The sequence below is a fragment of the Neovison vison genome, chromosome 7 (genome assembly GCF_020171115.1).
Source record: "Neovison vison isolate M4711 chromosome 7, ASM_NN_V1, whole genome shotgun sequence".
In the NCBI taxonomy this organism is placed as follows: Eukaryota; Metazoa; Chordata; class Mammalia; order Carnivora; family Mustelidae; genus Neogale; species Neogale vison.
In genome coordinates this window covers 42,797,693-42,899,550 of record NC_058097.1, presented here as the reverse complement: position 1 = coordinate 42,899,550, position 101,858 = coordinate 42,797,693, and the positions used below count along the sequence as shown (strand labels likewise).

The 101,858-nt window shown below is 42.2% G+C and overlaps 4 protein-coding genes across 14 annotated transcripts; 2 read left to right on the top strand and 2 right to left on the bottom strand.

Annotated features, from left to right (window-relative positions):
- Positions 1–23,236: 23,236 nt before the first annotated feature.
- Positions 23,237–43,684, bottom strand: ZNF146 (zinc finger protein 146). Of its 11 annotated transcripts, XM_044256402.1 has the most exons (4): positions 43,421–43,506; positions 42,881–42,955; positions 34,981–35,213; positions 23,237–26,292 (listed from the first exon to the last, which is right to left on the bottom strand). In XM_044256402.1, exon 4 carries the CDS (start codon positions 25,514–25,516, stop codon positions 24,638–24,640), a length of 879 nt encoding a protein of 292 aa, XP_044112337.1. In that variant the 5' UTR covers positions 25,517–26,292; positions 34,981–35,213; positions 42,881–42,955; positions 43,421–43,506; the 3' UTR covers positions 23,237–24,637. The 11 variants fall into 11 exon arrangements, 10 of the variants coding, with proteins under 10 accessions (XP_044112337.1, XP_044112342.1, XP_044112336.1 ...); XM_044256407.1 differs by lacking the exons at positions 42,881–42,955; positions 43,421–43,506 and adding an exon at positions 43,596–43,684 and having other exon boundaries at positions 34,981–35,073; XM_044256401.1 differs by lacking the exons at positions 42,881–42,955; positions 43,421–43,506 and adding an exon at positions 43,596–43,681.
- A 235-nt stretch (positions 43,685–43,919) lies between these two features.
- ZNF565 (zinc finger protein 565) lies at positions 43,920–75,214 on the top strand. Its single transcript, XM_044256399.1, has 7 exons — positions 43,920–43,983; positions 57,869–58,034; positions 59,510–59,596; positions 64,116–64,189; positions 65,669–65,795; positions 66,458–66,553; positions 72,542–75,214. Exons 4-7 carry the CDS (start codon positions 64,181–64,183, stop codon positions 73,810–73,812), a joined length of 1,503 nt encoding a protein of 500 aa, XP_044112334.1. The 5' UTR covers positions 43,920–43,983; positions 57,869–58,034; positions 59,510–59,596; positions 64,116–64,180; the 3' UTR covers positions 73,813–75,214.
- Positions 75,215–89,997: 14,783 nt separating this feature from the next.
- Positions 89,998–91,686, top strand: LOC122911585 (cytochrome c oxidase subunit 7A1, mitochondrial). Its single transcript, XM_044256398.1, has 4 exons — positions 89,998–90,103; positions 90,832–90,918; positions 91,058–91,142; positions 91,568–91,686. The coding sequence occupies exons 1-4, from the start codon at positions 90,089–90,091 to the stop codon at positions 91,621–91,623; spliced, it is 243 nt and encodes an 80-aa protein (XP_044112333.1). The 5' UTR covers positions 89,998–90,088; the 3' UTR covers positions 91,624–91,686.
- Positions 91,687–92,421: 735 nt separating this feature from the next.
- Positions 92,422–101,545, bottom strand: CAPNS1 (calpain small subunit 1). Its single transcript, XM_044256397.1, has 11 exons — positions 101,416–101,545; positions 100,313–100,530; positions 99,331–99,364; positions 98,979–99,068; positions 98,774–98,831; positions 98,612–98,676; positions 95,695–95,763; positions 95,523–95,601; positions 95,265–95,381; positions 93,162–93,220; positions 92,422–92,979 (listed from the first exon to the last, which is right to left on the bottom strand). Exons 2-11 carry the CDS (start codon positions 100,510–100,512, stop codon positions 92,953–92,955), a joined length of 798 nt encoding a protein of 265 aa, XP_044112332.1. The 5' UTR covers positions 100,513–100,530; positions 101,416–101,545; the 3' UTR covers positions 92,422–92,952.
- Positions 101,546–101,858: the final 313 nt, after the last annotated feature.

Sequence of the window (101,858 nt, the reverse complement as noted above, 5' to 3'; positions counted from 1 at the left end):
ACATACATATATATATATGTAGATTATATATAATCTAGATGATTTTATCAGAATACAGAGTTTCAGAAAATAATATTAAAAATATCTAGGATATAATCCAAAAATTACTTGATACAAAAGAACCAGGAAAATATGGTCAATTATCAAGGGAAAAGAAAATCAATGGATGCCAAAGTCTGGGATGCCCTGATTCAAATGTTAGACAAATTTTCAGAGAAAGACTTTAAGACAGTTAACACTATGCCACGTTTGACTCCTAAACTAAATGGAAATACAGAAGTCCTCAAAAAAGACAAACAGTATAAAAAGATCCAAAGGGAAATAATAAAACTGAAAAATACAGGACACCTGGGTGGCTGTTGGTTAAGCTGCTGCCGTTGGCTCAGGTCCTGGGCTCGTGTCCTGCATCGGGCTCCTTGCTCGTCAGGGAGCCTGTTTCTCTCTCTACCTTTGCCTGCCGCTCTGCCTGCTTGTGTGCTCTCTCTCTCTCTCTGACAAATAAATAAATAAATAAATAAAAATCTTTTTAAAAAACTGAAAAATACAATACCTGGAATAAAAAAAAATTAGATGGACTCAATCGCAGAATGGAAATATCGGGAGAGTCAGCCAACTTGAAGATCAATAAAAAGTGTCTAATCTGGGATGTGGGTGTGGCTCAGTCAGTTAAGCATCTGCTCTTGGCTCAGGTCATTATCTCAGGTCCTGAGATGGAGTCCCTCATTGGGCTCCTCCTTGCCAAGCCGGGAGCCTGCTTCTCCCTTTGCCTGCCACTCTCCCAGCGTGTGCTCTCTCTCTCTGACAAAAAAATAAAATCTTTTTTAAAAAAAATATCCAATCTGAAGAACAGAGAAAAAAAGACTGAGAAAACAAAACAAAACCAGATCCTTAGCAAACTATGAGACAACAGCAAATGCTCTGAAATTTGTGTCGTTGGGAGTTCCAGAAATTGAGGAGGGAGATTGATGCAGAAAAAAATATGAAAAAAAAACAATGGCTGAAATTTGGCAGAAAACATAAATTTACAACGTCAAGGAGCTCAGTAAACTCCAAACAGAATAAAGACAAATAAAATCATGCCCAGACACAACATCAAATTGTTTAAAACAAACAAACAAAATATTTTGAAATAGCAAAGAAAAAGAACACATTACAAATGGGGGAATAATGATTCAAATGGTTGTGGATTTCCCATCAGAAACCTTAAAGACCAGAAGACAGGAAAGCAGTATGTTTAAAGAGCTGATAAGAAGAAGAAGAAGAAGAAGAAGAAGAAGAAGAGTCAAGCTATAACACCAGTGGAAATATCATTTGTGAAACTAGGTGAAATAAAGACATTCTTAGATGAAGGAACATTAAGAAAATTCATTACCAGCATCCTACTCTGAAAGAAATGCTAAAGAAATTTTTAAAGTGGGAGAGAAATGAAAGAAAGGGGGAACTTGGAACTTTAGAAAGTTAGAAAAAGCAGCATAAATGGTAAATACCTGGGAAAATATGATACTATTTTTCCCTTCTGAAACTATTTAAAATATGTGTAACTTCAAAAAGTATTACATTGTCTGTAAGGGTTTTCATTTTATGTAGATATAGTATGACAACAAAAGAATGAAGTGGGGAGGCTTTAAGGCTTATATATTGTACTTGAATTTGTCAGATATTGACTTTAAGTAAACTGTGACAACACAGGATTATATGTTGTAATACCCAGAGGAATCACTTTTTAAAAAGTATTTTTAAATATAAAAATATAATCATTTTTTAAAATACAAAGAAATAAATCTATTTAGCTTTATTAGACATTAGATGTCTAACACATAAATTAAAATGTAATACTAAAATACATTCTAATGGAAAACTCTACTCACGGCACAAGTAACATCAAATGTGTAGGTTTCCCCCTACCCAACATCAATCAATTTTCCAACTCTGGACATCAACTGGTATTTTGAGTCTAATTCTTTTTTCTTTTTAAGATTTTATTTATTTATTTGAGAGAGAGAGAGAGAGAGAGCATGAGAGGAGAGAGGTCAGCGGGAGAAGCAGACTCCCCATTGAGCAGGGAGCCTGATGTAGGACTCGATCCCAGGACTCCAGGATCATAACCTGAGCCCAAAGCAGTTGCTTAACCAACTGAGCCAATCAGATGACACTAACTACTCTGGGTAGTTAGTGTCAGACCCCACAGGTTTAAGGGCTGAATCCCGCAAGAGTGTCCTCAGTTCAGACACTACTTTCAAGTAACAGGTCCCCAGGGTACCCACATTCTGTCCAAGTTGGCTACAAAGTCCAAGGTTTCCATATACAACGCCCTCCCCCCTCCGCAATTTCAATAATTTGCTGGGTGGCTTACAAAACTCAGAAAAATGCTACTTATGTATCCAGCTCCATTTTAAAGGATATTATAAAGGATACAGATGAACAGCCAGTTGAAGACATACACAGGGCAAGATTTATGAGTCCCAAGTACAAGAGCTTCTGTTCCAGTGGAGTTGGGGTGTACTGCCCTCCCAGCACCTGGATATGTTCAGTGTGGGGATTCACAGTGCAGAGAGATAAAACCTGACGTGTATATACCTCCCTGAATGAGACTAATTGAAAAGCAAAGGAGTGCCCGGAACACTGGGCCTCCTCTGAAGTTTCTTGGCTGAGTGAGGTGGGATTCTTACTGCAGCTCAAGGGTCTCATCCAGGGAGTAAATCTTTACATGCAGGCTCCTGTAGTGGTCATGTACTTCACGAACTCCTCGCCTTGCACGCATAGTGTGTTAATTAAACTCACAATAACAGCAGAGAAAGAGCTTGGCTTGAGGCCTTTTGCCACTAAAGCTCTCTGGCCCCCCGGCCTCCCCTTTCTCCTACTAAGGTGTTGGGAGTAATGCTTTCATGTGCCCTTTCAGGGTTTGCTGGCCAAACACAAGCCAGAAGCTCTCCAAACCCCCTAGTTTAGGGATTTTTATGGAGGTTTCCCCATATAAGCATAATGGATTCTTTTTTTTTTTTAAGATTTTATTTATTTATTTGACAGAGAGAAATCACAAGTAGATGGAGAGGCAGGCAGAGAGAGAAGGAAGCAAGCTCCCTGCTGAGCAGAAAGCCGGATGCGGGACTCGATCCCAGGACCCTGAGATCATGACCTGAGCCGAAGGCAGCGGCTTAACCCACTGAGCCACCCAGGCACCCCAGCATGATGGATTCTTAATTCAGTCTCCAGCCCCTCTCCCCTCCCTGGAGGACGAGAGGGTGGGACTGAAAGTTCCAATATTCTAATTTTGGTTTGGTCTTCCTAGTAACCAGCCTCCATTCTGCAGCTATCTAGCAGCCCACCAAGAGTCACTTCATTAGAACAAAAGATGCTTCTAGCACCCCTGTCACTCAAAAAATGACAAGGGTTTTAGGAGCTGTCAGGCACTAGAGACAAAGACCAAACAGATTATTTCTTACTATCTCACAATTTACATAATCCAAACAAAACAGAATGGAGGGAATAGAAAAACAACACACAGAAAGGCCAACATAAAGCAAATAATAAAATAGGGGCACCTGGGTGGCTCAGTGGGTTGGGCCGCTGCCTTCAGCTCAGGTCATGATCTCAGGGTCCTGGAATGGAGTCCCGCATCGGGCTCTCTGCTCAGCAGGGAGCCTGCTTCCTCCTCCTCTCTCTCTCTGCCTGCCTCTCTGCCTATTGTGATCCCTCTCTGTCAAATAAATAATAAAATCTTTAAAAAAAAAAAAAAGCAAATAATAAAATGATAGACCTAAACCTAACCTTATCAATAATTACATTCAACATAAAGGGTCCTGGGAGGCCTGGATGGTTGGTTAAGCATCTGCCTTGGGCTAGGGTCATGATCTCGGGGTCCTGGAATTGAGGCCTGTGTCTAGCTCCCAGCTCAGTGGGGAATTTATTTTTCCCTCTCCCTCTACCCCTCCTCCTGCATGTGGTCTGTCTCAAATAAATAAATAAATAAATAATCTTAAAAAAAAAAAAAGTAAAGAGTTTTAACACACCAGATAAAAGGCAGATTTTCTCTATATTTTAAAAAAATTGTCTAAAGATATCCATCAAAGGGTTACCTGGCTGGCTCAGTGGGTTAAGTGTCTGCCTTCAGCTCGGGTCATGATCCCAGGATCCTGGGATCAAGCCCTGCAGGGGAGCCAGCTATTCCCCTTCCTTCTGCCTGCCTCTCCCCTTGCCTGTGCTCTAGCTATAAAAAATAAAATAAAATAAAAATCCATCAGAAATACAATGATACAGCTAGGTTAAGGGTAAAAGGACAGGAAAAGATATGTCATATAAACACTACTAAAAATTAATTTGTAATAGTCATATTAATATCAGGCTTCATAGATTTCAAAACAAGGAAAATTACTGTGTATAAGTGACAGTGAAAATAATTTACAGAAATCTTGGGGACTTATGGGATACTATAAAAAAGTCCAACATTGGGGCGCCTGGGTGGCTCAGTGGGTTAAGCCGCTGCCTTCGGCTCAGGTCATGATCTCAGGGTCCTGGGATCGAGTCCCACATCGGGCTCTCTGCTTAGCGGGGAGCCTGCTTCCTCCTCTCTCTCTCTGCCTGCCTCTCTGCCTACTTGTGATCTCTGTCAAATAAGTAAATAAAATCTTTAAAAAAAAAAAAAAAAAGTCCAACATTCATGTCACTGGGGTCCCAGGAGAAAAAGAGCATAAGACATGAACTAAAAAAATTTTTGAAGAAATAATAGCTAAACACTTCCCAAATTTGGTGAAAGACATAAATTACATGATCAAGGTAATTTTTTTAAAAGATTTTATTTATTTGACAGACAGAGATCACAGGTAGGCAGAGAGGCAGGCAGAGAGGGAGAGGGAAGCCGGCTCCCTGTGGAGCAGAGAGCCTGATGCGGGGTTCGATCCCAGGACCCTGAGATTATGACCTGAGCCGAAGGCAGAGGCTTAACCCACTGAGCCACTCAGGCGCCCCTCAAGGCAATTTTTTATAAAGCTTTTATTTATTTGAGAGAACATGAGTGGGGGGAAGGGCAGAAGGACAGGGGAAAGCAGTTTCCCCACCCAGCAGGGAGCCCACCAGAGCATTCCAGGACCCTGAGATCATAACCTGAGCCGAAAGGCATACGCTTAACTGACTGAGCCACCCAGGTACCCCTCAAGGTAATTTTCTTGACAAACAACTAAATTCAAAGAAAATCATATCCAGCCATATTGTAATCAGACTACTAAAAAAAATAAAGGCATTGGAAAAAACTGAAAGCAGTCAGACAAGAATAGCACAGTATATGTAGGGGAGCAATAAATCAAACCGTTGTGAACTTCTCATAAGAAAAAAAAATAGAGCCCAGAAGGCAAGGAAACAATTTTCTGAAAGTGATATTAAAAAAGAACTGCCAGGGGACTCCTGGGTGGCTCAAGCTGGCCAAGCATCTGCCTTCTACTAAGGTCATGATCTCAGGGTCCCAGGATGACACCCTAGGTCAGGCTCCCTGTCTACTTCTCCCTCTTCCTCTGCTGCTCCCCTGTTTGTGCTCTCTCTCAAATAAAAAATCTTAAATAAAATTAAAATTAAAAAAGAACTGCCCATTGGGGCACCTGGGTAGCTCAGTCGGTTAGGCATCTGATTGGTGATTTTGGCTCATCTCCTGGGTCATGATCTCAAGGGTTCTGAGATCAAGCCCTGCTTCAGGCTCTGCACACAGCAGGGAGTCTGCTTGATATTCACTCTCTCCCTCTCCCTCTGCCTCTCCCCACCCCTTTCAAATGAATAAATATATTTTTTAAAAATGCCAATCATTAATTCTCTATACAGTGAAAATATCCTTTAGGAATTAAGGTGGAGTAAAGATGTTCTTGGAGAATACCTTTGGTGAATTTTCTTCTTGGAAGGAAAAGGAAGAGAATTCATTCCCAATATCCCTATTTTGAAGGAAATGCTCATGTTCATCAGGAAGAAGAAAAATAAATGGGAAACTTGGAACTTAAGAAATAAAAGATGACCAGGGCGCCTAGGTGGCTCAGTGGGTTAAAGTCTCTGCCTTTGGCTCAGGTCATGATCCTGGGGTCCTGGGATCGAGCCCCGCATCTGGCTCTCTGCTTGGCAGGGGGTCTGCTTCTTCCTCTCTCTCTGCCTGTCTCTCTGCCAACTTGTGATCTCTGTCTGTGAAATAAATAAGATCTTTAAAAAAAAAAAAAAAGGAAAAAAAAAAAGAAATAAAAGATGACCATACCATTAGGGCAAATAATACATTATATGTTAATTAAAAAAAAAGATGACCAGCAAGAGTGGTACATGTTAGGATAAATATAAAAACATCATTCATCCTTTGGGCACTTGGGTGGCTCGGTTGGTTAAAAGACTCCCTTCCGCTCAGGTCATGATCCCGGAGTCCCAGGATCAAGTACTGCATCAGGCTCCCATCTCCACAGGAGTCTGCTTCTCCCTCTGACCTTTTCCCCTCTCACGCTCTCTCTCAGATAAATAAAGTCTTCTTAAAAAAAATTATTCATCCCTTTAAGAGTTGTCCGTGTAAAAAAAAAAAAAAAAAAAGAGTTGTCAGTGTATATAGGTATAACACTAAACATAGAGAAGATTTTATTTTATTTATTTATTTAAAGATTTTATTTATTTATTTGACAGAGGGAGATCACAAGTAGGCAGAGAGGCAGGCAGAGAAGAGCAGGCTTCCCGCTGAGCAGACAGCCCAATAATGCGGGGCTCTATCCCGAGATGACCTTCAGATCATGAGCTGAGCCGGAGGTAGAGGCTTTAACCCACTGAGCCACCCAGGTGCCCCTAGAGAAGATTTTAAAAGGACTTTATGGTTGTGAAGCTTACATTTTACTTAAAGTAGTAAAATCTCAACTCTACATGGACTGGGAGAACTTAGATCTTCCTTGACTTGTGATGGGTTTACATTCAGGTAATCTCATTGTAAATTGAAAACATCATTAGGCAAAAATGCATTTAATACACATAACCTTATCAAACATCACAGCTTGGCTTAGCCTACCTTAAAGATGCTAAGAACAATTACACTTAGGCAAAATCATCAAAACAGAAGGCTTTTTTTTTCTAAGATTTTATTTATTTGACAGAGAGAGAGAGAGATCACAAATAGGCAGAGAGGCAGGCCGAGAGAGGGGGAAGCAGGCTCCCCGCCAAGCAGAGAGCCAGATGTGGAACTCAATCCCAGGACCCTGAGATCATGACCCGAGCCAAAGGCAGAGGCTTTAACCCACTGAGCCACCCAGGCGCCCCAACACAAGCCTATTTTTATAACATGTTGAATATCTCATAATTTGTTGAATACTGTCCTGAAACTGAAAAACAGAATGGTTGTATAGGTATGGAATAGTTTCAAGTGAATTGGTCGATTACCCTCATGGCCAACCAGGATCTATGGCTCACTGCTGCTGCTAAAATCTAACCTAGATAAACTCTGGGTTGAAGAGTTTTTTCTTTCGTCGTTTGGAAAATGTTGTGCCATTTTCTCCCTGATCTCTGGTGAGATACCTGCTGTCATTCAAATTGTTTTCCTTCTATAAGTAAGATGTCATTTCTCTTGCTGTTTTCAAGATTTTTTTCTTTATATTTAGTTTCCAGAAATTTGATTATAATGTGTCTTGGCTTGGATTTCTTTCTTTCTTTCTTTTAACTGTTTGGGTTTTGCTCAGCTTCTTTTTTTTTTTTTTAAAGATTTTATTTATTTATTTGAGAGACTGACAGTGAGAGAGAGCATGAATGAGGAGAAGGTCAGAGAGAGAAGCAGGCTCCCCGTGGAGCTGGGAGCCCGATGTGGGACTCGATCCCGCGACTCCAGGATCATGACCTGAGCCGAAGGCAGTCGTCCAACCAACTGAGCCACCCAGGCGTCCCTTTGCTCAGCTTCTTGAATCTGTAGGTTATAGATGTTATGTCTTTTGCCATATTTGGGTATTTTTCAGCCATTATTTCTTCAGCTACTTACTTAGGCCTGCCTTCTTTTTCTCCTTCTGTGGGACTCTTGTGACAGGAATATTATATTTTTTCTTATAATCTCACAGGTCTCTAAGGCTCTATTTTGTTTATCTGAGGTCTTGTTTTCAATCTAGTTTCTCTCTGTTGTCAGACTGAATAATCTGTCTTCAAATTTAATGAATCTTAAAAAAATGTAATATCTTTCCTCTGTACCTTCCATACTGCTGTTGAGCCCATTCACTGTTTTCTTTTTTTTTTTTTAAGATTTTATTTATTTGACAGACAGAGATCACAAGTAGGCAGAGAGGCAGGCAGAGAGAGAGGAGGAAGCAGGCTCCCCACAGAGCAGAGAGCCCGATACGGGGCTCTATCCCAGGACGCTGGGATCATGACCTGAGCCGAAGGCAGAGGCTTTAACCCACTGAGCCACCCAGGCGCCCCACTGTTTTCTAATATTATTTATTTTATGTTTCAATTCTAAAATCTCCATTTAGTTCTCTTTATGTCTTCCATTTCTTGCTGAAATTTACTCTGTCTTTCATTTGTTTCAAGTGTTTTTGTAATTGCTAATTAGGGCCTATTAATAATGGCTGCTTTAAAAGCTTTGTCAGGGGACACCTGGGTGGCTCAGTGGGTTAAAGCCTCTGCCTTCAACTCAGGTCATGATCCCAGGGTCCTGAGATCAAGCCCCGCATCAGGCTCTCTGCTCAGCGGGGAGCCTGCTTCTTCCTCTCTCTCTGCCTACCTCTCTGTCTACTTGTGATCTGTCAAATTAAAAAAAAAATCTTAAAAAAAAGATAAACTTTCAGTTTTAGCTGGCTTCCTCTGACATGGTTATGGCTGAAAGAGTGGATATCACGTCTCTGCCAAATGTGGGTAGAAGTCTAGGTTCTCCACTCAGGTTTCTTTGACAGCTGAGAAGGGGAAGACCTCCTAGTTATGGCTGAACAGGGATCAAAGTTCTAGCTCCCCATTAGGCATGCACTGGTAACCTGGCTGGGACAAATTGGACTGCATCATTATTGGTTCCCAGGTGGTCTCTACTGACACTACAGTGATGTGTGTGGCCCCATTAACACTGAGCAGTGGTGAAACTCCTGACTTCCCTGTAGGCCTCTCTGACATGACCCAGTAGGAAGAGTGTGGGTACCTCATTACTGCTGTGTGTGGGGTAGAAGTCTCACCTGTCCAAATGGTTTACACTGACACCACAGAAAGGAGGGGTACAGTCTCACACACGGTGTGGGTTGTATCCTTTTCTAACACCATCTCCGTGAAGGGAAGGTAGGGTTGGAGTACCTTTTTATAGCCTGGCAAGCGTGGAAATCTACACTACCCATGCAGTGCTTGCTGCATGGTAGCAGTGTTTTCACTAGAGTAGAACAGTCACTATATAAAAGTTTCTTGTCTTACTAAGCGGCTGCTTTCCTTGTTCTTTGGTTAGAGAGCAGGCTTTTTCTGTTTTTTTTTTCCTATGTCTCTACCAATAGGCATTTCGGAGTTGCCAGCTTCTTCAGCTCTAAGTGTGGGACATAGGAGGCAAAAACAAAAAACCAAAACACCAAAAAAAAACCCAAGAATCTCACCACCATGTTATTCTTAAATCCCATGGTCCCAACCCTGTGTCCTCTTCTTTCCACTTTCAAAATCTTACATTTGTTTTCTGTAAACATCCGGGGTTTTTATTTGAACTTAGGAGAAATAGGTAAAGTACCTCTACTCAATCCTCCCTGAGGCAGGGAATCTTCCTTTTGAGCTTCAATTATTTCCACCTTGTGCATCTGTCCTTTTCTTTTCTTTTTTTTAAGATTTTATTTATTTATTTGACAGAGAGAGATCACAAGTAGGCAGAGAGGCAGGCAGAGACAGACAGAGGAGGGAGGAGGAAGCAGGCTCCCTGCTGAGCAGAGAGCCTGATGCGGGACTCGACCCCAGGACCCTGAGATCATGACCTGAGCCGAAGGCAGCAGCTTAACCCACTGAGCCACCCAGGCGCCCTGTCCTTTTCTTAACCTTTGAAATGTCTATTGTACATACAGAGGATATTCTAGGTCTGTTCTTATATTTTTCCCTTTCATAATTTCAATGTCACTTTTATTGGTCTTGTGATAACTTATCAAGCTGTTAAGCTGATTTGGTCTCTGCCTATCCATTATGCTAATTATAGTTCTTCAGTCAGATTGCTTCATTTTATTGGTCTCAGTTTGTTCAACTTTTTTTTTTAAGATTTTATTTATTTATTTGAGAGAGAGAGAGAGAGGTCACAAGTGGGCAGAGAGGCAGGCAGAGAGAGAGGGGGAAGCAGGCTCCCTGCTGAGAGAGCCTGATGTGGCCACGATCTCAGGACCCTGAGATCAAGACCTGAACCAAAAGCAGAGGCTTAACCCACTGAGCCACCCAGGTGCCCAGTTTGTGCACTTATAAAATAAAGGGGTTGGAAAAAAAATAAAACAAAGGGGTTGGAATAGTCTTGAGCTTCCCTTTCATGTATAAAAATGCTCTATTACAATAATGGTTTAAGAACTAATGGTTAGGTGTGCCTGGATGGCTCAGTTGTTAAGCATCTGCCTTCGGCTCAGGTTATGAATCCCTGCATCGGGCTCCCTGGTTGGCAGGAAGCCTGCTTCTCCCTCTCCAGTTTCCCCTGCTTGTGTTCCCTTTTTCGCTGTCTCTGTCAAATAAATAAATATTTTAAACTTTTTAAAAAAGAACTAATGGTTGGGGCGCCTGGGTGGCTCAGTTGATTAAACCACTGCCTTCGGCTCAGGTCATGATCCTGAAGTCCTGGGATCAAGTTCCACGTTGGGCTCCCTGCTTGGCAGGGAGTCTACTTCTCCCTCTGACCTCTCCCCTTTCATTCTCTCTCTCAAATAAATAAATAAATCTTTAAAAAAAATAAAAAAGAACTAATAGTTAATTACTAGCTATGTAAATTCCTATTTCCTCATCTGTAAAATGGAAACAAGTGACCATACTTCATAGACTTGATACATTGTAAATTTTTAACTTTTTTTTTTTTAATTTATTAGACAGAAATCACAAGCAGATGGAGAGGCAGGCAGAGAGAGAGAGAGAGGGAAGCAGGCTCCCCGCCGAGCAGAGAGCCCGATGCGGGACTCGATCCCAGGACCCTGAGATCATGACCTGAGCCGAAGGCAGCGGCTTAACCCACTGAGCCACCCAGGCGCCCCATTGTAAATTTTTAGAACAGTGTTTGGCAAATATTAAAGACTCAATTGCTGATTTTAAAAAAAAGACTCAATTACTGGTAGTTACTATTCAGGAACCTATGATGTCTAAGTGTACAAAGGCAGGAATAATAAAGGCTCAACTCTACCTTTGATGATGAATACATTTTCAGAGCTGGTAATTAAGAATTATAGTGGATGAACATTCCAAGCAGAGGAAAGGGTATAAGAAAAGTCGGTAATCTGGAAAAGTGCAAAGCAAGATCTGGGACCATCAACAACCTACTTTTAGTTAATATATAAAGCACATGCTTTAAATCGTGCTAAGTAAAACTAGAAAAGTGGAGAGTGAACAAAACATGAAAGAACCTAAATGTTGATATAAGGAATTCAGACTGCTCTTGATAAGAATTGAAGAATTAGGGATAGCTGGGTGGTTCAGTTGGTTAAATATCTGCCTTTGGCTCAGGTCATGATTCCAGGGTCCTGGCATCGGCTCCTTGCTCAGAGGGGAGCCTGCTTCTCTGCTTGCCTGCCACTTCCCCTGCTTGTGCTCTCTGACAAATAAATAAAATCTTTTTAAAAATTGAATAATTATAAACTTTTATTCTAAAAATTTTTTTAAAAATTTATTCTTTGTATGGCAATGAGATAAACAAAGCCATTTGGTTTTTACATATCTCTGGGAGATACATGGATATCGCATTTACTAATGACCACATTCTATATGGCTCTACCATCTTAAAAACTTTGAGGGAAACCTGGGTGGCTCAGTCAGTTAAGTATCTGACTCTTGGTTTTGCCGCAGGTCATGATCTCAGGATCCTGGGATAGGGCCCCTGAGGGGCTCTGTGCTCCATGCTCAGTGGGGAGTCTGCTTCCCCCCTCCCTCCCTCTGCTCTTCCCCCCAGCTTGAGTAGTCTAAAATAAAGAAATCTTTCTTTAAAAAAGATTTTATTTATTTATCTGACACACAGAGAGAGACAGTGAAAGAGAGAACACAAGCAGGAGGAGTAGGAGAGGGAGGAAGCTTCTGGCTGAGCAGGGAGCCTGACCTGGGGGTCAATCCCAGGACACCGGGATCATGACCCAAGCTGAAGGCATGACTGAGCCTCCCAGGAGCCCCTAAAATAAAAAAATCTTAAAAAACAACAACAACAACGGGTCCTGAGATGGAGCCCTCCATCGGGCTCTGTGCTGGGCAGGAGGCCTGCATCTCCCTCTCCCACTCTCCCTGCTTGTGTTCCCTTTCTCACTGTCTCTTTCTGCCAAATAAATAAAATCTTTAAAAACAACAACTTAGGGGGAGCCTGGGTGGCTCAGTGGGTTAAAGCCTCTGCCTTCGGCTCAGGTCATAATCCCAGGGTCCTGGGATCGAGCCCCACATCGGGCTCTCTGCTCTGCAGGGAGCCTGCTTTCTCCTCTCTCTCTCTGCCTGCCTCTCTGCCTACTTGTGATCTCTGTCAAATAAATAAATAAAATTAAAAAACAGCAACAACAACAACAACTTGGCTCTTCTGCCCTTTCCTTCCTAGATTATGTATCTGGCACAGACTCCATCAATTACCTCAGTAACCCAGACAACCAGACATTTAACCATTTACACTTAAATGAAGTTAGGAAAAATCAAAACTGGTTCTGGTTCCAGGTAAAAAAGATGGATGTGATGGTCTGCAGTGGTTCAGAGACCTTACATAAGAAAGCCAACCAAACAGAACTGTGAAGACCCCACAGCCCCACTTTTCAGACCTGTCAGCATAGCCACTGTGTTCAACCATCCTAACTCACACTTCCCTTCTACTTCTATCTGGGTCTGTCGTTTCATTTTGCCCTTAAAATTGCCAACCATAGGGACGCCTGGGTGGCTCAGTGGGTTAATCCACTGCCTTCAGCTCAGGTCATGATCCCAGAGTCCTGGGATCGAGTCCCACATCGGGCTCTCTGCTCAGCAGGGAGCCTGTTTCCTCCTCTTTCTCTCTGCCTGCCTCTCTGCCTACATGTAATCTCTCTCTGTCAAATAAATAAATAAAATCTTTAAAAAAAAATGGCCAACCATAATGCAAACACTGCATATGTGCTAAACCTCAACACTAAAAGGTCTAGCTCCACTTTTTGCCTTAACTTAGCCACACTTTTCCTAAGGATTTCTCTGCCCCTGTCGTCCACTAGAGTTGATGTTGCTCATTCCCCAGGCCTCACACCCTATGGATCCCAGATATCACTGTCTTGTTGCTCACATTTGTGTCCCTCATCCTCACAATGAAAGTCCTTCAGTGAGAGCTATGTCCTATGGTAATACCCCTTCCTATATTTTGAAATACTGTAATGTTCAAAACTCATTCTGGGAATATAGATTTGAGGAAAAACTCAAGGATCAAAAAAAAAATTTTTTTTTTTTTTTTTAAAGAAACTGGTGCCTTCCAACTAGATTTGCTCAAACTTATGCTGGCAATTTTAAGAACTTCTGTATCTAAGCTTATTTTCACAGGAACTGCTGTTTCAGCTAGTTTTACTGATTTCCAGGTTGTGGGTTGGATTACATCTCCAAAAAGCTGTATTTAAGTCCTAACTCTAGTATCCATGAAAGTGACTTTATTTGGAAACAGGGTCTTTGCAAATGCAATAAAGTTGAGATCATACTGCATCAGGATAAGCCCTAAATTCAATAATTCATGTCCTTAGAGAGAGGTATGCAGGCAGACACAGAGGAGACAAGGGGAAGGGGACCATGCTACTTCAAAACCAGGAATGCCTGGGGCCACAAGAAGCAAGGAAGCATTCTTCCCTACAGCCTCTAGAGCGAGCATGGCCCAGATCATACCTATTAGTTTTGAACGTCTAGCCTCCAGAATGGGGAGGGAATAGCAAAATAGCACAAATTTGATGGCTTTTAAATTTTGTGGTATTTTGCTCTGGCAGCCCTAGAATACAAACACTCCTCATTCACTGAAAACCTTTACATATGTTTTTTAAATTTCCTCTATTTTTAGTTCATCATCATCTGCATGGAAAACTTGCCCAATCGGCCAATCCTCTTCTCACATGGTGAAGAGTCGTAAAGAACAGTGACAAATGAGAACATATCACGTGGATTACAAACACAAGTTAAAAAGGGAAATTATATATCAGTTCCATTTACGTAATCAGATTTGAAAGCTTAAAAAATACCAAACTTATTCCAGTAGAACGCCAAGTTGGCCAAACAAGAATTCTCAATGGAACTCAATGGACTTTTATAACACATGTACATTTTTAAAAAATTATTTACTTGACAGACACAGATCACAAGTAGGCAGTGAGGCAGGAAGAGAGAGATAGGGAGGGGAAGTGGGCTCTGGGGCTAGATCCCAGGATCCTGGGATCATGACATGAGTGGAAGGCAGAGGCTTTAACCCACTGAGCCACCCAGGCACCCACACATGTACATTTTTTTTTAATGGGGGTGGGGGAGGGACACCTGAGTGGCTTAGTAGGTTAAGCATTTACCTTCAGCTCAGGTAATGATCCAAGGGTCCTGGGATCGAATCCTGCACTGGGCTCCCTGTTCAGCAGGGAGCCTGCATCTCCCATTGTCTGTCACTCCCCCTGCTTGTGCTTTCTGAGAAATAAAATCTTTAAAAAAATTAAAATGAGGGTGGGCGAAGTTAAAAAAAAAAAACAAAACTAATCTAGCTATTCAGGATTATCTCTCTTAATATGTGCTAATCACCCTTCCTTATTTTAATCTGCGTATGCTCAGAAAGTATACCTTGCATAGAAATGATTATTTCAGATCTTGTATTATTTGTTTCCCTACCATACCATAGGCAATTGCCCATTTTTACTGCACTGTAAAAACATGTAAGAGCAGTGGAGTAAGTGACCTGAGGGCAATAAAAGGTATGTGCATATGGCTTTCCCATCCCACTCTATTTTTGCGTCTTGGCACTCCTGAGTTAGGAAAGAGAAAGAAACAAGAGATAGTCCTGCCTGAAGGTACAATTACGTGAAAGGTTCTCAAAACCAGTCTAAGTCTTTCAACTTACACACAGCCCAATTAGAAGGTCAGGTCTGAATAGTTATACACAAAAGTGAGGAAACTGAGTAAAAATGCCAGGTCAATGCCTTGACACAATTTGGTAACCAACTCTGATCTCTTCCAAAGACCTCTATCTCTTCTTTTTAGACACTCAAGAATAAGGAATTTTAAAGACTTTTTTTTTTTTTTTTTTGGACAGAGATCACAAGTAGGCAGAGAGGCAGGTAGGGAGAGAGAGAGGAGGAAGAAGGCTCCCCACCAAGCAGAGAACTCGACGCGGGGCTCAATCCCAGGACCCTGGTACATGACCCTAGCCGAAGGCAGAGGCTTTAACCCACTGAGCCACTCAGGCACCCCAACAATAAGGAATTTTTAAATGATACGAATGATCATGAGTTTACACTGAATTGACTTTGCTCCTGTTTTAAAATATCTGGTAAAATGGTGTCTGGGTGGCTCAGTTGGTTAAACATATGCCTTCAGTTCAGGTCATGATCCCAGGGTCCTGGATTCAAGCCCCATGTTGAGCTCCCTGCTTGGTGGAGAGTCTGCTTCTCCCCTTCCCTGCTCATGTATGTGCTCTCTCTCTCACCCTCTCAAATAAATAAAATCTAAAAAATACATCTGATGTATTTGTCAAATTTGTGTAGTTCAGGGGCACCTCGGTGGCTCAGTGGGTTAAAGCCTCTGCCTTCAGCTCGGGTCATGATCCCGGGGTCCTGGGATCGAGCCCTGCGTCGGGCTCTCTGTTCAGCAGGAAGCTGCTTCCCTTCCTCTCTCTGCCTGCCTTTCTGCCTACTTGTGATCTCTGTCTTTCAAATAAATAAATAAAATCTTAAAAAAAAATTTGTGTAGTTCATTTTACTTGAAGAGCATACATTAGAGGTGCTTGGGTGGCTCAGTTGGTTAAGCTGATTCTTGGTTAAGCTACTGATTCTTGATTTCAGCTCACGTCATGAAGCCAGGGTCATGAAACCAAGCCCCACATTGGGCTTTGCCTGCTTGGGATTCTCTCTCCCTCTGTTCCCCCCTCCCGCCCTCTCCCCATCACCCCTACACCCCTGTGGCTTGCACTGCCTCCAAAGGAAAACAAAAAACAATAAACAAAAAACAAGACTAGAATCATTTATTTTACCCTCCTTGTGAATTCAAATATTTTCCATTCTCTATAACATTATCTATTTTGATGTGTTTGAGAGACTGTTTTGTTCTTTTAAGCTATGTGCCTAGTATACCTTCTTCTGTATTTTTCACCTGTGTCCTTCTCTTTTTAGATGGGACTCTGGTAAGTAGCTGCCTTAAACAAAAAAACAAAACAAGCAAAAACCCCACCCTTTCACAATCTTTGACCCTAACTGAAAAGTTCAGCCCATTTACACTTATTGGGATTAATGATGCATTTAGATTTATTTCAAGTATTCATTGTGGTTTCTACTCACCTTCCCCTCCCCACCCCCCACATTTCTGCCTTTCTTTGGGTTGGTTCCGTTCCCACTCCATTTTCTTCTAGTTTAGAAGTTCTTCCCCTGCTTCCTCTCTCTCTCTTAGTGGCTACCTGGTTACTTTAACATGCACACTTAAAACAGAATGTATGCCATTCTCTTGAAATAGAAGGATGTTAGAATGCTTTAACCTAATGATCTGCGCACAAAATTTGCTTCTCAAAACTTTATTTTTAAATTAAATTTTAAAAATGTTTAAGTAGGCATGCCCAGCATGGAGCCAAACACAGCTTGAATTCATGACTTTGAGATTAAAACCTGAGCTGAAATCAAGTGTCAGATGCTTACATGACTAAGACACCCAGGTGCCTTTTTAAGATTTTATTTATTTAGAGAGAGATGGCACAAGAAGTTCGGGGGCAGGAGAAAATCTCAAGTAGGATCCACACTGAGCACAGAGCTTGACGCAGGTCTGGATCTAACAATGCTGAGACCATGACCTGAGCCAAAACTAGTCAAACACCTAACTGACTAGCCACCCAGGTTCTTTGAATTTTTTTTTCTTAAGATTTTATTTATTAGAGAAAGAAAGGTAGAGAGAACAGGAGCAGGGCGAGGGAAGCGTTGGGCAGAGAGAAAAGGAGAAGCACAGGGAGCCCAACGTAGGACTTGAGCCCAGGACTCCGGGATCATGACCCAAGCTGAAGTCAGGCTCTCAACCAACTTAGCCACCCAGGCACCCCTAATTTTATTCTTAAATAAACTCTACACCCAACATCCACCCACTCACAACCCTGAGATCAAGAGTCACATGATCAGGACACCTGGGTGACAAAGTAGGTTTAGGGATCGACTCTGATTTCAGCTCAGGTCATAATCTCGGGGTCCTGAAGCTGAGCTTAGCTTCAGGCTCTGCACTCAGAGGGGAATCTGCCTAAGAATTCTCTCTCCCCCTCCCTCTGGCCCTCCCCCTGCTCTGTCTCAAATTAATCTTTTTTTTTTTTTTTAAGATTTTTTATTTATTTATTTGACAGAGAGAAATCACAAGTAGACTGAGAGGCAGGCAGAGAGAGAGAGAGGGAAGCAGGCTCCCTGCTGAGCAGAGAGCCCGATGCGGGACTCGATCCCAGGACCCTGAGATCATGACCTGAGCTGAAGGCAGCGGCTTAACCCACTGAGCCACCCAGGTGCCCTTCAAATTAATCTTTGAAGAAAACAAAAAGTCACATGGTCTGCTGAATGAGTCAGCCAGGTGTCCCTGCTTCTCAAAATTTTATTTCTTTTGTTAAGTCCACAAAGTGGACATCACCATTGTTGCATAGTGACTATTCCTTAAAACATTTATGTTGAAAATTTTTTGTACAAATATTTAACCCTTGGCTTATTTTGTCTAGTCTCCAGTGTTTTCTTGTTTTCACATATCAACCTATTTTCTACAAGATTCCTAATGTAGAAATCTATTTCTACAAGGCACCTGGGTGGCTCAGTGGGTTAAAGCCTCTGCCTTTGGCTCAGGTCATGATTCCAGGGTCCTGGGATCTAGTCCCTCACCAGGCTCTCAGCTCAGCAGGGAGCCTACTTCCTCCTCTCTCTCTGCCTACTTATGATCTCTGTCAAATAAATAAATAAAATCTTAAAAAAAAGATTCCTGATGTAGCAGTGCCAAAAACTACCTTGGCTCCATGTTAAATAATTCTAAACAGCTAATGAAGATTTGCCCTAAATTTTGCTCCTCCAACCATCTGCATTTTATCTCTTAGTTCTGCAGAATACTCTCATTATAGAACTTTCATTCAATGACAAACTCTCATAATTCCCTTCCACTTAGCGGGTTATCTGGGTAAGTTTCTCAAATGTGTTAACATCCAAAATCATTGGAGAAAAAGTCCATTAGTCCATTACTATGTTCTTGGTAGGTTTTATGCAGTTCAAACTGGATACATCTTAGGGAATGTATGAAATGAGGATAGTTTGATGAGGAAAAGGGGATTTTTAAAAAAGATTTTATTTATTTGACAGAGATCACAAGCAGGCAGAGAGGCAGTCAGAGAGAGAGAGAGGAGGAAGCAGGCTCCCCACTGAGCAGACAGCCCGATGCGGGGCTCCATCCCAGGACCCTGAGATCATGACCTGAGCCGAAGGCAGCGGCTTAACCCACTGAGCCACCCAGGTGCCCCGGAAAAGGGGATTTTTAATGCAAAATTTTAGAGCCTTCATTTTATTGGGGACCCATGAGCATGCTTCAACTCTTAAGTATAACATACCTCCTTTTATTTTACAAATCCCAGCTTCATTCTATCTCTGACAGTTCATTGAGAAAATAGAATTAATCAGATAAGAACTCCTTTTATTCTCCCATTTCAGACGTGCTTGCACTGATGCTTATATTCTCTCTTCCTTCCTGTTCAGATAAAATAATACGCCAGTTCCTATCAACCACCAATTGGGTCATCTACACAACAGCTCATCTTCTCTTAGCCTCCAAAGTATTTTGTCCTGAAGTTACCTTACTGGGCCATTGCCATCAGTTTGCAATATACTCTACATATTCTATCTTTAAAAAACAAACCAAAAATAAAAAACCAAAACCTTCCTTTATCTCACATCCGCCTCAAGTTGACTCACTCTGGGCTTCTAGTAAGGTATTTCAAGAAGTCTATACTTGCTGTCACCTCTTTCTATCTTTGTTTACTATTTAACTCAGTCTAATACTGATAAACATTTATTGAGCACTTATTAGGTACCAAGTACTATCTTCTTTAATGTGACTTATTTAATCACAACTGAGTAAGATGATGTGCACTAGAGATAAAGCAACTAAGACACAAATGTTACAAAACTTGCAGAAAGCCTCAAAAATAGTGGCAGGCCCAGATTTCACCAAAACTAGGCAGGATCTGACAGCAGATCCATACTCATCAATTCATCTTATGCTACTCCAGTCTGGTTTAGGACCCCTGTAGTCCATCAAACAGGCTTTTCAAAAGGTCTACAATGGCCTACATATTGCCAAACCCTAAGAACATCATGCACTCATCTTACTCAATTTGGTAGAAGCAATCAACAGAATGATTATCTTCACACACTTAGCTCTCCTAGCTTCCGAGACACCAAACCCTAGATATCCTTTCTCCTTAACACAGATTGCCACTTTTCCTTCTTCTACATGGCTTCCAAGGCTTCAAACTAAGCTTTCTTGTTTTCTCAAACACATACTTTCTCTGAGGGATTTTAGCCTATCACCTAACACTATTTAAAAGCTTCTCTGCTCTGCGGGGAGCCTGCTTCCTCCTCTCTCTCTCTGCCTGCCTCTCTGCCTACTTGTGATCTCTCTCTGTCAAATAAATAAGTAAAATCTTTAAAAAAAAAAAAAAAAGCTTCTGATTCCAAACTTAGTGAGTGGTCACATAGTATCAAATAAGCTTCCAAATCTAAAGTACCCATAATTCTTTTTTTAAAAAAAGATTTTATTTATTTGACAGGTCACAAGTAGGCAGAGAGACAGGCAGAGAGAGAGAGGAGGAAGCAGGCTCCCTGCTGAGCAAAGAGACCGATACGGGTATAGATCCCAGGACCCTGGGATCATGACCTGAGCCGAAGGGAGAGGCTTTAACCCACTAAGCAACCCAGGTGCCCCTAGTACCCATAATTCTTTTCTCTTCCAAAATGTTTCTTCATAGCCCCAACGTTCCTTAATTAGCCAGTTATAAGTTTAGAAAGTTGGCATTATACCTGATATCTTCCTGTTATCATGCACCTCAGTAAATCCTGTCAGCTCACCTCCAAAAAAAAATCCCAGAATTACTCATTTCTATCTTCAATGCAACATCAAGGTCCTAATCTCTAATCACTTTGTGTCAGTGATTATTCGAGTCTAAAATGGTCACCCTGGGCGCCTCGGTGGCTCAGTGGGTTAAGTTTCTGCCTTCTGCTCAGGTCATGATCTCATGGTCCAGGGATCCAGTCCCGCCCGCATTGGGCTCTCTGCTGAGCAGGGAGCCTGCTTCCTCCTCTCTCTGCCTGCCTCTGCCTACTTCTGAGCTCTGTCAAACAAATAAAATCTTTAAAAATAAAATAAAATGGTCACCCTGCCTCTACACGTTCCCATTTCAACCCACTCTTCAAAAGCATCAAATGATCAAGTGTCAAAATTTAGTCATATCACTGCCATACTCATTTTGATTCTCACTGCATTTAATAAAATCCAAGCCTTCGTTCAACACAATGCCTATGATCCTAACATCTTATACTCCATGTCTGTAGTTTTGAAAACATCCCGCTTTCCTTTCCTACTAGTGCATTTTCATTATCACAAAATGAAAAATGTAACAACTCCACACCCAACAAAAGCACTGGAGTTAAATCTCAAAAGAGCAACTGCATGTTCTTGATATTATGTATCTGATGTCTAGCACGTTAACAGGTGGTAAGCAAGTATTTGTCAAAGTTTCTAAGAACCTTCTCTCTGATCTATTACACTGAAATAATAAAAAAACCTTAACTTGCTTTATAGTCTCAGCTCTCCCACCAAGTAGATGTAACACACTAAGCTTGTCACTTACGGAGGAATATGCATACTACTCAACAGAGTTGTTCTGAAGAGAAAAGGGTTTAGATCATCAGTTCTCAAAAGTGTGGTCCCTGACACAGCAGCACTGGCATCACCTGGGACCTTGTCAGAAATACAAATTCTCAGCTCCCACTTCAGATTTACTGGATCAGTGGTTCTGGAAGTAAAGCTCAAGCAACAAACACTTCTGGTGACTCTAATGTACACTGAAGTTTAAGAATCATTGACTTTCATGAAAACACTAAGGGGGAAAAAGTTAAGGCTAAATAAATGCGAGTTTATGTTATTACTTGTATGATAAAATCACATTTAATGTTATTCATTGGTGGTAAATACCAACATTATAAAGCCAAATTTTTTCACAAAGTAGCTCATGTTGGTACGTAGTATTTTAGACACAATACACCTTAATGTTAAATACATATGCAATCTAGGAAAGCAAAGAATGTGTTGTTTACATAACAGATACAGCTGAGAAATACCTTAAATGGCAGATTAAAGGTTGACTGAAAATTAGGCTATTTTAAAAGTTTTGTTGTGCTTGGGGCAAATAAAGGAGGTTTTGTGGCTCTAACATGGTCTGGGTATTATAGATAGAAGGTAGCACTATGTATCCAGGCAATCTGGGATTAACCAAGATTTATCTTACAAATCTTGACTTGTGATTCAGGTATCCACCAGTCAACTCACTTATCAACTAGAATGAAGTAAGATAGACGCCATTTATAGGGGGTTCAGATCACCCTCCTGACATGCTGAGTAATATGACAGCTCTGAACTTCAGATTCAATTTTCCTCTATGGGTTAATACAACCAGTCTTGTTGTGGGGGAAGAGTCCTGTGCCATGGCCAGTGAACACATAAGGCATTCCCCTGTTTCATCTTAGGGTCAGGCTTGAATTACTCCGTTGACTCCAAAGCTGCACAAACATAGGAGCAGAGTTAAGATTAGAGCTAAGGGAAGCAAGATAGATCAAGGTGGGAAAAAATACTTTAGGAAAATGTTCTATGAATAAAATCTTTATATAAATTTTCTTAACTGCAGGTGATAAAATGGAGGCAATTTTAAAATGGTGTACAAATGTGGTGCAATTCCTGAGTAGATTAATATATAACATCCTTTTTAAAAAGAAGATAGGGGACTTCATAGTAGAAAGGACTAAGATTTGGGGTACCTGGGTGGCTCAGTCAGTTAAGCATCTGGATCATTTCAGCTCAGGTCATCTCAGAGTTCTGGGATCAAGCCCGGAATGGGCTCTACACTCAGCAGAGAGTCTGCTTGAAGATTCTTTCCCTTTGCCCCACCCCCACCTCCTTAAAATAAGTAAGTAAATTTTAAGGCGGGGAAGACCTGAGCTGAGATCACAGTTGGAAGCTTAACGAACTACCCAGGTGCCCCAAAACGTAAGCTGTTGTCATGAAAATGTATAGGACAGGAAGCCTGATATTCCAAAATAAGTTTATATGAAAAAGACAAATTATATGAAGTATGTGCATGCACTCTTATTTAACTAAAAATTCTTAAAAAAATTTCTAAGCTCAAATGGTATGTTGCAAAGTAATGTTAAAAGTGTAAAGACAGGGACGCCTGGGTGGCGCAGTTGGTTAGGCGACTGCCTCCGGCTCAGGGCGTGATCCTGGAGTCCCGGGATCGAGTCCCACATCAGGCTCCCAGCTCCATGGGGAGTCTGCTTCGCTCTCTGACCTTCTCCTCGCTCATTCTCTCTCTCACTGTCTCTCTCTCTCAAATAAATAAAATAAAATCTTTAAAAAAAAAAAAAAAAAGTGTAAAGACAGGGGCGCCTGGGTGGCTCAAATGGTTAAGCATCTGCCTTCAGCCCAGGTCATGATCCCAGGGTCCTGGAATCAAGCCCCACATCAGGCTCCCTGCCCTGGCAGGGGGTAGGGAGGGGTCTGCTTTCCCTCTCCCACTCTACTTGCTTGTGTTCCTGCTCTCCCGGTCTCTTCCTGTCAAATAAATTAAAAAAATCTTAAAACAAAAAAAAAGTGTACAGACAGACCATACAGTGGACACCATAACATGTAAAAATAAAACAAATGTGGATTATGCTGTCATTTTTAATTTTAATAAAATAGATAATTTCATATTACATAGAGAGCAAGTCCATCCACTCATCAGTGATAAAATTTTAGAAATATTTTCTATAAAAAGTTTAGTACTTGATCGGGAATGAATCCATTAGAACATGATTTCTATAGATAACAGTGTTCCCATCCTCACCCCCATTCTTATTTTGAGAAAATTTAAAAATACAGAAAAGTACAAAAAATAAGACAAGATATCCATATACCACAATCCAGAATTATCCAGTATTTTGATATATTTACTTGCAGTCTGTTTAGTTTTAAAGAGAAATGGATGTTTATATATAAAATTGAAGTCCCCTTTAAACAGTCCCCATCCCATCCCACCCACACTCATCCCCTTTTCCTTCTCCACTCTTCACAAGCAACCACTATCAAGAGTTTGGTCTGTATCTTCCAATCCATTTCAAAAACATTTTAAAAACATACATACATATAAGTATCCATTACCAATACATAGTACTGAATTTTGTGAGAAAAGTTTTAATTAAAATTTACAAAAATGTCATTGTAATATATGTGTTATTCTGCAACTTCATTTCCCCCTTCAACGTAATTTTTGAGATCTCTGTAATACATGTCGATCTCACTTGTTAAATTTTACAGATATACAGTATTTCATCATAAGCATTTCCCATTTTGTTCCCGATGGGTATTTAAGTTGTTTCCAACTTATGGCTACAATAAATCATGCCACAGTAAATAGACTGGTATATATTTTGAAGCATACAAACTCAGAATTCCTAGGTATTCTTGAACTTGTTATACGGAATGTTTCCCTACTCCCAAGGTCATAACCATTTCAGTATATAGCTTTTTCATATTCCTGTTTTTAACCTCTTAGATCTTACCTCCGTGTACAGTTCATGGTTTTTTCCTTGAAGAACAGATGACCTCCAAATCATTGTTTACATAGTCTCAGTATCTTCTCACCTCCTACTGCCATTTCTATCATATTCTAAATTCTAATAAATGCATAGGTGTTTCCAGAATATCTTCCATTCTGCTAAATCAATATAGAAGTCTCTTCCTTTCCAATACTTACAACTTATTTATTACATTGGTGAAAATCTCCAGATCTACGCAGACAGCAATAAGAAGCATGTTTACCATTCCCAATTTTAGCGGAAATGCATCTAAAGTTTCAGCATTACCTGCACCATCAGCTTTTTGGTGGGTGCAGGATTTTTATCATACAAATGTCTTTCTCTTCAGTATAAATTCCCTGGTGTCCAGCAACTTTTTCACTTTTGTTTTCCTCCTTTGTGATGCTTTCCTTCAACATGATTACTTCTGATGTGCTATAGAGGCTTAAATTCCTGATGAACGTTTTCCAATTTTTAAGATATTTACAGGGTTTTTAATGAGTATGAATTTTCTGATGTCTAATGTGGTGTGACTTCTGGCTAAAAGCTTTCCCACATTCACTACATTGATAAGGCTTCTTACCTGTGTGTATTCTCAAATGCAGAGCAAGGGTTGAGAACTGAGAGAAAGCTTTCCCACATTCATTACAACCATAGGGTTTCTCACCTGTATGGCTTCTCACATGCACAGTAAGAGATGAACTTTGAGAGAAGGCTTTTCCACATACATTGCATTCATAAGGTTTATCACCTGAATGAATCCTCACATGCACAATAAGTGACGTTCGCTGAGAGAAGGCTTTTCCACATTCATTACATTCATAGGGTTTCTCTCCAGTGTGAATGTTTTGATGTTTTATGAGGTACTTCTTCTGGCCAAAAGCTGTTCCACATTCACTACATTTAAAGGGTTTCTCTCCAATATGAATTTTCTCATGCTCAGTAAGGTTAGACTTCCCACTGAAGGTTTTTCCACACTCCTTACATACAAAAGGCTTCTCTCCCGTGTGAGTTCTCTGGTGTCTGATGAGGTTTGACTTCTGAATGAAAGCTTTCCCACAATCCTTACACTCAAAAGGTTTCTCTCCAGTGTGAATTTTCTGATGGGTAAGGAGGTTTTCCTTCTGGCTGAAGGATTTTCCACATTCATTACATTCAAAAAGCTTTTCTCCAGTATGGGTATTCTGATGTTTAATGACATACTGCTTTTGGCTAAAGGCTTTTCCACATTCATTACATTCAAAAGGTTTCTCTCTATTATGAAAATGTTCATGTTCGGTGAGATTTGATTTGTGGCTGAAGACTTTCCCACATACTTTACAGGCAAAGGGGTTTCCCCCACTACAAATTCTCTGCTGACTGAGGTGTGACATCTGAATGGAAGCTTTCCCACATTCACAAGGTTTCTCTCCAGTATGAATTTTTTGATGAATGAGGATTTACTTTTGCTTGAAGGTATTTCCACATTTCTTACATCTGAAGGGCCTGTGTGTATGACCTTTCAAATGTAAAGGAATAAAATTCAAGAGAAATCTCTATCATACACAATATATTACAAGCTTTCTCTCCAAGTATAAATTTTCTAATGCTCAACGAGGTTTTGTTATATTCACTGGTTTTTCTCCAGTAAAAATTTTCTTCTGCTCAATGAATCTGTCATCTAGCTAAAGGCTCCTCAGAAACAGGGTTTCTCTCCAGCCTGACTTCTACATTTAATGAGGTGTGGCATGTGAGTGAAAGTTTTCCCACATTCAGTAAATTCATAGGGTTTCTCTCCAGTATAAATGTTGTTTTCAGATGGGGTTCAAACTGTTTTAACTGAAGGCATTTCCACACTGATTTACACTTAAAGGGGGTTATTACCTAAAGAATAAGTTGTGGCAGGATTTCCGAACTAAATTAGACTGATGATTCTTTCCTACACAAGTCCCCTCGTGATTGTAAGCTAAACAGTATTTCAAACTCTTTCTAGTTAAATTGAAAAAGACGTTGCCGTTAAAAGATATAATGTCTGAGTTCAGAGGAAGTATTTTTCCAATTTTCTTATATTCACTGCTTTTTTTTCCTCAGTCTTTCCTGGAGATGGACACAACTTGCTTCCCACGTCCTGTTGCCTCTCTTATCTGCTCATCATCTTCTCAGGCTTCTTCTAAAATGGAGTACAAAGAATCATCATTTAAAGGAGGTAATGTATAAAAGTGCTTAGTACTGCGGCTGACAAATGGTAAGCCTTGATAATGTTAGCTTTATGTTACCATTATTTACGAATTTTCCCATTACTGGTAATAAAATTTTGGATTGTGCTATTGGGATGAACTATGGAAGCCCACCTCACAGCATGAAACAATCCTCATGACCAATGTCAACAAATAACTTTTGAGAAGGAAACTTTTGTGGAGGGTACCTGCATAGATAATTAACATTCATAGGCACACAGAACTTAAGGATTCCCATTTCTTAGTTCAGCAAATTGAATGTAACAGACAATGAGGAATTGACAAGTAGGATAAAAAGATGACACAGAATTGAGAAAGTCTAAGAAAAGGATATCTAAAAAAAGGAAAGGAATTAACCAACAACTGCTTCCTTCCAAAACCCCAATTAAAAAGACAAGAAAAGGGAAAATGGTACAAGTCACAAGCTCACAAGAAAAAATGGATATGACTGGAGATATCAATACACACAGACATTAACAAATTTCTTGATAACATAAGAGCACACAAAAGATTTTCAACACAGCATAGCTGAGAAAGTTTAAATATATAAAGATCCTGCAGAAGAAGAAGCCAATGTCAAACCAATTTATGCCACAAAATATCATAAAGACTAAGGAAACGGAGGGAATCAAGTACCTTGAAAGAAATAATAAAGGATGGTAGCTGAAAAAAAAGATATAGGTGCGGCTGTAAGTACTACCCTCCCAGTAGGAGGACCACGCCTTTGATGAAACAGAAATCATTTTTGGCAGAAATTTAATCAGAGAATCTCCAGGCTCAGGGATATCCAGTAAGAGATGACAAGGGAGAGTGCTACACTGAAATCAATGGGATTAAATCTGTATATAACATGGTGAGACCTCCAGGACAGTCTGTAGCTCATGCCAAAAAAGGGCTGGCCATCAAGTATATACCTGTGAGCAGGGTATAAAAGGCTCCTTCTCTGAAGAACCTGAAAAGCCCATGAAAAACCTCAGTAGGATACCCCTCCAAGATGGTTATCTGTCACCTGTACTCATTTTTTTCGGCCAAAACAAAGGACCTGGACACACCAGGGTTTGTGTGAGTAAAGTGGTATAATCCTTCTGTGGAGACCCTGGACCATAAGGCATTTTTGCTTTCTTTTTTTTTTTAAGATTTTATTTTATTTATTTATTTGACAGAGAGAGAGAGAGAGATCACAGGTAGGCAGAGAGGCAGGCAGAGAGAGGGGGAAGCAGGCTCCCTGCTGAGCAGAGAGCCCGATGCGGGGCTCGATCCCAGGACCCTGAGATCATGACCTGAGCCGAAGGCAGAGGCTTTAACCACTGAGCCACCCAGGTGCCCCTGCCTTTTTTTTTTTTTTTTTTTTAAGATTTTATTTTAATTTCTACACCCAATGTGGGGCTTGAACTCACAACCCCAAGATCAAAAGTCACACGCCCACCAACTGAGATAGTCAGGCACCCTATAGCATTTTTTTTTAAAGATTTATTTGAGAGAGAGACAGAGAATGAGTACGAGGGGCCCAGGAAGAGGGAGAATAATCTCAAGCAGACACCCTGCTGAGCACAGAGTGTGACGGGGGGCTTGATGTCACGACCCTGAGATTATGACCTGAGCCAAAACCAAGAATGAGACATGTAATCAACTGTGCCACCCAGGAACCCTATATCCCATGGCATTTTACTTCTGACTCACAGAAACCTACTAAATGACTAGAAGCAACCAGGCATGAAGAGCTTATGATCACCTTTCAGTTTATCAGTTTTAAACATGATTGCAGACAATATTTCACACACATTTGAGGAACCCCTACTAATTAGAAAGATAAATCAACATCAAAAGAAAAACAAGTCACCTAGGTGACTCAGTGGGTTAGCTGATCCTCTGCCTTCAGCTCAGGTCATGATTTCAGGGTCCTGGGATCAAGCCCCGCATCAGGCTCTCTGCTCAGCGGGGAGCCTGCTTCCCACCCCCCCCCGCCTGCCTCTCTGCCTATTTGTGATCTCTGTCAAATACATAAGTAAAATCTTTAAAAAAAAAAAAAAAGAGAAAATAAGAAACTCTTTAGAATATAGGTAAGGAACAGTAAACAGCAACAAAACCTAAAACCAATCAGATGATATTTTATGAGTGAAACAAAAATATGGTTCTGTAAGGAAGAAACAAAAAGTTCCTTTGAAATTAATTTAAGATGGGGAGTAGGAAATTAGACTGTATTCTCATTCATTAATAAAAGGGTCATCTTACTGTAGAAGGACTATAGTATTTCACCCTAGCAAACTCAGGCATGGCCAGCTACTGTTTGGCCAATGAAATATAAGTGCAAGTGACAAGTTATTCCCCAGAAGGAGCTTTAAGAAGCCAAATTCAGGGGCACCTAGCTGGTACAGCTGGTGAAGTATGAGACTCCTGATCTTGGGGATGCAAGTCTGAGCCCTATGTTGGGTGTAGAGATTACCTAAAGCGGCACCTACGTGGCTCAGTCAGTTAAGTGTCTGCCTTTGGCTCAGGGTCATGTTTCCAGGGTCCTAGGAAGGAGCCCCACATCAGGCTCCCTGCTCGGCAAGGAGATATATGTGCCCCCATGTTCACTGCAGTACTATCTACACCAGCTGAGATATGGAAACTATCTAAATGTCCATCAACAGATGAATAGAGAAAATATGGTGAATACACACAACGTATCACTCAGCCATAAAAAAGAACAAAATACCACCATTTGCGACAACATGGATGGAACTTGAGGGTTATTACAGAAAGTGAAAGAAGTCAGAGAAAGACAAATAATGCATAATCTCACTTATATGTGGAATCTTAAACAACAAACCAACCTCATAGAGAACACACTGATGGTTGAGAGAGGTGGGTTTGGGCTGTGGGCAAAATGAGTGCAAGGGATCAAAGGTAAAACTTCCAGGTTTAAAATAAATCATGGGGATGTAATGTACAGCATGGGAACTACAGTTAGTAATAAGTATTGCTTACGTGGAAGTTGCTAAGAGAGTAATTCCTTAAATGGTCTCATTGGAAGAAAAAAAAGTTCTTTAACCATCTGAGTTGACAGATGCTAACTATAGAGTTATTGTGATCATTTCATAATATACACAAACACAAATTATGCTACAGTGTGTGGGAGGGATGGGGTAACTGGGCAATGGGCATTAAGGAGGGCACACGATGTAATCAGCACTGGGTGATACTTGCAACTGATGAATCATTAAATTCTACCCCTGAAATTAGTAACATAACATATGTTAACTAGCTCGAATTTAAATAAAATCCTTTTTAAATAAAATCTTGGGAAAAATTATATTATACATCTGAAACTTATATAATATTGTAGGTGAATTAGACCTCAATTTTTTTAAAAGACAAATTCAGAGCATAAAGCAAGGTAACATATTAGCTGAGTGAAGTAAGTTCCAGAAAACAAAAGGAAAACACTGATTAGAGGAGATACTCAAAGAAAAACAAACAAAAAAAAAGCTTGCTCTCTTGTAAGTCATGAATCTCTGGACTTAAAGGGCACACGCACTACCTTGCATGAAGAATAAAAGATGCATACCTACATGTGTCACCTGACATTTCAAAAGAAAAAAATGAAGAGGCCATTAAAAAAAAAACCCTACTATATATGTATATACACACATATATACATCACCCAACTACACACAGGTATGTATCACCCAAAGAACAGGAATCAGAATGGCACCAAATTTCTCAACAGAAACACAGGAAGCTAAAAGACAAAATTCTGAGGGAAAATTCTAAGCTTAGCCTACCAATCTAATGAGACAAAGGCATTCTTCAGATATGTAAATGTTAAAAAATTTTTCTCAATGCACTTTTCCTCTCAGGATGCAACATGAACTCCACCAAATGAGTAGATAGAGAAGGTGATACAGAATGCAAGAAAGATAGAATATAACATAGGGAAAACAAATGAAAAAGTCTTTGATAATGTTGATGAAAAACTACAAGATCAGAGCTAACTATCCATCCGAGTACAGCCAGTTCTGACTAGAACAGAAGAACTAAAATTCTACAGGTAAATCTTCATGGGAAAAAAATGGAAAAAATTTCCCAATGCATTTGACCATGTGTAAACTAGTATTTAGAGGGCTTTTAGCTATTCTAAGGTATCCAAGGGAGTTTATGCTAAATACAGAAAACCAAAACAAAAGTATGACAAATATAAATTCCATGAAAGAAAAAAATTGCATAGTAATAAATAAAATTCTATACATCTACACCATACGTCTATTGTAAATGAAAAGGTAATAGTTGGGGTGCTTGGGTGGGTCAGTGGGTTAAAGCCTCTGCCTTCGGCTCAGGTCATGATCCCAGGGTCCTGGGATCCAGCCCCGCATTGGGCTCTCTGCTCAGCAGGGAGCCTGCTTCCTCCTCCTCTCTCTCTGCCTGCCTCTCTACCACTTGTGATCTCTGCCTGCCAAATAAATAAATAAAATCTTAAAAAAAAAGGGGGGGTAATAGTTATCTCAAAAAGGTGTCTTAAAGTTAATTTTTTTTATTTTTTAAAAAAGATTTATTTGCCAGAAAGAAAAAGAGAAACCAAGAGCAAAAGCAGGGGAAAGCACTGGGCAAAGGGAGAGGTAGAAGCAGACTCCCCAACAAGCAGGGAGCCCGATAGGGTACGATCATAACGTGAGGTGAAGGCAGACCCCAACCAACGGAGCCACAGGCATCCCTTCAATTTGAGTTATTATATTAATGACTTCAGTGATTTAAAAAAAAAAAACAAACAAACAAGTCAGACGGTTGTTTATCCTATAAATAGGTAAAATTAAGGTGGGCAAGGCAGACTGGAAAAATAAAAATTGATACTTGGTTGGACGACTGCCTTCGGCTCAGGGCGTGATCCTGGAGTCCCAGGATTGAGTCCCGCATCGGGCTCCCAGCTCCATGGGGAGTCTGCTTCGCTCTCTGACCTTCTCCTCGCTCGTGCTCTCTCTCACCGTCTCTCTCTCTCAAATAAATAAATAAAATCTTTAAAAAAAAAAAAAAAAAAAAGAGTTACTTCTAACTTCAGAATAAATGAGCGTCTGGGCACCTGGTGACTCAGTCAGTTTTAAGTATCCAGCTCTTGGTTTCTTTCGGCTCTGGTCATGATCTCACCGGTTATAAGATCCAGCCCCACAACAGACTCCGCACTGAGCAGATTCATTCTTTCTCTCCCTCTGCTCCTCTCCACTTGCACACCTGTGCACTGGCATACTCTCTCAAATAAATAAAATCTTTTTAAAAAATGAGTCCTCTCTGGGATTTAATTTCTAAGAAAAGGAGGAAAGGCACAATGCGGTGTTCCAGAAGCCACCTTCAGTAAGAGGGAAAAGGGGGAAAAAAATAAAAGCAAAAGATAAGAAAACACTTCGCAAGATAAAGCAAAATCTCAGGTCATCAAGGCACCAATCAAGCAGGAGAGAGAATTCCTACAGTGGTGACTCACAAGACATAAATAGATCCTTTCTTCTAAAATGTTATAATAAGAACATCTCTGCCCACTTTTCACATCTGTGAAGGATAAAGAAAAACAGGGGAGAAAAGGGGGGGGACTGCATTGTTGAGAAGAGTAGGAAGTAGCTATAATTCTCATGTCTAAGAGGATTGTTAGCAGGCATCAGCCATTGTCACTGTTTTTAGGAAGCAACACTCTCCAAAAACTTAAGGCATAGCCTCAAGGGACAAATCATCACCTCGTTTTTAACAACAGAATCACTGGAATGTAGGTTGGATACCAAAGACTTGGTGGACCCACCAGCATCCCTAAGTAGTAGGAAGGAAATACAGAGACACCCTCAGTGAATAAAGCTGCTTAGAAGTACAGAAGAACAGAAGATCACAACCTTCTCCCTAAATTCCTGACTTGTGTATCTAACTACCTATATGAATATGCACTAAAGTGATTAGCAAACATCACAATCAATAACTCCAAAATATACCTCTTGATCTATCTCTGAAATTTCTTGAAGTCTTCCTATCTCCGGGAAATGTTAAACTCATTCTCTTCTCGTTAAATCCCCAGAATTGAGTCTGATTCCTCTTTCTCTTATAAAAAAATACAACCTAGGGGCACCTGGGTGGCTCAGTTGGTTAAAGCCTCTGCTTTGGCTCATGATCCCAGGGTCCCACATCAGGCTCTCTGCTCAGCGGGGAGCCTGCTTCCTCCACTCTCTGCCTGCCTCTCTGCCTACTTGTGATCTCTGTCTGCCAAATAAATAAATAAAATCTTTAAAATGAAAAAAAAAAAAAAAGAAAAAAAGAAAAAGTCATCCTTTTAGTGAGACCTTTCCCTGATCAACTGATTTAAGATTATAACTGCCAATTGGCCTTCTCTATGTTGCTTTTCCTTCCTTTTTCTCCAGAGCACTACCACCATCTGATAGAATATATATTTTTACTTATTTATTCACAGTGTGTCTTCCTCAGGAGGGAGGAATTTTTGAAAATTTTGATCAATGACATCTCCTTAGTAACTGAAATGGTACCTAGTATCATTCAAAAAATACTTATCAACTATATAAATATACTAAATTGATAGAAATGATAGTTGGTTTACTTATACTTATTTCTGTCAAATCTATAAATAAATGTACTTTGACTCAGCATTTCCACTGAGGATGAATTACTATATAGCTGTTATCTATTTTATCTCTGCAAAGCAATATAAACAAGTATATATGCACTTGTGTATTCAAAAGCATATATCTGCAAACAACCTAAATGTCCATAAATAGGAAGACAGGTTAAATAAAATGTGTTGGTAAGAGTCTCTTCCAAAAAACAAATAAAAACTACGGACACAACATAATACATACTATCATTCATATGAAAAGGAAAAGTGAGGGCTTACATACATATACAGTCATATTTACAGCACAGATATGCTGCTTTATTTATAGGCTACCTCAAGAAGGCTACATGTGAAAATCTTAAAAATGACTGCATCTTTGAAAAAAATCTATAGCACTAAAGGTAAGTGGTAAGAGACTTTCTCAGTGTACACCTTGATATTCAAAAATGTTACAAGCTTGGGCGCCTGGGTGGCTCAGTGGGTTAGGCCTCTGATCGTTAGGTCGTGATCTCGGGGTCCTGGGATCGAGTTCCACATTGGGCTCTCTGCTCTGCGCAGAGCCTGCTTCCTCTCTCTCTCTCTCTCTTCCCTCTCTGCCTACTTGTGATCTCTGTCAAATAAATAAAATCTAAAAAAATATATATATATGTTACAAGCTCATGTTAGTATACTAAAAAACAAATACAGGGACACCTGGGTGGCTCAGTCGGTTAAGTGCTGCCTTCAGCTCAGATCATGGTCTCAGGGTCCTGGGATGGAGTCCCGTATCCAGCTCCTTGCTCAGTGGGGAGTCTGCTTCTCCCTCTGCCTCTGCCTGCCACTCTACCTGCGTGTGCGCTCTCTCTCTGGCAAATAAATAAAAAGCTTTTAAGAAAATAAAAAAGTAAAAAATAAAAACCAAAAACAGACTCTTAACATTTATATGCACATACAGCAGAAAAGGGCAGAACTGATTTCTAAGGCAACAACTTCTGAAAGAGATATATGCGTGGGTGGAAAAGAAAGGAAGGCAGGAGTTTGTTGATGTGTAATGGGGGAGAAGGTGGGATAAGCAGAAAAGAGGAAGCATGATTACAGACGTAAAACATAATTCAGAGGCATTTAACCACTGAAAGAATGAAAGAAGGTGGCAAGTAATAAAAAGGAATCTAAATGTCAGACTATATATAAAAAGACTTTTTTTTTTTTTAAAAGATTTTGTTTATTTAATTTGACAGAAAGAGATCACAAGTAGGCAGGCAGAGAGAGATGGGGAAGCAGCCTTCCAACTGAGTAGAGAGCCTGCTATGGGGCTTGATCCCAGCACCTTGGGATAATGTCCTGAGCTGAAGGCAGAGGCTTTAACCCACTGAGTCACCCAGGCACCCCAAAAAAGATGTTTTTTAAATCTTTAAAAATTATTTCTTTATAAAGATTTTATTTATTTGTCAGAGAGAGATCACAAGTAGGCAGAAAGGCAGGCAGAGAGAGGGGGAAGCAGGCTCCCTGCTGAGCAGAGAGCCCGATGTAGGGCTCTATCCCAAGACCTGAGCCACCCAGGTGCCCAAGACTTAAAAAAAAAAAATAAGTGAGAGAGGAAACACAAGCAGGGGGAGAGGGAGAAGCAGGCTTCCCGCAGAGCAAGGAGCCGGATGCTGGGCTTGATCCCAGGACCCTGGGATCTTGACCTGAGACAAAGGCAGACGCCTAAGGACTGAGCCACCGAGGCGCGCCTCAACACTTAAAACTTACAAAAGGCAACACATGAGGAAAAAAATATACAAATTGGGAGGTATGAATGAGAGAAAAATCACACAGCAGTAATACAAATAAAGTGTGAAGTCCTGACATCCAGAACGGAGTTAAGAGGGGCATCTAAAAAATCTGATTAAATAATGCAGTACTGAAGCAGCAAAAATGATGACTGTAAATGTAAGCCAGCTAGCTAAAGAATTCATAACAAGTAAATACTCCCAAGTCTAGGGCCTGTAAGAAAATATCCCTGAGTATTTCAAAGGTGTCAATGATGCCTGACCAATGGTGACCTGCCTTGCCATTCACTCACCTGAACAAATTTCCTTTCCACTTGGTTCTCCACCATCCAGTGTCTTCTTATTCCAACACAGGATCAGATACAGTTTGGTCAGTTTATAACCTGCTTTTGGGGAAATGACACAGCACTAGAATGTTAATGCTGGGGGCCAAAGTACCATCCTAGAACTAAGGCTGAGCCCAGGGGCCTCCAGGCCTTCTCAATGATGAGGAAGGTACAGTTTCCAGGAGCACAAGGAAGTGGCCCTGTGAAAAAGAAGAAGTAATGACCTTTTGCCTTAGAGATTAATGCACACACAATTATAATAAGCAAAGGAACGAGGAATACCTGAAACTTGAATTTCAAAGCCATACTCATTAAACCATTTACATTTCCAGAAATGGGGTAAAAAAAAGAGAGAATTATTTCTCAGAATTTTATTTACACAGGAAAGCTGTTCATACCTTATATGACTGGTTGCTACTGTTCTGTACCGCCACATTTATACTTAGTTCCTGACTGGATTTTAACCATGGCTATTATTCCTGGATGATTTTAATACTCACATCATGACAATATCAGAACTAAGTCACCAGAATACAATGCATAGGAAATTGTTCTTACGGTATTCAGGAATAAAGCTGCAAAAAGTTTCCCCAGAGTCCTAACATTTACTTTGTACTAATAATCTGGTTAAAACTATGTATCAGATGGGTGTGGTGCAAAAACAACGAATACTGTCACGCTGAAAAGAAATAAAAATAAATAATCAATTAAAAAAAAAAACACCTATATATCAGAAATATTTTCATTCATTCATTCAAAAAACATTTCTAAGGACATTATTGGGACAACTGACAAAATATGAACATGGATTTTATGTTAAATAATAGCAGTATCTTGATGTTAAAATTTTTTTTAAAGATTTTATTAATTTGACAGAGAGAGATCACAAGTAGGCAGAGAGGCAGGCAGTGAAAGAGGGGGGAAACAGAGTCCTTGCTGAGCAGAGAACCCAACACACTGCTCCATCCCAGGACCCTGACACCATGACCTGAGCCAAAAGCAGAGAAGCTTAACCTACTAAGCCACAAAGGCAACCCGATGTTAAAAATTTTCTGATTTTGTTTACCATACCACGGTTATGAAAAACAAGTCCTTGTTCTTAGAAAATCGGCGCTCAAGTACTTATAAAGGAAGCACATATGCAACTTAGTCTAGGAAGCACCAATGCAACTTAGTCTCAATTGGCTAAAAAAAAAAATTATACACAAAAATATCTGGACAAAGAAAAGTAGGAAAAAGCAAAAAAACAAAACATAAATGGTAAATTTGGGTAAAGGATATATGGGACTTTCTAAACTAATTCAACTTTTCTATAAAGTCGAAATCATATAAAAAAAGCAAAATCCTAAAAACCTGAGTTGCTACTATGCACATACACATTATCATACATATCATACACTATCATACTAACATACTATGTATGTTGAAGAAGCTTGGTTACCAGTTTTTGTGCTGGGGTGTGGCAGAGATGGAGGGCTTCGAACATAATTTTAACAGTAATGTAGGGGCACCTGCATGGCTCAGTCATTAAGTGTCTGCCTTCGGCTCAGGTCACGATCCCAGGAGCCCCGCATCAGGCTCCCTGCCCTGTGGGAAGCCTGCTTCTCCCTCTCCCACTCCCCCTTCTTCTGTTCCTCTCTCGCTGTGTTTCTACCAAATAAATAAATAAAATCTTTTAATAAACAAACAAACAAACAGTAATGTACCTATAGAGAAATAGGAGAGGGTTAGTTTCCTGAAGACAATCTGCAGGGGAAAGATCAAGTTTGATATTCTATTCAAGTTTGATATCCAGAGTGTCAGGTTTTTGAGCAACATGCAGGCAGGTATATTCACTAGGCAACTGCACACAGACATAATGTGCTCAGAACAGGCCCAGAAAGCCCAGGAAGGAAACAGGAATTTACCAGCTATGAGAATATCAGTGCTGCTGAAGACATAGGTGGAATGTGACTATAACTGCTTAGAGATATGAAGGAGATAGTCAAGGACAGAATCCTAGGAACACCCAACAGTTAAAGAGGCAAGGAAAGGTTTCAAAGGAGCATGGTGGCTGCTTAGTTTTGAACCTTTCAAGTACTTCTTCTGAAAACTATACAAAATATCAAGAATAATGGGGGTGGTGGGCGGCCAATATACACTATTATTTTTCATAAACTAGCAGAAAGAATATGTTCACTCTAAATTATATTAAGTGTAGCCCCAAATACCCAAAATAGCAGATCCAGTGCAGGTACCACAACAGTATGGTATGCACAGCAAGAAAGATTACATAACTGTGAGCAGTCTTTGAAATAACAGATCTCAGAAATAATTAGCAAATATTCATTCTCAGAATGACAGTTGAGTATGAACTGCTGCAACTGAGTCTAACAATGAACAAAAGTAGGGACCAAAAAAGCCCTCCCAAACTCCATGTACCAAAGGCAGATCCAAATAAGAGGCCTAAACAGGAAGTTGCAAAGAAGCCTAGAAGAACTAGGAATGCTTTGAGGGATTCCAAGAACTTAAAAAGCTCAGATTTCTGCAGCTAATATTTCTTTACTGAATGAGTAGGCCTCACCCTAAAAGGAACTAATAAAAGCAAGACTTAGATTAAACAGAAAAGGACTGCCGAGAAACCAGAAGTATGCTTAAAAAGTACTTGGAAGTACGGTATCCCCAGATTTAGCAACGTCCCCAGATTTAGCAACTTCTAAAAGTGAATGTATCATTCTGGAAGGCAAGTACTGTGAAGAAATATGGGAAACAGGGAGATGCAGATAGAAGTCAACCAGGTTAGGGCCAATGAGCCAAAGGAGGTGAAGAACTCCTTTGCTTTAAACACCAAAAAGAGGTGTAGGAGCTCTGAAGCACAGAATACTACTGTTTCCTTTTTCCTGCTAATGGTCTCAAAAAACTCTCTCATACAAACATGAGTAAACAAAATAATTTGTCTGTGTCCATACAAATATAGTACAAGAAAAACAGTAAAAGCAAACAGCACAATTTTCAAACAGCTGAGTAAACTCACATGAAAAGTACTGCCACAAAGGAAGAAAGAAAATGAAAACAAAATGAAATTTTTAGAACTTTAAGAAGCAAGCTATATAAAGAACACAATGATAAAAAGAGACCCTTTACTATAGAGAACAAACTGAGGGTTGCTGGAGGGGAGGTGGGTGAGGGAATGGGTTAAATGGGTGATGGGTATGAAGGAGGTCATTTGTTGTAACGAGCACTGGGTGTTACAGGTAAGTGATGAATCACTAAATTCTACTTCTGAAACTAGTATTACATTTTATGTTAACTAACTGGAATTTAAACAAAAACCTGAAATTACAAAAAAAGTTAATAAAAAAAGTGAAAAGAAACTGAGTAAAGTAAAGGTCACTCAAAGAGGGAATGAAAAGAAAACAAAGTAAGGATGGACATTTTGGGGTGCCTGGCTAGCTCAGTCGGAAGGGCATATGATTTCGAGGTTGGGAGTTCAGGCCCCATGCTGGCTGTAAAGATCACTTAGAAATAAAATCTTAAAAAAAAAAAAAAAAAAGGATAGATATCTAGTAAGACACCTTATATAGGTAATCATGTATCTGACCACAGAAGCCAACATCTTATCCAATGCAAAAACATTGGGGGAGCTTCTATCACATTCTAATAAAAATAAGGATACCCACTGTCTAAAGTATTATATAAATATAAAAAATAATCCAGTAAATTAAGCTGGAAATAAAACTAATTTATAGAAATCAATAACTTTCTCATACACCACAACAATGACTCCATTTACAACAGCAATAGAAAAGATAAAGTACCTAGAAATAAACTTAGTAAGAAGGTCCAAAACCTGAATGAAAAAAAAAATTTAAACACTCCAGAAGACCCAAAAGGAAACGGGAATATATAAAATATATATTATGCATGGACAATATTTAACATCATAAAGATCTAAGGTCCCTTTCTAAGTTATTATATAAATTTAGTGCAATACCAATAAAAATAAGCTTTCCCCCTCCTAGAACTAGACAAGTTAACTCTAAGGTTTACACAGAAAAATAAATAAGCAAGGGGGTGCCTGGGTGGCTCAGTCAGTTGTGTGTCTGACTCTTGATTTTGGCTCAGGTCAAGATCTCAGGATCCTGAGACTGGGCTCCACACTCAGCAGGGAGTCTGCTTGAGAGTCTGCTTGAGATTCCACACACCCCGCCCTGCCGCTAAGCACGCAGGTGTGCATGCACTCTCTTGCAAATGAATAAAATCTTAAAAACAAAACAAAACAAAACAAAAAAAAAACAGCTAGGAAACTCTGTAAAGAACAACCAATAACATACTAGCAACACCAAAATTGTAAAGCATCAACAATAAAAAAATATTGGTATATGAATACAGACTGGAAGATGGATGAGACTATAAACTCCAGAAACAGACCAAATACATGTGAGAATTTATTATTTGATCAAAGTGGAATTTCAAAATAGTAAACTTAAAAAACAAATAATGATGCTTACAAGTCAGAAAAATTTGAGGTTTGTAATCAAATAAACGTAAAGGGATTTTTTTTTAAGATTATATATATTTGAGAGAGAGAGACACACTGAGAAGGAACACAAGCAAGGGGAGTGGAACAGGGAGAAGCAGAAGCAGAAGCAGGCTTTCTGCTAAGCAGGGAGCCTGACACAGGACTCCATCCCAGAACCCTGAGATGATGACCTGAGCCAAAGCAGACACTTAAAGACTGAGCCACCCAGGCGCCCTGAGGAATTTTAAAAACCAGGAAATCATTACTTTCCAACCCTTAAAGAAACGGATATAGCCAAGGATTATTTATAAGTGTTGAAACCATCCATTAAATCAATGGGGAATGAACATTCATATGGTACCAAAGTAAATCATACAGATTTCATTTAATAAGTGGAGCTGGAAGAATTGTGTAGCCAACTGGTCGAGAAGGGAAAAATATAATCACTAATGATGGACCAGTCAAATCACAAGTTTCTCCTGAGTTATGCCATTTGAATATCATCTCTGATGTACTCTGGCCAAAAGTTCTAACTGGGATTTTTAAAAAACATCATCAGAGGTTCCAAATTACAACCCTGAGAAAGTAACCATCACATAAATCAAAGAACATTCTCATGAAAAAGATAATAATGTGTTTCTAAAGATGAATCTAACAAACACAGAAATCTAACTTCCTGGGACGCCTGGGTGGCTCAGTGGGTTAAGCCACTGCCTTCGGTTCAGGTCATGATCTCCGGGTCCTGGGATCGAGTCCCGCATTGGGCTCTTTGCTCAGCAGGGAGCCTGCTTCCCCTCTGTCTCTGCCTGCCTCTCTCTCTACTTGTGATCTCTATCAAATAAATAAATAAAATCTTTTAAAAAAAAGGTTTAAAATGGAAATAAAAAAGAACATCTATATCTATATATCTGAATCTTTCAGAAATTTCTACCAGAAATAGTACAAATGGCTGTACTATTATTTCTTAGGTAATACTACTGCTATTTATCGAGTACTTACTACATACCAGGCACTATTCTTTAGAACTTAAAAATCATTAATCTACACAACCAACCACCCTGTGAATTAGATACTATTATTTTCTCTATATCAGTAAATGAGAAACAGGCATACGCTTAAGTACATCAAGGTATAAAGTGCAAAGGAAGGAATTAATAGCAGTCTGGCTCCATGGCCCATGTCCCCTTAAAAAACAAAAACAAAGGGGCGCCTGGGTGGCTCAGCCGGTTAAAGCCTCTGCCTTCAGCTCAGGTCATGATCCCAGGGTCCTGGGATAAAGCCCCGCATCAGACTCTCTGCTCAGCAGGGAGCCTGCTTCCCCTCCTTCTCTCTCTGCCTGCCTCTCTGCCTGCCTGATCTGTCAAATAAATAAATAAAAATAATAAATAAATAAATAATAAATAAAAATCTTAAAAAAAAAACCCACAAAAAAAAGAAAAAAAACTTAACTTTTAAATACCAAATTCATATACTTAAAAAACCAGCATAAAAAGTTATTTACCAGGGCACTGGGGATCCCAGGGTCCTTGGTCCAGCTCCCTGTTGCTTCTGCCTCTCTCTGCCCCCAACCCCTACTTGTGTGCGCGATCGCTCGCGCGCTCTCTCTCTCTCATAAATAATCTTTAAGAAAAAAAAAAAGAAAGAAAAAAAAGGAAGCTATCTGTTTTTGCCCTATCTCAGTACAACAACCCCAAACAGAGATAGCCACTTCCATTAGTTTCTTGCCTATCTTTTGAGTTTTCTAATGGAAACAAATACAAACATTTATTATTTCTGCCCCTTCTTACTTCAAATGAAGCATACCATACATGCCATCTTGTTTTTTTTTCACTGAACAATACATTTTAGAGTTATTTCAGTGTCAATATATAGAAAGCTTCCTCCTCGTTCTTTTGTATACTTGTGTATTACTCTGTTGTATAAATGGACCTAATTTTATCCAACTAATCTCCTAGTGATGGCTAATCTTTACCTATGCTAAACACTGCTGCAATGAGCAACCTCACACCTGTATCATTTCATACATATGTGGGTACATTTGTAGGATTATTTCCAGATGTGAAATAGCCATGTCAAAAAGAAAATACATTTTTTAATGAATACTGTTTTTCTGAAAATAAATAAGTTGATTAAAAAAGAAAGAAAGAAAGAAAATACATCTTAATTAGAGATGCTGCCAAATTTCCCTTCATTGGCCTGCTTCATGCTAACACCAATACAATTTTAATTTCTAGAGATTTATATTTTAAAATGTTACCACTAGATGGATCGATCTAGAGAGTATAATGCTAAGCGAAATAAGTCAGTCAGGGAAAGACAAATAGCATATGATTTCACTCGTGTGGAATCTAAGAAACGAACAAAGGAAAAAAAAAAAAAAAAGACAAACCAAAAAAAAAGACTCTTAACTATAGGGAACAAACAGATGGTTACCAGAGGGGAAGTGGGTGGGTAGGGGGAAGGGTGAAACAACTGAAAGGAATTAAGAGTACACTTGTCTTGATGAGCACTGAATAATATATAGAACTGTTAAGTCACTATACTGTATACTTGAAACACATAACAGTGTATGTTAACTATACTGGAATTGAAATTCAAAAAAACGAAAGACAAAAAAACATTAGCGCCAGCCTCCCACTTCCCCACATCCAACTGCTTTTCTTTTTCAGAGTTTTATGGGCTATTCTAGCTTATTTTTCCGCATGAAATCCATAATCAGTTTATCTAATTCCCCCCCACCAAAAAAACTGTAGATGCTTTTATTAGGATCACACTGAATTAACAAATTTACTTAAATCTGCACACGCTTCTTTTTGACGTCTCCCTATTGAAAAACATGGTGTATCTATTTGATAATATCTCCTACTATGTCTCTCAACACTTTTTAGAGTCCTTTTCTAATAGTTTTGCATACTGCATATTTCTCATTTTTATTGCTATTGTAAAGTTTCCTACTATGTCTCCTAACTGGCTGTTTATTTGAAGACTGTTGATTTGTAAATATTAAATTGGTACCCAATTAATTTAACTCTTTTTTTTTTTTTTAAATTGTTAGGGATAGCTGTAGGGATTTCTTAGAAAAACCATTTTTGCAGACAGGAGTTAACAGTCTTTGTTACTTCACAAAATCCATCCAACTTGGGACACCTCGATTCATTTAGGAGGCAGACACCTAGAATCTAGGTCAGACTAGTAAATAAACATTGCAGCAACTAAATTTTCTTCAAATAATGAAGATTACCATGCCTAATCTAGATCTCCAAACCCTTGACTCTAATCCCGGGCTTTCTGTGCCATATGCCGCTGTTGCTCAAAGTGCAACGTCGATATTTTATCTAGAATTTAACAGCAGCCCTATTAAAATACCCTTTAGATCAGAAGATTTGAGATCGTCTGAAGCTCTTCCACCAACAAAAAGTGCCTTCGAAATAGTCTTGCTTGCTTAAAAAAGAAGAAACAACGGTGATCTGTATTCTACTTCAATTAAAAGTAAATGCATTTTATATAAAAATTCACTTTTAAATCATTTATCATTAAGCTTCCCCCCCCTTCAAATAATCAAATAAAAAACACTCCACGAAGATGGCACCGTTATTATCAGCACTTTCGACAAGGGAAGTGCGGCTCCCAATTACCTCAATACTAGTCTCCTACATCTCCCTCTCAGATGCAGCCATACACAATCCTGCACTCACAGTTTCTCACTCAATAATCCCAACATCCAAACTTGCAGGCAAACTCAGGGTCACACACGCTCGAACCCTCCTCAGAAACCCCCACCCCCACCCCGCACGTAGGCCAGAAGCTCTTAAACCCACTCCTCATCCCCGCGCCGCGCCCCAACAGATCCAGAATCCTCCCTTTCAACCTCCCCGACCCGACCGGCCCAAGACGCCCACATCCCACCTCCTACTTTCGCGCCACGTGGACCCAGGGGCCGGACTGACCCGCGGACAAAGACCAAAATGTCCACTCGGCGCGCTGCGCCTGCGCACTCCGAGGGCGAGCGAACACTCCCAGAAGTCTCCGCGACGCGGCCCTCACGGTCACCGTGGCCAGGCCTAGCCTGGTATTTGATTACCTTCGGTCTACAGCAACGCCGCTTTTCCGGCCTTGAACTACATTTCCCTTTAGGCTTTGCTGGTCAGCACTCTGTCCCACACGAACGTGGCTGCTTCTTCCAGTAATTATGGGGCTCTAAGGGTGAGTCGTCCTGCTTTAGAAGAAAATCAGCTGAAGCCTGGTGGGAGGTCTGGAGCAGGGACTCCGTCTTTGAAGCTCCCCCGGGCGCAATGTCAAACGGCCAAACTCAGACTCCGCCGTATGAGGACGCCATCTTATCTGCGTCTGGTCTGGCTCTGGACTACGTTTCCCAGAGGCCACAGTGGCCCGACGTTACGTCTTTCTTGACGTCGTGGCGAGATCGTTAGCTCCACAGGGACCCGGACGCGACCAAGGGGAGGCAGAAGGTGAGGGGTCTGGGAGTCCGGGGCGGGGACGGGGCGTGTCCAGAGCCTCTGGTCTGTGAGCGCAGGCGGCAGCGGACTGAGAATGCCTATTGTGAATGAGTCTTTGTGCCTGCATGACCAGGTGTGGGTGACTGAGTGCGCGGTTGTGGCCACCTGTCTCCAGAGTGTAAGTCTGGTTGTGTTTGTGTAACCATGTGCGATACTGTGTGTTGGGGTGTGGGGTCCTTGCTACTGTGGAGTGATTACTGCTTGTGTCTCTGTTGTGTATGTGTGACTGTACGCCTTGTTTTGGGGGGTGTGAGTGTGGTTGAGACTGAGACTGGTGCGGGTGTCTCTGCGGTTATGATTCCATGTCTCCAGGGTGAGCGTATGGTTTTGGTTGCACAATATTGTAGCCACGTATTGTGTGTAGCTGTGTGGCTGTGACTGTATGGTGACAATGCGTGTGTATCCCTCTTATGCCCCTTGGAGTGTGTCTGAGAAACGGTGACTGCATGTGGTGCTGTGTTTGTAAGTGTAACGTGTCTTTCTTTGCCTGTGTATTACCATGTCTCAGAGTGAGTGTTCAGTCATGACTGGTTGGTGTTGGGTGGGCTGGAGTGCTAGTGATTATATGTGTCCCCCAAGTCGGTATGTGATTGTGATTGTGAGAGACATTTGTGGATATTGGTTTGGGAAGGCTATGACTATATGGGAGTGACTTCGTGTGTCATGGTGGTGAGTAGAATTGAGTGACTGTCTTTTTAGTGGGTTTGAGATTGTGACGTGTATAAGAGCCTGGAGGCTCTGTGATTGTATGGTTGTATCCTTGTATATGTCTGAGTGAATGCGTGGTTGTGGTTATGTTTGTATGACACTGACCATTTGTGTCCCACCAAGTGTGCCAGTGTGAGGTGCATGTGACTCCAGTATACTGACCCTTGCAGAACCTGTGAAGACTGTGGCCCTGGGCAGTGATAGGCTCAACCTTTATGACACTGGGATTGGACATGATGTCCAGTCTTCTCTGACTTCTGTCTCCGGTGTGGAGATCAAAATGTTCTGGTTACTTATGATTACTTTTTTAAAAAGTTTTCTCCAAGAAGATGTTGAGAAGAAAAGGAAAGAATTGCTATGGAACATCCAAAAGCTAATTTCAAGATGCATGAGTTTTTCTTCTTTCCCTGAGACATCTTCTTTTTCATGATGTGCTTTTCTTTTTCTCTCTTTCTTTTTTTTTTTCCCCTGAAACTTCTAGCCTAGCATCTCTTCCCCCAAAGTGACCTGGTCACCAGTATTTTGCCATTGGAGTAAATTATTGAGAGTCCTCGAGGTGAACTGAAGGTCCATATACCCCCTACTTCCCGCACACCTAATGTTCATTACAATTTTTTTAACTTTTCATTTTTAATTAGTTTTAGACTTAAAACTCTTGCAAAAATAGAATTCCCTTACATACTTTTTTAAGATTTTATTTTATTTTTTTAAATTTTATTTATTTATTTGGCAGAGAGGGAGGCAGAGAGAGAGAGGGAAGCAGGCTCCCCGCTGAGCAGAGAGCCCAGATGTGGGGCTCAATCCCAGGACACCTAGATCATGACCTGAGCTAAAGGCAGAGGCCCAACCCACTGAACCACCCAGGTGCCCCAAGATTTTATTTTTAAGTATTCTCTACGCCCAGCACGGGGCTCAAGCTCACAAACCCAGAATCAGGAGTTGCACATTCCACTGACTGAACCACCCAAACCCCCCAGAATTCCCAAATATTCTCAACCTGCTTCCCCATTTTTCCATTTTATGGTTATGTTACCATTCTACATAATCACAGTACATAATCAAAAGCAAGAGATTAATATTGACACACTGCAACTAACTAATCTACAAACTTTATTCATATTTCATCAGTGTTCCTCACTATTGTTTTTCTGCACAAAGATCCAGTCCAGGATCATATGTTGCAGTTAGTAAGTCTGCACAGTCTTCTTTGACCTGGCACAATTCCTTGGTCTTTATTTGTCTTACTTGACCTTGGCACTTCTGAAGAGTACTGACCATTTATCTTGTAAATTCTGCAATGTAGAATGTTCCCCAATTAGAGGCTGTTTGATGCTTCCTTATGATTAAATTCAGAGTATGCTTTTGGGGACAAGAATACCCCAAAAGTGATGTGTTCTTTTTTTTTTTTTTTTTTTAAGATTTTATTTATTTGACAGACATAGATCACAAGTAGACAGAGGCAGGCAGAGAGGGGGGAAGCAGGCTCCCTGCTCAGCAGACAGCCTGATGGGGGTTTAGATCCCAGGACCCTGAGATCATAACCTGAGCAGAAGGCAGAGGCTTAAACCACTGAGCCACCCAGGCACCGCAAGTGGTATGTTCTTATCAGTGCATCATATCAGGAGATCCAAGAGGTCAATTTGCCTCATTACTAGTGGTACCTTTAATCACTTAAGTGGTGTCTGTCCAATTTTAACACTGCAAAGTCACTATTTTTCCCATCGTAATTAATGTGTGTCTTGTAGAGAAGTACCTTAAGCTTTTCATCTTACTTCTACCTGTAAATCTTAACATTCATTGATAATTTTTGCCTGAAAATATTATTACAGGCTATCTGCCAAATGGTGATTTTTTAAATTTCCATCCTTCCTTCCAGATTTATTAAATAGGATCCTACTGTTAGAAGTGATTTTCTTCTCCACCACTTATTTACTAAATCATTTGTGTATGTATAAATTGGATTTTTTTTCTTTTTTTAGCTCTGTAGATTACAATTAATTATTGCCACTATGTCTTTGCTCAAATTGCCCCAGATCTGGCCATTGGGAGCTCCTTTAAGTTGACTTCTGTATGCTTTCAATGTGTCCCCTTTATTTTTTTTTTAAAGATTTTATTTATTTATTTGACAGATTACAAGTAGGCAGAGAGAGAGAGGGAAGCAGCCTCCCTGCTGAGCAGAGAGCCTGATGCAGGGCTTGATCTCAGGCCCCTGAGAAGGCAGAGGCTTAATCCACCCAGGTGGCCTATTATTATTTTTTTTTTTTAGTACTGCCATATTTTCTGGCACCACGAGATGTTTCAAGCTGATACTGTACTTTTGTTATCCAAAACTGGGTTTGTCTCTTGGTGGGTGTCAAGCCGAAAGACAAAACCAGTCAAAGAATAGGAAAAGGAAGAGTTTTCCTTACACTGAGTAAAGGAGAACACCAGGGATTTTCCCTAAAGCAGTGTCTCCCTAAACAAAAGAATTGGGGAAGTTTTAAGCTAAGGGTGCCTATATGTTAACAAAGGGGCTTGTACAATGGGGAATACAGCATGGAACACAGGCAAAAGTCATCTTAAAATGACTGACTGTGAGTCAAAGTCATGAGGGCTGGCAAAGGACAGCATCATCAGTTGTCTGGCTCCAACTGGTCTGGTATCTGAGTGCTCAAAGGGGTTTAGAGCCTACAAATACAATTCAAGAATATACATCAGGTCAGTCTTCACTTTTGAATCAGCCTGGTGAGTTTTACCCCTTATTTGTCATCCCTGGTATGATTAGGTTATCTCCTGGCCTGATAGTGGCTGTTTGTTCTTACATTCTTTCACAAGATGGCCAGAGGCCTAAAATGACTTTTTCTTTTTCTTTTTTTTTTTTTTTAAGATTTTATTTATTTATTTGACAGAGAGAGAGAGAGAGAGATCACAAGTAGACAGAGAGGCAGGCAGAGAGAGAGGGGGAAGCAGGCTCCCCCCCACCCCACCCTGAGCAGAGCCCAATGCAGGGCTGGATCCCAGGACCCTGTGACCATAACCCTGAGACCATGACCTGAGCTGAAGGCAGAGACTTAACCCACTAAGCCATCCAGGCGCCCCCGAAAATGACTTTTCTTATATCAAGAAAGCTGTGTGTCTGGTCCCCCTGCCATGGACCCCTAACTTTCTGTTTATACTTTTCCAGCCCCATTTCTGGAACATGTGCATTTCCAGGGAACACTGGCACCTTTTAGTAGAAAATGGTATTTAGAAACCAAGATTAAATATACCCATTGCTTCTAGGTACCCTCAGCTATGAAGTATATGTATCTACACGCACACACACCCCTATATCTACCTGTGTGAATATCTATACAGATAATTTATTGTTTCATAAGATTTCTCTAATTCCAGTTTAACTCTGAGGGTTTATTCCAGCCTTCTCCATTTACTTTTTTTGGTAACTCCTTTCTCTGGCAATGGAAAAGTCGACTCTTGGAGCACCTTGGTGGCTAAGTGTCTACCTTCAGGTCATGATCCCAGGGGTCTGGGATCCGCCTATATGGGGCTCCCTGCTCAGAAGGGAGTCTGCCTCTCCCTCCTCTCTCTCTGCCCTTCCCCACTGTTTCTCTCTCAAATAAATAAATGAAATCTTAAAAAAAAAAAAAAAGTTGACTCTTATTAACCACAAGATATTTATCTACTTGCTCAGTCCTAAGTAGAAAGTAGTTTAAGAATGCTGACTTAAGGGGCGCCTGGGTGACTCAGTGGGTTAAAGCCTCTGCCTTCGGCTCAGGTCATGATACCAGGGTCCTGGTCAGCAGGGAGCATGCGTCCTCGTCTCTCTCTGCTTTTTTGTGATCTCTGTCTGTCAAATAAATAAATAAAATCTTTAAAAAAAAATGCTGACCTAAAATAAGACAAAATCAGAGAGGACGACAAATAAGAGCCTCCTAACTACAGGAAACAAACTGAGGGTTAGGTGGGTGGGAGGATGGGGTGATGAGCATTAAGGAGAGCACTTGACGTAATGAGTACTGGGTGTTAAATGCACTGATGAATCACTAAACTACCTCTGAAACATAAAAAGAAAACAAAAAAAAAAAAGAAACAAAAAAACAAGAACACATCACACAATACACTATATGTTAACTAATTGATTTTAAACTTAAAAAATTGCCGACCTACACTCCCATACCTCGTACAGTTACTTTAATCTTTAGTCTTACAGTATATAGTGGAAATACAGCTTTTCCTATACCCTCCTGTATGATAATGTTACTGATTTGTAATATAGATAGGTTCATTTGTTACTATTTGTATTGTATTTTGGATTTACACGCACATACATCCCGACTGACCTTAATTATTTTTTGACTATATGAAACATTACTATGGTTCTAAAAGCCTTAATTATTTTTTCTTTAAGATTTATTTATTTGAGAAAGAGAGAGAGCACAGACATGCAGTGGGATGTGAGGGGCAGAGAGAAAGAGAAAGCTAAGCAGATTCCATGCTGAGCTAGAGCCCAACTCAGGGCTTGATCTCATAACCCTGAGATCCTGACCTGAGCTGAAACCAAGAGTCAGATGCTTAACCATCTGTGCCACCCTGGCATTCCTAAAAGCCATAATTAGACAAAAGATCTACCCCATCACTCTTCCACCATTCCTTCTCTCCCAATCCTGTTACTCCATTCTTCCCACACTGTTCCCACGCGCTCATTGTAGGTAATCAATTTCTTTAGTTTGTTGGGGGTTTTTATGTTTGAATATACATTAAAATATACAGAAAATATAAACATACATAAAACTGGCCTATTTTTTTTAAAGATTTTATTTATTTGACAGAGAGAGAAATCACAAGTAGGCAGAGAAGCAGACAGAGAGAGGGGGAAGCAGGCTCCCTGCTGAGCAGAGAGTCCGATGTGAGGCTCGATCCCAGGACCCTGGGATCATGACCTGAGGTGAAGGCAGAGGCTTTAACCCACTGAGCCACCCAGGTGCCCTGTTTTTAAATGTACCATTCAGTGACATTAAGTACGTTTATGTTGTTGTGCAGCCATCACAATCATCCATCTCCAAAACTTTCTTCATCTTCCAAAACTAAAACTCTGCTCCCATTGAACAATAACTCCCCAATTGCCCCTCCCTCTAACTTCCACCTTTTGGCTACTATGAGTAATAGTGCTACAAACATTTGTTAACAAATACCTGTATTTGTTAACGAATTCCTGCTTTCTCTTCTTGGGGGTACATACCCAGAAGTGGAATTGCTGGGTCACAGTAATTCTATGTTTAATTTTGTGAGGAATCACCATACACCATTTTCCATTTGTATTGTATTTTGCTAAAATGCTAAACCATTTTATCTTCCATCCAGCAAAGGACAAAGATTCCAGTTTCTCCACATCCTTGCCAACACTTGCTATACTTATATATTTATATATTTTTAAAGATTTTATTTATTTATTTGACAGACAGAGATCACAAGTAGGCAGAGAGGCAGGCAGAGAGAGAGGAGGAAGCAGGCTCCCTGCTGAGCAGAGAGCCCTATATGGGGCTCGATCCCAGGACGCCGGGACCATGACTCAAGCCAAAGGCAGAGGCCCCAACCAACTGAGCCACCCAGGCGCCCCTATATTTATATTTTAAAGTATTTTTATGATAGCTATCCTAATAAGCATGAAGTGGTATCTCATTGTGAATTTCTTTTAAGTTTATTACTTTTTTTAGTAATCTCTGCTCTGTACCCCACATGAGACTCATACTCACAATCCAGCTGAGCCAGGCAGGTGCCCCATGTTGTGGTTTTGCTGTGCATTGGCCTAATGATTAGTGATGTTGGGGATCTTTTCATGTGCTTCTCAGCCATTTGAATATCTTTGAGAAATGTCCTTTGCCTATTTCTATTGGGTTGTTTTTTGTTGCTGAGTTGTAGGAATTTTTTTTTTTTTTGTATCCTAAGTATTGATCCCTTATTAGACACATGATTTACAAATACTTGTTCCCTGTCCATGGATTGTTTTTTTACTCTGTAGATAGTTTCCTTTAACGCACAAGTTTGTTTGTTTTTTTTTTTTAAAGATTTTATTTACTTATTTGACAGAGAGAAATCACAGGTAAGCAGAGAGGCAGGCAGAGAGAGGAGGAAGCAGGCTCCCCACGGAGTAGAGAGCCTGATGCGGGGCTCGATCCCAGGACCCTGGGATCATGACCTGAGCCGAAGGCAGAGGCTTTAACCCACTGAGCCACCCAGGCGCCCCTAACGCACAAGTTTTTTAATTTTGATATAGTCCACAACCTATTTTTTCCTTTGTTGCTTTTGCTTTCTTTGAAATATCCAAGAAATCATTAGGTTAATTAGTTACATCCAACACTGTGAAAAATTTTCCCTATGGTTTCTTCTAAGAGTTATAGTTTTAGTTCTTACATTTGGATCTGTGATATGTTTTTGAGTTAACTTTTGTATATAGTACAAAAATAGGGGTCCATCTTCATTCTTTTGCATATAGATACCCAGTTTAACTGGTGCTATTTGTTGAAAAGTATTTGAGCATATATGCAAGGGTTTCCATTCTATGCTATTGGTCTAGATATCTGACATTATGGCAGTACCACACTGTTTTGATTACTGTAGCTTTATAATGAGTTTTTTTTTAAGATTTTATTTATTTATTTGACAGACAGAGATCCCAAGTAGGCAGAAAGGCAGGCAGAGGAGAGAGGGGGAAGCAGGCTTCCTGCTGAGCAGAGAGCCCAATGCAGGGGTCCATCCCAGGACCCTGAGATCATGACTTGAGCCAAAGGCAGAGGCTTTAACCCACTGAGCCACCCAGGCACCCCTGTAATGTTTTGAAATCAGTGTTCCCTGTTCTAACCAGCAGCATTCTGTGTTCCAGCTTTGTTCTTTTTCAAGACTGTTCCTTTAAAAAAAAAAAAAAAAAAAGACTGTTCGTTCAGATGCTGTGTGTATTTTAGGATGAATTTTTTTGTTTTTACAAAAAAAATCATTGAGTTTTGATAAGGATTGCATTAAATCTGTATATCACTTTAGGTAGTATTGGTATCTGTCTTGGTCACCTGAGGCTGCTCAGAGTTAGGGAGGCTGGAAGTCTGAGACCAGGGTGCCAGCATAGTTGGTTTCTAGTTAGGGCTCCCTTCCAGGCTTGCACATGCTCACAATCTTGCTGTGTCTTCACAGGAAGACAGAGAGAGAGAGAGAGAGAAAGCAAGCTCTCTCTAGTGTCTCTCTTTTATTTTTTTTAAAGATTTTATTTATTTATTTGACAGAGATGACAAGTAGGCAGCGAGGCAGAGAGAGAGAGAGGAAGGGAAGTAGGCTCCCTGCTGAGCAGAGAGCCCAGTGTGGGGCTCGATCCCAGGACCCCGGGATCACTGAGCCACCCAGGCGCCACTCTAGTGTCTCTTTTAAAGATTTATTTATTTATTTATCTGACAGAGAGATCACAAGTAGGCAGAGAGGCAGGCAGAGAGAGAGAGAGAGAGAGAGAGAGAAGCAGGCTCCCCGCTGAGCAGAGAGCCCGATGCGCGGGACTCGATCCCAGGACCCCGAGATCATGACCTGAGCCGAAGGCAGGGGCTCAACCCACTGAGCCACCCAGGCGCCCCTCTAGTGTCTCTTTTTATAGGAATACTAATAGTATTGTACCAGGACCCCACCCTTATAAACTCATTTAATTTTAATTACTTCCACAATGGTCCTCTCTTCAAATACAGTGACAGTAGATGTTCCAGCTTCAACATAGGAATTTGTCTTCCAGTCCTTGGGCAACAGGATCTTATCATTTATTTATGTCTTCTTCCATTTCTTTCAGCAGTGTTTTGTAGTTTTCAGTGTGTAAGTCATTTGCTTCCTTGGTTAAGTTTAGTCCGAAGTATTTTGTTCTTTTTGATACTGTCCTAAGTGGAATTGTTTTCTTAATTTCCTTTTCAGATACTTCATTATTACTGTGTAGAAATGCAACTGATTTTTGAGTTGACTTTGAAGGCTGCAACTTTGCTGAATTTGTTTATTCTTTTTTTTTTTTAAAGATTTTATTTATTTATTTGACAGACAGAGATCACAAGCAGGCAGAGAGGCAGGCAGAGAGAGAGGGAGGAAGCAGGCTCCCCATTGAGCAGAGATCCTGACGCGGGGCTCAATCCCAGGACCCCAAGACCACTGCCCGAGCTGAAGGCAGAGGCTTTAACCCACTGAGCCACCCAGGTGCCCCTGAATTTGTTTATTCTAACAGATTCGTGTTAATGTGTGAATCTCTAGGGTTTTCTACATGCAGGATCATGTCATCTAAGAATAGAAGTAATTTTACTTCTGCCTTTCCAATTTGGACGCCTTTTACCTCTCTTTTTTTTTGCCTAAAATTGCTCTGGCTAAGACTTCCAGTACCATGTTGATGGACATCTTTTCATATGCATAAGGGGCATTTTTATATCTTCTCTGCAAACTATGTATTCATATCTTTTTCCTATTTTTCTTTCAGTTTTTTGGTGTTTTGTCTCAATGTTTAAGAATTCATTGGGTGCCTGGATGGCATTAAGCCTCTTAAGGTGGGTTAAGCCTCTGCCTTCGGCTCAGGTCATGATCTCAGGGTCCTGGGATTGAGTCCTGCATTGGGCTCTCTTACTGGCAGGGAGCCTGCTTCCTCCTCTCTCTGTCTACTTGTGATCTCACTCTGTCAAATAAATAAATAAAATCTTTTAAAAAAAAAAGAATTCATCACAGATGAAGGATATTAGTCCTTCATCTGTGATGCATGGTACATGTATTTTCTTTTAGTTTGTCAGTGGTATTTTAACTTTGTTTATGGTGTTTTTTTGCCATTCAATTTTTTTTAAAGTTATGTAATCAAATTTACCATTTTTTTTTATTACTTCTGGACTTTGAAAGACTTTCTAAACCCCAGGATTAAAGAGGAATTTACCTGTGTCCTTTTCTAATATCTGTATGGTTTCATCTTTTCCATTTATATCTCTGATACATTTGGAGTTTAATGGATTTAAGTTTGGAGGAATGGATTTAAGTTTATATTTTTCAAATGGCTACCCAGTTTCCCTAATACCATTATTAAAAACTTGTGATCTCATTCATTTTCATCATATAATAAATTTCCAGATATGCTTGGTACTATTTCTATGCCTTCTGTTCTGCTCCACTGGTCTGTTCATCTATTTATGCACTGCTACCACGCTGTTTTAATTAAAGAGACCTTGCAGTATATTTTCATGTCTGGTACAGCCACATCCTGGAAGTCTGGATAAGGATAGACATTTGTTGCAGTCGGGATGGTTGGGTGGCTCAGTCAGTTAAGCGTCCGACTCTTGATTTTAACTCAGGTCGTGATCTCAGTATTGTGAGATCGAGCTCCGTATTGGGCTCTGTGCTGGGAGCAGAGCCTGATTAAGAGTTTCTCTCTCCTCCCTCTGCCTCACCCATGCACTCCTGCTCACTCTCTCTCTCTTAAAAAAAAAAAAAAAAGTTTCTTGCAGTGACCAGATCTAATTTGATTTTGGGGCATTTTGGGTTTTGGGTTGTCTTAAATTTGCTTCAAGCCAAATCCTTATTGTGCTTTTGATAAACTATGAGAAATTAAAAAAATATAGTAAGTATACTTAATGTTTGTGAGTTAGTTGTTATAGCAGGGTTTTTTTGTTACAGCAGGGTTTTAAATAAGGTCTTGGTCCCCACCCTTAGATGTCAGGGCTCTGCAGACTCCATGAAATTGTATGCATAATTTTTGCAGATATTTATTCATTTGATTTTTTTTCTTGGAAGAAGTTTTAAGATCCCATAAGATTTTCAAAGAGATTTATTTAAAATATTTTATTTATTTATTTAACAGACAAAGATCACAAGTAGACAGAGAAGCAGGCAGAGAGAGAGGAGGAAGCAGGCTCCCTGCTGAGCAGAGAGCCTGATGCGGGGCTCAATCCCAGGACTCTGGGATCATGATCTGAGCCAAAGGTAGAGGCATAACCCACTGAGCCACCCAGGCGCCACCTCAAAGAGATTTAAGACCCCTGAAAATTTAGAACCACAGGTCTAAAATATAAGACAGTAGATACCTGGTAATAGCCTCTGAGATGTCCAAAATTTGCAAACTACAATAGGGAAATAGAAGAGGAATGTTCCTCCATCTATTACATCCCCATGATGGAGTATTATCCAGCTAATAAAAAATATGCTTACGGGGGCACCTGGGTGGCTCAGTGGGCTGAAGCCTCTGCCTTCGGCTGAGGTCATGATCCCGGAGTCCTGGGATCCAGCCCCACATTGGGCTCTCTGCTCAGTGGCGAGCTTCCCCCCACCCCCTGCCTGCCCCTCTGCCTACTTGTGATCTCTGTCAAATAAAAATTTTTTTTAAAAATCTAAAAATATATACATATATGCTTACAAAGTATTAATCAGAACAAGGAAAATGATATCATAAACAAAATGATAAATTAAAAAGTGCTCAAATTTTGCAAAGACCCCACCAAAAATTTTCTGGTTAGTGATTGAACAGAGAAATTCACTGTATATCTGACACAATGCTTTCTGCTTTGCATACACTGTCTTATTAATTTGAACTCTCCTGAAAATTGGTCATTCACAGAATGTTCTTGATAATGAGGCTATATCAATGTACCAGGGGGTAGGAGTCAACATTTAAATGACTGTTACAGAACTTTTAGTTATTATTGGTTTCAATCACACTAATTTCCTTTTCTGTCCCTATTCGTGTCAAAGACATTTTCTCAATTGCTCATAATTTTCCTACTGCTGGGATAATAAATACCAACTACCATTATGGTAATTTATTTTTAAATGGAAACAATATTGTTATGATTTTTATTATGAAAAGTATAAACAATGCAAAAATAGAAACTTGCTGACAGAGATCACAAGTAGGCAGAGAGAGGCAGGCAGAGAGAGAGAGGAGGGGAAGCAGGCTCCCCGCTGAGCAGAGAACCTGATGCAGGGCTCAATCCCAGGACCCCAAGATCATGACCTGAGCTGAAGGCAGAGACTTTAACCCATTGAGACACCCAGGTGCCCCATTATGCTCTTAGTATTTTAATGGATATATTTCGAATATTTTTTTCTGTGTGATTTTATAGAGGGGTATCACTTACATATAAATCCTATAACCTGCCTGCTTTATTTAATAATGCATTGACCATGGCACCTGGGTGGCTCAATGGGTTAAGCCTTTTCCTTCTGCTCAGGTCATGATCTCGGGGTCCTGGGATCTAGTCCCGCATTGGGCTCTCTGCTTGGAGGGAGCCTGCTTTCTCCTCTCTCTCTTTGCCTGCCTCTCTGCCTACTTGTGATTTATCTCTGTCAAATAAATAAATAATGCATTGACCATAGTAGTACTGTTGTATTTTTTTAAAGGATTTTATTTATTCATTTGAGGGGGGCGGGGAGAGAGCACAAGTAGTGGGAAGGGACTGATGGAAAGGGAGAGAGAGACAGCAAACTCCCTGCTGAGCACTGAGCCAGTCACTGGGCATGATCCTGGACCCTGAAATCATGACCTCAGCTGAAGTCAGACATCTAACTGACTGAGCCACGTAGGCTTCCCGGTACTGCTGTATTTTAAAATCACTGCTTAGTATTTCATTATCAAGATGTACCTTAATTTATTCATTTTATTGTCTATTAAAGAGTGTTTATATTTCTGTAATTCAATATGAGCTATTCCCAAAAGTATTTTTGTATATACCACTTCATGTATTTTTATAATGAATTCCTTTGGGACATTAGACATTTATTAAGAATTTGCAAAGATGCAAAATCCTAATCTAGAACTCAAGGAGACAAAATGCTATTTATAGTCTTGAGAGGCGCCTGGGTGGCTCAGTCAGTTGAGCAACTGACTTTGGCTCAGGTCATGATCTTGGGGTCCTGAGATCAAGCCCTGTATTAGGCTCTGTGCCCAGCTGAGAGTCTGCTTATCCCTCTCCCTCTCCTTCTGCCCACCTCCATGCTATCTCTGTCTCTCTCTCAAATGAATAAATAAAATCTTTTTAAAAAATTAAAAATAAGGGGTGCCTGGCTCAGTGCGTTTAAGCCTCTGCCTTCGGCTCAGGTCATGGTCCTTGGGTCCCGGGATCGAGCCCTGCATTGGGCTCTCTGCTCAGCAGGGAGCCTGCTTCCCCTTCTCTCTTTCTGTTTCTCTGCCTACTTGTGATCTCTCTCTGTCAAATAAATAAAATCTTTTTTAAAAATTAAAAATAAATAAAATAAAATGTATAGTCTTGGGGCATCTGGCTAGCCTGATCAGTAAGCATGATTCTTTTTTTTTTTAAGATTTTATTTATTTATTTGACAGACAGAGATCACAAGTAGGCAAAGAGGCAGGCAGAGAGAGAGAGGGAGAAGCAGGCTCTTTACTGAGCAGAGAGCCCGATGTGGGGCTTAATCCCAGGACCCTGAGATCATGACCTGAGCCCAGGGCAGAGGCTTAACCCAGTGAGCCATGCAGGCCCCCCAAGCATGTGATTCTTGATCTCAGGGTTGTAAGTTTGAGCCCTATATTGGGGGTGGAATTACATAAGGGGAAAAAAATTTTTTTAAATAAAAGTTATAGTCTCTATTTACCTTCTTTTTTTTTTTTTTTTTTTGAGAGAGAGAGAGAGAGGCAGAGAGAGTGGGAGAGAACCTTAAGCAGTCTCACAAGCCTTCAATCATGACCTGAGCTGAAATCAAGAGTTCGAGCTTAACTGACTGAGCCACTCAGGCACCCCTGTATTTACTTTTAAAGTGAAAATGTTGAAATAGGTGAGATAAAACTGGTATACAGATGTTCAAAGTAAAGGATGATAAAGGGCACTATTTACCCTGATAGTATGCTGTGAGAATTCATAAGAAGGAAATAACTTATATGACCAGGGCAGTCATTGTCATGTCTTGTCATGTCTAAGTCAGATTGATCTCATAAAAGCTCTGTGAAGGGAAATTAGTGTTCTTGAGTCCTGTACAGGACTTGCTGTTTTCAGTCATCAGAGATCCAAAGTGTGACCAATGGGGCAAAATGTGTTTGTAGTTGTTTGGAGAATAGTCAGGCAAGTGCAGAAACATGGCAGACTTCCCTGACAAGAAAAGCTGAAAGGAAGCACTGCTCATAAGTAGGACATGGCCCTAATGACTTTTCATTCTTTCCCAGGCTCAACTACAGCACACATGAATATAGCTACCAAATCAAGAAGTTTGCAACTACTGGGAGCTAAAAAAAGCAAAAATAAAAGCCATTCTGTGAAAATATAACTGATTGTAGAATATCCTAAGCTGTTATTTCATGTTCAAGGGAAGATTGTTTAAAAAAAAGAAAAGTAAGTATTTTCTTTTTCATTGCTATTTGGGAATAGCTTACATTTACCAGAACCGAACAAATCATTTAAAAATTGGGGTGCCTGCCTGGCTCAGTTGGGAGAACATGCAACTCTTGATCTCAGGGCTATGAGTTCAAGCCTCATTTTGGGTGTAGAGATCACTTCAATAGAAAAAACTTTTAAAAAACAACAAAAAATTTTAAAAATTAATAACATAGTTATTGAAAAAATATACACCTAAGTAAAACTAAGAACATTGAAAATCATAGCCCAGAGGTAACCAAAGTAATCTTTAAGGATAAAACTCCCTAGATATTTTTCATCTAATTTGTCTGTCTCTATTGTTTGTATTGATATATCTTTATATTTGACAAATAGGATCCCATGATGCCCAGCTTTTTTGTAACCTGCTTTTTTTTCATTTAATCATATCCAAAACATTTTTATGTTAAGTATTACATTACAAAATTTGTGAGTACTAAGAATTACTATTCTATAGAAATCTTTCATTTATTTAACCTATCTGCTCTTGTCTTACTTAGGATACTGAATATTGCCTGAGACTATATAAATCTCTTATTGTAATGATTTTTGGTTGATGTTTATTTTAGAAAAAAGTGTTTACATCCATAAAATGCAATACAACATGAAAGATTTCACACAAGAAAAATCTCTTTGAAGTGTATAGAGTTGGAAATGAACCAGTACTACTCTGTTACTTCTGAAGATTTTTATTTACTTATTTGACAGAGATCACAAGTAAGCAGAGAGGCAGGCAGAGAGAGAGAGTCAGAGAGAGAGAGGGGGAAGCAGGCTCCCTGCTGAGCAGAGAGCCCAATGCGGGGCTCGATCCCAGGACCTTGAGATCATGACCTGAGCCAAAGGCAGAGGCTTTAACCCACTGAGCCACCCAGGCACCCCTGTGCTGTTATTTCTGAAGCTTCCTCTGACTTCTAAAAAAATTCTTCTTTCTCACATCGACCATAGGCCAGAGTCTGAATTTTTATATGGTCATAATAGCTGGATTAGTATATTAGTTAGGACAGGCTGTTACGCTGCAGTAGCAAACAACCCCCAAATCTCAGGGACTTATAGAGTATAGATCAAGTTATTAACTTGATCATGCTGTGTGTCTAATGTGTATTAGTGTAGGCAGGGTCCCAGACCAAAGCAGACTCCACCAATCTATAGCTGTACCATCTGACACACAGTCCCCTAGGCTACACATCAGGGAGTAAAAGACTGGAGAATTGTGCAGTCTTGCCAGTGCCTCAGAATGAAGGGACAGGGACACACATCACCTTAGCTCAGATTCCATTGGCCAAAACCAGTTTATGGCCTTGCCTCACTGCAGGAGTCTGGAAAATGTCATCTCTGTGCCCAAAAGTAGAGGAAAACTGGATAATGGTGAAACAGTAGTAATTCAGTTAATGTCTACAACACTGGCTAAGACCCATTTCTTTCTCTATCTGTAGGAAGTTGCTTCAGTAAATTAAGCGTGATTTCTTTTTGGAGCAAGGAGGATATCCTGGATTGAGGGTTGACAAGAGCTCTGTGCACAGGTGAGTGAGGAGACTAAGGGAAATGGAAGGTTTTCATGTGAAAGCTCACTTTCCCTGTGGGAAGTCAGGAGCTTTAAGTTATTGTTTGAGAACAAGCCTCTCAAAGGCTCTAGAACTAATGGAGGAAATCAAGCTCCTTCAGCATCTAAGTTCCCAAAGGCACCTCACTGTCACTCATAAATCATTCCATGCATATTTCCTTTTATAATTCACCCCCCTAATGAAGAGGAAGGTATATATTCTATTATTTGTGATTATTAAACATATGCTTAAGGGAAAACTTGAGAATATAGAAAAAGAAAAGAATCTTTTTGTAGATACACCCCTACCTAGAGACAAATGTTGAAAAATGTAATTGAAAACCCTTTCAGTCTATCTTATGGGCACACACACGTGTGTGTATAGAACATAGGTATATTCTTTCTATAAAAATAGGATTACACTATACATACTGTTTCATTAGCTACCTTATTCACCCAAAGTTGTTTGACGTCTTAACATCAGCAAATATATGTGTTGTTCATTTTATGGCAAGTCTGTTTCTATGGTGTGAATAAACTGTAATTTATTTATTTAATCAGTCCTCCTTTTAAGTTCTCTCCAAGTTGTTTCCGATGTCAGCAGTGTCTCATGTAGCCCCCACATGTCTTTCAGATAGTCTCAGCTATGGAATTGCTTCATCAGAGGACATAACCTAGTTTAACATTGCCTTGTTGGACATTTATAAACCAAAACCCACTGTGCATGTGATGGTTAATAATAATCTCAAGTACTAAAGTCTAAAGCACAACTCATAATTGGTTTATTCAAACCTGCTCCTCTCACGCTTCTCTGTGTTATAAAATGACAACCTCATACTTCCAGTTACTCAAGCCAAATAGCTTAGTATCATCATGGCTTCTTCTTCTTCCTCTTTTTTTTTTTTCTTTGCTTTCATAACTAAAAGGAGCAAATCCTACCAGCTCACCCGTTGCCTGGGTTACTGCAGTAACCTTCCACTTGTCTCCCTGCTTCCTCCCTTGTCTTCTTAGTGATCCTTGTCAGTGTAAATCAGATTACACCATTCCTTGTCTTAAAACATTTTAGTGGCTCCTGTCTTACTAAAGAGTAAAAAACCAAAGTTTTTACTGTGGTGCACAAGCCCCATGTGACCCAGCTTCCAGCTACGTCTCACCCAAGTGAGCTTTTGACCCTCTCTTGCCCACTCCATTCCAGCCACCCTAGTCTCTTTATTAATTCAAGAAAGCCTGCTTCTGCCTTGAGGCCTTTACAATTGCTGTTACCTAATCTAGGAATGCATTCCTCTCAGATACCTGCATTTTTCACTCTATTCAGTCTGCCCTTGCATATCACCTCAATGAAAAGCCTTCTCGGGCCACCTTTCCTTCCCCCTAAGCTCCCTATCATCTTACTCTTCTTTTAATTTTTCTCCACAGGACTTTGGCCACCTGATATCTAAATAGGAATATCAGTGTCAGTGTATCAATTTGTTATTGTCTCTTTCCATTAGAATGTGAGATGCATGGGACAGGGACTGTATTTATTACCTTCCTCACACCTAGAACCATGCCAATTGAGGTAGGATCTCAGTCAGTCTGAAAGAATTTTTGACTCCTCTCTCTTTCTCTGCCTACATATCAGGTCAGATGCCAGAGCCTGTTGATTTTACTTCTCTACATCTTCAAATTATACCCTTTCTCCTTATTCCCACTCTCACTATCCCGGTCAGGTTCTTTGCTTACAAAAGTATAAGCACCTTTCAGTTGGTCTCTCTGACTCCAGTTTTGCTTCTCTCCACTAAAAGAATCTGGCTATATTGGCCTTATCACTTCCCTCTGTAAATTCTTCAGTGGCCTTCCATTCCTTACTGGGTGAAAAGCAAATGTTTATATTTAAGTTAGTATTCACTGGACCCTTCTCCTCCAGACACTGTGGCAAGTGCCAGTCACAGTGATGATAAGACCTGGTCTTTGCCCTCATTTTTATCTTATTTCATTCATTTGTCTTCATTTTCTAACCCCTGATGTCATCTCCAGCATTATCTTCCTCTAGATTCTAGAACTAATTAAATTTAAATTTAATTAAAATTCAGGAAAAAAATTCAATCCCTCAGTTATGCTAGGCACTTTTTTTTTTTAAGATTTTATTTATTTATTTGACAGAGAGAAATCACAAGTAGATGGAGAGGCAGGCAGAGAGAGAGAGGAAGGGAAGAAGGCTCCCTGCTGAGCAGAGAGCCGGATGCGGGACTCGATCCCAGGACCCTGAGATCATGACCTGAGCTGAAGGCAGCGGCCTAACCCACTGAGCCACCCAGGCGCCCCTGCTAGGCACTTTTTAATTGCTGATGGCTACGTTATTGACAGTACAGATACAAAGATTTCCATCATTGCAGAAAGATTTGTTGGACAGCACTGGTCTAGACCTTTCCCCAGACTATAGAACTCATTCCAAACAATACACCAAATACTTTGGTCCACTGTCATTGCCTTTCACTGATCAGAATATTCTTCTGTACCTTTTCTGCCTAATGAAGTTCTCTGATTTTTATGTTCCAATTCATATTCTTCAACTTATAGTACATTTTCCTTGACACCACTGCCATTGAGTAAGTTAGTTTTCCTTCTGACCCACCCACCCATCCGCAAACCGTAGAAAGCTTCTTTTTTTTTTCTTAAGAGGTAGCATATTTCTTTTTTTTTTCCAATTTATTTATTTTCAGAAAAACAGTATTCATTATTTTTTCACCACACCCAGTGCTCCATGCAAGCTGTGCCCTCTATAATACCCACCACCTGGTACCCCAACCTCCCACCCCCCCGCCACTTCAAACCCCTCAGATTGTTGTTCAGAGTCCATAGTCTCTCATGGTTCACCTCCCCTTCCAATTTACCCAAAAGCACATACCCTCCCCAATGTCCATAACCCTACCCCCGCCGTAGAAAGCTTCTTGCACCTCTGATTAGAACCAGCCTTACTACCCTCCTTAAAACCCCGGAGTTCTTGTTACTTTGAGGTGCAGGTGATTTTTCACAGAACTCCAGTCTTATCAAATACCAGCCAGTGAGGAAGTGATGTTCTGTGGGAAAGCAGGAGGGGAGGCTTAGATGGAACGTTAGGAGTACTGGCCCAAGAGGCTTCTAGAATTTGAGTTCCCATTCAGGTCAATACTCTGGGTATTCAGATGTGCTTGTAAGATACCTTTTACTGTGATTTTCTTATTCCTGACTGGTGAGCCCAGCCAAGGTTGGAGTCTTTGATGAAGCCTCTGGTGTAGGTGGTGTTTCTTTCTGGAAGTAGGGGTGCCTGGGTGGCTCAGTCAGTTGAACGTCTACCTTCGGCTCAGGTCATGATCCCAGAGTCCTGGGATCCATCCCTTTGTTGGGCTCCTTGCTCAGCAGGGAGTCTGCTTCTCCCTCTGCTGCTCTCCCTGCTTGTGTACTCACTCACTCTCTCGCTTTCTGTCAAATAAATAAAATCTTAAAAGAAAAAAAAAGTGGGGGGGGAAGTAGATTCAGGGATGTACCCAGGAGATTTTCCCTGTTTATCCCGGAAAAGCTGGAAGACTTTGTTTAGGGATATCTTTTTCTTAAAGTTTGGCCTCCTTGAGAATGAACTTATTGCATTTTTTTTTTTAAGATTTTATCTATTTATTCGACAGAGATCACAAGTAGGCAGAGAGGCAGGCAGAGAGAGAGAGAGGAGGAAACAGGCTCCCTGCTGAGTAGAGAGCCCGATGTGGGACTCGATCCCAGGACCCTGAGATCATGACCCGAGCTGAAGGCAGCGGCTTAACCCACTGAGCCACCCAGGCGCCCCGAGAATGAACTTATACCTGCGCTGCTATGCTCCTAGCCTGTGGGTACGGCCTTCAGCCTTAGTGGGTAAAGTAAGTGAGTCTGAGTTTTGATCTTCCTTGTAGCAGCTGCAGAGGAAGATCACCTTGGACCAGGTGGGAGCCATCTAGGTCTCATATAGAGTATAGATTAGCATCGGCAAGACAAGGAACTGTTCAGGGCTCCTGGGTGGCTCAGTTGGTTAGGCAACAGCCTTTGGCTAGGGTCATGATCCTGGAGTCCCAGGATCGAGTCCTGCATTAGGCTCCCTGCTCATTAGGATGTCTGCTTCTCCCTCTGATGCTCTCCTCTCTCATGCTGTCAAATAAATAAATAAAATCTTTTTTAAAATAAAAATAAATAAAAGGTATTAAAAAAAAAAGAAGAAGAAGAAGACAAGGAACTGTTCAGGCTGGAATCAATCCTGCCAAGGCAGTTGGATTCTACGTGAGTGCTGGAGCACATCTTCATTGATCCATCTCTTAGTTTACCTAGAGTTTTGGGAGTGGCTGGGTTTTGTTAACTCTGTAGTTCTTGATATTAGTGTTGGGTGGTAGGACAAGGGGGAGGGCAAGAGAATCAGAGCAGAGACATTGGAAGTACAGTTGTTTTATGGTCCTCTATCTAGGAGTGCTCAGGCAAGCTCAATTAATGAGAGATTTCCCCCTAATCTGCTTTTTCAGGACTCTGCACTTATCTAAGAGAAGAATCTAAAGAAATCAGGACAGCTCAGGTAGTTCTAGAAGCCATGGCACAGGTAAGTTGAAATTACCTCTATCCCTGAAATAATCTTTCTTCCTTTCAAACCATATGAACATTTGTGTTCTTTATGCTGAAACTTCCCTGTCTCGCTGAGCCCTGTTCTCGTTCCCAGTTCTTCCATTCCAGAGGTTTCTCTGCTTCCTCACCAACATGTGTTATTTTGTTTTTTTGTTAATAGTCATCCTAAAGAATATGAAGTGGCCTCCTCTTAAGGGTTTGATTTACTTTTTCCTAACGATTAGTGGTATTGAAAATCTTTTCAAATGGCTTATTGGCCATTCATAGATCTTCTTTCAAGAAATCACTACTCAAGTACACCTCGGTGGCTCAGTTGGTTGGACATTAGCCTTCGGCTGGAGTCAAGTCCCACATTGGGCTCCCTACTCTATAGGGAGCCTATTTCTCCCTCTGCTTCTGCCTCTCTCTGTGTCTCTCATGAATAAATAAATAGAATCTTAAAAAAAGAGAGAGAGGGGCGCCTGGGTGGCTCAGTGGGTTAAGCCGCTGCCTTCGGCTCAGGTCATGATCTCAGGGTCCTGGGATCGAGTCCCGCATCGGGCTCTCTGCCCTGCAGGGAGCCTGCTTTCTCCTCTCTCTCTCTGCCTACTTGTGATCTCTCTCTGTCAAATAAATAAATAAAATCTTTAAAAAAAAAAAAAAAAAAAAAGAGAGAAATCACTACTCAAATTTTTTGCTTAATTTTTAATTGTTTTGTCTTTTTTGAATTGTAAGTTGTTGTATTATAAGAGTTCTTTATATATTCTGGACATAGGTCCCTTATCAGATAAAAGATTTGCAAGTATTGGGGTGCCTGGGTGGCTCAGTGGATTAAGCCGCTGCCTTCGGCTCAGGTCATGATCTCAGTGTCCTGGGATCGAGCCCCGCATTGGGCTCTTTGCTTGGCGGGAGCCTGCTTCTCTCTCTCTCTCTCTGCCTGACTCTCCGCCTGCTTGTGATCTCTCTCTCTGTCAAATAAATAAATGAAATCTTTAAAAAAAAAAAAAAAAAAGATTTGCAAGTATTTTCTCCCAGTTTTGTGATTTGAATTTTTTCTTCCTCCCTTCCTCCCTCCCTCCCTCTTAATGTAATGCGTAGATCTAATTTGAATCTTCATTTGAACAAACCAACTGTAAAAAAATATTTTAAGTATGATAATGATATTCTGGCTGGTATGCTTTTTTTAAAAAGGCTAATCTGTTAGCTACTAAAATACTTTGATGTTTGGTATTTGCTATGTAGGCTCTCCCTCAAGACACACCAGGGGTAAAACAAAAACAAAACAAAGCACAGAGAAGGGAAAAAATAAAAAACAAAATTTGCAAAGTCATGTTAATTGTTGAAGCAGAGCCATGGATTCAGGGGGGTCATTATCCTACTCTGTATACTTTTGTGAAATATTTTGAAAATTTTTGTAATAAATGAAAAAAACAAAAATCCTTTCATTTACTAGTAATGTGTGGGCTTACTATTTCAGGGATTGGTGACATTCAGGGATGTGGCCATAGAGTTCTCTCAGGAAGAATGGAAGTGCCTGGAACCTGCCCAGAGAGACTTGTACAGGGATGTGACTCTGGAGAATTTCAGTAACTTGGCCTCGCTAGGTAAGGATGTTGTGTAATTCAGGGCCAGAGAGGAAACAAGACACCCAGGGACTGCAGTGGTGGATTGTTACCACCTCTGGTAAGGGAGAAAACTGCCACTGGACAGTGGTGAGAGCTGGAGTCATGGAGAAGGGCCCAGCTGGTGGTATTTGTAGCCACTTCCAGAACTCCCCTGCCAGAGGAGGGAGGGAGAGGGATAAACACCCAGAACTCTCTCATCCTACCGTCTGGCCTCCCGCTGATACTTTCCATATGCCAAACCCAATGGGAAACCATGGGGTCCGGATAATACAGTCCTTACAGGTAAACTGCCTGGGGCACAGAGCAGGACCAAGAACAGGGAGGAATGGATTGAGAGGGGAGGAGAGGGCAAATAATTCCGGTCTAGCCTTCTGGAATTTCTATTATCTTCATGGTGAGTTTCTAGGGAGACTTACAAGTTTCTTGCTGAATTTCTGCTCTCTGTTGCCAGGGGAATTGCTTGTGCTATATGGAAGTGGAAATGGGTAGCTCCATGAACACCTCTGTCTTCCTATCCTTTGGGCAACTTTATTCCTTCCCTCATTCCTTCCTTCATATTGTCTCTCTTTGTTGGTGACCAAGGGACCGGGTGTGAATTTTGGAACAGGACAATCATGCTCCATTTCTTTTCCTGTAAACAGGACTTTCCATTTCTAAGCCCGATGTCATTTCCTTATTGGAGCAAGGGAGAGAACCCTGGATGATTACAAATGATATGACAGGACCATGGTGTCCAGGTGAGCGAGGGTGATCCAGTGGGGGAGGTCATTGGGAATAATAGCCAGAGGGTGAGTCGACTGATAGCAGTAGCTTGAGTTATTGTTGAGAAGCTTCCCTCCAAACCATACCAAAAATTGTGGCACAGTGGCCTGAGACATAAAGACAGGAAGAACAAAGATCTTGTCAGCATCCAATCCCAAGGGAACCTTGCCCTTGCCCTCACGAATCCCTCTCTTCTTTCTTCCTACTTAGTTTCCTCCCATTTCAAAAAGGGACTTGCTCTCTTCTCCCCTAGTGGCTGCCTTTTTACCTGTTTTTTGGATCCTTTTTCTTGCAAGTAACTTCATCCCTTTAAAAAATACTTATTTTCTGGGATGCCTGGGTGGCTTAGTTGGTTAAGCGGCTGCCTTCAGCTCAGGTCATGATCCTGGCGTCCTGGGATCAAGTCCCACTTCGGGCTCCTTGCTCAGCAGGGAGCCTGCTTCTACCTCTGCCTCCCATTCTGTCTCCTGTCCTCGCTCTCTCTCTCTGACAAATAAAAATCTTTAAAAAAAAAATTATTTTCTTAAAACAGCTCATTTTATCCAACTGAGCAATTCATTTATTCTCTTAATGAGAGAGAAGGTCACATAGTGGCTAAGGGCACTGACTTGGCTTGGCACTGACTTGACAAATCTTGGCTCTGCCAATTACTAGATTTGTGTGTAGGTAAATTGCTTAGATTCTCTGTGCTGCAGTTTTCTCCTCTGCAAATGAGTTAAAAACAGAGCCTTCTTCATGTGCTTATTATTATGAGTGTTACAAGAATTAATAATGTGAAACAGCCCAGAAGAGTGGCAGGCAGTAGTGACCACTAAGTAAAGGTTATCAAGTGTCATTAAGCACATGCTAGACAATATTGGAATCTTTATTCAGTATTATAATACTGAATATGCAATACATGTTATATATTGCATATTATAATACCGAACACTTACTCTTTGACTACTTTGAATACTCCCCAACTTCTGTTGTTGTTATTGTTATTATTATTTACTTTAATCTGGGATCTTTTTCTTTAGCTAAAGAACACCCTTAAAATTCTCTTTTGTTAATAAATAAAATCTTTTAAAAAAGGGGGGGGGCGCCTGGGTGGCGCAGTGGGTTGAGCCTCTGCCTTCGGCTCGGGTCGTGGTCTCAGGGTCCTGGGATCTAGCCCCGCATGGGTCTCTCTGCTCGGTGGGGAGCCTTCCCCCTCTCTCTCTGCCTGCCTCTGCCTGCTTGTGATTTCTGCCTGTCAAATAAATAATAAATAAAATCTTTAAAAAAAAAAAATTCTCTTTTGTGAGGGGTGCCTGGGTGCCTCAGTGGTTAAGTGTCTGCCTTCGGCTCAACTCATGATCCCAGGGTCCTGGGATCAAGCCCTGCATCGGGCTCCCTGCTTGGTGGGAAACCTGCTTCTCCCTCTCCCACTCCCCCTGCTTGTGTTCCCTCTCTTGCTGTGTGTGTCTCTCTCTCAAATGAATAAATAAAATCTTTTTTAAAAAATGTTTTTAATAGATTCTAAAATAATTTTTAGATTTTAAAATAATCTTTTTTAAAAAAAGATTTTATTTATTCATTTGAGAGAAAGAGAGAGCAGGGGGGTGGGCCAGAGGGAGAGGGAGAAGCAGACTCCCCGTTGAGCAGGGAGCTCAGTATGGGGCTCCATCTTAACACCCTAGGATCATGATGGGCCAAAGGCAGATGCTTAATCAACTGAGCCACCCAGGCGCCCCTGTTGTAGGATATTTTAAATGAGAATGGAATTCTGTGTTAGCAGCTATTTTCTCAGCCCAAAGAACAAATCACACCACTGTCTTTTCTCTTGCAGTGTGGTCACTAAGTCAAGTTGTTACAATTTTGCAAAATGTTCTCCACATATATTTAAAACTAGTATTCCTTGGGTAGGACACTTGCCTCTCTGTTTACGTCTAACCCTTTTGATTATATTATTCAGGATCTGCGTGTCCTTTTAACTTTCTTTGCACTGGTACTATGAAATTCTGTGAGCTGAGCTGTTTTTGTTTTTGTTTTAGATTTTATTTATTTATTTGACAGACAGAGATCACAAGTAGACAGAGAGGCAGGCAGAGAGAGAGGAAGAAGCAGGCTTCCCGCTGAGCAGAGAGCCGGATGCGGGGCTCGATCCCAGGACCCTGAGACCATAACCTGAGCTGAAGGCAGAGGCTTTAACCCACTGAGCCACCCAGGCGCCTTTATTTCTTTTATTATAAGTAATATTACTGCATTTTACATTTTTGTAAAAATGAAATATAGATCCTCGTTGCAAACTTGAAATGTTTGCAGTGAAAGATGAAAATAGAGTCTCATTGCAAAACTTTTTTTTTTTTTTTAAAGATTTTTTTATTTATTTATTTGAGAGAGAGACAGTGAGAAAGAGCATGGGCGAGGAGAAGGTCAGAGGGAGAAGCAGACTCCCCATGGAGCTGGGAGCCTGATGCGGGACTCGATCCCGGGACTCCAGGATCACGCCCTGAGCCGAAGGCAGTCGTCCAACCAACTGAGCCACCCAGGCGTCCCACATTGCAAAACTTTTATCAGTACGGTCCATCCTTTATTACATCACTTAGTGCTTTTAACCTTGAATTCTTTTTTTTCTAATATCCTATCAAATGCCCTCTTTATTGCCTTAAAAATTATGACAGGGATGTCTGGGTGGCTTGGTGGGTTAAAGCCTCTGCCTTCGGCTCAGGTCATGATCTCAGGGTCCTGGAATCGAGCCCCACATGGGGCTCTCTGCTCAGCAGGGAGCCTGCTTCCTCCTCTCTCTCTGCCTGCTTCTCTGCCCACTTGTGATCTCTGTCTGTCAAATAAATTAAAAATAAATTATGACATATCTTTGCTTATCCTTTTTTTAAAAAACTACTGCCACTCTTCACTTACTTTATACTCTTCAGCTCCATCCAAGTTGTTACAGATGACAAGATTTTGTTCTTTTTTTTAAAATATTTTTTTAAAGATTTTATTTATTTATTTGACAGAGAGCACAAGTAGGCAGAGAGGCAGGCAGAGAGAGAGGAAGGGAAGTAGGCCTCCAGCTGAGTAGAGAGCCCAATGCGGGGCTCAATCCCAGGACCCTGGGATCATGACCTGAGCCAAAGGCAGAGGCTTTAACCCACTGAGTCACCTAGGCACCCAAGATTTTGTTCTTTTTTATGGATGGATAATAATCCATTGTGTATATATACCATATCTTATTTATCCATTCACCTTTTTTTAAAAAAAGATTTTATTTATTTATTTGACAGATAGATCACAAGTAGGTAGAGAGGCAGGCAGAAAGTGGGGGGATGGAGCAGGCCCCTTGCTGAGCAGAGAGCCCAGTGTGGGGCTCAATCCCAGGACCCAGAGACTGTGACCTGAGCTGAAGGCAGAGGCCTAACCCGCTGAGCCACCCAGGTGCCCCTCCATTCACCTATCAGTGGACACTTAGGCTCTTCCATAGTTTGGCTGTTGTAAATAATGCTGCAATAAATTGTAGGGGTACATATATCCCTTTGAATCAGTGTTTTTATATTTTGGGGTTAAATACACAGTAGTGCAATTCCTGGATCATAGGGTAGTTCCATTTTTAATTTTTTGAGAAACCTCCATACTGCTTCCCACAAGGGTTGTACCAATTTGTATTCCCACCAACAGTACACAAGGGTTCCTTTTCCTTCACATCCTTGCTAATATTTGTTGTTTCTTATGTTATTTATTTTAGCCATTCTAACAGGTATGAGATGATACCTCATTGTAGTTTTGATTTGCATTTCCCTGGTAATAAGTTATGTTGAGCATCTTTTCATGTGTCTGTTGGCCATCCGTATGTCTTCTTTGGAGAAATGTTTTCATGTCTTCTGCACATTTTTAACTGGATTATTTGGTATTGAGTTGTATCAGTTCTTTATAGATTTTGGATACTAACCCTTTATTGGATATGTCCTTTGCAAATATCCTCTCCCATTCCATAAGTTGCCTTTTAGTTCTGTTGATTGTTTCCTTCACTGTGGTTGTATATGGGTTTTTTGTTTGTTTGTTTTGAGAAAGAGAGAAAGAGAGTACAAGCATGAATGGGGGGTGCTGGCTGGGGCAGAGGGAAAGAGAGAGAATCTTAAGCAGACTCCATGCCCATTGCAGAGCCCAGTGCAGGGCTTGATTTCACGACCCTGAGATCATGACCTGAGCCCAAATCAAGAGTTAGACACCTAACTGAACCATCCAGGTACATCATGGATATATATGTTTTTTGAACAGATCATTACATATGTATAAATCAAAAATGTATAGTATAGTATAACTATACTATACTATAGTATATATAGTATAGTATAATATAATGTATAGTTATAGTATAACTCCACTGGAATTCTATATTTTATTGCTAGGAAGCCCATGACTGTTTATTCCATACGGGATATTTAGTTGGTGTGTTTTCTTTTTCTTTTCTAAGTTGGTGTATTTTCTAAGTGCTTGTAGTTCTGGGAGGGGGTAGCTTTTAATTAGGTTATTATTTGTTTTTTAATAAATATCACATATAACTTACTATTTGGCCATTTTTTAAGTATATAATGCAATGGCATTAATTGCATTCACAATGTCGTGCAGCCATCTCCACTACCCATTTCCAGATTTTACTCATCATCCCAAATAGAAACTCTATTCATTTAATGATAACTCTCCATTTTCCCTTTCTCCCAGTCTGCGATTACCACTATTCTACTTCCTATCTCTATAAATTTGACTATTCTAAGTACCTTGTATAAGTGGAATCATATACTATATGGCCTTTGTATCTGGTTTAATTCATTTACCATAATGTTTTCAAAGTTCATCCATGTTGTAGCACTTACCAGAATTAAAAAAAAATGAGTGATACTCCATTGTATATATATACCATATTCTATTTATCCATTTACCTGTTGTTGGACACTCGGGTTCTTTCCACCTTTTGGCTATTGTGATTAATGCTGCTGTGACTGAGGGTGTACAAGTATTTGAGGGCCTGTCTTCCCTTCTTTGGGGTATATACCTAGGAGTGGAATTGCTACATCAGATGGTAATTGTATATTTAATTTTTTGAGAGCATTTCTCAGCCTTTTAGGAGCTTTTCATAAATCATGAAGATTATTCTATTAACTGTGATATAAATTTCAAGTATTTTCCTCTCATTTGTCTTTTGATTTTACTTTTGTTGTTTTTTTTGTTCATGTGCAAGCTTTTTGTTTTCTTTTGCTTTTCACCTTTACATAGTGGAATTTACCAGTCTGCTTTGGTTGCTTTTGGATTTTGAGTCATCGTTTCATTGTTAGGTCTCCCCATCTTACAAAGTAATCCGCCATGTTTCCTCCTAGTGTTTGTATGGTTTCTATTTTCTTTTTCTATTTTTCTATTTTCTTTTAACATTAAAACATTTATTTTGGGGCGCCTGGGTGGCTCAGTGGGTTAAGCCACTGCCTTCGGCTCAGGTCATGATCTTGGGGTCCCGGGATCGAGTCCCACATCAGGCTCTCTGCTCGGCGGGGAGCCTGCTTCCTCCTCTCTCTCTCTCTGCCTACCTCTCTGCCTACTTGTGATCTCTGTCTGTCAAATAAATAAATAAAATGTTTTTTTAAAAAAAAGAAAGAAAGAAATTGCACAGCAATATTTGAGACTTAAATAATCATTCAGTTGTTTGTTTGGGTTTTTTTAAAAGATTTTATTTATTTATTTGACAGGCAGAGATCACAAGCCAGCAGAGAGGCAGGCAGAGGGGAGTGGGGGGAAGCAGGCTCCCTGCCGAGCAGAGAGTCTTGGCAGGGCTTGATCCCAGGACCCTGAGATCATGACCTGAGTTGAAGGCAGAGGCTTAACCCACTGAGCCACCCAGGTGCCCAGTCATTCAGTTTTTAAGGTGATTTTCATTTTGTCTCTCTGATCTGCTATAGAATTTTTTATTTTTCTTTAAAGAATAAAACTGTATTCTTTTTCTTCTTCTTCAGAGCTCGAGTCCAGGTGTGAGAAATTTCCACGAAAAGATATTTCTGAAGTAGAGTCACTCAATTGGGAGATAATGGAAAGCCTTAAATGCTATGATTTTGATGGCTTCAGTTTGAGAGATGACTGGAAATACAAAGGCCAGTTTGAAAGACACCAAGTAACTCAGGAATGCTGTTTCAAGCAAGTAAAAGTCACATATGAAAACATGCCCACTTTTAAGCATCGTGCTTCCCTCACTTTACATCAGAACAGTGAGACTGGTGAGAAACTGATTGAATGTAGTGAATGTGGGAAAGCATTTAGCCGTGGCTCACACCTTATTCAGCATCAGAAAACACACACTGGTGAAAAACCCTTTGAATGTGAGGAATGTGGGAAGGCCTTTAGTCGTGCCTCACACCTTGTTCAACATCAGAGAATTCATACAGGTGAGAAACCTTACGACTGTAAGGACTGTGGGAAGGCCTTTGGCCGTACTTCAGAACTCATTCTACATCAAAGACTTCATAGTGGTGTCAAACCCTATGAATGTAAAGAATGTGGGAAGACCTTCAGACAGCATTCACAACTTATTCTGCATCAAAGAACTCACACAGGTGAGAAACCTTATGTATGTAAAGACTGTGGGAAGGCTTTTATTCGTGGCTCACAACTTACTGTTCATCGGAGAATTCATACAGGTGCTAGACCCTATCAGTGTAAAGAATGCGGGAAAGCGTTTAGACAGCATTCACAGCTTACTGTCCACCAGAGGATTCACACTGGTGAGAAACCCTACGAGTGTAAGGAATGTGGGAAGGGCTTTATTCATAGCTCAGAAGTTACTCGACATCAAAGAATTCATTCTGGGGAGAAACCCTACGAATGTAAGGAATGTGGGAAGGCCTTTAGACAACACGCACAGCTTACACGACATCAGAGAGTTCATACTGGTGACAGACCTTATGAGTGTAAGGACTGTGGGAAGGCATTTAGTCGTAGTTCATACCTTATTCAGCATCAGAGAATTCATACCGGTGACAAACCCTATGAATGTAAGGAATGTGGGAAAGCCTTTATTCGTGTTTCACAACTGACTCATCATCAGCGAATTCATACTTGTGAGAAACCCTACCAATGTAGGGAGTGTGGAATGGCCTTTATTCGTAGTTCACAACTTACGGAACATCAGAGAATTCATCCTGGGATCAAACCTTATGAATGTAGAGAATGTGGGCAGGCCTTTATTCTTGGCTCACAGCTCATCGAACACTACAGAATCCACACTGGTTAGAAAGCCTTGAATGTTAGGGGTGTAGGAGCCTTTACGTGGAGTTCACACCTGACTCAGTATTAGATGATGTGTATGTAATGTAATTAATGTGAAAACCTTCACTTGTCACTTCCACTACGGAACATCGGATAACTCATAGCAGAAAAATTCAATAAACGTGGGAATTCTTTTTGCCTCACACTCACTGCTTACCAAGCATCAGAAAACTTTGCTGAAAAAAATATTAATATGAATATGGAAAACCTTTCTATTACCACTCAAAATGTGTTAAACTTCTGAGAATTCCTAATAGAAAATGACCTTATTAAGATATTTTGTGAATGTGCCTTTTACCATGACATCCATCTTACTTAACATTATCTTAGCTCCACCAGTTACCGACTGTAGAGCATTGGACAAAGAACACAGTCTTCCAGTTCCTCACTTTACTTATTTTTAAGCAGTGATCACTATAGCCCTACTAGAGATTTCCTGAGGACTATCAGATATTTTATATAAAGCCTGTGTTCAACAAATATTAGTTACATTATTAATTAATACTGGTATTAGTGTTAAGGAGTTCCTGTGAGAGGAAGGCATTATGAATGTGTTAAATATCAAAAAGCCTTCATAACCACCTGTTACGATAACTCATTCTAGAAAACTGTAATCAAGTATAATTATCATGAGGTCTTCGTGATATTTAAAGCTAGAAAGTCACAAGATTAGAAATTAACAGAAAAGTAGCCAAAAGAAGTCTGCCCACTTAGATATCTCAAGCCACCTTCAGGTATAACTTTGAAAGCAATCAGAAAATTCTACAAATCAAAACGAGTTCAGTGTAGCCAAAGCTATGTTCCTGTCAACCCAAGGAGTGAAGGTAGGGGCTTTGTTCTCCAAACGTTGCCAGTTACATACTAAGCACATTGAATCAATGGTCAACTCTAAAAATTAGAGGGAAATAACCACATAAACCCAAATCACAGTAAGAATGATCACTAAAAACAAAAAATGATAAAATAGAAAACAACAGTAGACTTAATATGAAGGTTATTTATCTAACAATAGAAGACCAACAATTAATAACCCTGATCTAGAAAAAGATGACTAGGGAAGGAATATAAATATTTCTTTTAAATAGCTACTATGCATGATTTTAATGTATTTGGAAATTTAAAGAGAGTAGATTTTTTTAAAAAAATCCAAGTTCACGAAGATATAGACTACCTGAAGAATTCAATGATTGTAGAAAGACATAAAAAGTGCCCCTTCAAAGAAAAGCTGAGAGAAACTTGCCAGTTTATTTTCAAGGCTAAATAAAATTATGATTTAAGAAAATTCAACAAGGATGGCTCCCCAGAAACAAACTGTAGATGATTATCATTGGTGAGAATAAATACAAATAAAATCCCTGCTAATTGAATCCAGTCTTTTCAAAGTTAGAAGCTCATTCTAAATGGAATATCTAGAATTTCACCTGTTCTGGGTGAATTATGTCATCAATTTTTATATCACTCCAGATGACTATAATGGGGGAAAGAGCCCTGATCCAATCCCAGTGATCTCTGGATCAGAGTTTGTGAATGAATCTGGGGAATCTCCAGAAGCATGCCCTCCACCCAGGCAGTGTCTAGGCCAGCGGGCCTGTTGTGTCCTGAAGCCATCCATCTTCTCAGTCATCCTGAGTGTTCACAAGGCACCTGTATTTTCTACATGTGTCACTGCCTAAACAGGGTTAGAAAGTAGTAGTCTATGTGTCATTTTTAAGTGGTTTCAGAGTTAAAACACATGCACAGGATAAATATTTTAAAGTTATGATTTGGTACACAGACGTAAGTCAGACTCCACACCACTGATGCCCCTTCCCACTCTGTGTAACTTATCACTGTATCAAGTTCTTGTATATACCTCCTGATTTTTATGTTTGCCTACGTGTAGACATGCACATAACACTCTTTTTTCTTCATAACACTCTTTATAAGATTTTTACATAAGTGGTAGCAACTTTCCATACTTGCTATTTTTGCTTATCCATACACCTGAAATTGATCATATCAATACATATATAGTATTGATCATATCAATACTATTGATATGATCATATCAATATTGATCATATCAATACATATATAGTTGCCTTATTCTTCCTTACCAGCTGCATAGTGTATGTATTCCATAATTTATCCTGTCAATTTAGTTTTTTTTCATTATTCTTTGCTTTCAAACAATCCTATAATAAATATCCTTGCACACAAATTATTTTGTATATGTGTGATATCTCTTTAAGATAAATTCCTAAAGGTGGAAGCGCTAGGTCAAAATGTATACATAGTTTTGAAACTTCCTGTTCACACAGAATCTTATTATATACCCTTCGTGTCCCCCCCATCACCAGCTTCAGTAATCATCAGCTAATGGCCAGTCTCGTTTTATCTGTATTCCCACCCACTCCCCACCCTCATGTCAGTTTTGAAATAAAACACAGCTACATCATTTCACCCATAAATATTTCAGTATGAATCTCTAAAATATATCACAATTTGGGGGCGCCTGGGTGGCTCAGTGGGTTGAGGCCTCTGCCTTCAGCTCAGGTCATGATCCCAGAGTCCTAGGATCGAGCCCCACATCGGGCTCTCTGCTCGGCAGGGAGCCTGCTTCTTTTCCTCTCTCTCTGTCTGCCTCTTTGCCTGCTTGTTATCTCTGTCTGTTAAATAAATAATTAAAATATATCACAATTTGAGAAAATATTTTCACTCCTTTAAAAAAAATAAAAATAAAAGGCAGTGGGTACGTGGTGGCTCGGTCATTAAGCGCCTGCCTTCAGTTCAGGTCATGGTCCTGGAGTCCCTGGATCTAGTCCAGTATCGGGCTCCCTGCTGAGCAGGGAGTCTGCTTCTCCCTCTGACCTTCCCCCTCTCATTCTCGCCCCACCCCGCGTCTCTCTCTCTCACAAGTAAATAAATAAATCTTTTTTTAAAAAATGATGCAACAGCTTGCTTTATTACTCTACCTAGAAATCCCCCAGACATCTCAGGTGTAACGTCTACAACCAGATTTATAATGCCACTTTCCCTTCCATATAGCTCTAAAAATCCTCTTTTCCTTCCATATTTCTAATGTATCTTGTGCAACGATATATTTAAAGTTTAAAAATAGTCTGCCTGATCTCTCAAGCCAGAAACAGGCTGTCGGCTAAGATTTCTTGTACCTTATCTTCCACGTTTAAAATGGTAGCTTTAGATCCAGGTCTGGATTTTGTCACTAGCTAGATGAGAATAGCCGACCCCCACTAAGCTTCAGTTTGTAGCTCATAGTAGTACACCATGGAGTTATCCTGAACATTTAAATGTGAAGGTACACCTAGCAGCGTTTCCAGCACACAGAAAATCTAGAATCAGAAAGGAAAATTTAACATTATGTTACCACTCAAAATTAGTTAATTGCAGGCATGCCTAAACTGAGTCATTCTTAATCCCATAATTAAGTCCCTCTAACTATCCTCCCTCTTGGTGAATGGCCCCCCAATGCCCACCTACTTCTTCAGGCCAGACACCCAGGGACCATCATTGGCCTTTCTCTCCCTGATAATTCTGAAATCTAGTTTGCTTTTCCAGTAGGACATATCTGGAACACACACATCCCTTTTGTGAGTACCAAAAGGAGGTACTTTAGAATAAGCCCATAGGGCACCTGGGTGGCTCAGTCAGTTAAGCATCCGCCATGAACATGACCAAGAAAAAGATCAAAGTTCTCAGCTCAATATTTTAAGTGTGCTTTGAGTGTTAATGAAGAAGTCTTATTTTTAAAAAATTTTTATTTTAGATTTTTTTTTAAGATTTTATTTATTTGTCAGAGAGAGAGGGAGAGAGAGCGAGCACAGGCAGACAGAGAGGCAGGCAGAGGCAGAGGGAGAAGCAGGCTCCCCGCCGAGCAAGGAGCCCGATGCGGGAACTCGATCCCAGGACGCCAGGATGATGACCTGAGCCGAAGGCAGCTGCCCAACCAACTGAGCCACCCAGGCGTCCTATTTTAGATTTTTTTAAAAAATTTGTCAGAGAGAGAGAGAGAGCACGCACGCGAGCAAGCACAGGCAGAGTGGCAGGAAGAGGCAGAGGGAGAAGCAGGCTCCCTGCCAAGCAAGAGCCCCGATGTGGGTCTCCATCCCAGGATGCTGGTATCATGACCTGAGCCAAAGGCAGCTGCTTAACCAACTGAGCCACCCAGACGTCCCAAGAAGTCTTATTTTTATTGTATTTACTTACATTTGGCATGACAAGATACCAGTCAATATTCTTATTCTATTTTGGCATATTTAATGATGTGCATAATTTTTCAGGGACAAATTAACTGTGATAAATTAGGAACTCTACCTCTCCATGATAAGACTGTATTTTATGAAATCTAGGCTATTATTTGATAACAACCCAGCACCCCAATTCTTGTGAATTCTTGTGAATATAACAATTCTTTTTAGGCAATTAAGTCTGGCATGGAATTGATCGTCTATTTCCCTAGAGCACTAATACTCCACGCTGCACAATACTTACCACAAATGTTACGTATCAGGCAAGATAACTTTATGGAAGCCTAACTGTATTTAAATCTAACTTTATATTCACAAGACTGAATACACTAATAGGATTAGAAAAAGCCATTGTTAATCAGTATATATTAAACAGGAAAATTTATAAAAGGAATTACAAGCAATGGACCTACAAGCATAACCAAAACCACAGAAGAGCTACTAAATTGTTGGAAGAATTGTAGGAACAATTCTTCATATAACAAAGCTTGGGCACTTAAAGAGATTCTTCTGAATCTCATCAAATGGCTTTGAAAATGCAGCAAGAATTGTTTAAATAAAGCTCATAAAAGAAATGATCTTTTTGAGTGGGGGGGGAGGGGCAAAAGGAGAGGGAGAGAGAATCCCAAGCACGGAGCATGGAGCCCGATGCAGGGCTCAACCTCAGGACCCCAAGATCGTGACCCGAGTCGAAATCAAGAGTGGGCCACCCAACCGACCCAGCCACTCAGGCATCACAAATAGCTGAATTTTTGAAATAATATATTTTGTTCAAAGATTGGAGCTGCCATTATTTAAAATAGCCAAGATATGGAAGAAACCTATGTGTCCATTGATAGACAAATGGATAAGGAAGATGGGGTACACACACACACACACACACACACACACAGGCGCTCCTATTGTAGGTTTTAAACACGGGTGGGTGGGGCACCTGGGTGGCTCAGTCATTAAGCGGCTGCTTTTGGCTCAGGTCGTGATCCCAGGATCCTGGGATGGAGTCCCACATCGGGCTCCCAGCTTAGCAGGAAGCCTGCTTTTCCCTCTCCCACTCCCCCCACTTGTGTTCCCTTTCTCCCTGTGTTTCTATCAAATAAATAAATAAAATCTTTAAAAAAAAAAAAAGATTGGAGCTGCCACCCTGAATTTTAATTGTCACAAGGGACAATACTAAGTAGGTCAACTGAACTCAGTAATAAGATACACATTTCCTACTTGAGAAGTAATTTCGTTTGGCAAATATTTTTAAAGCTGCTATTTAACAAACAAAAATTTGCATATTTAACTGTTACTCTCGGCATTCTTAATGGATTGCATTGAAAATACAGGGGGAAATAATAGGTTTCAACTTGTGGAACATATTCAAGGACTCCAAAGGAAATTATTATGACAAGCAAAACAAAAGTCATCACCAGTTTATTGCAATATATTGAAAAGAACATAAAAAGAATTAAAGTGGTTCGAACGAAATAAAATAGCAAATATTGTTTAAAATCCTGTTTGTGGGCACCTGGGTGGCTCACTAGGTTAAAGTGTCTGCCGTGGGCTCAGGTTGTGATCCCAGGGTCCTGGGATGGATCCCCCCAGCCCCCACCACGGAGGTGGGCTCCCTGCTCAGCAGGGAATCTGCTTCTCCCTCTGACCCTCTCCTCTCTCATGCTTTCTCTCTCTCTCTCTCTCTCTCTCTCCTGACAGGATACACAAGATACAAATTACATAAAATTGTTCCCTGGAGAGGAACGTAGTGCATCTTCAGGGGAATAAAACTTCTCTCCCCATTCACACTTATGAATTTTATTTTTTAATTTAATTTAATTGAAATTCAATTAACACATTGTGTATTATTGTTTCAGAGGCAGATTCAGTGATTCGTCAGTTGTATGTAACACCCAGTGCTCATTATATCACGTGCCCTCCTTAATGTCCATCACCCAGTTATGCCATCCCTCCAACCCCCTTCCCTCCGGGAATCCCCAGTTTGTTTCTTTTTTTTTTTTTTTAAGATTTTATTTATTTATCTGACAGACAGAGATCACAAGTAGACAGGGAGGCAGTCAGAGAGGGAGGGGGAAACAGGCTCCCCACTGAACAGAGAGCCCAATGCGGGGCTTAATCCCAGGACCCTGGGATCATGACCTGAGCTGAAGGCAGAGGCTTTAACCCACTGAGCTACCCAGGCGCCCCCTCAGTTTGTTTCTTATGATTAAGAGTCTCTTAGGGTTTGTCCCCCTCCCTGATTTTGTCCTGGTTTTTTTTTCCCCTCTCCCTTCCCCCATGCTGCTGTGTTTTATTTCTCAAATTCCACATATGAGTCAATCATATCATAATTGTCTTTCTCTGAATAACTTATTTCACTTAGCATAATACCCTCTAGTTCCATCCACGTCATTACTAATGGCAAGATCTCATTTTTTGATGTCTTGAGTAATATTCCATTGTGTGTGTATGTATATATATATATACATATATATATATCACATCATCTTTACCCATTCATCTGTCAATGACCTTTCCATAGTTTGGGTATGTGGCCATTGCTGCTATAAATATTGGGGTGCAGATGCCCCTTCGGATCATTACATTTGTATCTCTGGGGTAAACACCTAGCAGTGCAATTGCTTGGTCGTAGGATAGCTTTATTTTTAACTTTTTGAGAAACCTCCATACTGTTTTCCAGAGTATCTGTACCAGCTTGCATTCCCACCATCATCCTTGCCAACATCTGCTGTTTCCTGACTTCTTAATTTTAGCCATTCTGACTGGGGTGAGGTGGTATCTCATTGTGGTTTTGGTTTGTATTTCCCTGATGCTGGGTGATGATGAGCATTTTTCATGTGTCTGTTGGCCATTTGTATATCTTTTTTGGAGAAATGTCTGCTCATACCTTCTGCCCATTTCTTGACTGTATTATTTGTTCTTTGGGTGTTGAGTTTGATAAATTCTTTATAGATTTTGGATACTAGCCCTTTATCTGATAAAACATTTGCAAATATCTTCTCCCATTCTATAGGGTGTCTTTTGGTTTTGTTGACTGTTTCCTTTGTTGTGCAGAAGGTTTTTATCTTGATGAAGTCCGGATAGTTCACTTTTGCCTTTGTTTCCCTTGTCCACCCTTATGACTTTTAAACCATGTAAATTTATGATCTATTCAGAAATTGGGTAAATGAACGTTAGAAGTTTTAAAAATCACATCATAGTGGGGCACCTGAGCACCTCAGGTGCTCTGGCACTGAGCACCTGGGTGGCTCAATGGTTTAAAGCCTCTGCCTTCAGCTCAGGTCATGATCCCAGAGTCCTGGGATTGAGCCCCGCATCAGGCTCTCTGCTCAGTAGGGAGCCTGCTTCCCTTCCTCTCTCTCTGCCTGCTTCTCTGCCTACTTGTGATCTCTGTCTGTCAAATGAATAAATAATATCTTTTTTAAAAAATCACATCGTAGTGGGCGCCTCGGTGGCTCAGTCAGTTGAACTTCTGGCTCTTGATTTCAGCTCAAGTCATGATCTCAGGGTTGTGAGATCAAGCCCCACGTTGGACTCCATGCTCAGCATGGACTCTGCTTGACATTCTCTTCCTCTCCCTTCACTCCTTCCCTTGCTTGTACGCTCTCTCTCTCAAAATATATAAAGTCTTTTAAAAAAATCAAGTCCTTGGGGTGCCTGGGTGACTCAGTCAGTTGAGTGTAGACTCTTGATTTTTGACTGATGTCATGATCTCAGAGTCCTGGGGTGGAGGCTGGCATTTGGCTCTGCACTCAAAGGGGAGTAAGCTTGAGAAATCCCTCTCCCCCTGCCCCTCCTCCCTCTTTCTCTCTCTAATAAATAAATCTTTTAAAAATAAAAATGAGCCTTGTTGCTCAGTGGGTTAAGCCTCTGCCTTTGGCTCAGGTCGTGATCTCAGGGTCCTAGGATTGAGCCCCGCATCAGGCTCTCTGCTCAGCAGGAAGCCTGCTTCCCCCTCTCTCTCTGCCTGCTATTCTGCCTCCTTGTGACTGATATCTCTCTCTCTCTCTCTCAAATAAATAAATAAAATCTTTTAAAAAATAAAAATCAAGCCCTAAAATACAATTGAACAGGATCAGTGTGGAAGGTCCAGGAGGAAGGGGCACTTTTCCCAGTCCTGCCACAAGATGGCAGCAGAGTGATACCAAAGATTGGTTCTGGACACTGGAAGGATGGCCAAGTCAAGTCTCCCTCCCCACCCACAACAGGCAAATCCAGGTAGGTTCCTGCCCACTTTTGCCATGAGTTATTGACTGTGGCTGGACCAAACCATCCCCAGATTAAAATATATATATATATATATATATATTTTTTTTTTATTAGAGAGAGCGCACATAAGTGGGGGGAAGAGCAGAGGGACAGGCAGAGGGACAAGCAGACGCCCCGTTGAATGAGTTACTTCAAGGCAGGGCTCCATCCCAGGATCCTGAGATCATGACCTGAGCCAAAGTCAGACGCTTAACCCACTGAGCCACCCAGGTACCCTCATCCCCAGGTTCCTGATCCACAAAAACTGTGCGAAATAATAAATGTTGTTTGAAGCAGCTACATTTTGGGGTAATCTGTTAATTGGCAGTAATTAATACACTGGACATCATATGAAAAAATATTTAAGTACGTGGGGTGTGTGTTTTAAGATTTTTATTTTGGGGGGGGCAGGCTCCACACTCATGCCGGCCTGCTGCCCCCAGGAAAAAATAATTTATTGTTGTGGGGGGACACCTGCGTGGCTCAGTTGGTTAAGTGTCTGATCTCGGCTCAGGTCATAATCTCAAGGTCCTGGGGTCAAGCCCCATGGTAAGCTCCCCACTCAGCAGAGAGTCTGCATCTCTCTCTCTCTCCCTCTACCCCTCCTCTGGCTCGTGCTCTCTTTCTCTCTCTCTCAAATAAATAATTAAAATCTTTTTATTTTTTTTTTTAAAGGGTTTATTTTTTTTTTATTTTTATTTTTATTTTTTTTAAAGATTTTATTTATTTATTTGAGAGAGAGAGACAGTGAGAGAGAGCATGAGCGAGGAGAAGGTCAGAGAGTGAAGCAGACTCCCCATGGAGCTGGGAGCCTGATGTGGGACTCGATCCTGGGACTCCAGGATCACGCCCTGAGCCGAAGGCAGTCGTCCAACCAACTGAGCCACCCAGGCGTCCCCATTAAAATCTTTTTAAAAATTATTTTTTAAAAGTAATTCTACACCAGGTGGAGTTTGAACTCTTAACCCCGAGACCAAGCACAGCATGCTCCACCAATGGAGCCAGCCAGGCTCCCATAAGTATGTATTTCTAAAATATAATTTTTTTTTTAACACAACCACCACCAAAGCCATATCACATATAAACATTTCAAATTATTTATATAAGGAAAATATTTAGGTATTTGGGGGAAGTATCTGGGGGAAGATATGGATATCTGCAATTTACTTTGAAACATCAAAAAAGATATAGATTGGTAGAGGTATAGATGGTTAGTTATATGATAAAGCAAATATAGAAAAATGTTTATGGTAAAATAAAATCTAGGTGTTAGGTCTAAGATGGCTTCACCTTCTCTGTCTCTTTGAAATTTCTTTGTACTAAAACGTTGAGGGAAAAGTCCATCATTTAAAAAAGAAAAAAGTCCATCATTGTTCAAGTTTCCAATGTTCTCAAAAATGTCACAATTTTTTCTTTGACTGTTCATATCAAGGTCCAAATAAGGTCTACATATTGACATTAGTTGGTCTAAAAGTTGCATGGTTTTAAACCACAGTATTTTGTCGCCTTGTTGTTACAACGATAAAGGCTTCTAGCTAGCTAATACAGGACAGCATAGCTCATATTCCCAGCTGGCTCTTTATCCATAGAGTTTGAGCTCTTCTGTCCTGCAACTTGACAAAGCCATTTCTTTTTCTTTTTTTTTTTTTAAGATTTTATTTATTTATTTGACAGAGAGAGATCACAAATAGGCAGAGAGGCAGGCAGAGAGAGAGAGGAGGAAGCAGGCTCCCCGCCGAGCAGAGAGCCCAATGAGGGACTCGATCCCAGGACCCTGAGATGATGACCTGAGCCGAAGGCAGCGGCTTAACCCACTGAGCCACCCAGGCGCCCCGACAAAGCCATTTCTAAAGGAGATCTGCGCAAGGGCAGCAGCAGCTTCTCAATTCAGGCTTCCTGACTCCAGGTCAGCGTCACAGGGAGATGTGCTCTAACTTCATCCCTGCAAGGCCCACTTCAGAGCCACCCAATTTCCAAGGTCAGCTTTTAGATGTTTAATCATTCCCAGATTGCTAGCCTGGAACCGAGGTGTGTTGGGAGCCTGATGCGGGGCTCGATCCCAGGACTCTGAGATCATGACCTGAGCAGAAGGCAAATGCTTAATGGACTGAGCCACTCAGGTACCCCCTCCCTGATATAAGCTCTTGGCTGCCTGTTTGGTCTCCCTGGGGCCTGGGACCTGTGCTAGGGCACAGACAGGGTCAAGGTCCAAAATGCCTCTGACTTCTGAGGGCAAGGCAGGGTCCCAGCTCCCCACTCTTCAACCCATGCCATGGCACATTCAGCAGGTAACACGGCAGGAAAGAATGTTTTGCTCCCCTCTGATCCCTGACTCTTCTTGGCACCCCAGGCACCAAACCCATGGGAAGGGCAGATGCCTGGTTTGACTTCTCCACCTCCGGCCAGAACACAGGGAGCTGGTGCAGTTGACTGGTGGGGTGAGGGGAACCCGACAGCCAGTGCAGTCTAGATGACACATGCCATCATTAGGCACATTTGTGGCAGACACGAAGTTGCAGGACACGTGCCCCAGATGCCTGTCTGTGCTCACACCAGAAGTATCCATTGCCCCAGGGAGCACAGCGTTAAATAGCAAATTCAAAACACTATGACAGGTTGAGAGAGATCACAGAAAAAAGGGAAAACTTTGTTTTAGTACTCTTAATGGCACTTTTTTCCTGCTGTTTCATGAAGGGCTGCCGCATTTTCATTTTGCACTATCCCCACAAATTAGGTACTTAGAACTAAGACAAGCCCTGAGGTCCTCCTTTATTAAACGTGTGGGAGGAGCGCCTGGGTGGCTCAGTGGGTTAGGCCTCTGCCTTCGGCTCAAGTCATCATCCCAGAGTCCTGGGATCGAGTCCTGCATCGGGCTCTCTACTCGGCAGGGAGACTGTTTCCTCCTCCCTCTCTCTCTCTCTCTGCTTGCTTGTGACCTCTCCTGTCAAATAAATAAATAAAATCTTTAAAAAAAAAATGTGTGGGAGTGAGCAAATGAGAGAACATTTGGGTTACATTTCCTTCAACAAATATTTACCAAATCCACCTGTGTGCCAGATGCTGGGGATGCAGTGGAGTCTAGGTCAACAACAAATGGATAAATAGAAAAACTACACTGTTCTCCAGGGTGACAAACAGCCCAGAAGTGGGTAAGACAGGAAGCAGCCCAGACAGTTGCTATGCAGCGGAGAATTATTTTGTATGCATGTTTAACAAATGCGGAGTCAAATATGGATTCATAATAAACCAAGAGATCACGCACACACAAAAAAAAAAAAAAAAAAAGGAAAGAAAGAAAAAGAAAAAAAAAAAAAACCCAAACAAGGAAAATTATGCTGCTCTCCATTCCACTCAAGGAGTGAACTAATCCACTACTTCCTTAGTTCCCATGTCTCACCTGGATAAGTGTGCATTGAGGGTTTTTTTCATACAACACGGTCCCTGAATCTGAACTTAACATCGATCATTAGCCAAAGCCACAGCAATCTGTTTCAACATGGGAGGAGAAAGGACTATGCTCGACATTACAAAAGACGAAAAGAAAAAAAAAAGAGTATCTTACCTTCCAACATGGTGTCATCTTAAGGTACTCTTTCTTTCTTTCTTTGTTCTTTCTTCCTTTCTTTCTTTCTTTTTAAAGATTCTTTATTTGACAGGAGCGCCTGGGTGTCTCAGTGGGTTAAAGCCTCTGCCTTCAGCTCAGGTCATGATCCCAGGGTCTCGGGATCGAGCCCCCTGGATCAAGCTCTCTGCTTGGCAGGGAGCCTGCTTCCTCCTCTCTCTCTCTGCCTGCCTCTCTGCCTCCTTGTGATCTCTGTATGTCAAATAAATAAATAAAATCTTTTTTAAAAAAGATTTTATTTATTTGAGAGTGAGAGAGAGCATGAGAGGCGAGAAGGTCAGAGGGAGAAGCAGACTCCCTGCAGAGCTGGGAGCCCGATGAGGGACTCGATCCCCAGACTCCAGGATCATGATCTGAGCTGAAGGCAGTCATTTAACCAACTGAGCCACCCAGGTGCCCCTTAATACAAGTTTTGTGACAGAATTTGAGGAGTGATTAATATAGGCTGTGATGGATACAATGATTCTTGGGACTGTGGTTCTTCTCATTCTGGGGAAAAGTAAAACTCCTTCCCTGAACAGGGATAGGTAAAAATACAGAGTTATTGTTATTTTAAGAGAGCTCAACTGTGTTTAGATGGGTGCCCAAGGAAGCTGAGCTGGCAAAGAGGTAGACTGTCAGTTATCTATTGCATCTCTGAGCCCTTTGCTTGAGTTGTCCTGACCTCGAGCCTCTCTCTCTATCCTCACAGAGTCCAGTTTTAGCAAGAATCTTGCTAAGTCAGTTTAACCAGAACCTCCTGAAACCCCACATCTGATCATCCTTGACACCTGACCAAATTCTTCATTCCCCCAACGCCCCAAGACAATGTTTGGTCACCCTGACCAGCCTTCAGAAAGAATTCTGTTAGGTCTATTTAGCAAAGAATTACCCTACCCTTTTTGCAATTTTCCATCCACTGCCACCCACTTTGGCTCTAAATCCCACTTTTCCTTGTATTCAGAGTTGAGCCCAATCTCTCTCCCCAACTGCCAAAAAAATCTCCCTTGCAGTAGTCCCTATATTATAATTGTCCTGAACAAAGTCTGCCTTCGCATTTTAATAAGTGTCAGAATAATTTTTTAGTTAGCAGTAGCCAAGTCAGCCTTGGTAAGGGGATGTCCATGTACATTAGCCATTTTGGCCAAAAGCAGTAATACATTAGCCATTCTGACACGAACAGGATTGAAAAATGTTTGTGCGTGGAGACTTTCCCCTTTTGCTACTCTTGTGAACTCTGTGACTCCAGCCCTGTGGGCAAGCCCAGGCTAGCCGCCACTCCCCATTACTCCAGCTGAGACCAAGCCAATCACTAGACATGAGTCATATATATATATATGGCATAAAAACACTTGATATATATCAAAGTGTTTTTATGCTTAGTCAAAACTAAGTTAATATATATATCAAGTTAAATATATATACCAAGTTTTAAATCTTTTTTTTTTTTTAAGATTTTATTTATTTATTTGACAGAGAGAGATCACAAGTAGGCAAAGAGGCAGGCAGAGAGAGAGGAGGAAGCAGGCTCCCCGCTGAGCAGAGAGCCCGATGCGGGACTCGATCCCAGGACCCTGAGATCATGACCCGAGCCGAAGGCAGCGGCTTAACCCACTGAGCCACCCAGGCGCCCCTATACCAAGTTTGATATATATCAAATTTGATATATATCAAATATATATATTTGATATAAATATCAATATATATATCAATACATTGATATATATTGATATATCAATATATATATCAAGATAAATATATCAAGTGTTTTTATGCTTAGTTAATATATATATATGACTCATGTCTAGTGATTATATATATATATCTCTCTCTCAAGTATTTTTATGCTTAGTTAATATTTCTTTTACTATGGAAAATTTCAAGCAGAAAAGCAGAAAGGACCCATCACCTGCTTCAGCAATGATCACCATTATAGTGTTTTTCATGTAGTTGCCCCATTAAGCTCCTTTTTCCCCCTTTATTGAAGTATTTTAAAGCAAATTCCAACATCATATTTCATATTTACGTATGTATCTCTAACAGATAAGGACTTAAAAAAATGAAAAACCTGATGACCGACAATTTATAGATTGAATCTTGGATTCAATCTTGGATTCATTTCTCTTTTTATCTGTGGGACAGTGGGTGAATTAAAAAAAAAATTCTGTGAATTAGATAATAATGTCATGTTAGTATTAATTTCCTGATTTTGATGATTGTGCAGTGGTTATGTAACAGGGTGTCCTTGTTTTTAGGAAATACAAGTATTTGGGAAAGTTGGGAAAAGCTGAAGTATTTGGGAGTAAAGTATTTGGGAGTAAAAGGTATCATATTTGTACCTTATTACCTTAAGACAGTTAAGAAATACATTATTTATCTATATTCATATCTGTTTAATCCTGATGTGCTGCCAGGGTTAAGTACGGCTGCCCTAGTGGTTTTAGTCATGACTGTGGTGTAGTCTAAAAGGGTTTAACAATCTATTTTAAAGAGGGCTTTTATAGCAATTAAACTCCCTTAACACTTTCAAACCATGCTTGTAAATTTGATACGTTAGACATTTCCATTTAAAAGCTACAGTAGGTTGGGGCGCCTGGGTGTCTCAGTGGGTTAAGGCCTCTGCCTTTGGCTCAGGTCATGATCCCAGGGTCCTGGGATCGAGCCCCACATCGAGCCCCACATCGGGCTCTCTGATCCGTGGGGAACCTGCTTCTTCCTCTCTCTCTGCCTTGCCTCTCTGCCTACTTGTGATCTCTCTCTGTCAAATAAATAAATAAAATCTTTTTAAAAATCTTTTAAAAAATAAAATAAAAGCTACAGTTGGCTAATTTAGCAGATGAATCTTTGCTCAATGCTTAATACTTTTTAAAGGTTTTATTTATTTAAGATTTTATTTTTTTTTATTTTTTAAATTACTTATTTATTTGACAGAGAGAGAGATCACAAGCAGGCAAAGGCAGGTAGAGAGAGAGGGGGAAGCAGGCTCCCCATGGAGCAGAGAGCCCAATGCAAGCCTCTATCCCAGGACCCTGAGATCATGACCCGAGGCGAGGCAGAGGCTTAACCCACTGAGCCACCCAAGTGCCCCAAGATCTTATTTTATATATATGTTAAAAAGAAAAATCACAGGCCCAAGATAGGGTCACTTGTGCCAAGGCCCCACTTCAATAAACCAAGACTTAATACTTAACCATAGTTTCCCCCAGGTACATATGGGGAATTTAACTGGTCAACACTAGGAGGTAATCCCATAAACCCCAACCATCCTCTTTAAGAGGGAAACCTAACCTAACAATGCCTTCTTTGCTAATCCCCCCTCCCCAGGCCTTTCAAAACCTTTCCTTTTCTGTAGCTTCAGGGCGCTCCCTAACATTCGCTGGATGACATCCTGCCCATTCATGAATCATTTAATGAAATCTTTCAGATCTTCACATTGACTCAGTTAAATTTGCTTTTTAACAAGCCTGCCGCTCGAAAGCAGTAAAAATAAGAGCTCTCGTTTCTTGCAGTTGTTATTAGCTCAGTTAGGCAGTAAGTTTGCAAGTTATTACCAAGATTATAACTGTTAGCTCGGTTATGCTGTTCTATGAGGTCATTTAATGCTCTCAACACACCTCGGAGGGAGATCCTGACTCAGCCCCCACGTTAGAGACGGTCACTATCTACAGGCTCGGAGACGCAATCTCACAGTCTATGTAGATAGAACGAGAAGTTGGAACCCGTTTATCTGCTCCCTCACTCGCTCTCCAATACCAACTCCGGTAAGGAGAAATCTGAGAGATCCCGGGAAAGGAACTGCACTCGCCCCAGACGGGTATCTCCGAAGAAACAAGCCAAAAATATATTCCCTGGTTCCGTTTTCCTTTCCACTTGGACCAGCAGAAATTCCGAGTAACAGATGGATGCTTCGTGCCTTTTGGCGTGGGGGCGGGACTGGGGTGTCCCCTCCGCGCGCCTATTGCACGAACCCGAATCTGGCAGCGCGATTCACCCGGCTTCCCCCACACCCAACCCGCCACCGCAGACCCGGGACAGGGCGGTCACGCGGCACGCCGAGGGCGTGGCCTGGGATTCCCCGGGGAGGGGAGGGCGTTGTGTGTCCTTGGGCGGAGAGGGGAGGTGACTCCGGCCGAAGAGGAGGACGCAGCATGAGGGCCCTGCGGGTGAGGGTCCCCCAAGGGCCGGGCTGGGAAACCCAACCGGAAGCTCTCGCCCCAATACGAGATTCTGAACATCCCGGGATCCGGGGACTTGGAACGTGAGCCCCCTCAGGGCTCCGGACCCCCTTCTAAACAGCCTGGGACCCTCAGCCCCCGCCTCCTATAACCTAGGGATTCTGAGACAGCCTAGGACCCCTAACATGGCCCAACGCCCCGGTTTGAGCTTCTTCTCTTCATCCAGGGCCCCTTTTAACACCTCGGGACCTAGGCGGTGGGAACTTAACACCGCTTCTCGCCCCCCACCCCCACCCCGGACTTCTTAGGCAGTATGGTAACCCCGCTAGGCACCCAGACCCAGGACAGATCATTCCCGGGACTTGGGCCTCTCCCGTTAATCTAGGAAACCCTCCCCACCAAAAAAGCAAAACCCCACCATCTCGGGACTTGAACCCGCAGATCAAGTGTCCCTTCTGGGTCTGCTTTTCTTCCAAGACCCCCTAGACAATCGGGAAACCTCCAAGCCAGACTCTCTAGGCGCGAATCCCTTTTTCTGGGCCTTTCTGGACAGAACCCCTTCCCTTCCTCATACTGACAGTTCGATTCTTGCCTTTGAGACACACGCAAGGAAGAGGGCCATGCGGGTGTCAGGACTCAGCGTGCCCGTCCCCTCGCCCCCCAGCCAGACCCTTTGAGGACACCCTTTCAGGTGTCTCCGATTCCCTCCCCGCCAGGTCTCCCAGGCGCTGGTTCGCTCTTTCAGCTCAACTACCCGGAACCGATTCCAGAACCGAGTGGCTGAGAAACAGAAACTCTTCCAGGTAGGCGGAGCAGGGGCGGGGCGGGGTGGGGGGAAGAACCCAGACCTCAGGCTCTGTCCTGGAGTGGAGTAGGGGGAGACGGGAAACAGTCCACAGAGCAACCTGTACCCCTTTCTCATCTGACGCTTCCACTACCCAGGCGGACAATGACCTCCCAGTGCACTTGAAGGGCGGGGGAACCGACAACATCCTGTACCGAGTGACCATGGGGCTCTGTGTAGGGGGTGAGTGCCGGGCCACCGCCGCCTGAGCTGCTGGGGGAGGAGGAGGGGCTCAGCTGGAGTGAGCTTGCTGAGTTTGGGGAGAGGGCTAGTGGCTGGGCAGGGGCTTAGGGAGGGGATTGGGTTCTGGGCTGGCCAGGTTGGGGGACACGGTCCAGGAGTCCATGATAGCATGTAGGGAGGGAGGGAGCACCTAGGGCTTGGGCTTCTGTCCCAGGAGGGGCTTTGGGGTCCAGGCAGGAATTGTGGAGGAAGTTGGCAGCCAGGTCTGGAGCAAGGCTAGGGAATTCTCCACCTGAAGGGCAGTTTGGGAAGGGAGCTGGGATCCAGACTGGTGGCTGAGGAGCCTGCAGAGGGGCTTAAAAGCAGAGATGTGGTCCAGGGAGGCAATTAGGATCTCACACTGTGTCCCCTTACTCCCTCCCTAGGCACCATCTATAGCCTGTACTTCCTTGGCTGGGCCTCCTTCCCTCACCAGAAGTGAGACCAAGAAGCTTGTAGAACCTGAACAAGCATCAATAAATGTGCTGGCTTCTTGGGGAACCCAGCCCAGCTGTGGCCTCTGTTTGTTGGTGTTCCCGCCAACCACCCCCCACGCCCATCCTCCCATCAGCAAGGAATCACTACACAATGACAGCCCCATGCCCCAGCCCTGAGTCCCTCCTGCTAGAGGATTACTACTGCTACACAAGGCTCCTTGAACGATGTTGTTGCCTCTCAGCCCTCCTGAGGAGCTAGGGACCCGAAACAGTACCCCTGAGCTGTCTCTTAGGGCCTAGGGATCTGGGATCATGTCCTTGAATTTGAGAGGGGTTCTGTCTGGGAAGGCAGCCCCTCTCCCTGTGGAGGCCTGAGGGTGGAAAGGAAGGTACTGCGCATGGTCCATGACACAACAGAGGCAGAGGCAAGTGAGGACAGACTCAGGAGCAAGAGGGCACAAGCATGGCCTTGGGGAAGAGAGTAAGGCCGGGGGCGGGGTCGGTGGGACAGGGGTGGCACTGAGACCTCCCAAGAGCCTGGCTCTTGCAGCAGCAGCAGAGATTGCCCAGGCTTCTGGGTCCCAGTCTCAGCCTCCACAGGATCTGGAGGGGATCTCATCAAGAACAAGACTGCAGCTCAACTAGAATCCAGTATGAGAAAAAGGACTAGGAAACATGCAGATCCAGGCCTGAGGACAGACATGGAGACAGACCAAGCCACCCCCACCCTCTAGAATCTAGACTTCCCTCTGCCCCTGAAAGAGACAGAACCAGCCCTCAATGCTCAGAACAGGAGGCAGATCTCAGAGAGAGCAGCAATCGGGATGCTTTTATTTCCTCCTGGACCTGGAAGGCTGAGAGCAGAGTACAGATGAAGGCACGGGGGCGCCCGGGCCTGTTCCAGCCTAGAATTTGGCTGCCAGGGTGGTGACTCTGAGCAGGTGTGCCAGAGTGTGTAGAGTGACCCTCCCGGAACCAAGAGAATGGCCCCTAGGGTGTGGAAGCAACATAAGGGTTGGGTTTGGCACAGGTGCATAAGAGACGTTATGGAGTGGATATGGGATGGCTGTGTCAGGGATGGGGTGACCCTCGGGGCAGGGTGTGACAGAGAGTCTCAGAGCCATGGGTAACTCGGGGCATGGCACGTTGGGACATGTTGGGCCCTGGCCGTTGACTGAGAAGCCGAGTGCCAAGGGCTGGGGGAACCAAAAGACCTGCGGGTCAGCAGGATCCATGAAGACGAGACTGCAGCCTGGCTCAGCCCTGGGAGAGACGGAGGAATCCGAGGTGACTCCCACAGCGAGGCGATGAGGGGGCAAGACTGGGGGTCCCGTTCAGGAATACATCGTCAACTGCAGCCACTGGGGAGAGGAAGGCACAGGGTGAGAACAGGGAACCAAAGAACAGCAGACACCTTTCTCTGCTCTCCCCCAAAGGTTGTTGGCAAAATGGGAGGGAGGGAGCCGAGGCTCCAAGCTGGTACAAGGAGCTGAGGGGAAGAGTCCCCTGCTGGGCACCCACATCCCAGAACGGGAGTTCTTACCTCCTGGATGTTCACCTGAATTTGTCCAGTGCCATCCTTGTCAAGAGATTTGAAGGCCCCTAGAGAAGTAAAGGGTTGGGGGATTTGCTTTTAGGATAAAAATATACAGGGGCACCTGGCTGGCTTGGTCTGTAGGGCATGTGACTCTGGATCTCAGTATTGTAAGTTTGAGCCCCATGTCAGGTGAGGAAATTACTTAAAAATAAAATCTAAAAAAAAAAAAGATAAAAATATACTAATATACGGTATGATGATAGTAACAGCTAGCACTTGGGCCACCTGTCATGTTCAGCTGGTATAGCATGCGACTCTTGATCTCCAGGTCATGCATGAGTTCAAGCCCCACATTACATACAAAGTTTACTTAATTTAATTAAAAAATATATGTATATGGTAAAATAGGGGCACCTGGGTGGCTCAACAGGTTAAGCATCTACCTTTGGCTCAGGTTGTGATCCCAGGGTCCTGGGATCAAGCCCCACATTGGGCTCCCCACTCAGCAGGGAGCCTGCTTCTCCCTCTCCCCGCCCGCTCCCTCTCTCCCTCTCTCGAATAAGTAAAATCTTTTAAAAAATAATAAAATAATGGCTAGCACTTTATTGAGTTCTTACTGTGCCAAGCACTGTATAAATTGCTTTTCCAGGTATTATTAACCCATGTAATCGAATTCTGTGAGGTAAGTGTCATTGTAAAACAAGGCACAGAGAAGTGAAGTGATGTGCCCCAGGAATATTAGGATTGAGCCCTTGAGCGCCCCCCACCCCCGAAATGGCCTCCTTATACTCCCCTGTGCCACACCTCTGCCCAAGCCCCAGCCTCCGACAGACCTCTCAGGGCCAAGCCCTCCAGCTCCAGCCCAAACAGGCTACTGGAAGGAAGCTCTGAAGGCTGCACTTTCTGCTCCCAGTCTGGTGTAGTCCCCACTCCTATCCTGAACCCTGCCAAACCTAGGCAAACCGAGGTCTACACTGTCTTTGCTCCTTCACTAACAACTTGGTTACCACCCTCAGGTGTCTACGTACATGGTGTCCTGGACACTGCACTCTGTGCAGTTCCTGTTGGCCCCCTTGCTGGTGAATCCAGTGGCCATTTCTTGGGCCTTCTCATAGTGACTTTGGGAATCCTCTGCCCTTATTGTCCATTCCCCTTTCCCCTCATGTCCCTGACATACTTGCCCCTTTTTCTCTACCCATGGTTTAAATGCTTTGTCCTCTGTGGGCTCTTCCAGAGGCTGAGACATCTTCCTAAAGCCAAACCTGACCCCGTCCCTCCTCTGCCTAGAACCTGCTATGGTTCTCCATTGCCCCCAGTAATGGTCTGAGCACCCCTGAACATGACACTCACAGCCTCGCATGGCCTGACTGTGCCCATTGCTCCTGCTTCCTTTTCTTCAGTTCTCTCAGATCCAAGTTCAAATTCTGACTTTGCAACTTCCTAGCTGAGTGGCTGGGAGCAAGCAGTTTTGCTTCCTTGAAACCTAGGTTCCTCCTCCAGAAAATGGGGACAATTCTTCCCACTTCTCAGTGGTCTTAAGGATTCAATGCATTCATGTTCATAAGAGCCCTCATAATCCAGCCCCTACCAACCCCTCCCAGCCTCTACATCCCCCACCCCCCTCCAGCATTCAGAATTGAGTTCAACAAAAAAACACCAGAAGCACCACCTTCTCTTTCCCTTCACTCAGGCTGTTCCCACATCAACACTTGTCCTGGCTCTCTCCTTGGGTCACGCCTCCTCATCCCTCGATTCACACCTGTCCTTCTCCCGGAAGCCCTTCTGGACCCTTTAGTCTGCATCAGGTGCCTCCTAGGTTCAGACAGCTCACTGGGCTTTCCCATTCATAAATCGAAACCCACTCAGAGCTGAGCTTCTCCTCCCAGGCCTGATCATAGCCCTGAGCTTCCCGTATCGCAACTGTAACCATTCTGAGCGGTCACTGGTGATTTGCTTCTCCTCCAATGGACTGTGAGTGATGTGAGGGCAGGCAAGAACCGGGGCTGTTGATGTCCCTGAAGTTGCTTGCCTCAGGGTGAGGCTCAGAGGAGACCCTGGCCAGAGGTGGAACAAATCCCCACCCAGGAAGAGACCTGGGGTGTCACTCACGGAACATCGCATCCAGCCTGACCAGGCAGCTGATGAAGTTGTCAAAATCCATGTTCCCTCCTTCATCCGAGTAGCGTCGGATGATCATGTTGTAGAGATGTTCATTCAAGTGGAACCCTGGGAATGGTTTCCTTTTCTCAGGTGTTGGCCAGACCCACTCCCACCCCTAGAATTCAGGCTCAGACCAGATCACAATGGGGGGAATGGGGCTGCCTTACCAATCCCATCCCCATCAGACCATTTCGCTGCCAGCCATACCTGCTGCCTCGAAGGCCCCTGGGAGTTCACTGCTGCAGATGGTACCTGAACGGTCAACGTCAAACTGTTTGTAGATGGCCTGTGGGGACAGGGAGGGAAAGATTCAACTGAACATCGTGGGGCGTGGCATCTTCTTGGCTTGAGAGGCTTTGAGTTTGAGGTCGCCACGCACCTGCCACTTTTTAATGTTGTTCCATAAGTACTTGAATTCTTGGAAGCCCAACTTGCCGGTGGTGTCACTCTGGTGGAAGGGTGTTAAGAACAGCGTGATGACTGTACCCAGGCGCACACACTCTACGCACTGTGATCACGACCGAGCAGGGGAACCTGGGCTAAAACCCCAGCTCCCATCCCACCTGCCACATCACCCTGGATACAGTTTGACTTTTCTTTTTATCCATAGAGAGTTTAGTTCCTATTTCATTTTGGGGGCTCCTGGCTGGCCCAGTTGGAATTGCATGTGACTCTTGATCTCAGGGTCATGAGCTTGAGCCCCACATTGGGTATAGAGATTACTATATAAATAAATAAATAAATATTTTATTTTTCAGTAAAATAAAATTAAAAATATGTTAATAAGCATGACCATAACCATGGGGAATTATATTGAGCTTCTCTATAAATTCCTCACTTGAAAAGTAACTAGCTCATTTACAAAATTCTTTTTAAAGTTCCAGCAGTTTTGTGTTTTTATTCATTATGTTATTTTATTTTTTTTAAAGATTTTATTTATTTGACAGACAGAGATCACAAGTAGGCAGAGAGTCAGGCAGAGAAGAGGAAGGGAAGCAGGCTCCCTGCTGAGCAGAGAGCCCAATGCGGGGCTCCATCCCAGGACCCTGAGATCATGACCTGAGCTGAAAGCAGAGGCTTTAACCCACTGAGTCACCCAGGCACCCCTATCCATTATTTTAAGATTTAATTTGAGGGGGCACCTGGGTGGCTCAGTGGATGGAGACTCTGCCTTCAGCTCAGGTCATGATCTTAGGGTCCTGGGATAGAGCCCCGCCCGCATCAGGCTCTCGGCTCAGCGGGGAGCCTGCTTCCCTCTCTCTCTGCCTAGTGCTGTCTACTTGTGAACTAACTCTCTCTTTGTCAAATAAATAAATCTTTAAAAAATTTTTTTACTTGAGAGAGGGAGAGAAAGAGAGAAAAGGAGCAGAGGGAGGGGCAGAGGAAGAGGGAGCAGCAGACTCCCTGCTGAGCAGGGAGCCCAATGCCACTACTGTGGGGCTCTATCCTGGGACTCCAGGATCATGACCTGAGCCAAAGACAGACGCTATAACGAACTAAGCCACCCAGGTGCCCCATCATTTATAAAATTCTTTTTTTTCCTTAATTTTTACTTATTTGAGAGGGAGAGAACAGGACAAACATACAGACATACATGAGCCGAGGGGGAGAGGGAGCAGCAGACTCCCCGCTGAGCAGGGAGCCCATGAAAACTTGATCCCAGGACCCTAAGAGCATGACCTGAGCCAAAAGCAGTCGATTCACCGACTGAGCCATCTAGGCACCCCTATAAAATTCTTAATAGCAATTCAATTTCATGAATGTCAGGACATGTGAGAAACAAGGATATCTAGAAAATCAGGTGAGGACAGTACACACCTGCTGGGTTTGTGATACAAGCAGAATGAGACAAAGCCTTCAGCTCAGGGGTTAATGTTTCATAAACTCTCAATACTAATGATGGCCAAGACTTATCAAGTTACCTAGTACATGACAGGTAGTGCTAAGCTTCTTAGGAATGTCACTTTTCTCACTGAATCCTTGAAACACCAGCCTCACCAGTATTATTTCCCAGTGACAGAGAAGAAACCGATTCAGAGATGAAAATCTACCTAGGATTGGGGCGCCTGGGTGGCTCAGTGGGTTAAGCCGCTGCCTTCGGCTCGGGTCATGATCTCAGGATCCTGGGATCAAGTCCCACATCAGGCTCTCTGCTCAGCAGGGAGCCTGCTTCCTCCTCTCTCTCTGCCTGCTTCTCTGCCTACTTGTGATCTCTCTCTGTCAAATAAATAAATAAAATCTTAAAAAAAAAAAAAAAAAGGAAATCTACCTAGGATAATAGTAGCAGCTAGTGCACATAGACCACTTACTGTGCTATGCGCTGCACTAAACCCTTCACATATGGCTCCAATTCAGTTTAACCCTTATCACTCATTTCATTTTATAGACCAGGAAATTGAGGCAAGAGATTCAAAGACCTTGCTAAGCAGCACAGCCAAGCTCGTAGAACTTAGTGCGACATGTGTGATCACATGACAATACACGTATCTACATTTTCCCTATGTGCGAAGCATGCATGTATTCAAGATAAGCTGATGATTAGCCCATGTGCAAACATGCGTGTTCCTGTGAACATGCCTTCAAGTATCTTCACCTATATGGTGTGTCCTTGTATATATAGTGCATGTATATGGCCACACCTACAGCAGTTATAAGCTTGGGTTCTTGGGACGCCTGGCTGGCTCAGTCAGTAGAGCATGCGACTCTTGATCTCTGGGTCATCATTTCAAGCCCCATGTTGGGTAGCACTTACTTAAAAACAAAGAAAGAAAATAGGCTTAGGCTCTCAAGCCTAAAAGACCTGAGTCCAAATTCTTATCTTGCCACTTCTTCTTTTTGTATACCTGAGTATACAGGTCTCAGTTTCATCACCTACAAAATGAACTATAACAATTCTGCTGGTTTGGGATGCCTGGGTGGCTCAGAGGGTTAAGCACCTGCCTTCGGTGCAGGTCATGATCTTAGGGTCCTGGGATCGAGTCCCACATAGGGCTCCTTGCTTGCCGAGGAGCCTACTTCTCTCTCTGCCTGCCCCCTACTTGTGCTCTCTCTGACGAATAAATAAAATCTTCAAAAAAAAAAACCAAAAACAAAAACCAGCCTGTTTAACATGATGTCTGTGAGGTGCCAGCTGTGACAGCTGATGTTACTATTTATTGCCACAAGCCTGGGTGTGTGTTCTGATATATGCATGTCCACTTTTGTGGGTACGCAAGCTACATCCTGGCTGTCCCAAGCGTGCTCTCACAAAACTCCTTCTTCACCCAGGGCTCCAGTCAGACTGCCCCAAAGGATACATCCATCACGGCCACCATGCTGCGACACGTGTCAATGCCAAAGCCATCAGTTTTCAGGTCAGGGTCTGTGGGAGACAAGTTGAAAGTCAGAGGTCAGAGGTCACAGCTACCCCAGCGCCCATGACTCTAAGCCCACCCTATGTGTTGAGCCCAGTGACTCACGTCGGGTTACGACCTTGTTGAGAATGTTCATGAGTTCTGTGGCGCTGACTTCCATGTCCTGTGGAGAAAAGTCAGGGATGGGAAGATTGTCACAAGGGAGAGTGGGGATTTTTTGGGGGTTGCCATTGCTGAGTGTATGTGCAAGGGCAGCCCACAGGAAGGCAAGGAAGAGTTAGGACAAGGATGAGGGCCCAGGGTTACTTACATCTCCAGCCAGCTGGGCAAAGAGCCTCCGGAACTGCCGGACCTCCTCGCTCTCATTGGCTTCAATGTTGGAGTAATGGGTGCGTGGAGGCTGCAGAGGGAGAAGATCTCAGGGCAAGTGGAGGAGGGGTGTCCTGGCCAGGACAGCACTAATTGGGAACGTCAGAGTGGGCTAGGTGGCTGGGTGATCAAAGGAATGAGAGATGGTCCAGGGAACATGACTAAGTTTGGGGACATGGCAAGGGAGAGACTTAATGAGAGGAATTTCCTAAGAGGGACTAAGAGACAATGATGGGTGCTGGAAAAGGCCTTGGAGTGAGAAGCAGGGTCTCTGATTCTTGAGGGTAGCTTACCGGAGGCTCTGGGTTGTACTGTGCAGCTGCCTCACTGAGGGGAGACAAGTAAGGGAGTAGTTAGCACCAGTGGGCAGGCCTCCAAAGACAGCAACAGCCCCTGAAACCCAGCCATGCAAACCCCAGCCCACCACCTCCCTACCTCTCCCTCTGCTTGACTTATCTGTCCTTGTCCTCACCTGTCCCTATCTTTGCTGCCCTGGTTACACCTGGCAGAAAACTCAGAGCCCTGCCCCCACAGTAGGCCCCACTCCTGCCAGGGCACACTTGCCCAATGGCAGATTCCTCAACAGATTCAGCCCCTTTGACAGCTCGCTTCATAGAAGCTCTAACCCAGCCTCCTGGGGCTCCACTCTCCTCAGATTCCCTCTGTCCAGGAACGTACTCCATCCTATGGGTTTCTAAAAGTCTGTGTCTTCCTGACATCCCACCCCTTTGAAGGGGGGCCATGGTAAATTAGGCCCCTAACGACATCTACCAGGTCCACATCTACCAGCTCGTATTTCCATTTTAACCCAGACAGTTCCCAGCCAGATCTAACCCCTTCAAGATCATTTCCCCTATGCCATTAGGCCTCGGCCTCTCCTGGGTCCACCCCCTCACTGACCAACTTCGACCGCCACGGGACCGTGCCCATAACACAAGTCTTGCCCCCATGAAGAGACCCCAAGCCTCATTGGCTCCGCCCCCTAACGTTCGTCTCCCGGGTAGCAGGAAGCAGGCCGCGCCCAGCCCCATTAAGTTCCACCTCTCCCAGCCGCGCCCCATCAGATCTTTCCCTCAACAGTCAGACTCCGCCCATGTCAAGCCCCGCCTCCTGAGCGGCCATTAGCCTCCTTAAGGTCCACCCCCTCGAAGCAGATCCCGCAGCCCAGGCCCAGCCCAGCCTAATTAAGACTGCAGGTGTCGCCAGGTTACCTCAATCTAAATTGGTGGGACATGCTTCTCCGCCAGGCCCCGCCCCTCTTCGGCCCCGCCTTACCTGATGGCACTAATGACCCCGCCCAGAATGCGCATGGCAGTTCCGCCACCGCCGCCTCCGCCTCCGCCGCCGCCGCCGCCTCCACCGCCTCCTCCTCCGGCTCCGCTGATCAGACCTCCGATCACATTCCCCAGGCCCCCGCCCAGGCCCCCGCCTCCTCCGCCGCCGCCTCCCTTCAAGAACGAGTTAACCAGGAACATGGCTGCAAATTAAGATTCCTAAAGGGGGGAAAAAAGGGGTCACAAGTCCGCATCGCCATTGAACCCGCTCCCTCCACGCAAAAATACGCATTTCTGGCAGCTGGACTTGCGGGAGTAATATGAGGCCTCCGGGCGGGGACCTATTCTCCGGCTGGAGCTTGAGAGCCCATTTGGAATGGGGTCGGGGCTTCTGGAGGAGGATAGTTATAGGATGGGTGGGAAAGGGACGGAGGCTCGGGTTTGAAATCCCCTCTGTGTCCAAAGGATCTCATGGTCTAGCTTAAGTGACCCTGGACTGAGTCTATGCATGGGCATCATTAAGAGTAAGGGTCCCGGTCTGGTGGGGTTCTTAAAATGGGGGGCCCCAAGTTGGTGTAAGGCATCTTTGACGCGTCTGAGCACTCGAATCTGAGACCGAGCCCCAGAACTGAATTTAGGGTCGTGGGCGGGTCAGGATCAGAGATTCTCCACCTGGAGGCCTGTGGGGCAGGGTTTAAGAAATCCCAGTTTGAGGGTTTCGTTACTTCCAGCAGCGGGATTACAATGTCACCGTTGATTCTGTAGGTTCGAATCTTAGATTGTGGGTGCCAATCCCGGGGCCAGGATAACGGGGTTCCCATTATTATTGGGAGAACGGATCTAAGGATCGTGGTTCTGGGGACTCGAACCTGGCAGAAATTTATGGGGTACCTTTCAAATCCATGGGCTCGAATTTTAGATCCCGAGACAGAGGGTGGAAGAGTCCCCGGGGCGGGATAACTGGGTGCCAGACAGACTGGGGCTTCAAATCTGAGGTCATGAGTCTGGGGGACCCCTAGACCAGGACTTAAGGGTTTCGTGGGACACGGGGGCCGCAAGGACCGGGATTACGGACTACAGGGGTAATCCAGATCGGGCGCTCACCGATCCTCCGGTCGGTCGGTCCGTCCGTCCTGCTCCCGAGCCTCTACCCGCGTCCGGCTCCGTAGGGCGGGGCCCGTGACTCAGGCGGCCTAGACCCAGTTAGGCACTGCGGAGCGGCCCACCAAGCGTCCGCGGGGTCCTAGAGCCGGCATGAAGTTGCGCCTGCGTGCGCCGGGCCGGCCTCCTGTAACGGGATGCGGCCGCCGCGGCTCCGCCCTGCTCATTTCCTGAACTGTGGGTTTCGACCCCGCCCAACCTCCAGCGGCCTGAGGTCTTCCCCGGTTCTTTTCAGCTCAGGTGAATGAATCCAGGGAGGGAGGTTAAGTCGCCGCGCCCGAGATCACCCCCTAGTGTTGCAGTGTGGATTCTGCTCCATGCGGCCACGGGTGCGGTTTTCTGTCCGCTGGAAAAGGGACTCCTGGCACGCGGCCCCGTATCCTACT

Coding starts and splice junctions, on each gene's coding strand:
- ZNF146 (XM_044256407.1), bottom strand. CDS start 25,516: ATGTCACACCTCAGTCAGCAGAGAATTTGTAGTGGGGGAAACCCCTTT.
- ZNF565 (XM_044256399.1), top strand. Junction 65,796..66,457: donor CAGTAACTTGGCCTCGCTAG/GTAAGGATGTTG, acceptor TCCTGTAAACAG/GACTTTCCATTTCTAAGCCC. Junction 66,554..72,541: donor GACAGGACCATGGTGTCCAG/GTGAGCGAGGGT, acceptor CTTCTTCTTCAG/AGCTCGAGTCCAGGTGTGAG.
- LOC122911585 (XM_044256398.1), top strand. Junction 90,919..91,057: donor AGAAACAGAAACTCTTCCAG/GTAGGCGGAGCA, acceptor TCCACTACCCAG/GCGGACAATGACCTCCCAGT. Junction 91,143..91,567: donor CATGGGGCTCTGTGTAGGGG/GTGAGTGCCGGG, acceptor CTCCCTCCCTAG/GCACCATCTATAGCCTGTAC.
- CAPNS1 (XM_044256397.1), bottom strand. CDS start 100,512: ATGTTCCTGGTTAACTCGTTCTTGAAGGGAGGCGGCGGCGGAGGAGGC. Junction 99,365..100,312: donor GGGGTCATTAGTGCCATCAG/GTAAGGCGGGGC, acceptor GTCTCCCCTCAG/TGAGGCAGCTGCACAGTACA. Junction 95,764..98,611: donor GCATGGTGGCCGTGATGGAT/GTATCCTTTGGG, acceptor CCCTTCCACCAG/AGTGACACCACCGGCAAGTT.